We start from the raw sequence: 144179 nt of genomic DNA, 5'->3' as shown, positions 1-144179 counted from the left end.
TGAACATGGGTATACAAATATCTGTGAGCCCCTGCTTTCAGTTCTTTGACGCATTTATTGGGATGTGGAATTGCTGGATCACATTGTAATTCCATGTTTAAATTGAGGAACCCCAAACTGTCCTTCATAGTGTCTGTACCAATTTACATTCCCACCAGTGAGACACAAGAGTTCATGTCCTGCATCCTTGCAAACACTTGTTATTGTCTGATTAATATATGTGTGTGTGTGTGTGTGTGTGTTTTGTACCAGAGATTTTGAACCTAAAGTTCTTAACCACTGAGCCACAGCTCCAGCCCTTTTAATATTTTATTTAGAGACAGAGACGTGGACAGCTAGAGAATATCTGTGCTGGCCCTGACCATTCTGGAAACACAACTGCTGTACCAAATCTCTTTTTATTTAAGTTGCTTAGGGCTTCACTAAGTTGCTTAGGGCCTTCACTAAGTTGCGGAGGCTGACTTTGAACTTGGGATCCTGCCGCTTCAGTCTTTCAAGCCACTGGGATTACAGGTGTGCACCACTGAGCCTGGCTATTTTCCAATTTTTGATAATAACCTCCCTAATGGGTATGAAGTAATATCTCATTATGAAGGATTGCTTTTTGATAGTTGACTCTTTGACTTAATTCTATTAATTTTAAACCCACTTTTATTGAAGTCTCAGGAATAGAGCAAAAATAAACAGGCGGTCCTGGCAACTCAGAAAATCTGACTGTAATAGAGAGGTTGGCCTGGGTTTCCACTAGTGCCCTCAACAAGTCTGGGATTTTTTGGAAGTACAGCTGAGGAAAAGTAAAGACCAGAAAGAGGAAGGAGTTAAAGCTTTGATTGCTCTGTGGTAGGGACCCCAACATCCCCAGGGGAGGCAGTGAGAGGACATTGATGTTAAGATGGAAGACAGGTAGTGTAATAGCCCATGTGTGGGGCTGAGGAATAGAGTCCTGTTTAATTTTATTATGTAACTCCCTTGTCCTGATTCCACATTCACCAGCTAATCTTCTGATCTTAAATTTTGTTCCCAGACTGTGTAAAACATGTGCTTTGGTCTCCTTGGCTATTTTATTCCTTATTATAATTCAACAAATGAATGCTCCGGTTATAAATCATTCCCTGTGCTTGATCAGTGTGACTCACTCCATAAAGGCCTTTGCACCCCTGCAAGACTGAAAATCCAGCTGCCTGAAGCTGCAGAGCTGGGGGCCAAGGTGCAGTCCTTACTTACCTGCCAGGAGCAGGGAGCCCACACCCTCCAGTGCATCTCAGGACCATGCCTCTTCTCTGCTCCAGAAAGCCTCTGCAGTTGAAAGCTTAACAGCTTTTTTCTTGTGTTTTATCCCCATGTGGCATGATATTCTTCATCTAACCAATGTCTGTATTAGAATGGAAACCATTGCTCTCAGGTTCAGGGTTAGAAAGGTGAGAAGAAAATAATTTTGTGGATTTTTGGCATCATGAAAAACATTCCACTGAATGCATGCTATGACCCAGGCCTTGTGCAGTGTCTTAGTCTATTCATGCTGCTAAAACAAAATACTTTAGACTAGGTCACTTATAAACAATAGAAATTTATTTCTCACTGTTCTGGAAGTTGAAAAATCCAAGATCAAGGCAGATTTGGAGTCTTATCAGGGCCCAGGCACTGCTTTATCTTTGGTGCCTTGTTGCTCTGTCTTTACATGGTGGAAGGGGCCACGGGAGCCCACTTGGGCTTCTTCTATAAGGGCATATTCCAAAGGGTTGAGCCCTCATGACCTCCTGAAGCCCCCCTCTCTTAATATCACTTTATCAATTCAACACATGAATTTGAGGAGGAACAACATTTGGATTTAACATGTGGATTCCTGGAAATTCAGCAGTGAGCAAAGCAGAGGAGGCCTCTGCTGTGATAGTGTTTGCAGGAAAAGAGGCCAGAAGAAGAGAAGGCCACTGCTGTAGCATAGTTGTTACTGTGGTATATTAGAAAGATCTGTTATCAGTATCCAAAATAACTCCAAAAGGTCAATGATAGTCATGGTGTTCCAGGACCTAAGTTTAGGTAATAAGCATTTTCTGGAGTGAACTGGGGAGTGCTGTTGCCAGGAGACACTAACTAAACAAATCACTTTCTAGCCTATTTACTACTCTACACAGGGCATAACTGGAGGAATGGGCTGATGAAGTCCAAACTGCTTGTCTAACCTGAGGCACTGGTTGGTGGAGGAAGGATGTCCACTTGATAATTTAGTGGGTCTCTGTTTCAGGTGGGGCTGAATTGCTGAGTTAAATTTAAGTCCTGTTCTACTTTTGGAAGCTGTTTTGTTGGCATTGATGATGATTTTAAGATGAATTCTTCAGGCTTGGGAATATGTTTTGTTCTATATCCTGCTCTGGAAATAAGTTGCTGCTGTTTTCTGGAGAAGTAGGGATAAACTGGAAGATATATCTTAAATTTCTCTGTTAGTTGACAGTTACCATGTTTTTGGAATCTTCTGGGAAACCAAGTACTTTCTATTAAATAATAGAGAATGGTATATAGAATTTGATAGTATCAAGAAATTTGAGAAAGGGAAGCCCAGAGTGTGCATGTGTGTGTGATATATCTGGCTTGAATTTAGTAGCCAGAATGTCCATCTTCAAAAAAGAGCCATGCTCAAATCAAAGGATTGCAGTCAAGAGAACACCCTAAAAAGTCCTGGAAGCATGACCTCTAACTGGAGAAGAAAAAGAAATCCACATGCTGTGAATTTTCTGACTTAGATGGGTTCACAGAAAAGTGTTAAACTAAATTTGGCCTGAGGATGCCTCCCCACTAGGGTCCTTATGGAAGGAACTGCAACCGAACAGTACATAAACTAGCAGAGCCTCATTTAGGAGTATACTCTCATAACAAATAGCTGAGTCTCAGTCAATTGAAGTAGCTGAACTTGAGTTGCACATAGTCAGCCAGCTGGTTCAAAGAAGGCAAATGCCAAGCTATAACTGATTCCACTGTCCTTGTACCTACCTTCTCCCTCTGTCCATCGATGCACCCTGACCACTTTGCTAGTGAAGTTTTAGAACCTGTTCTATTTCTGAGAGCTGAGTGATTTCTTATCAAACTCTTAAATTTAATTTTTAAAAGGTTTATCCTTTTAACAAAAGGAATTGGCAGACTTGGGAATCAAAGTGGCAAGTGCTAGTAGCAGGTGGTAGTTCACAGAGAACTATAAAGAGGAGAAGTGGAGTGGGGAACACATCTGCATTGAGGGGTGCTGTCCTGGGAGGAGCTGTGGGGGCTGATTCCTGGGTCCTGGATGGCATGTGTTGTCTTATGGAGTTGCTGGCTCTGGTTTAGCTGGGAGCCAACTCATAACCTTGCAGGCTCAGATTCTCTGTGTGTACCTACCCACCTGGACATGGGTAAGCTGAGGGCACTGGCAGTTCTGATCACAGAATCTTTGGGTGTCTGATCACACCTCTGTGAAAGGAGGAAATTAAGTTTCGGAAGCTGGATCTCTGCAGTTCTGACCTTGAGCTGCTCAGCTACCCCAGTGCTGTCTGGGCTTTGTCTTTGGTTTCTCAGGTGTCTTTGCTAAAAGAGAGAACAAGTGATAAATCAAAAGGTAGCTTTTCTTTGTTGTGCTGCAGATGGCTAGCTATACCTGGGAATGAGAGGCAGAAAGAAATGAGGACAGGTAACTAGTGATAGAGAACTTAATGGCCCAGGCCTGAAATGAAATTGGTAGTCTTGGGTAGCATACCTACTTCTGGAGATTGGGAATTAAAAAGAAAGAAGTTTGAACCAATTCAATTGGGATATTTTTTGGGGGTGGGGTGATGAACCCAGGGTCTTGCCCATGCTAGACAAGCACTTTATCATTGAGTCATTCCCTCAGCCCTACGATAAGGAATTTTGATCTCCAGTCTGAATGCCCTTATCTTTACAAGCTGGTTACTTTAGATAGGATTTTGCATCTGTGTCATTGACCAACAGCTTCTGAGTGCCTTTCTAGCTGCACCATAAGGTATGTGTGTGTGTGTGTGTGTGTGTGTGTGTGTGTGTGTGTGTGTGTGTGTGTTTATATGCATGCAAGTGAGTGCACTCATTTCTGAGCGCTTCTGGACTTCTGAGTGCTCTTGAACTTCTTGATGTGCCAGTCCTGTGCCTGAGTTGGCAAGCTCTTGAACAACTACTCTTTAACACGAAAGTACACTTTGTTCAACTTCAAAGAAACAGCCCCCCTTGGTGTGTGTATCATCATAATCCACGGTGGACATTGATTAAGAACCTTTGTTCACTCCATGGGAAGTTCCACGTCTGAATACTTCTCCCCAAATTCAGGGAGCTGTGGATTAATCCACCAATATGGATTAACTGGGTGATAACTGTAGGCAGATATGGCCGGAGGAGATAGATCACTGGGGCATCACTTTGGGGTTTATATTTTGTCCCTGCTGAGTGGAGCTCACTCTGTTCCCATTGCCATGTCCTCAGCTGCTTCTTCTGCTCTGCCCTTCCGTCATGATGTTCTGGCTCCCCCTTGGGCCCAGAGCTGTGGACTCAGTCTAACTGAACTGAATCTCTGAAACCAGGAACCCAAATAAACCTTTCCTCTGCTACATTGTTTTTGTGATGTCTTTTGGTTACCGTGACAAAAAAAAAAAAAAAAAAAGCTAACCAACAAGAGGAAAGTTTGAATAATTAGAAGGAATGAGAGTTTTGGGATGTGGGTAGAAGGGGTGATGGTCTGGTGAAAGACGTCTGGCACCTGCTAAACACGATTTTTCTGCTTGGGTTGAGATTGAGATCTCCCAGCCCTGCTCCCCCATAGGTTGCCTTGGTTCAAACTACCCTGTAAACAACTAGAAAAAGTTTACCTTTTCAGGCATGGCTTTAAGATGCAAGCATAATGTTCATTATGCTTTTGATGGCAACAGAGTTTTCAGCTGTTCAAAAGAGCAACTTGTCTCTCTGCTGCTCCAAGATGTTTTTGTGTATGTGTGTGGGTTTTTTTTTTCTTTTTTCCAAGAAGCTTGTTTAGGATATGTTTCCTGTAGAAGAAGTTATTCTTAATGACTGTAATGTTGTGAAGAAATCTGACATAAAGAAAATCTCATCAGAGGTGAATGCACTGCAGCAGGGCACAGAGGGCAGCCGCTCACAGAGCCCTGCTGCCTTCCTGTTTGTTGTGTTTGGAGAGCAGCTGCCAGCTCTTAGCACCCTGGAGAGTGAATCTGGGTGTCAGATCGCCCTCACTGCACGTGAGCCAGACACACTTGGCTGTAGTATGGATGTGGGGTTCTGGGAGTTGCTAACCAGACATGGGGGCAATTTCCAAATAACAAACAGATCCAGCTTATGTTTCAGTGAAGCTCAGAAAGGCAGCCCCTTGCTATCAGTAATGGTCATGATACAAAATACTGCCTTACCACAGTCTTCTGTTCACTGTTTGTCCTTGTGCCTCTGATGGCCTAAGCTGATTAACCTGAGACTTGGATGAAAAAAAAATATATATTGCATCCTGGACTTTTTCAGGGGCACTAGATGACTGTTTTAAGGGGGAGGCCAGAGGCTGTCTTCAGAACATATCTTTCAGATTAGAAAACTGAGAGGAAATAGCCAAGGAAAGCAAAAGCCCCTTGTTTTATGTGAAACCTACCAAAATGGTGGCCGGTTAGGGAGAGGTGACGTTGCATGTCACTCTGCATCCCTGAAGGACCTCTGGGCTGGCTCTGGTTTCCACTTACACTGTCCCTGATATTAATCAGGGCTTTTAACTTCTCTTCCCATGACCTTTCTACTTTCAGGACTTTGGCACTGAATTTTCTTACCCATTAGTAACACCCTTTGCTAATCTATTCCTAAGGTTTATTTAAATGAAAAGAAAAGAGTGCACAGAAAAGAAAAAGAAGGTGTGAAAAACTATTGTTTCTGTGGTAGGAAGGCAGTTGATAGTTGATATTCTCTGAAAGCTGTCTCTCAGACACAGACATATATATATATATATATATATATATATATATATTATTATTATTATTTTTTTTTTTTACTAATCCCTGACCAGCCCTGTGAGGATGGTGTTACTGATGTTTTCGGACCTGAGAGGACAGTAGAATGACCTGCTGGACCCACATGCCTGGCAGCCACACATGGGGGGTGTCACCACTGTGTCCTGATGCATGGAGCAGCTCTGGTGTTTGTGGTGTGCTGCTTAGACGGAGGACTGACAACCTTTTCCATCTTTATTTTCTTTGTTTTGTATGCTTTTTCTATTTTTTTCTTTTAGACAAAGCTTAGTGTCTCCCTCTGCTCTGCTTATTTCATTAGCTGTTATGTTGATTTCCAGTAAAAATGATATGATCTAATGAAACTTCATCTTATTTTCCTTACCAAAAGAGAGGGAGGGAGGGAGGGAGGAAGGGAGGGGGGGGGAGAGAGAGAGAGAGAGAGAGAGAGAGAGAGAGAGAGAGAGAGAGAGAGAGAATATTATTACCATATTTCTCATTTAGTGGAACTGCATGAATCCCAAATGTCATTATTAGTCACTATAGCTTTCAAACAATCTGGACACATTTATTATTTTTACTATTATTTTATTCATTTGCATAGAATACATAGATGAATTAACCACATGGTAAATTTGATGGGAATTGGCTGTCTGGGTACTTGGTGGTGTCTGAAGAACAAACCTAGGTTTTTCTGTCTCAGGACAGCATTTCTTGGCTAATAATAATAGTGCTACCTATATTATATTAATCTTAACCTGAGTCTTGGCTATTTTCTTTTCATGCAACATTGCACTTAATCTTTTCAGTAATCCCATGAAGTAAGTATTATTACCATCTTTATTTTCCTAGTCAAAAAGCAAGCAAAGGTACTTATTTTTATGGCTCTATAGCAGAAGTTGGCAATGTCATTCTATGAAAACCAGAAGGTAAATATTTTAGGCTTTTGGGTATATACCATCTTGGTTACAGCTACTCTTCTCTGCTGTTGTAATGCTGAATAGGCCATAGAACATACAGAAACAAATGAGTGGCTATGTTATAATAAAACTTTATTTGTGGACACTGATATTTAAATTTCATACAATTTTCTGTGTCACAGATATTATCCTTCTGGTTTTTTCAGTCATTTAGAAATAAAAACATTCTTCCCTTGTAGGTTGTACAAATAGTGGGCCAGCTTTTCCAGCCCCTGATCTAAATGAGGAGAGTGTGCAGGAAGGAGGAAGGAATTACAGTTGGGGTGATAGGAAGAACTCTCAGGCCAGAGGGAATGTTACTAGAGTCCTAGGCCAGAGGTCCTATTCTGGGGTCCCAACAAATCAGCTCTGACCACTTACCCAAACAAAACAAAACAAAACAAAACAAAATAAAATAAAATAAACAAATAAACAATGGAAAAAAATAATGGTGAATATCAGGAAAAAAAGATATATTGGGAAGACAAGGAGATGAGAGTTTTTAGTCTTCTTTTTGGAAATACTAACATGAACTCCCAGATAATATATATATATAGGCATGGTGGGGGTAGGGGGGCACTAGAAGTGTGCACAGTTAAGCAGTCTTGGTCTCACTGTGGTCAGGCCAATCATTATCTCAGGGTCGGTAAGGCAGGGTCTTGTCTGTGATCAGAAAGTTGCTATTTCCTGGGTGGTAGTTTTGACTTATCACAAGATGTTTATCATCAGACCTATTATTCTTAGAATCCAAGGTGACTGTTTAAGCAATGAGATAGATACACACTGAAATATCAAGGGTTTTTTTTTGTTTGTTTGGTTTTTTTTACATTTTCAGGCCGAAGTGAAATAGAACTTTTAGCAAAGATAGCCTCTACATTCTCATTACAAGAATAGCCTATGTACAGGTGGCAGAAAACTTGACGTATTTGAGAAACTGTAATAAAACATTATAATTTGATAAGATTTGAAGTAGAATGGCTCAAGGTAAGAGGAGACTGACTGTAGGACCCATGTTATGGACATATAGGACATTTGAAGGATTTTGGACTTTGTCCAGAGGGCGATGGGAAGCCGTTAAAAGTGGCAAATAAAAGATTAACAATGACAATTTATATTTTTAAAATATCATGTCTCTTGCTGATGAGTGGAGAATGGACTCCAGGGATTGGTAAGAGTGGAAGCAGAAAAACTACTTAGGAGGCTGAGGAGTGGGCCTAGTGGGCTATGATGGCGTCTATTAATGGCTGTGACCATAGCCACTTCCTCACAACAGGATAGTCATGGTCAGTTTTGCAGGTGAGGAAAATGTGGCTAAGTGAGATTTGTCCAATGATGTAGCAAATGGAAGCAGAGTAAATATGAAGACCCTGGTCTTCCGACTTTAAATTCTGTGCCTTTTCCTATATAGCATGGGATTGTTAATGCTTTCCTTTGCAGACTGTGTTTATCTTGCTTCACCATTTATCTCTGAACTATATAGCTAAAGAGCTACTCCTTCTTCTCCCCCACAGTTCTCTGCTAGAGAAAGTGCCCTTAAATGAGGACAGTGCTTCTTAGGTTTGTGTTATTAATTTTCATTTCCTGAAGAAATTTATTTCATCATTGAGGGAAATAACCTCTTGTTCAAATATTTAAAAAGGCCAAAGATGAAACCATATTTTTTTTTGCTCATATTGAAAAGGCAACTGATTGCTTACCTAAAGTAAAGGTCAACTTTCTTTGCAATTTGTATAACTTTCTTTCTCAAATGAGAGTTAGCACATTATTTTCTACCTTCAGAGGAGAGATTTGTTTGGCTGAGACCTCAGTGTCATGTTCCAATTCCTGACAGTCATGCATCTTAGGACCAGGGCTCCCCATCCTTTGAACCATATGATGTTGAGTAGTTAAAATCTTTTTCTGTGGGTCCCAGGTCTGGGGTTGGAGAACAAGAGATAAAGGAGAGACTCACACCTTGGGGCGAAAGGGTGGTGATGATTTTGCCTTTACTATCTTGGGGGTTGGACCCAAAGAAGGTTTGGTGGATAACTCTGACCCATGGTGAGCTCTTACAGTGTGGGGCACAGGGGTGATTTAGTGAATCTTGGTTTGGGCTGTTGTTTCATTCAGATGTTTACTTACATTACAGTTATTTGTCCATTTGTCCATTTCCCCATTGTAAATGAAGGTCTGTGTGTCCTGTTGTCTGTCTCAGGCATCTTTACCTTCCCCCCACAAGGTGTATTCTTGCACATGGCAGCTATTTAAATACAGTATTGGGATACAAGTAGTATTGATTTGTCACCTTGGGAGTCTTGGGCACACAGTTCAACATGCCTCAAAGAAGTCAGAATTTTCTTGTCCCAAATAATCACAGTTAACAATGAAGATACTGGGAGTGAACAATGAACAAGAAGGAGCTCTCCACTGGGGGTCTTTTCCTATTGTGCAAATTTTGTTGTCCATTTCTCCTTGCTTTACTTTTCCACTCCATTTCATTAGGCTGTGCATCTTTGTTGTTGCAGAGTAGGCGCTCGGTACATACACACTGAGATATTTTATTTACAACACTGATTTTGCTTGTCCTCTGTAGACTCTTCACATACTCACATAGGCCTTGGGGGAGGGCCTGAATTGTGAGCTCAGATTTTTATATACACTCTCCCTCCTTCTCCTTATTTCTACATACAGTTATTGAACATTAGTTACATGCCAGTTAAGTTTACCAAAAAAAAAAAAAAAAGATATACTGTCTGATTTCAAGTACATTCTAGAATATTGAAGAGTTAAGAGGAAATATGTGCTCATGGTGTGAGGTGTGGGCAGCCTGTGAAAACCTTTCCCTGACCAAGTGGGTAGGAATTCTTTTAGCTTTTTACCCTTGAACTCCTGTGTGTGATCAAGAATAATTAGGGTAACTATGCAGTCTTGAGTCAATTAACGAGTTCTGCACTTGCCTTTCTCCATTTTTGCAGTGTGGAGATGTCTGTCCAGAGGTTAATTTCTAACAGAACCTCCCAGCAATCTGCATCTAATTCTGATTACACCTGGGAGTATGAGTATTATGAGATTGGACCGGTTTCCTTTGAAGGACTGAAGGCTCACAAATGTAAGTCTTATACAATTCCCCCTTGTATGCATAATATATATTTGTCTTAACCTGTGAAATCCCACGTGAACATTCTTGTCTTGTGGAACTCTGTCTTCTACCTCTAAAACCCCACAAAATGCCCTTTCCACACATGGGCTAATTGCTCAAAGATGGTATGATATGGGGGCCATGGAGATTCTGATTCACAAAGGACTTATTTGGAGATAATATTCCCTTAGTTGGAGAATGTGAGTCAGTGTCAATCTCAGACTGAGGTTTTTTGCTTGCTTGTTTTGGAATTTTCTATGCCAACTCCCCCAAACTATGAATGTTTGAACTAACAAAAAATGTGTACAAAAATAGAATCTGGAACTATTATTTGAAGAATTTTCTTTTGTAACAAATAGTCAGTGGCATCCTTTAAACCCAGTTGGTGTTCTGGATCTGTGGAGAGCAGTCTATATGTGTTCACAACGACAGGCAAGAATAGCCTGCCATCATTTCCAATTTGGTGCTACAGGCATGAGTTGTGTTTCATGTTATTGGGGCAATTAATGATCCAGCTCAAAACAAGGAAAGGTAATTCTGTGAAAAGCTACTATTCAACCCCCTTCATAACCAGTGCTGAGTAGCCAGCGTGAAACATCCTGTTATTGTTAAGTGGAGTTGATATAATAGGCAGGAACTGCTGCCCACTTCCAGGTCCTGTTTGGAAGTTTCATCAATATCCCTGGGAGGCTGAGTTGTTTCAAATTGAATATGCATAACACTGCAAACATTTTAGATTCTTAGCTGGTCCAGACTGATGTGAGACACTAGGAGATACAAGAGAGATCAGAATTAGAGATGCAAATGCAGCAAAGGAAATCCCTTCATTGCTCACTTATTTCTTGGCCACTTCCCCCTCTCACTAGTTTTGGCATTTGTGATCCTCACACCCATTTGCTATTCCCATTTAATGCAAGAAGGACTTTTAATCTTTCTTCCTTAAGCAAAAGTCTTTAACTAAATTTTATATCCATTTTCCGCTGGTAGTAATTCAATACATTTCCTCATTTCTTTATTGGCATTTGCCCAGTATTTATGGGGGGAAGTACTGACATTATACTGACATTAATTATCTGATAATGACTCTTATGGTCTTGGTGAGAAGTCACCCTCTAAGAGTCATATATATTCTTTAATCTCCTGTTTTTCTGGGGTAACCTTTATGTAAGGACAGTTACTTTTTAGGAATTATAGGGGAAATATAAATGACTGGGAAAACTACTACATAGTTCCCTGTAATGTATACTTCTACCTGAACTTTATTTTTGTGTTTTCTCCTTTCTCTTAGTCCAAGGGGCACAGATGACAGACCCGCTGCTATAATTTTGGTTGGCACATTTCCAGAGACAGCTGAATATCTTTTTTGAGCATAATCATTTCATCTAGAAATGTTTATAGCTTGAAAAACATCCTATAAAACATAGGCAGAGCTGTGACACATTACATGCTTACTTTACTAACTATACCGTTAATGAGGATTGTTTCTGTCTCAACATTCACATCATGAAAATACAAGAATGCCCAAGTAAGTGCTTACTCTTCTGATATAACAGATCTGATTCAAGTAAAGGCTGCTAACATCAGAAACCTGAATGCATGAGACAGAGATAAGAATGGAAAATAAACCTTCCCCCCAGATATATAGGACCTGGAGAAGATTAAGTCAACTATTATAATGTTCATATGGCTATCGTTGCTTACCCTTTAAAAAGCTATGATTCTCACCTTCAAGCGTGACACATTGTTTTGTTGAACAAAATATAAAACTAGTTAGGTGAAAAGAGTAGAACGGGAACATTTCAAGGGGAAGCACTTTTTAAGGCTAAGAATGACCATACCAGTTATCTTCATTTCCTCTTCCTATATTGTGCTCTGTAAATAGGCACATCTTTAGTTAGACTAAGTTCCTCTGCCTACTAAAATTAAGATTTCTACTTTCAAAGGAAGTTTCTTCTGAGAAACAATCTCTAAAGGTCATTATGAAATTTCCTTTAGTCTTCAAGTTTTTTGTTATTGTTTTTGTTGTTTGTTCTGTTTGCTTTGCAGTGCTGGGGATGGAACACCAGGCCTTGTACATGCTGGGCAAGTGCTCTATCTCTGAGCTACACCCCTAGCCCAACTGCCCTGAGTTTTAAATTTGATGTTAAACTTTATGATGCATTGAAGGTAGGCATGTATCTGACACACATTTGGTGTGTCAACAAAGTGGAAATCTGTTCTTTAATCCCTTCAGCACGTACTGAGCATCTTTTATATGTAGCTCCATTTTAAGCTCTGGGGATACAAGACAGAACTGAAAAGGGACAAAAATACCTCCTCTTACAGAGCTCCCAGTCTAGTGAGAGAGACATACAATAGATAACCTAAATAAACAAACTATATTGGATGGTGACAAAAGAGGGAAAATAGAATGGAGAAAGTGAAGTGAAGTGTGGAGGTAGATATAAGATAGTGTGGCCATGGAAGGTCCTAGTGAGAGGGAGAGAATTTAGAAAAGACCTGAAGGAAATGCAAGACTGAACTATGAAACATCCAAAGGAAGAACCTTCCAAAAAAAGGTCTCCATACCAGAACGAACTGGAATATGCAAGAAACAACAAGGAGGCCAGCAGGATGCCAGGGCGAACATCAGGAGATGAGGGGGAACCAGGGCATGGACCTTAGTGGTCATGCTAAGAACTTTGGCTTTTACTATGAGAAGTCATTTAAGGGTCTGAAGCAGAGGAATGGCATCTGGTGTAGGTTTCAATAGGCTCACTCTGCAACTGGGGAATGAAAGGGATGAGATTAGAAGCAGAGATCAGTCAGGAGGCTATTGCTATAGTCCAGACAGCTGGCAATGGTGACTTGAACAGTGTACAGGCAGAAGATTGGTGAGAAATGCATAAATTCTGGATGTTTTTAAAAGATAGATCTGATAAGATTTGTCAGTGGATTGCCAAAGAGTGTAAGAGAAAGAGTCAAGGATGCTGTAAAGATTTGTTATCAGAGAAACTGGCAGGTTGGAATTGCCAGTAACTGAGACAGGGGACAGTAAGACAGATGCAGGTTTCAGAGAGCAACTTCAGGATTTGAGGTTTGGACCTGTTAAGATACTTCTAAGACATCCAAGAAGACATCAGGGAAAAATGTGAGGTAAAGGTGAAAATTTGGGAATCATCAGCATGAAAATGATATTCAAAGCCAAGAAACTGGGTGAGGGGGTTGTTAAGTAGATTGAAAATTGATGAGGGCTTGGCACAGTGGTGCATGCCTGTCATCACAGGCTGAGGCAAGAGGATTGTGAGTTCAAAGCCAGCTTCAGGAATTTAGCAAGGCCCTGAGCAACTCAATGAAACCCTGTCTCTAAATAAAATATAAAAAAGGTTGGGGATGTGGCTCAGTGGTTAAGGGCCCTTGAGTTCAATCTTTGGTACCAAAAAACAAACAAACAAACAAACAAAAAAAAACCTGATGAGGTTCAAGAGCTGTGCTGCAAGGTACACTAATGTTTAGAAATTGAAAAATTGAGAAAGAAGGAGCAAAGGAACCTGAGAAGAATGTACAGAAAGAGTAAGAAAACTGTGCAATTGTGGTTTTCTGGAAGCCAACTGAAGAAAGGGTTTTTCAGGGCTGAGATAATGGTCTCTGTCAAATGCTGCCATTAGGTCGAGCTGGTGGAAGACTGAGGCACAGCCATTGGATTTACAATGTACAAGCTACTAGCAATGATTTTAAAAACAGTTTTAGTGGAGTGATAGGGATGAAAGGATGATAGAATCAGTTCAAAAGAAAAATGAGAATAGAAGAATGAGAAACATTACAAAAATAGTACACCCAGACAAATCTCTCATGAGCTTGCTACAAAGAGAGGGAGAGAAACCTATCACTAATGAAAGGTTTAACTGTCTGGGAGAGACAGTGTATTCTTAGAGAGACAGAAGCAAAGCCTATGAACCAATGAGCAGAAACCTATGTTTTAGTGAATCTACTCTGTTAAAAAATTGAAGCCATTGGAAAATTCTATACTTTTTTCCGTATTCCAACTTGCAGGTAATGCCAGATACATGCATAAATGAGTCAGCAGGAAGTCAAGTCTTCAGGGTGAGATGCAGAGCTCATACTTGCAAAAGCTTAGGATAAAATGTGTCATTGAGACAAATGTGAGCATGTCTCTGTTGGCTCCTTGGCTGGAATTCATCACAAAACTGACCCTAACTCTTTAGGAACCAGAATTGTGTGAGGACAGTGCTGGCTTTGATGTTCTGAACCCCTTGTAAAGTATATTAACACTTTTTATACAACCATGAAATAAAAAGATCATAATTTATTCCTAGGAGGTGGGAAAAAGGGCACAGTAAAATAGGATGATTACTGTAGTCTTACCCTAGGGGGGAGAAAAAAATCATATCAGCTTTCAGCTCTCTTGTTTCATTCTATTTGTTAAAGTTGAGGTTGAGAGAAGGTATTTTATTTTATTTATTTTTAATTTTTAATTGGTATATTATAATTATGCATAATAGTGGGATTCATTATGGCATGTTTGAACATGCACTTAATTTGATCACTCATTCTCTTTCCCTTTACCTCCTCTCTTTCCTCCCCCTCATCTGCTTCTCTACTTTACTGATCTTCTTTTTATGATGATGATGATCATGATGATGTTTAATGTATTATAATTATATGTACAAGTGGGATTCATTGTGATTAAGGGGAATTATTTTATTGTGACACATTCCATTTGGAATTTCCCTGGGCAGTTTGTTCTGCCCCCTTACCGTAATTAGTCTCCCAATTGTGCGTAGACAACGCAATGTGTGGCGACTTGGCTTTGGTAGGACCCCTTAGAATGAACACTTCTTCTGACTTCCTTAGTTACCTGGCCTCATTGGAACCTCACTGGGGGTACACCTCTGTTCTGACGTCTTAACAGCAGCATGCTTTGTGGAAGACAAGCACCTCTGCCTGAAACTTGCCATTGAAATAGAGCGAGATAATTTGAGTGTTCCTGGAATGAGATGAGGATCTCTAGTGTTCCCTGGAGATCCTAAGGAGCTCAGGGTGAGATAGTGCCCTGGACCTGATCATGTGGCAGAGAATGAGGTTGAGGGGAAATTAGTGGAAATAATTTGAAGAAGCAGAATTTTGTATGAATTGGAATGTGAATAAGCAGAGCTACTTAAAGACTTCTATCTATCTAGGGAAACATGGATACCACATTATTATGGAAATATTTGCAAATGCTATTGCATTTCAGGAATTCCCAAAATTTAAACATGCCCTCCTTTTCCCCCACTCGGCAACCCGTAACTGCACCGCCTAACTTCTCTGAGGGCTGTGAGCTATCCTTGCCCCATGTTAGTGCTGCTTTTTCCTTTGTGGAATGTGGAGAGTATCAGGAATTGAACTCAGGGGTACTCAACCACTAAGCCACATTCCCAACCCTATTTTTTAATATATTTTTTAGAGATGGGGTCTCACTGAGTTTCTTAGTGCTTTGCTTTTGCTGAGGCTGACTTTGAACTTGTGATTCTACTGACTCAGCCTCCTGAGGCACTGGGATTACAGGAAAGTGCACCTTGCTGTCAGTGCTGATTTTTTGATTGGTTCCTTGTGGCACAGAGGGAAGGGGTAGAAACTGGACCATGTTAAATGCACCTGATCCTCCACCTCTACTTCCTGTTTGACTAGGGAAGTAGAGACCTGCTGGGGATTAGTGTACTATTCACAGTGTGAAATGGTGCACTAATAGGTATATCTTCTTAGTGACAGATTTGAAAAATATCAATCACTTAAACAAGACTAAATTATAAGTTGAGAACTTCAATATAACATTTTAGAATTATATAATTTTATAATTTTCTTTTTTCTTCACAGCAGTTGATAAAGTACACTGTATAGAAATGTTATCTGCACAATGCTTCTACATAGTCCAGGCCCAAACAACTGAGATTTTATTGTTCCATGTACTGCCCTTGAGTACATGCAGTACATGTGTTTTTTGGTCCTTGTCCAGATGTCTTGTTCTACGCCTCATTTCCACTATATTAAAAGGCAAAGTATAAAGAAATTGTTATTTGTATGGCACTTACATTTAAGACTCTAGGAATAATACATTAGTTTGCATCCAGAGTGATGAATAAACATTGTTAACCTCTAGGCAGTAGACATGTAGTAGGAAAGTATGAATTATGCAGAGTAAATTGAACTGTTTTTTTTTAACTTTAGAAGAAATACTATATATACATAATTTAATTAGAATAATTCATTGTATTTTATCATTTAGCATAAAAGCTCTAATCATTTTTTAAATGCTAATTATTCTTACTGTATTCCCACAAAAGTAATCTTCTTAGTATAGTTCAGAAAATTCAGAATGAACTGGGCATGGTGGTGCATGCTTATAATCTCAGCTACTTGGGAGGTTGAGGCAAGAGTACCACACATTCAAAGCCAGCCTCAGCAACTTAGTGAGGCCCTAAGCAACTTAAGGAGACCCCCATTTCAAAATAAAAAATAAGAGGCTGGGGATGTGGCTCAAACGGTAGCGTGCTTGCCTGGCATGTGTGTGGCCTGGGTTCAATCCTCAGCACCACATACAAATAAAGATGTTGTTGTAAAAGATTAGGTATTATTAAGTTCCTCTGTTACACCCAGATTCCTGAGATAGTTAAAACAACGCCCTACTGGCCATTTAGCCTAGGGCCCTGTGCAGTTCGTCACAGGGCCCGAACCAATCAGTTTGAATGTGTAACCCACTTAGGAATGACCAATCACCCCGGCCCGACCTGTTCCCGCCAGTGAATGTGCCAATCACATCTCAGAGTTGTTGTTCAATTTTCCCACGCCTCATGATGATTTGTTCTGATGTATGCAAAGCCCAGGGCCCTCTCCAGAAAGTGTACTTAAGCTCTGCTTGACCTCTCCTCTGGGCTCCGGGCTGCTCTCCCTTCTTGAGTGAACATGGGGCCCCAGCATGCTGGAATGGATCCCCAATAAATCCCCTTTTGCCAATTGCATGGAGCCAGTCTCTTGTGTGGTCTCTTTCTCCGACGCTCCGCCGGACCCTTACATTGTGTCCGCCGAAAACTAAAAAAATAAATATTAAAATTCTCTCTCTCTCTCTCTAAAAAAAAAATAAAAATAAATAAAAAATAAAAAGAGCTGGGGATGTGGCTCAGTGGTTAAGCACCCCTAGGTTCAGTCCCCGGTAAGGAAGGAAGGAAGGAAGGAAAGAAGGTAGGAAGGATGGGAGGGAGGGAAGAAGGGAGGGAGGGATGAGGGAAGGAAGGGAGGGAGGACGCAGAATGACTCAACTTTGTTGCTTTTCAGATTTGAGACCCTAGTATATATGTGTCAGGCTCTGTAGACAATCTTGTCTAATCACTGTGTCCCCAAAATATATACAGACATTCTTTGACTTACAATGGGGTTTCATCCTGATTAACCCACCATAAATTGAAAATATTGTATGTGAGAGAGTGTCATATAGCATATCACCAGCCTAGGAAAAGATAAAAATTCTATCGGGGTTAGTACTGAAATACATATTGCTTTCACATCATCATAAAATTGAAAATTCTGCATCAGGGATTGTCTCTATTCATGACTATGATTCAAGATAGAACCAAGGAGAGGCCTGTTTAGAGAACAGAGAAAAAAATGTCATGGGCTTCAGAGGAGGCAGAAAGCCCATCAGGTAGGGAAGCGAGTGAGGGTTTGTGAAGGGGATGGCATCAGGGTAGTCTTTAAAGGATAGATAGACTGTCATCAGCTCCAGGTTGGCAAAGTTGTTCACAGATAGTGGTAAGAAACTCTACAGGTGTGGATGTGAGGAGCTGTGGTCAAGAGCTAAGGTAAATATAGCGGCACAGTGTCCCTTAGTTTGATTGGAAACAAATAGGAATTAAAGTGAGGTAAACTGGGAGAAAAGGATGATAATTCTAAAGACAGCCCGCAACTGTAACATAGATAATTTGTCTGATGTCAGACATGATATGAAGTGCTCTATATGCGGAGACTCTTTCAATCTGGAAAAGTGAGTTGGGTCTACTTTTGTTGATGGTCCTTCCTAAGAGAGCTGGTTTATCAGAGGCTTTGATGAAGCACTCAAGAAAACAGAAAACAGGGAGAACATTCAAGAGACTGAGAGTCATTCTCTGCAAGAAATGACAGGGACCTGAATTGTTCTAGCATGAACATAAGTGAAAACACAATTGGGTGGGTTGGAATCCATTCATTTAAAACTGTATAGCAGTCTCTGCAAATTCATGTATTTTCTAATTCAATTCAGTAAAGTAGAATCTAGGTGACCTTTCTTTTGTCCTAGGTTCTTCACTGAGATGTGGAAACTGAGCTTCCATAAGCCTAAGCATTGTTACATTATCTGAGTTGGAAACCTGAGGGCCACAGCTTCTTCCTTCTCTTTCATGCTCTGCAAAGAGATTGTTGACTTCCTATCATGGACTAAGGCATCTCCGAAAAGCTTGTGTTCCTTGAATGTTATGTTCCTTGAATGTTATGTTTTAAGCTCCTGTGAAATACTAATCCCAGTATTAACCGTCTTGCAGATTCCATCGTGATTGGATTTTGGGTTGGCCTTGCAGTCTTCGTGATTTTCATGTTTTTTGTGCTGACCTTGCTGACCAAGACAGGCGCCCCACACCAAGAGTAAGTCTGTAATGTCCATTCACTCCAGAGGGACCTAAAGAAGCAGAATCTAGTACCATGCTGGGTTTGCTTCCAGGGAGTGTAGGAAGGGGGTTGGCTATGGACTTGCTACTATAAGGTGCCCTCTGCCCCCTCCTTTGCATTCTTACCATTGGTCTTTGTTGACTGAACACAATCAATAACCAGAGGCTTCTTCAAAGGTCAATTCCCCAGAGCACAGAGAAGGATGATGAAGAGAGGAGAGGGAGTCCTGGGAGAGTAAATGGAAGTATTTTCACACAAATCCTAACATGTTTATATTTGGTGTCTATTCCTCACTGCCCGGCAGCAGCACTTATTTTTATGATTGTGTCTTGTCACACAGTTTTTGGCAAGTTCTTTATTTATTCAGCCTGCACTGGAATTGTAATAAATACCAGGGCAAAAGGAACAATTCTGCCTATCCCTCAGCTATCCCCAGACACCAAGGGTTGGAAAAATCCTCTACACAACAAACATTTTAAATGAAAGGAAAATAATCAGTGAGGAATAGAGACAGCATGTCTCCACCCTCAGCCTCCTGGGTTGCTGTTCTCCAAGGTGGCACACACCCCTTCCTCTCGCTGCTTATCATTGGTCGGAACTAGCCACACCCACCTGACTGCCCCTGGTAGGGTGGTCTTGCTTTGTGTTTTAAAGAGAAGAAAATCAGGTATCTGGGACCACAGGGTCCTCAGAGCAGACCTCAGAGTGGAAAAGACTGTTGGAAACCTGACTGTTAAGCTTTTAAGCCTAAGAAACAGCTTTGATTAGGATCAGTTTTCCTTTGGAATAATTTCTGTTGTGAAAGGAAAAAAAAAAAAGTTCTCATCTGGATACTTTATATAGACAGAGAGGATAAAGAACCAGTCCTCTTGCTTTTTCAGCTGAGGAGTCATTTGCTCTGAATTCTGAATGCTGCCTTGTTAGAGCATTATAGCTCCATTATCATAAATCTGCCAGGTAGAGAGTGATGGGAAAGGCCTGGATTACATTTTGATGTGGAATATTTTGGAGTTCTTAAAAATTTATCAAGCCTTAACCATTTCATATCTCGAATACCCTCCTTTTGTAGCCTTTGCAATGTGCCCCTCATCTAGGTAGGGGTGTTATTCATTTAGGGGTGAGTACAGGATTGCTCCTGACTTTTTAAAAATGGGAATCACATTTTATCTCAAATTGTCATATCATTGAATACAGTGTTCCCTTAAAGGATGGGTATAGTCAACTAGAGCTAATAGCAAGAAAATGTCAGTGGTCAAAAGCTTTGATAATGGCCTTGGCCCTAAGACTGGCTGGTAAAGTGCACATGTACTGAGTGGTTGTCCCAGAAGTCCTGACATCCCAAGATGTCTACTACCGTGAAGAGGTAGAAAGTCTGATGCTTTTATATACCTGGCTCCATCTGTAAAACTTTGTTCAGGAGTGGCTTTTAAGTCCCTATCAATTAAGCAGTGTTTACTGAGCGCAAAGCTACAGCTTGCTCAGGGCTATGCTGAGGGTGGTTCTAAGGTGGTAGAATATTCCCTGTTCTGTATAGACTGACATATCCCTGGTAAGTTACCACTCCATGAAAGCAACCAAAAGGCCTTTTATACAACAGTTCATTCAGCACCTCTCTTAGGGATTATGACATAGTCTAAAGCATTAACTACAGCCTTTGGCTCCATAAATTTTGATAGTTATTATTACTTTCTCACAGAAAGTGTTATTCTTAGTAGGTCTTTTTACAGCTTGTGTGTCTTCCAGGAGATACCAGGTGTTCCAAAACTGATTTGCATTTCATTTTCATGAGTGGATGGAGATAGTCCTCAACATGAAAAGACTCAACATTAGCAGCAAGCACTTTATCCATAAACACCCTTATAAATCTGGACAATCCCTAGGGAAATAACTCAGAATATTACCTGTGTTGTCCCTCTGCAGACGGGGTTTTGGGTAGTCTATTCTCCTGATTTTACTGGTCTTTCCATCACAGAAAGACAAACTGGGAGTTTGATGTGCCTTTCATAGAAGTCAGGGCTTTGAGAAACCCCACAGATACTGTTGCAGGGGACAGATGAGGCAAGACACCAAATAGGAATAGGAAGTAGGTTTATTTAGCTGTAGCCATGTTCAGAGTGCAAAGCTCTTGCTGTAACCAATCAATGCCCCTGAACCTTGAGTTCAGGTAGTTTCAGAACTTTATACCCAGTGTATAAGGGGAGGGGCTCAGAAGTTCACAGTCTGCAGAGGTTCACATAAAAGCAGCTTTTCCTTTCACTATTCTGGGCAAGTTAACCCATCAAGGACAGTGTCTTAGAAGGGGAGAGCTTCTTCTCCCCTTTCTTCCCTCCCCCTGTCAGCTGTTACCATGGAGCCTAATTGGTAACTTCTCTTGTCTTAGGAATGTAGACGTCTCTGTGAAGCCCCAGCTCAAGGCCAGAGGCCTTGTTAAAGGATCTGTCTTTTTTTTTTTTAAATTATGCTTTGCATTTGCAAACACACTTCTACAAACTACTATACTGGATTAATACTTGTGACAAACTAGTAAGGGGCATTCAGCACCTGGAGTGCTGATTTCTTCCAGGCCAGGGCCAAGTAAAAATAGAATAACAGGAAAATACAAAGTTTACTACATTGAACTCTTTTGTAGAGATTCTTTAGCTAATAGTCCTAAAATCAATTATGGTGAAGATTTCTGGAGAAACTTAGTTAAGATTTTCTGTGGAGAAGGGAGTGCCACTACAATACAGTTGTTCAGTTCACAATCTTTCCTAAAGCATGCATTGAGGTCTAAATACTACAAGGTCCTTCAGGGATATAAAGATGAGCCTAATATGCATGTCAGTATATAGGAGAGAAAAGACCATATACATAGCTCTCACTCAAGACAGAAAATAAGGCATTCTGTGAGAGAAGGTCAGGAAAATATGACAGGAACACAAAGGATGGACAGATTTCCTTCCTGTTGATAGATCAGAGTCTCCATGGAGGCAGGGACATTGGAGTTGAATCTTGAAGAAGGAATTTGATTTTGACAAAGGAGTGGGCTGACCTGTTTGGTAGGATAGCACAAGCAGAGGCACACCACCGAAGGGCCATCAGTTCCCATGTGCCTGGACTTTAAGGTTAGCTAGGGACTGGTAGAAGTAGACAATGGAAGGGGATAAGAGAGTGGGAAGTCAGGAATATCAGGCAAAAGAGGTTGGGGGAATTGATGAAAGTTTGTGTGTGGGAAGGCAGGCCAAGGAGAGTAATGACAATCACTATGCAGATACTAGAGGACTGGATGGATCTTCTTGTGAGTTACTTTCTGTTCAAGTTTAGAAAATTCCACATGTGCAAAGAATACACAGTGCAGCCCATGGTGAGAAGAAAAGGCCAAGAGTCAGAACAGTGTGATCAGCCTTTGTTCTGGGTGGGGTAGCTCAGTGATTTTGCAGTCAGTAAGTTAAGTCCAAATTGAAAATGAAGAGTACAAATTCACAAAACAAATCAATGAAAAAATAAATGGATTCAGATTTCTATCAAAATAAACAGGAGTGGTTTTTAAACCTTAGGAAGATACAGGAGAACTTCATGTAACATAGTAGCTCGATCTCAATTTCATGATGACATAATATAGAATGGGTAGGAACCTGGCAGAAGTAAAGGTATTGACATTCTTAGTGAGTCTCAAGTTTCTAAGAAATATTGTTCATGTGTTTTTTCTTTTATTATGCAAAATAGTGGAATTTACGATATACTCACACATGCACTTAATGTAATTTGATCAATCCCATTTCCCAGTAATTCCCTATTTCTCTTACCTCCTATCTTTCTTCTAATTTCTTTGTTCTGCTCTACTGATTTCCTTTCTATTATTATTATTATTTTAATTAGTGCATTATAATTGTATGCAAACACAAGATTCATTGTGGTATATTCATACATGGATATAGAATGATTTGGTAGATTTTGTTCTATAGTTCTTCCCCATGCCCTCCCCTTCTTTCTTCCTATCTCCTTTCTCTACTCTGATGATCTACTTTCTATTTCTGAGATCCTCTTTAGCTTTTTTGACTTTCTGATCTGGCTTATTTCTCTTAGTATGATATTCTCCCGTTCCATCCATTTACTAGCAAATAACATAATTTCATTCTTTTTTTATTGCTAAGTAAAAGGCATTTATCTATCTATCTATCTATTATCTATCTATCTATCTATCTATCTATCTATCTATCTATCTATCTATCTCCTGTTTTCTTTATCCATTCATCTGTTAATGGGTATCTGGGATGGTTTCATAGCTTGCCTATTGAGAACTGTGCTACTATAAACACTGGTATGCATATATCAGTATAGTATGCTAATTTTAGTTCTCTGGGGTAAATACTAAGGTTTGGGATAGCTTGGTCATATGTTGCTTCCATTCTGAGTTTTTGGAGGACTCACTATACTGCTTTCCAAAGTATTGTACTAATTTTTGCAGTTCCATCAACAATGTATAAGCATATCTTTTCCTCTTCATCCTTTCCAATTGTTATTTGCATACTTGATGATTGCCATTCTAACTGAAGAGATGAAATCTCAGTGTAGTTTTTATTTGCATTTCCCTGATTGCTGAGCAACGTGAACATTTTTCATGTATCTGTTGATAGTTTGTATTTCTTCTTTTGAGAAATATCTGTTTTGATCAATTGCCCATTTATTGATTGGGTTATTTGATTTTCTGGTGGTTTGGGGGGTTCTTTATATATTATGGATATTAATCTCCTGCTGGAAAAATATCTGTCAAAGATCTTCTCTTATTCTGTAGTTGCTCTCTTCATGCTTTTAATTATTATCTTTGCTGTAATTTGATACCTTCCCACTTATTGATTCTTGGTTTTATTTCTTAAGTTTTAGGAGTCTTATTAAAGAAGTCAGTGCCTGCACCATAATGTTGGCGTATTGATCCTATGTTTTCTTCTAGTAGTTGCAGTGTTTCCAGTGTAATCCTGAGGTCTTCAACCACTTAGAGTTGATTGTTTTACAGGGCAAGAAAGATTTAGTTTCATTCTTTTACATAAGGCTATCCAGTTTTCCCAGTACAGTTAGTTAAGAAGGCTATCTTTTCTCCAGTCTATGATTTGGTCACCTCTGTGATGGATCAGATGACTTTATCTATGTGTGTTTGTCACTGTGTTTTCTACTCCATTCATCTTTATGTTTGTTTTTATGCCAATACCATGCTGTTTTTGTTACTGTAGTTTTGTAGTATAATTTGAGATTGAGTACTGTGATGCCTCCACCATTGCTCTTTTTGCTCAGAATCACTTTGGCTATGCTGGGTCTTTTGTTCTTCCACATGGCTTTTAGGACTCTTTTTTTTTTTTTTTTTTTTTTTAGTTGTGAAGAATGTCATTGGTATTTTGATGAGAGTTGCATTGAATCTATAGATCGCTTTTGGCAATACTTCATATTCTTTTCTTAATTGTAGTTATCAATTGCTAGCCAGTTGACATCCCTACATTTCTTATTCTTATTCATATCATGGGTTCTGGAATGCACAGTTGGGGTCAATCATCTCTCCTAGGTTCATCTGCTACTGTTTCTAAACCTTAGCTGTGCATGCCCTTGAATTTATTTCCAACCTCATAGAAGCTGTAGAAGAGGTATCCTGTCAATACAAGGGTTGCTTGGCTTTTAAGATCTCTTCATGACTGATGCATTCAGTCATTCATTTAACAAAAGTGTTTAGAGCACCTACTATATCCTAGTGTTGTCCTGGGTACTTGTGACATAGGTAAGAAACATAGTGCCTGCCCTCAAGAATGTACAATTTTGGTTAGGGTGACAGAGAAGTAAAGAAATGGGCATGATACAGAGAGAGAACATGGAGAGAAACATCCTAAACTAGATTGGGAGAATCGGGGAGGGCTTCTTACAGGAGATGACACCATAGATCATTCATGAAGGGCCAAGAGGAATTAGGCATGTGTGTTCCAGTTCTAGTAATGGTAGAAGACCTTGTTGCAGAATAATCTTACAGATATCAATTATAGGATATGGACAAAATATGAAAATCAACCATTGAAAGGTATTAAAGAATGAACATAAATAGACCAAAACTGAAGGGCTTTCAGCTGTTCAAAGAAGGAAACTGATTTAGCTTATTCTGTGTTTATGAGATTTTCTACTCAAAGCTTTTCAATCCTCCAGCATGGTCTGTCTCTCCATACACTTAGGCCTTCTCTAATACACCTTTGTAATGTTTTGAAATTTTCAGTGTACAGGTCTTGAACACATTTTGTTAAATTTATTCCTAGGTGTTCTATTTTTTTTGCCAATGTGAATGGAATTTTTTTTCATTTTCTTATGTTTGTTACTAGTGTGTAGAAATATAATGAATTTTGTATAAGGTCAATTGAAAGGAAAATATTTTTTAGTTACTGGATAAACAGGTACAGGTACAACATATCAGCAAATGAATCTTGACCCCATATTCAACATGGTTCATGTCCCCAAAGTAAAAGATCCTAGAACCATGCTAATAGAACTTTCCACAGTGATGAGCTGTGCATTCTATGCTGTCCAGTTAGGTGGTCACTGGCCACTTGTGAATGTTGAGTAGCTTTAATGTAAGTAATATGACTGAGAAACTAAATTTTCAATTATATTTAATTTGAATTCATTTAAATAGTCATATAGGTAGTGGCTACTGTATGGCATAGCACAGTTGTAGAAAACATAAAACATCTTTGTGACTTTAGGACAGGCAGGTAGTTCTTAGAGAAGATATAAAAAGCTCTAACATAAAAGAGGAATTGAAAAATTGCACTTATTGAAATTTAGAACTCTTCTCATCAAAAGACATCTTTGAGAAAATGAAAATGCAAAGTCACAGATTAAGAGAAAATGCTTTTAATATGTATATGTAACAACGAATTTGTATTCAAAATACATTACAAAACTTTTACAAATCAATAATAACAAAAAATATTTCAGTTTTTAGGGTGGGCAAAAGATCTGTACAGATGTTCAGAAAAGGTGATTAATTGGTTTTATTATACATCAGAGACATGCATGTTTAAATCACAATGAAATGCCATTTCATTTCCACTAGAATGATTAACATTAGAAAGACTAACAATGGCCAGACTTGGCAGAAATGTGGAACAACAGTAATTTTCATACATTATGGTGAGAATCTAAACTGTAACAACAACTTTGAAAAACTCTTTATAGTTTCTTGTAAAGTTAAGCATACCTTTACCATGTAGTTTAGTAATTCTACTCTTTGGAATTTATTCAAGAGCAATAAAAACCATATATTCTTTTATTTATTTATTTATTTGTTTATTTTAATTAGCTAAACATGATAGTAGAACACATGGAGCATAACTTCTCATCCCTCTGGCTGTACATGGCGCTGAGTCACACCAGTAATATATATGTATGTAATGTCTGTAATAATGTCTGTCTCATTCTACTATCTGTCCTTCCCATTCCTACTGCCCCACCCCTCCCCTCACTCCCCTCTGCACATTCCAGAGTTCCTTCGTTATCCCCCCTGTACTATGAATCAGTATGTGCTTCTCGGAGAAAACATTCAGTTTATGGTTTTTTGGGATTGACTTATTTCACTTAGCATGATATTCTCTAGTTCCATTCATTTACCTGCAGATGCCATAATTTCATTCTTCTTTAAGGCTGAGTAATATTTCATTGTGTATATGTACCACATTTATTTATCCATTCATCTGTGGAAGGGCATCTAAGTTTGTTCTATAGTTTGTTTATTGTGAATTGAGCTGCTATAAACATTGATGTAGCTGCATCACTGTAGTATGCTGGTTTGAAGTCCTTTGGGTATAAATTGAGGAGTGGGATAGCTGGGTCAAATGATCTTGAAGACACTTTCCAATAGTGTGCATGGCTTTATTGACAACTACTCCAAGCTGGAAATAACCTAAATGACCTTCAATGGAGAATGCATAAACAGATAGTAGTATATTTATACAATGGAAAACTACTCAGGAGGAAAAAGCACAGGTTATTGCCACATGCAACAACATGAATGGATCTTAGAAACATTATATCTAGGCACAAAATACTATACATTTATTATTTCATTTATATGAATTTCAAGAATAGACTAAACTAATATGTGGTGATAAATATCAAAACATTACCTATAAGAGGTGGAAGTTGACTGGAAATTTAAGAATTAGACAAAATTAGTCAGTGGAGTAGAAGTCAGAATATTGTTACCTGAGGGGTGGAAATTGAATGTAAGGAAAATTTGCAGATAAAGGAAATATTCTATGTCTTGATTGGGATAGTAGTTAAACAGGTATATATATTAATAGAAAAACTCATTGAATTGATTTTTTTAATATTTATTTTTTAGTTTTCAGCGGACACAACATCTTTATTTGTATGTGGTGCTGAGGATAGAACCCAGGCCACATGCATGCCAAGCAAGCACGCTACCGCTTGAGCCACATCCCCAGCCCCTCATTGAATTGATTTTATACTTAAGATAGTACCCAGTTGTGGTATAGTAACTGAATTGAACCAAGTAGTGTTCATGGTCATCGCTTTTCTATATACAAAAATCCCTCTTATCTATGGGCCATGTGTTTTGCTGAATTTTGAATAATACTAAACACTGTGTATATTGGGGTTTTTTGTATATTGTTTTTCATATGCATACATACCTACAATAAAGCTTCATTTATAAATTAAGCATGGATTAACAACAAAATAGTAGAATACAATACAATAGTACAAGCTGAGATATGCATAAAGCAGTATAAACTAGGCACTCCTATCTCTTGTGGAGTTCTCGAGTCTCTGTATCTTTTCAGTCAACCCTTAACTGAGTCATGCTTTAGTCAGAGACCTTTACCAGGATGTCAGGGCAATAAAAGACTCACAGTTACTGTGGCAAAACTGACTGCTGAGTTGTGCTAAAACAAATATTCTGAGGTTCTCCAACCACTTATGCTTAAACCTGGGGATAGATCTGTCCCCCTTGGAATGAGTACCAACTCATGGGACCTCACATGACATTTCTGTCCCAAAGAAATGCAGGGAACAATTATAACACTATACTGTAATAAAAGTCATAAGGATGCGTGTATTCTCATTTTCTCTTCTTCAGCTGCCCCAGGGCAGGTAGCATCCAAAACATGGATACACTGGATAAAGGAATGATCATGTCCTTCAGAGCGGGGCTATGTGAAATTTCATCATGCTACTAGAATGGCATTTTACAACCTATGAATTGTTTATGTCTGGAAATTTCCATCAATATTTTCAGACCTCAGGTAACTGAAACCATAGAAGGTGATTTTGCAGATGAGAGATACTAATGACCCCTTTAGTTTATCAGTTAATGAAAAAAAGAAAAGGAAGATGTACTTATTATTTAACATTTACCACACTGAGAGTACAGAGATGAACTTTTCTCTGTTCTCGGCGGGGGGCGGGGGTACATCAGACACATTGCACTGTTGTGATCCTCAAGATAAGAGATCCTCAAGACAAAGCTATAGGGCATGCATGTTCATGGGGGCTTGATGGTCCTTCAGCAAAGATGGCTTGTGGGCCACTTCTTAGTTTCAAGAAGTGCTTGTATGAAGAAGGCTCACTTCTCACAGTGGGCTTCTGGGTCTACTTTTGTGCTCAGCTGGTGCCCTGGGCAGGCAGAAAAGTATTTCCCCAGCTGTTCGGTCCCAGAATCTGCAAATGGCATTGGCTTTGGCAATCTTATTTTTGTGGGGGGAGGGGAGGTTGGCATACTGGGGATTGAGCCCGGGGGCACTCCACCATGGAGCCACTAAGCCACATCCCCATACCTATTTGTATTTTATTTAGAGACAGAGTCTTATTGAGTTGCTAGTGCCTCACTTTTACTGAGGCTGGCTTTGACCTCACCTTACTGAGGCTGCCTCAGCCTCCCTAGCTGCTGGGATTACAAGTGTGCATTACTGCAGCCAGCTGTCTTAATCATATGCTTTCTAAATGCTTTAAGGTCCCCTATCCTGGGTGACATTTTAGCTAATTAATCATGGGTTGCTGGCACACTTATCCCCTTTCTCAAACATCTTTTAAACCCAAGGAAGTGACAATTGAAGGAAAAGTTATTTATAGAAAGACAAAGAAGACAACTTAAATTTACATTAAAGCACACATCCAGAGTCTAAAGTGAATTCTAAGTACAAGAAACAGTGGATGTGGTACTCTTGATCTTCTTGACACATTTGTCTAGATTAGCAGGCAATGAAATTTGTTAACCTGGCTTCTTACTAACAAAACAATCAAACAAGTAAAACAACCACCACCATCACTGTCAGGCTTCTGGATAGAATTTCTGCCTAGATGTTACCCAGGCAATCATATTAGCAGGTGGAGCTGTATAAAATACCTTATCTGCTGGATTGCAAAGTTTCCAGGATTTCTGACAATCTGAAATCTGGGCGGTTCTTGATAATTTGGAGGTTAGAGATAGATTTGTGATTTTCCAGACCTGTAAATAGGATCCATGAGAATTTGGTCATGGCACTTTATCTTTTGTTGGGGATGGGAAGGGAGCATTTAAAACTGGAATCTCCGAGAAAATAATCAGTCATTAAAGTAAAATTATTTAGGCCAGCAAGATGTAGGCCAATGGTTCAAAACTTTAGTATAGTAACGATTCTTGGAGATTCTGTGAATACATTACTTTGCTTATCTGCAAAGAACCTGATAATCTGTGACCCAATGATTTGTATTTTAAGAAACACTTCAAGCAAGTTTGATGTGGAAGTTTGAAGAATCCTCTGATACACTGATGTATGTGCAGAACATTGGGGGATTCCCTAGGAAGCTGTCTGTCTTCCAGATGATCCAGGGGTTCTCATCTTGATGCTTTTATCTTGGGTTTATTTGTATATATTCAAAAATGATGTTTGTCATTTCTGATGTTTGTGTGTGTGTCCTTAAAGGGACGTTGGTAGGTGCTTGGTGGAAATATGCTGGCATGCCCTACACATAGAAAACCATGATCCTGCACGTGAACGAGCTGCAGCCTAAGCAATCTTTTGTTTTTACTTTCTATACAGCAATGCAGAGTCTTCAGAGAAAAGATTCAGAATGAACAGTTTTGTGTCAGACTTTGGGAAACCTCTGGAGCCAGACAAGGTGTTTTCTCGCCAGGGCAATGATGAGACCCGGTCGCTCTTTCACTGCTACATCAACGAAGTGGAACACTTGGACAGGGCCAAAGCCTGTCACCAGACCACAGCCATCGACAGCGAGGTCCAACTCCGGGAAGCCATCCAAAGAGGCAGGCAGCCAGAGGAGGAGCTGAACAGGCTCATGAAGTTTGATATCCCCAACTTTGTGAACACAGACCAGAGCTCCTCCTTTGGGGAGGATGATCTTCTGATTTCTGAACCACCCATTGTTCTAGAAAATAAGCCAGTTGCCCAAGCCTCCCACAAAGACCTAGATTAACACATGCTCTGTATCTTCCTGAAGATGTGGGTTCTGTCTTTGTATGGCAAGATATCTCCATCCACCAAAAGCGTTTGTGTGTATGTATGTGTGTGTGAGAGAGAGCGTGGGTGGGGGGCGGAGAAGGAGAAAGGGAGAGTGCCCTCAGAAGAGAGCTGATGTTTTGCTTTTTAACACATTTGGGAGTTGGTTTTTTTTTTTTTTTTGATTAAAGTGTTTATTTTAAGCTATCTCATTTTCCTTGTTGAAAAATTTGGCCAGATGCCTCACATCAGCACTCCTGAGGATTAGCATTCTGCTTTCTAATCTGACCCTTCCACCATTGCTGATCCTTTAGCAAGTTGCTTTTCCTCTCTGGGCTGCCACATTTTTAGTTTTCAGGGGTTGTATCTGGAGTAGATGATCTATCCCAGCTCTAATATTCTGTGAATTGGCTTTGCATCCAAGACAAGCTGAAATATGCATAAAGTAGTATAATCTAGGCACTCCCATCTCTTGTGGAGTTCTCGAGTCTCTATATCTTTCAGTCAACCCTTAACTGAGTCATGCTTTAGACAGAGACCTTTACTAGGATGTCAGGAGACTCACAGTCACTGTAGCCAACCTGACTGCTGGGTTGTGCTAAAACAAATTTTCTAAGGTTCTCCAGCCACCCATGCTTAAACCTGGGGATAGATCTGTTCCCCTTGGAATGAGTACCAGCTCATGGGACCTCATATAGCATTTCTGTCCCAAAGAAATGCAGGGGAGTTGTCAGCTGAGTGTGTGGAATACTTCTGTGTATCTGTGTTGGTGTATCTGTTGTCCCACAGTGCTGTACCATTGGCTTCAGAACAACACCACCACAACTATACATACATGTGCGTGTGTGTATACATGTAAACACCTATATACATATGTATGTATGTATACACATATACAAACATATATACACAATTTTCCATGCTGTCTGTTACTTGGCAGATGTGTACATGACAGCCATCTGACTTTGAACTGAGATGGTCAGGGTGTTGTACATAATAAACAGATACCCAGGTGGTCTGGATTATGTTAACATGAGGGCAACACAGAGTTAATTTCATGAAGCAATCAAATGAACTGCTAGCATTAGAAAACAACACCATCAGCTGTACGCATGGCCAGCTGCTAATCACTTGGTGGCATTTTCATTGTGGATTTGTTCACCACCTGTCTTGTTTAAGCTACAGAATAAATGCATATGACCACACAGGAATCTTCTCTGGTTCTTTATTTTCACACATCCAGTTTTTTATCCTAAAGAAACTACTTCACATCCATAACGCCTCCTAACTTCTTGAAGTAGGTAGTGCTGACTCATCCTGGGATACAAGTAACCTTAGTTATGCATGGAATTTCATTTAGGAATTATTCCACCAAAATAAATCCCTTTCCCATAATGTCTTTTAAGGAAATATTATTCTTTAAGACTCTATCACTAAATAGTAGAACAAAGCATGGATTATTTATTATAATTAAACCTAAGTTAACTAATCCTTAAAAATAGATACTGGCTATTTCATGAATATTTTTATTCAAGAAAAAAAGCAAGAATGCTGATTTCATTAATTTATAATATGAATATTATTCATAATTTACTTAACCAAATACAAATCCTGGACTATTTCTTATTAAGGTTGATTTTAAGGTATCTCATTTAGAAGTATATTTGTTAAAAGACTAAATGATATTCAAAAGTTGGAAAAACATTTTACCATCATTTTTATGAACTAAGTGTTAAGAATTACGAAGTGTCTAAAGTTTTACCCCCCTTATAAGTTAGCTTGTCATTGTATCATGGATGCTTCCAGAAAAACCAAGAATCCTAGTCAGAGAGACCAAGAACTTTATTATAGCATGGCAGGCTACATGTGCTTCATATAGGTTTTTTCTAGGTTTGTTTCCTAATGCTGCTGTAGCAAATTATGACAAATTCAGTGGCTTTAAGCAACCCAAATGTATTCTGTTACTGAGTACAGAAGTCTGAAATAGTGGGCTAATGTCAAGGTTTTAGCAGGGCTCTGTTCTACCTGGAGGCTCTGTGGAAGAATTAATTTTCTTACATTTCTACGTTCCCAGAGGTTGCTCATACTCCTTGACTTATGCTCCATGTCACTGTGACCTCTTATGTCACTTTACATCTCTGTCTCTGACAGCTGTACCTCCTCTGCTTTTATAAGAATTATGGTGACGACATTGACCAGGATAATCTCCTCATTTCAAGATTCTTCACTTGATCATATCTGCAAAAATTTCTAGAAACTAACAGACACATGAAGTGCCTATTGGTCTTTCTTTTATCCCCAAAGATTCATGTTCCATATGCAACATATATTCACCTCATCCCAACATACTCCAAAGTTTCACTCAATTACAGCATCAGCTCAAAGTCTAATATATTAGCTATGTCTTATCAGCTAAAAATTCCCAAGTTTCTTTATCTTAACCATCTAAGTCAGATATTGGTGAATCCCAGGTCTGAGCAACCTTGGAAGAGGTAATCTCCATCTGTGGACTTCTAAAACTAGAAAATAACTTATTTTCTCCCTAAATACAAGGTGCAACAAGCACAAGATACTAGCTATAAATATTCCCATTCAAAAGAGAAAAGAGTTATCAGTCCCAAGATATTTCAAGTTCAACTGAGAAAATTCCATTGGGTTGACAGGCCTGGAATCTCCTGTGGCTTGTGGCTGCATCTTCTGAGCCTGAAGCTCTGCCCTTGGAATCACTCTTCCTTGTTATTGAAAGGTGGTGCATGTTTACAGCCGAGTAGTTTCACCAGCCTGTTTCCTTCATGTAGAATTTTGAGTTTCTGATAGCCTTCCTTTGCTTTTGTGCCTTTCATTTGGCAGTATTGACTGGTATAACACTCTCAAGAACATTGCTGGTCTCCTGAATATATCACAGGAATTCATTCCCTTAGAGGGAGACTCCTCTATCGCTCGTTCCCAATAAGCTTATCTCTATTCCTAGACTTTTCTCATAAAAATGAAAGGATCATAAATCACACTCCTAATATTTTCAAAGAGCCCTTTGTGTATTCAGATATTCTACCTTTTTATTCCTTTCAAGATTCTAGCAAAAGTTATCATAACTTTCATTTTCTCTCCTTAGCATGATTCCCTGTGAATGAATTTTTAAATTTTAGTGTCTTTTGGGATCTGAATAGTCTGAGAATTTCCCAAATCATCAAGTCCTGGTTCCTTTTCATTTCACAGTTCTTACCTCAATTTATCTTTTTCATCCTTCATCTTACTACAAGCAGCAAGAAAAAATAATCGGGCCTAATATTTAAGACTTTGCTTGGAAAACTCCTTAGCTAAATATCCCATGTTCATTGTTCATGGATTTTATTTTCTTATTATTAACTGCAAGGCACAATTTCCTAAGAACTCTGTCACGATGAAAGAAGGATCCCCCATTCCTCTAGTCTCCAATCATATGTCTTTCATTTCCACCTGCAGCACCTTTAATGCACATATTTGTACCAATGGTCTGCTCATGATTTAAGTGTATCATGAAACATGTTTTTTTTCCCTTACCATGCTTACTATTTCCCTCTGAGTCCTCACTAACAGAGTCATTAGTATCCATACTGCTACTGACAGTCTGCTTAAGGCAATCTAGGCAGTTGCTATCATGGTAGCTCAAAACACTTCCAAATACAGCCCTGAGATTAACTGATTTCATGTTTTAGCAAGGGCTGCAAGCAAATCTACTTGAACTTTACTCCTAAAGGAGACATTATCTTTTTTAATAATAGATACTAAACAAGACTGATTTCTGCTGGAGGAAAACACAATCTCCATCTTCTAAGATCATTCTCTCTCCAAACACCAATGAATAGACAACTGAGACAAAAGCTTTCAGTGTTTCTGCTATACGAAATATAGAAATTGATAGTTCCCTGGAGAACTGTCTCCTAAACCTAAAATGACTGAAACATATATTGTATAAGTCATCTGGAATTTTTAGAAAAAGACAACTTTGAAGAAATCTCAAAAAGAATTAGGGTGCTTGTAAACATTCCTGAATTATCTTTCAGAGATGCACAACCACCTCAGGTTAAATTCAGGGAATATTTCCCCTACTTTTGATAGCAATCCAAGACTATCAGAACATAGACTGTGTATATGAAGTATTTTATTACTACTGAAATAATCTTATTAGCAGGACAATAATCCACCATGCCACCCAGAAATGGTGCATAGTAGAAAGAGAAAGCCTTTATGTAGGCCAGGCTTTTAGGTATCTTAAGGGAGGTGACCTCAGCCATCCCATGATCAGAGGTAGAAAGTTGGTAGCCTCTGCTGGTTCTTGAGACAGACGAGTTTGGGATATAAAGAGTATACTATTTTTCCAAAAAGTTAGGGTTTTTGAATAAATTTTGTGAAAACTTGTGATTCCAGGTGAGGGCAAGCCTTGGCAAGTTCATTTTGTAACTGTATAGCTAGTGAGAGAACTCTAGAGAAATATGCCCAACTTGGGAATTACATATTTCCATTTCAAGAGAAAACAAGTTCTAGGACCTGGGAAGGCATCTCATGGAGTTCAGAGATAGTAAGGAGGGATATGTTCACATTTGTAGAATCTTTTCCACTCTGGTGTCTATGGGCAAAGATTTTTCTTCCTCCTTTTCTGCATTTTCTTCCTGTATGTAATCAGAGAATCTATTTTTCTCATTCTTCACATAGGCTACAGATTTTATATGCTTAGGAGACTTTGTCTTAGTTTGCCTTGTTACTTCAGGGGTTAGAACTGGCCCCTGGGAGGTGGGGTTGGGTGGTTTATGTAATTATAGTTTGCCTTTTAAATGAATGAGAACCTGATTTGACCCATATTGCTTTGAGTGTGTATTCATAATAAAATTAATAAAGATGGATATTAAAACTTTAACACAGTATTAAACTTCATTTTAAAAACATCTCTTTGGACAGCAGGCTATAGTCAAGTATAAGAATAGGGGAGTTTGTACACAGGCATGTCTGAATTGTACCCTTGGAGTCTAAGACCTCCCACAAGGAGTTTGGAAATGCCAGTCTTTGCCAGGGAAATGATGAGGATGAATTGAATTTTAAAAATATAATAAGTAGAAAGACAATTACCTAAGCCTTAGGTCAGGTTCTACAGAAACACAGCCTGAGATGAAGATTTCTACTGAAGTGATTTATTGGAAGCGGAGGGATGGCGGAAGCTTAGATAGGGTAAGCTAGCAAGAATGTCATGTCAGGGCTGGGGCTGTAGCTCAGTGGGAGAGTGCTTGCCTTGCACGTGTGAGGCATGGGTTTGATCCTCAGCACCAGATAAAAATAAGTAAAATAAAGGTATTGTGCCCATCTACAACTAAAAATATTTTTTAAATAGAATGTCATCTCAGCTGGAGACTCATTCTGATCTCACAGGAAGCTCTGTGGCACAAATTGCACAACAGAGTCAGACCCCTCTTGTGGCAGACATGACCTTTTTATCATTGTAAGTTAGCTTCAGCTTTGACTAAGGATAATTCTTGAGAGAAGAGAGCACTGGCCAACATCCCCAGTAGCTGGGAATGAGTGCTGGCTAGTAAAGGAATAGAACCCATTACCAACAATAATGGGCAATATCTCTTAGGCACTAATCCGCCTTTGTGCTAAGTTAATCTTAGTAATCTTGTAACTCTTCTATAAAAATCTTCAACATGGAAGTCTCCAAGATCTTTTTGCAATGTAAGTTACTTCTTGTTTTAGCTAGCATTTTCACTACTGTGACTAAAGATTTGACCAGAATAATCATAGAGGAGGAAATGTAATTTGAGGGCTCATGGTTTCAGAGGTCTCAGTCCCTAGATAGCAGGCTCTATTCCTCAGAGTTCAAGGTGAAGCAGAACACCCATGGTGGAAGAATGTGGCAGAGGGAACCAGCTCACATAATGATCAGGCAGCAGAGAGACTCCACTCGCCAGATACAAAATATATACCCCAAAGCCACAACCCCAATCCCACCTCCTCCAGCCACACCCTACCCACCTTCGGTTACCACTCAGTTAATCCCTATCAGGGGATTAATTCCCTGATTGGGTTAAGACTCTCATGACCCAATCATTTCTCCTCTGAACCTTCTTGCATTGTCTCATACATGAGCTTTTGGGAGACACTTCACTTCCAAACCATAACACTTCTGGATTCAAAATCCTGCAGTGGCCTCTCATTTCACTGCATGCAGAAGCCAGAGTCCTTACAATGACCTCAAAGTTAATCTTTGTCTCCCCACACCACCATTACAGCCCTTCCAATAGCTTTTATGCAGAAAGTCTCAGTAAACCAAGTGGAAAGGTGGTATGGGTCAAGCAGATTTTAGGAATAACAACCTGGAAACGTTGCACCAAGAGGTTCTACACCTGGGATTAGCCCCTTTTCTGGATATTAGAATTTCCCTTTAGGGAGCTGTACCATCAGCTCATAAGCTGACCAGTCTGGCTTTAAGTCTCCTCTTTATTGTTGTCTCCTGGAAACTTCTCTTTCCCTCTTGCTTAGCTCTGTGTCATTTTTGTTGTTGCTCTGTTTTATCTAGTATTATTAAGAATTTTATTCAAATGAGATCCAAATCAGCTTAGTCTATCATGTCTCCAGAACTGGAAGAACACTCCTTTCTTCAGTTCTCAAATATCTGTTTGATGTTTCTTAGAAATATATTTTAGTGTATTTCACTGATGAAAATATCATGTTTTGTCTACCATCTCCTCTGTGTCTTTGAACTTATTAAGAGTAATTATTTTATAGTATTTATAAAAGACTGTGCTTTTATTTTTTCTATACCTATAAAAGCATTATCTGGGATATATAGAAAACAGTTTTTAAACTTTTAAAGTATTTTCCAAAATGGTTGCACCACTTTACATTTCTCAGTGAATGTGGATTCAGTTTACTCAACTTCTTTGTCAGCAGGTTGTAACATTAATCTTTTAAATTTTATGCTTTCTAAGATGCATGTTTACGAGTACCTTGTGTTTTGATTACATTTACTTCATGACTAATGGGATTCAGCATCTTTCCTTCTGTTTATTTTCTGTCTGTGTATCTTTGGGAAGTACTTTTTCAAGTTTTTTGATAATTGAATTATTAGATGTCTGATTATTAAATTTTGAGAGCTCTTTCTGGAAATAAGTCCTTTAACACATCTGCAATTAGTTTCTCAAGATTTTTGGCTTTCTATTTTCATTTGCTTAATTCTGTCTCCGAAGAGCAAACTTTTTTCATTTTGATGACATCTAATCTTCAATTTTTTTTTTTAAATTTCAGTAGTTCATAGTTTTGGTGTCATGTCAAAGATAATCTTTGCTGAACCCAAGGTCATACAGATATAATTATCTAGTTTTTAATATAAATTCTATAGTTTATGATCTATTTTGAGTTTTTCTTTGTATGTATGAGATATGAGGGTTTCTAACTTCTAGCACAGTTTGTTTAAAAGACCCTTTTCCCCACAGAATTGTCTTTGTATCTTTATTGAAAATCAGCAATCTGTATATGTGTTGGACATTCTATTCTGTTCTATTCCCCCCCCCACCCACGTTAATTCTACTTTTCCTCATTACCATAGATTTGTAATAAATCTTAAAACCTTGGTCTTATTTATAGCTGTTTTGGCTATTTGGCATCCTTTGCATTTCTATATGAGTTTTAAAATCAGTTTATAACTTTCCTTTCTTATATCCAGTTCTGCCCAAATTCTGCCCATTTCTTAAAATCTAAGTCCAAAGCCACCTTTTCCAAATAAATATCTCAAGAAAGGAGATACTTTCTCCCATGCTATGTTCACACTTCACAATATTCTAATTGTATCTATTCATATTTGGCTATATAATTATGTCTGATCTTTCCTACCACACAGTAAATTTCTTTAGATCAGAATCTTGGCATCTTCTCTATGTTTGCTGAAACAAACAGGTAGTTTTATTATTTGCTGCAGTAAGCCTTGCAATAAGAGATCTGTGGAAGACAACTAGCTATTTCCGACATATTGGTAAGGAATCTAACAGATTTAGAATTGTTTATTCTGTTGTTTGATATCTCCAAGATCTCTCAGTCTTTATTATTTCTATTGCACTACTGCACTTTCAAAGAATAATGAGATACTTATTTTCCAAATATTCAAACGTACTCTAATTGACTCATGAATGTGATTATATGCAGCTGTGTTTTAACAAGCTCTAGTTAACGTCTTCTCTCATCATTGTACTCTTGGGGGAACATCACAGCCTTAAAGATATCAATAATATCTTTAAGGGGAGCAGTAAGTCTATTCAGACCAACTGTATTTCCACAGGTCTTCCAGGCCTACTCTACCCTTCTCTTTGAGGAAATGCTGTTGTGCTTTCACCCTCTGAAACCTGTTATTCTTAGGAAGAGTTTTAGTCTGGGGCATAAGCATATAGTTTTTAGGAGAGAAATACAGCCCAGTGAGATCTGGCAGCCTGGGAATGTGTTTAGTCTGAACTCTTCCTTACTTATTAGGAACAAATACAATGAGAAAATTGTTTTAGTGCCTAACAAATTAGCAGCATGACTATATTAACTATGAGTAAGAAAATCAGCTTCCCATTGTCCTCAGGCATTATGCTGATGTGACACTCACTTCGTTGGTGTAGGTGTTTTTCTACAAGCAGTTTAAAGCTAAGGTCACTTATGAATTATTTTTTATGTTCTTCCTTAGTCGTTCCACATTCATGACATCTGGTGAGACTAAGTGAATCCTATTTATTTACAGCACAGCACTAATCTTCAATAATGCGTCAGGTTTGTTTAAAGGCTAATAAACAATTTATCAGAAGGGCTCCCAGATTTTTGTACTAAAGTAGAATCTTGGTTAATGGTTAAAGAAAACTCACATTAAAATAGTTAATACAGTGTTGTAAAATTCAGAAGTAAATCGTGGTTGATTTTACTAAGCACCATAACATCAATGCCTTTCGGTCCATTTCTGTGGCAGCTTTGTAGTGGTCGCCTCTTTCTCAGTCATGAAAGGGGGGTGTCATCATAGAACTGATTCCTATGGAAGATTTTAGGGAAATAAAAAGAGGGTCACAGAAGGGATGTGTATCACAGAAGGACATTAGGTGCTGAATACTTATCTCATTAAGAGAAAGACATAATCATGAAAACCTGGTGAGGCAGGAGGAAAATGGGTGCGTGGAAAGGGGAGGCTGAAAGCAAAGTTGGAAGCAGATTAATAGATGGCTTGAAGGATGGGGTGTTTGTAAGCAGAACAATTCCTCTCCCCAGGATTTTCGCCTGTGAAGATGTTATTGTGCAAGGCAAAAGGGTCTTAGCAAGTGTGATTAAATTAAAAACCTTGGGGTATGGGGAATAGGACAGAGATTCTGTATCATCCACGTGGGTCCAATCTCATCATGAGGCAAGGCCTTAAATTCAGAGAACCTTTCCCAGCTGAGTTTAGAGTCAGAGGGCAACATGGCTGCGGAAGGATCTCAGAGATGAGATGGAATGAAGACGGACAAGGGGAGGCACAAGCCAAGGAGTATGCGTGGCCTCTAGAACCAACGCAAGGTTAGTAGTCAGAGCTGGTCCTAAGCTCCTATAAAGAACACAGGTCTGCAGAGACTCTGACTTAAAGGAGAACGCACCGAACCTCTGACCAACAGAACTGTAAGACAGTACATTTATTTTGCATTAAATAATTACATGTGTGGTGATATGCTGCAGCAGCAATGGAAAATTAATAAAGGAGGATTGATGTGTGAGATTAGAGGTCTGGTATGGCATGGAGAAGGGAAGGTCAGGGTCAAACTGAGTCGACCCTTCAAGGTTACAGTGAGGATTCTGACGTTAACACCTAAAGAACAATAGGGTGAAGTGGGAAAGTGGTATGGGTCAGGCAGAGTTTTAGGAATAACAACTTGGAAATGTTGCATACTCTTTGGCAGGAGATGCGTATGGGGTAAAGGAATCTGCTAAGCCTCTACTGGAAAAGCAAGAAAAAAAATGGTGACAGGGCTGTAGTCATGGAAATGGAGAGACAGATACAGTGGTCCCTCACTATCAATGGTTCCAGGACACCCCTTGGACTCCAAAATCCTCAGGTTCTACAGTCCTTATATAAAATGGTGTGGTATTTGCATATAACCTATGCACATCCTCCCTTATACGGTATCTCTAGAATACCTATAACACCTAATACAATATAAATACTTGGTATACTGTATTGTTTATGGAATAATTACAAGAAAAAGCCTGTTTAGTACAGATGCAGTTTTTTCCTCTAATATTTTCAGTGCATATGTTGTTGAGTCCATGCACACAGAACTTGTGGACACAGAGGCTGACTCTTTAAACATTGTTTGGAAGCAATAGGCTACAGGTTTGATCTTTCCACATTGAGGAATCCTTCACTTATTCTTCCCAAAGTTTAAAACTGACTAGAGACATTGAAACCCACGGAAGTGGGCAGCTGGTTTTAAGTCAGGGGTTGGGGTACGTGGCAAAGAAACTTATTTTAAACATTGCAATTTTTGAGGGCCATGGAATTGGATACAGGAGCTGGCATGCAGGACAGAGGAAGGGTAGAGAAGTTAATCCTGTTATCCTGCTGGAGAGTTGTTCCTGAGAGCAGGTTTGTTCTCAGGGAGCCTGAGAGGAGGGGAGAGTTGAGTTTATTGGAAGCCAAGGGACAAAGGAATAAGGTCAATTTTTTAACCTTTTGCTGTCCCCTACTATCTGTAAAAGGCTGGGCTGCTGTGAAGACTCTGATCACAAACCAGGGGACTGAGCACCCGTCCCTTCTCATTAGGGCTCCTTTCACCCAATGATGATATTTTTCTCATGGAAAGCCTCAAGATGATGGGATCATTTCATCCAGTTTTTTTTCTCTTTTTTTCCTGATAAAGCAGTTCATAAATAACTCAAAATTCTTTTCCTTGTGACTTCACTTTTGTGTACCTCATAAGTTTTCCCAAAAAAATTCTTTCCATAATCCAAAAAGAAGATACAAAAAGCATGGGTAGTTTCATTTCTATTATCTGTCCTCTGTAGCTGCATAAGTTTTCTCATTGAGATGACAATACTACAAGGTGGGATCATTGGTGGAGTGTCCAGGAGGAGGTCAAGTGCAGGGCAACCTTTACTGAGATGAGTTGATTTGGCCAGACTCCCCTATGGTCTTGACGTTTTCACTTTCTGGCTTCAAGAAGGGCATGATGCACAATTAACCTGTTATTTTTATTTGCTTCTCTAGAAGTACTCCATTTATTTTTTACCTAAGCTTACTAAAGACTCAATTTTTTTTCTAATAAACCTGATGCTGCACCTTTTCCTCCTCCTATAGAATAGATTTTCCATGATAAATACTTTTCCTTAATAAACTTAATTCTTACCACAATCCTTAGGTTTGAGTGGGAAAGAGAATTGTTTTCCCTTATTTGTACTATTTAGGTGGTTGTGATTGAAGCTTTCAGCAAACATGGAGAAAGAAAAACAGACCTACTATGATTTACACTAAGGGGGGGGGGAGAAATAGGTTAATTAGGGCTAGAACCTAATCCCTGATCAATCAGGATGGATGCTAAGAAATTATTCATGTTTTTTTTTTTTTTTTTTTTTTTTGCCAGTACTGGGGATAGAACCCAGAGGGGAATCTAACACTGAACTATGCCCAGGCTCTTTTTTAAAATTTTTTTCCTTTTATAATAAATTATATTAATTTTCCCCTTGTAATAATATAATTTTTCCTTCTTAAATTCTTTTTTAGATAGACATGACATTGGAGTGTATTTTGACATATTATACACACATGGAATATAATTTGCCATTCTTGTGGTTGTACATAATGTGGAGTTTCACTGTATGTATTTAGGAAAGAACATAGGAAAGTTATGTCTGATTCATTCTATTGTCCTTCCAATTCCCATCCTTCCTCCTTTCTCTTTATTCCTGTTTGTCTAATCCAATGAACTTCTATTCTTCCCTCTCCACCCTGTTATTGTGTTTTAGTGTCTACATATCAGAGAGAACATTTGGCCTTTGGTTTGTGGGGGGGGGGGATTGGCTTATTTCATGTTGCATGATAGTCATCCAGTTCCATCCGTTTATTGACAGATGCCATAATTTCATTCTTATATTCCATTGTGTATATGTACACCACATTTTCTTTATCCATTCATCTGTTGAAGGGCACCTAGGCTGGTTCTTTTTTTTATAATTTTTGGTGTAGATGGACACAGCACAATGCTGTGATGCTGAGGATCGAACCCGGGTCCCACCTGTGCTACTCGAGCGCTCTACCACTGAGCCACAATCCCAGCCCCTCCTAGGCTGGTTCTATAGTTTAGCTATTGTGAATGGAGCCACTGTAAACATTGTTCTGGCTGCATCACTGTAGTATGCCGATTTTAATTCCTTTGGGTATAGACTAAGGAGTAGACAGCTGAGTCAAATGGTGGTTCCATTCCAAGTTTTCTGAGGAATCTCCATACTGCTTTCCAGAGTGGTAGCACCAGTTTGCAGTCCCACCAGTAATGTATAAGTGAAACTTTTCCCCTAAATCCTTGACAACATTTATTGATCCTTGTGTTCTTGATAATTGCCATTCTGACTGGAGTGAGATGCAATCTCAGTGTGGTTTTTAATTTGCATTTCTCTAATTGCTAGAGATGTTAAAAATTTTTTTCATATATTTTGGACCATTCGTATTTCTTCTGTGAAGTGCCTGTTCAGTTCCTTTGCCCATTTATAAGACTGGTTTATTTGTGGTTTTGGTGTTAAGTTTTTTGTATATCCTGGAGATTAATACTCTGTTTGAGGTGCAGGTGGTAAAGATTTTCTCCCATTCTGTATGTTCTCTCTTCACTTCTTGATTATTTACTTTGCTGTGAAGAAGTTTTTAATTTGATACCATTTCATCTATTGATTCTTGTTTTTACTACTTGTGCATTAGGAGTCTTGTTGAGGAAATCAATTCCTAACCGAGATAATGGAGTTTTGGGGCTACATTTTTTTTTTCTAGTGGTGCAGGTCTCTGGTTTAATGCCTAAATCCTTGATCCTCTTTGAGTTGAATTTTGTGCAGGGTGAGAGATGGGAGTTCAGTTTCAATCTAGTACATATGGATTTCCAGTTTTCTCAGCACCATTTGTTGCAGACACTATCTTTTCTCCAATGTATATTTATGGTACCATTGTCTCGGGTGAGATGACTGTATTTATGTGAGTTTGTCTCTGTGTCTTCTGTTCCGCTGGTCTTCATGTCTATTTTGGTGTCAATACCATGCTGTTTTGTTACTATAGCTGTGGAGTATAATTTAAGGTCTGGTATTTTGATGCTTCCTGCTCACTTTTCTTGCTAAGGATTTCTTTGTCTATTCTGGGCCTCTTGTTTTCACAAATGAATTTCATAACTGCTTTTTCTATTTGTATGGAAATGTCATTGGAATTTTAATAGGAATTGCATTAAATCTGTATAGTGCTTTTTGAAGTATGGCCATTTTGACAATATTGATTCTGCCTAACCAATAACATGGGGATTTTTCCATCTTCTAAAATCTTCTTCAATTTCTGTATTTAGTGTTCTCTAGTTTTCATTGTAGAGGTCTTTTACCTCTTTTGTTAGATTGAGTCCCAAGTATTTTTTTTTGAGGCTATTGTAAATATATAGTTTTCTAATTGCTATTTCAGCTGATTCATCATTGGTATATAAGAATGCAATTGATTTATCAGTATTGATTTTATATCCTGCTACTTTGCTGAATTTGTTTATGAGTTCTTAAAGTTTTCCAGTGGAGTTTTTGGGTCTTCTAAATATAGAATCATGTTGAGAGCAATTAGGGATAGTTTGAGCTCTTCTTTTCCTATCCCTTTAATTTCTTTCTTTTGCCCTATTGCTCTGGCTAGAGTTTCCAGAACTATGTTGGATAGAAGTAGTAAAAGAGGACATCTTATGTTGTTCCAACTTTTAGAGGGAATGCTTTCAATTTTTATCAATTTAGAATGATGTTGGCCTTGGGTTTTCCATATATAGATTTTACAATGGTGAGTTATAGTCCTAATATCCTTAGCTTTTCCAGTGTTTTAAGCATGAGTGGAAGCTGAATTTTGTCACGTTTTTTCTGCATCTATTGAGATAATCATGATTCTTGTCTGTAAGTCTATTGATGTGATGAATTATCTTTATTGACTTCCCTGTGTTGAACCAACTTTGCATTTCTGCGATGAACCCCACTTAATCATGGTGCATTATCTTTTTAATATACTTTTGTATGTGATTTTCCAGTATAAAGAATTTTTGTATCTGTGTTCATGAGATATAGTGATCTGAAATTGTCTTTCCTTGATGTATTTTTGTCTTGTTTTGGCATCAGGATGCTACTAACTCTATAGAATGAGTTTGGCTGGGTTCTCTCCTTTTCTATTTCATGGAATGATTTGAGGAAGATTAGTTCTTCATTGAACATTTGGTAGAACTTGACTGAGAATCTGCCTGGTCCTGGGTTTTTCTTTGTTGGTTGGCTTTTGATGGTGTCTTCAATTTTGTTGAAATTGATCTGTTTAAATTTTTTATGGCCTCCTGATTCAATTTGGGTAGGTCATATGTCTCTAGAAATTTGTTGATATTTGAAGAATTTCTGTTTTATTGGAGTATTTATTAGCCAATCACAACTATTTTGAATATAGTTTCTGATTATCATCTGTATTTCAATAGTGTCCGTGGTGATATTTAGTTTTTGATCAAAAATATTAGTAATTTAAGTTTTTTTCTCTTTTTAGCTTGGCTAAGGGTTTATCAATTTTATTGTTTTCAAAGAACCAACTTTTTATTTCATTGATTTATTTTTTAAATTGTTTTTATGTATCAATTAATTGACTTCTGGTCTTATTTTAATTATTTCCTGTCTTCTGCTTTTGGTGTTGATTTGTTCTTCTTTACCTAAGGCTTTGAGATGTAAAGTTAGCTTATTTATTTGGTGACTATTTATTCTTTTAATGAGCTCAATGAAATAAACTTTCCTCTTAGCACTGCCTTCATAGTGTCCCAGAGATTTTGATACGTTGTGTTGTATTCTCATTTACCTCTAGGTATTTTGTTTTAATTTGATCCCTGTTATCTTCTGTTATCTACTGGTCATTCAATAGCATATTCTTTAGACTCCATTTGTAGAGTAGCTTCTATTTTTTATTTCATTGTTGATTTCTGATTTCACTCCATTATGAGAAGATGCAAGATAACTTCTCTCTATATATTTTTTTTATTTTTGTATTTGCTAAGTGTTGCTTTGTGGCCTAAGATGTGTTCTATTTTAGAGAAGGATCCTGTGCTGCTAAGAAGAAAGTGTATTCAGTAATTGATGGATGAAATATTCTATATATGTCTGTTAAGTCTAAATTATTAATTGTACTTTTTAGTTCTATAGGGTTTTTTATTTAATTGATTTTATTTTTTAACAGCAGAATGCATTACAATTCTTATTACACATATAGAGCACAATTTTTCATATCTTTGTATATAAAGTATGTTCACTCCAATTCATGTCTTTATGTGTACTTTTCTGCATTACAATTGTTATTACACATATATACCACAATTTTTCATATCTCTGTATATAAAGTATGTTGACACCCAATTCGTGTCTTCATACATGTACTTTGGATAATGATGTCCATCACATTCCACCATCCTTGCTAATCCCCTGCCCCCTCCATTTCTCTCCCACCCCTATGTCCTATCTAGAATTCATCTATTCCTCCCATGTTCCTCCTCCCTACCCCACTATGAATCAGCCCCCTTATATCAGAGAAAACATTCGACATTTTTGTGTGTGTGTGATTGGCTAACTTCACTTAGCATTATCTTTCCCACAGCCATCTATTTACCTGCAAATATCATGATTTTATTCTCTTTTATTGCTGAGTAAAATTCCATTGTGTATATATGCCACATTTTTTATCTAGTTTTTGTTTGGAATATCTGTCCAGGGATAAGACAGGCATGTTAAAGTCACCCAGTATTATTGTGTTGTATTGTACTCTATTTGATTCTTGAAATTGAGACTGTTTGACATATGTAGATGCTCCATTGTTTGGGGCATAAATACTTAACAATTGTTATGTTTTGTTGATGTATAATTCCATTAAGCAGTATAAAATTACCTTCTTTGTTCATCTTGATTAACTTTGGCTTGAACTCCACTTTATCTGATATGAAGATAGAAAGCCCTGCTTGTTTATGGGATCCATGTCAAATGTTTTTTCCTATCCTTTTACCTTCAGTCTGTGGATGTCTTTGCTTATGAGGTGAGTCTCTTGGAGACAGCATATTGTTGGGTCTTGTTTTTTAATCCAATCTGCCAGCCTGTGTCTCTTGATTGAGTTTGGATCATTTACATTCAATGTTATTATTGAGAAATTATTTTTATTCCTTGTCCTTTATTCTGGTTTTAAATTTTAATTAGTTTCTCCTTTGACTGACTATTCTTCTAGTGTAGTTCCTTTCTTTGCTGGCTTTCACTTTTATTTTTCATTTCTTCTTCATGAAATATTTTATTGAGAATGTTTTGTAGTGCATCGTTTCTAGTTGTGAATTCTTTAACTTTTACTTATCATGGGAGGTTTTTATTTCATCAAATCTGAAGCTTAATTTTGCTGGGTGAAGTATTCTTGGTTGGCATCCATTTTCTGTCAGAGTTTGGTATGTATTATTCTGAGACCTCCTAGCTTTGAGGGTCTGGGTTGAGAAATCAGCTGAGGTCTGAATTGATTTCCCTCTAAATGTTTTACTCTGGCAGCCTTTAAAATTCTATCCTTATTCTGTCTGTTAGGCACTTTCATAATAGTGTTCCTTTGTGTGGGTCTGTTGGAATTTTATATATTTGGTTTGCCTCCTACGTTTGATTATACATTCCATTCTTAAAGTTTGGGAAATTTTCAGATATTATTGTATTGAAAAGATTGTGCATTCTTTTGGTTTGTATGTCTGAGTCTTCATCTATCCCAATAAATCTTAAATTGGGGCTTTTTATCCCATATTTCTTGCAAGTTCTATTGTTGGTCTCTTAACATCTTTCTCCATAGTTACTTTATTTTCAAGATCATATATTTTGTCTTGAAACCTGTCTTCAAGTGATCTAGTTTGCTGATGATGCTTTCCAATGAATTTTAAATTTTGTTTATTGATTCCTTCATTTGGAGGATTTCTGCCTTTTTTTGTGTGTTCAGAATCTCTCTTTATTGAAGTGATCTTTCACTTTCTGTATTTTCTTTCTCTAATGTCTCTCCTTACATCACCTTTTACCTCATAGATCAGTTTATGAACATTCTGAACTCCTTCTCTGACATTACTACCAGTGTGGTGTGGATGGATTCTGTTGTTGGAGTATCTTGGTTTGTTTGGGGCAATTTGTTCCCTGGCTTTTTCATGTTGTTTGTGTGTCTATCCATCTAACAGTATGGATTTGAGGAAGTAGAGTTTCTACCCTTGGGTTTGTAGTGTCCCTGAAGTTTTCCAGTACCTCACATTTTAGGGGAGACAGATAATAACAACAACCAGTGCAAACAATTTATAGCATAAAACCAAATAGTTCCTGATATGGCATTTACAATGTTAATTGTCACAATAAACAGAAATGATATAATCAGTTATTGCCATGGTAAAAACAGTAAGTTTACAAAAATGTTTACAGTTTCAAGTGGTGAACAGGGATAGAACAGAAGTGATATAGGATGTGATGATTATGAGAGAGGAGGAGAGAAAATAGAAGTAAAAAAATAATTAAAGGAAGAGTGAAAGAGAGATCAATAGAAATTGGTTGTTAGCAGAGAAAAATACGATTCAAGAAAAACAGATAAGTAAAAGAAAAATGTGTATAAAATAAAAATTTAAAAATACAAGAATACAAGAACAAAACTGAAATATAATAAACATTCTTCGACCTCAAAATACTGATATTATATGTTTGGTTTGTCTCCTACGTTTTTCTAAGTATCTGTATATTGTTTGACCTGGTCAAGATGGTACCCAGAAATAACCATCACAAGTCTATGAAAAATAATTGTCTTTAAAAAATGTTAGGAATGAGAAAAAATGTAAATATGACTATTCTATTATATATGTATATAATTATGTATGTATAATTGTCCATGAACCACTCAGGTCACAATTGAACACGGGGGTGGGGGGGAAAGAAGAAAAAAAGATCTCAATGAAAAGTTAAAAAATTGTTTCTGTTGGAGTTCAAAAGATTCTTGGCTTCCCTCCTCTGCAGGGTAGGGAGGTAGAATTTAATGTGATATTTTCTTAACCCTCAGGGTGGGGTCTCTGGAGAGTGAGAGAAATTTCCATAACCAGAGCTACTGGAGAGAGGTTGAGGCTTAGATAGGCTCCAGATTCTTCACTGAAGGGTGATTGGGCTGAAGATTTTAAATCGGCGCACACCACCTGGGCCTAGAGGTTGCCAGTCCACACTGGAAGACTGTTCTCCAGGGAGCTCCCCTGGGTTCCACTTGTGTGGTGGAGGAGTCAATCCGTACTTCCCACAGTTGCCTGGACACCCGTGTTTTCTGGTCTTTTGAGTTCAGCCTCCAAACTCAATCAAACTCATCCCTTCCCTTTCAAATTCCCAGCCAGGCCTGTCTCTCCCAGCTGGTCTTTCCAGTGGCAGTTCTTGGGGGGCAGGATGGGGTGTCTCCCAGATCTGTATTCCCCTGTGTGTAAACCTCTCTTCACATTTGATTTTCTCCTGGTCACTTAGGCACACTCTGTCTTGCCGTGTGGGTTGGCCAGGCCTGTTTTTGGGCCAAGCTCAGTTGCCAGGAACCAGCTTCCGCAGCTGCTGGCCCCTGTGCTGCAGCTGCAAAGTGGTTCCTCCCTCTGTTCTCCCAGACAGCTGGGAGAGATGTGGCTTCTTTCCCTCACAAGGATCATGTGCAACCTACCTTTCAGGATAGTCGGGCATTGTCTTTGATCTTGGATCTCTCAGTATGCCTTAGTCTTCCTAAAAATGCTGGTTTCTCTAATTGACTTATCCCTCCACTTTTGTTGTGGGGGGAATTGTTCTGCCAGAGGTTTGCTTTGAATGTCCAAAATTAATTCCCAGTAAAGTGCCCCCCACCTTTTTTCACCCATCTTGCTAAAAAGCTGCCTGTTTGCTTTCTTGGTTTCTCACCCTGGAGCAACCGGGAAAGTGACCTTCTCTATTCTACTGTTTTGGTACCCATCCCCAGCTGTTTTAAAACATCTTATTTTATTTTAAGACGGGGTCTCACTAGGTTGAGAGGCAGGACTTGAATTTGTGATTCTCTTGCCTCAGCTTCCCAAGTAGCTAGTACTATCATGCTTGGCTAAAGTACATGCGTTTTTGATTAAAGATTTTTCTATGAAAACTGAAAAAGAAAGATATTAGTGGTTTCAGATACTAAAATAGAATTAACAGGAAGTTTCAAACATCATTCATAGCTAATGAGCTTTTTAAAGCAAGATGGCCACCAAGTAGCCAAATAACTACATAATATTTATCTTTTTCTGAGTAAGAATATCTCTGTTGAACAGTGTGCCTGCAGATCTTAGACCTAATTAGAGCCCTAAGTAGGTGTGGATGGGAAAGTGTAATCTCTATTTGGTATTTAAAATTATTTGGTATTTAAAACAAATTTAGGACTTCTGTAATGTGGATTAAGACTCTACTTTTAAAAACCTACATTGCCCAGGGTTTATCAGTAAAAGCTAGTTGAAAAATATTATGTACTCACTAGAAGATTAAATCAAGTGTCTCTGCATAAAAGCAGCAAGTTATTTTACTTGTTAAATTTCCTAAAGGCAAAACGGTGGATGCAAGTGCTTTGTGGCTTGGTGAGGAAGATGAAGTTTGTGGTGTCTTAGAGCTCTCTCTAGAGGCAGAACCAATAGGATATATAAGACAAAAGAGGGTTTTTATTTAAGAGAGAGAATTTTTTAATATTTATTTTTTAGTATTCGGTGGGCACACGTCTTTATTTTTATGTGGTGCTGAGGATCAAACCCAATGCCCCGTGCATGCCAGGCTAGCGTGCTACCGCTTGAGCCACATCCCCAGCCCAGAAAGAGGGTTTTTATTATGGGAACTGACTTATGTGATTATGAAGGCTAAGAAGTTCCATGATGTGTTGGCTGCAAGATGGAAAGCTAGGCCAATGGCAGAGGTGGTCCAAGTCTAAAGGCCTGAAGACCAGGGCAGCCTGAGGTGAAACTCAGTCCAAGGCCAAGGGTCTGAAAAATTGTGGGCCTGCTGGTATAACTCTGGGAGTCTGGTGGCCCAAGAACCTAGGGTTCTGATTCCAAGAGCAGGGAAAGATGTGCTGCTCCAGCGTCAGAAGAACGTGAACTTGCCTTTCCTCTTTCTTTTTGTTCTTTTCAGACTCTTCTGAGTCAGTTGGATGGTGTTATCTCACACTAGATGAGGATAGATCTTCCTCAGTGCACTGATTCAACTACCAGCCTCTTGTGGAAACAATTTCATAGACATATCCAGGAAAAATGCTTTTCTAAGTATCTGTGTATTGTTTGACCTGGTCAAGATGATACCCAGAAATAACCATCACAAGTCTACCTCTTTTTATCTTTATTCTTTTTATCTCCTTAAAGATCTAAAAATAAAATTATTCTGTATGCAACCAAAAATGCACTGATTCATTCCCCAGAAGTGGAGGTAAAGTCCTCTTCTCCCAGTATCCTGGAACTTAAATACTAAGATGTAAAATTAACAATACTTAAATATTGCTGTATAGTCAAGACATCTTAATTTATATGATAAGGAATAAGAAAGGAAACAGATGTGTGTTTAATATGTATCTATACACACAAACATATTTATAACAAAATAGTGAAATACTCATGAAATTATACTTCTTGTTTCTATAATTGATCATGAGGTCACAGATGATAATTTATAACTACTTTCTTTTATTGCCTAGTCTGTATTCACTTTGCCTTCAGCAAGCACCTCTAAGGCCTGTGAATCTTTACCGGTCATGGTGACCCAAACTTTCATTCCTGTAGGGTCTGGGCCATATGTAGTCCTGCCTGGATTGGATTGTAGTTTTCCATTTACTTTAATCACAGGTCATGGTTATACTAAGAGAGTCTCAAAAGGATCTCTTGTATTCCAGATATAGTTGTCATTACCTCCTTTGTGAGGGAGCAATCCAATTTCCCTTCGGTAGTAAGGCTCAATCATTCAGTCGACACTATCTCTCATCTTGGCCTGTTGACTCGGCATGAATAAACCAAAGTGTCTGAGTTAACTCTTAACTTCCAGTTTAATGAAATCTTTGTTTCTTGGTGGAAGTGTTCCTTCCTCTGGAACTCAGAAAGACCTCTAGCCAGGAGAGTATTAAGTTGTGGAAATAAGAAGCAAAAATTTGGCTAGTGACCCCAGAAGTAGTGGGGATCGATGCTACTCCCATTTCTACCCCTTAATTTCTAGATCCATGAATCCTGCCAATGGGAGGGATAGTACCATATATTGGAAGCTGATCACAAAATCTAATTTACCTCTGAATGTTCTTTTATTAACAGACTCGGGAAAACCTTATCCTAGCTTTGCAAGGTATTATCATCTAGCCAGCACTCTAATTACATCTTCTATGAAACCAGCTGCTTCCAGATGTTAGAGAATATGGTAGGTCAGTGAATTTCATGAGCATCAGTCCACTGCCACACTTTGTAAAGTGATCTCATTTGTCAGAAGCAGTGCTGTGTGGAATACATGGTGGTGAATAAGTCATTCTTGGATGGAAGTTATGCAGAAGCATCACATGCAGTGATGTCAACTCTATATCCAGAGTAAGTGTCTATTCTACTAAGAACAAAATACTGTCCCTTCCACAATGAAAATGGCACAATGTAACCAACCTGCCATCGGGTACCTGACTGATCATCCGGAGCAATAGTGCCATGCTGGGGGCTCAGTGCTAATCTTTGTTACTGGTGTATTGGTCACTCAGCAGTGGTCATAGACAGTTGACCTTGGTAAGTAGGAGTCCGTGTTGCTTACCCAGTACATAATCTCCAACCTTGCCACCATGGTTGCTTTGTCCATGAGGCCATTAAGTGATGACAGGGGGAAGAGGAAGACGGTCTTGATTATTAAAAGTTATCCTCTGCTGAGGTCACACTGTGGTGAGCATTCATATGGGACACAAATGCCTTCATGTATTTTGCATGTTTAGAGAAATCTATACACATACTTCCTTTCCAAATATCTGTTACCAATGTTCTAGTCCTGTTTCTTCTGATTCCCTGACCATCCCAGCAACCATTGGTTACAGCCCGTTAATTGGTATGTAATCACACATCTGGTTCTTTCTTCTAAGTATACAATCAATTGAACTCTACAAAGTTGTGCCCACTGGGAAGATTTCCCTTTGCCACTGTCCTTTAGGCATGTCCTAGAAAGCACCTGGAGTATTTCAGCTGTCCCCTCTTAGGTTTTGCCTACATATTGTGTAGAACCATCTGAAGGTAAGAGTAGGATTTTGGGCATTTGGGCCACTGCTTCATGTAACATACTGTGCCTTCAGGACCTGCTTAGGTCCAACCACATATATATCCAGCCTCGAATGGAAGTGGTGATATATATTTATGACTTGGCAGGTTAAACAGCAAGCAGTCCATTATGGGAAGCTTGGGTTGCATAGTAACTTGCTAACTCATGCTCAAGTGTTGAGCTTCTGCTAAGATTTAGTAGCAGATCAAGAGTTGCCTTTCAAAAGGACAGGAGTTATCTGTGAATGATGGCAGGGTCTTGCTTCAAAATCCTAAAGGCCTATATTATGTATGATTCACCTATTATTTCAGTCAGCTTTTAGTTACTGTGACAAAAATACCCTACAAGAACAACTTAGAGGAAGAAAAGTTTTTTTGGGGGATCACAGTTTCAGAGGTCTCAATCCATAGATGGCTGACTCCATTGCTCTGGGCCCGAGGTGAGGTATCACATCATGGGGAAAGGCCCAGCAGAGGAAAGGTACTCAGCTCAGGGAAGGAGAAGGAGACAGAGGAAGGAAGGGGTCACGGGAAAGATGCACACTTACAGGACATACCCCCCAGTGACCTATTTCCTCCAGTCAAGCCCCACCTGCTTACAGTTACCACCCAGCCAGCCCATTCAGACCAGGATATACTGATTAGGTTATAACTGTCAAAATCTAATTTACCTCTGAATGTTCTTTTATTAACAGGAGATTTGGGAAAACACCTTCTATCCAACCCATAAAAAAATGGGGCCTACCAAATACCCTAGACAGCATCTCTACTTTCCACTGAAACCTGGTACCACTGTGTCTGCTGAATCATAAGGCCCAAGGGGCAGAGCAGCCTGGATAGCTCCCTGGACCTTTTGTAGAGCCTTCTTGTGTTCTGGGTCCCACTTGAAACTAGCAGGTTTCAGGTCACTTGTGATACTCCAGCCTATTTACCGTCTAAATGAGGAATATGTTGCTTCCAAAATCCTCATAGCTCCACTAGGTATTATGCCTTTGTCTTGGTTGTAGAGGGGCCAGAAGAAATAACAGCCTTTACCTTAAAGAGACATCACAGCATGCCCCTTACCATGGGGGTTTCTAAAAATTTAAGTCAGGAAGAAGGGCCCTGAATTTTGGTTTGATTAATTCTCATCCCCAACACACATAAGTTTTGAGTTTTTGCTGCTTCTTGCACCCTAGATCCAATCAGCATAATATCAGTGTAACAGACCAGTGTGATATATTGGAGAAGAAAAAAGCACCAAGATCCATGGGAACTAAATTTTGACAAAGGGATGAAGAGTGGATAACCCTAAGGTAGTACAGTGGAAGTATATCACTGTTTTTTTTTCTGGTTGAAAGCTGCTTCTCATGGGTCTATTTTATAGACAGATTTGGAGAAAAAGGCATTTGCTGTACTAATGTTTCATACCAAGTGTCAGGAGATGTGTTAATGTGCTCAAGTAATAAAATGACATCTGATACAGCAGCAATAATTGGCATTAGCACTTGGTTAAGCTTGTGATGATCCAATGTCATTCTCCAAGGTCCATCTATCTTCCACACAGGCCAGTTAGAGTTGAATGGGAATCGGTGAGGATCGCCAGCCACTCCGGTGTATTTAGGTCCTTGATGGTGGCATTGCTCTCTGCAGTCTCCCTGGGTGTCTGGAGCTACCCTGGACAGGAGCTATGTACACGTATGTAAGCCCTGAGTAAAAGAGCTACTGGATTGGTATTGTACCCATTGCAATGCAAATGGACTTTACCCCAGGGCTTGGATAAGAAAAATGTGGGAGTGGGCATCACTGATGGAGTTGAATTACACCCACCTGTTTGTTGTAACCCTACCCTTTGTCCGTTTTGGGGTCGAATGTTCTATGGAACAGCCTCCCCCAATAAAACCCAAGTTTGAGGTGTGCCTTGCCTGTTTTGTGGGTTAGAGGGGCCATTACAGAACCCAAAGGAAAAGGTATTTTCCTGTTTGTGTGTCATTAATTCGTGCCAACCTAGTTCTCCTGGAGTGACCCTGAATGATTTAGTCCTGTGAGGCAGCACCTCCAGGAATGCAGTATTGCTTTTTGTTTACTATTTTCCTGAATAGAGGAATCTCTAATAGCTTCCATGTGGCCTTTCCTACTATAATAGCTCCATGCCACCAGTTGGGAAACCAATGTATGAATTTGGACAGCTGCTAAGTATGTCCAGTTATGCATTTTGGATCTAAGGAAATAACCATACGATGGGTTCAGGGATCCACTGGATCTGTTGTGGGTCAGACCAAAGCTAAAACTCCATTGATCACCTGACCCCATAATTCTATAAACTTACTCTGATTGATGTTTTGAGTTTCTTATAATTAGTGTCAGTTAAGAGCCAGAGTCTTGTAGTCCCTGAAATGTTTGATTATGTCCTTTTCCATACTGTAAAGTTACTATGTTAAAAGGTCATATTTCCTTTTGGGGTAGATTGAGATAAAGAGTAATAATAGGCATTTTTAGTAGTGTATAGGGGTCTTTCTTCCAAGAAACCCAACCTCTTTTAATTCAAATGTTTCTGGGTCTATAAACTGGCATCATGTCTCAAAATTGAGAAGCCATAATTCCATTTTTATATTCCAATTATAGTTTTTATGTATTTGACCTGGAAGTTTTCTGCTTATAATAGATCAAATAAGAATATGGTAGATTTCTTATCTTATTTCACTTCTAGGAAGACCATTATTAGTGCCATAGGTCTTTATGAGTCAGGCAATTCTGATTGCTGCTTTGACTCTACTGTTTAATAAGGTAACTATGCCCCACCTGCCTTTGGTGATTGAGTCCTGCCTCTTGGTCCCTGTAGCCCTGGGATCCATTATGTTGTTTTCTGGTTGAGTGGCTGTGGTTGCCACTTATAAGGTCTGACCTAAAGATATCTTCCAGAATGCTGGGGCTCCCCCTCAGAAGCTATTTTGAGTCCCTTCCTCTAGGTTAAACTAAGATTAAGAGGGCATCTCCAATTTGCTCACAATGGGCCGTCTTTTGATCCATGTTTTAGCTGACTAAACAGTTAGGAGCCCTTTATTAACTCCTTAAGGGCTACACTACATGTACAATCTCTTCTTAGTGCATATTAATAAATTTGTCTTGAACCAACTTCTTACATTATCCCATACCATTAGTATCCATTCCCATACAAGTTCCTTGGATTTCTACTTGCATAACTTAGAAGATTCAAGTAGTTCTGTTGAATGCACCATACCTCTTTTTGGGTCACACTTTGTAACTCATCTTTAGGGGCTTGCTGGGATGTAAGTGAAATTATAGGTTTAGATATGAATTGTGTGCCCTGAGGAGAATCATCATTGTCTTGCTTAGCAAATGCCTCAGGGAAGACCATTTATTATGGTTTAGGTATAAGTGCCCCCCAAAGTTCATGTGTTAGAAACATGATCTCCAATGTAGCAATATCAGAGATGAAGTGATTAGATTATGAGAGGCATAACCTAATCAGTGGATGGATTCATTTTATGGATTAACAATTTGAAAAGATTATTGAATGGTAACTGTAGGCAGGTGGGATAACTGGAGAAAGTAGGTCCCTGGAGAAAGGCCTTGGGGATTATTTCATGTACCCTTGTCCCTCCTTCACTCTGTTTCCCAGCTGTCATGAGTCGAACAGCTTTCCTCTGTCATTCCCTTTTACCATGATGTTCTGCCTCATCTAGGGCCTACAGTAATGGAGCCAGCAGAATGTGGACCTCTGAAACTGAGCCCTCAACAAACTTTTCCTCTGCTAAGTTGTGCTTGTAAGGTATATTTGTTACAGCAATGAAAGATGGCTAACATACCATTACTGTTTGTTCAGGTAATGCAGAATTAACCCCCGGAGGCAGATAGGAGAAAGTTGCTAGCACTGGGGTGAGAGGGGCCACTTCTGCTGGCAACGCATCAGAATTTAGGAGTTCAACATTGCCTACTTCATCAGGGCCTCTTCACACTTACTTCTCCATCACAAACTACAGCTTTCTACTGTTTCTCAAGCAACACTCTCATTTGTCTATTTTTAGTTAACAGATAATAGATATTTGTGGGGTATGTGATGTGATGTTTATGCACATGCGATGGAATGACTAAAGCTGATTAACATCCCCTCATTTTTTTTTTGGTGAGATATTTAAAATTTACTATTAGTAATTTTGAAATATACTTTATTTGTGATGGTTAATCTGAATCATTACCTGGATTGGCTTAAGAGATGCTAAATATTTTAAGAGGCTTCTGGGTGTGTCAGTGAGGGTGTTTCTAGAAATGATTGGCATATGGGAAGACAAACGGAGGAGCCCCACCTTAAATGTGGGCAGCACAGTCCAATGGGACAGAAGTCTGGATGGGAAAAAAGTGGTAGAAAATTAGGAAGCAGAAGCAGAAGCCATTGCAAGCTCCATTCACCTTGAGTGGCTCTTAGGATTGGTGCTATGATTGCCTGAGGACATGGGACTCCAGCTCCTTCATTCTTCATAAGAAGATTCTGACCAGAAACTCTCCAGGAGGTTTCCAGGCCTTTGGGATAGACTGGGGTTGCGTCATTTGGTCCCTCTTGTTCTGAGATTCCAGCTTCTTGGACTGAGCAGCAACTGGTTCTTTGAGCTCTCTAGTCTGTAGACGACCATTGTGAGACTGTCCAGTTCCCGGTTATGTAGGGCAATTTAATTAATCTCCATTTTATAATTATCCACCCATCCACCTACCTACCTACCTACTTATCTCCTGTTGGTTTTGTTTCTATAGAGAACACTCATACATTATTGTTAACTCTAAGTCAACATATTCTGCAACAGCATAATGTTCTCCAGGATCATCCTTGTCACAAATGACAGAGTATACCCAGGGCTCATTAGTATTCTGTTGTGTGTGGATGCCACATTTTCTTTATTCATTTATTTTTGATGGACACTTACGTGGATCTTGGCTGCTGTAACTAATGCTGGAATGAGCATAGAAGTGCAGATGTCTCTTCAATAAATTGATTTTATTTCCTTTGGATATACTTAGTAGTGAGATTGCTGGATCATATGGTAGTTGTATTTTTTTTTTTTGAGGAATCACAATATCGTTTTCCCTAATAGTTGCACTAATATTACATTAGTGTGGTCAGTGTTCCCTTTTCTCCACAGCCTCCCCAATGTTTTCACCTTTTTGATAATAGCCATTCTAGGGAAGTGTGTGGTTTTGATTTGCATTTTTTTAGTGATTAGTGATGCTTAACATTTTCTCATGAACCTCGTGTTAGCTTTTCACTGCAGACAAAATATCTGATATAAGCAACTTAAAGAAAGATTTATTTTGGCTCAGTGTTTCAGAGGTTTCAGTCCATGGTCTGCTTGCTGCATTGCTTTGGGCCTGAGGTGAGGCAGAACATCATGAGAGAAGAGCATGAGGGAGGAAAGCCTGCTCTTGTGGCAGCGGGGAAGGAATTAGGGATAAGATATTGCTCAAGCCTTCCCATTCCCTTCAAACTGTAGGTTCCACCTCCTATGGTTTCCATCACCTCCCACTAATTCATCTGAGTCCATCAATGGATAAATCCACAGGGTGGGTCCACGGGGACATTCTCTGTTTCCTAGCCTTCATGATCTAATCACTTCTGAAAAGTCATACCTTTGAACATTGTTGCTTTGGAGACCAAGTCTTCAACACATGGACCTCTGGGGGACATTTCAAATCCAAATAATCATAAAGCTGTTGTCCATTTCTATCTTTTTGAGAAACGCTTATTTATTTACTTTGTTCAGTAAATTGGGTTGTTTTCTAGGTATCGAGTTGATTTTCTCATATATTGTGGATTGTCCCTTCATTTTGTTGTTTTCATTGCTGTTCAGCTTTTTAAAAAATTGCTTTTTTTTTTAAATACATGACAGCAGAATGCATCACAATTCTTATTACACATATAGAACAAATTTTCAGATTTCTGGTTGCATACAAAGTATATTCACACCAAATTCTTGTCTTTGGATAATGATGTCTATCACAATCCACCATCATTGCTAACCCCCTGCCCCCTTCCTTTCCCTCCTACCCCTTGGCCCTATCTAGAGTTTGTCTATTCCTCCCATGCTCCCCCTCCTCCCTACTCCATTATGAATCAGCCTCCTTATATCAGAGAAAACATTTGGCATTTTTTTTTTGGGGGGGATTGGCTAACTGCACTTAGCATTATCTTCTCCAACTGCATCCATTTACCTGCAAATACCATGATTTTATTCTCTTTTATTGCTGAGTATATATGCCACATTTTAAAATCCATTCATCTACTGAAGGGCATCTAGGTTGGCTCCACAATTTAGCTATTGTGAATTGTGTGCTGTGCAGCTTTTTAGTTTGATGTAATCCCATCTGTCTATTTTTGCTTCTGTTTTCTATGCTTTTGGGGTCATACCCAAGAAGTCATTGCCTAGATCAATGATTATGGAGTTTTCAGTTTTCCTGAGTGGTTTTAGTTTCAGTCCCTGTATTTATCCTTAATGAGTTGATTTTTGTATATGGTATAAGGTCCTGAATTCATTTTTTCTGCATGCAGGTATCTAGTTTTCCAAACACCATTTACTGAAGAGACCATCATATTTCCTTTGTGTATTCTTGGCAACTTTATTGAAAATCATGTTTGTAAAAGCTAGGTTTACTTCTGAACATTATCCTGTTTCATTGGTCAATGTGCTTGCCTTTAAGCCAATACTATTGTTTTGATTATGATACCTTTGTAGTATATTTGCACATCAAGTGGTGTGAGTCCTTTAACTTTACTCTTTCAGCTCAAGATTCCTTTGGCTATTTGGAGTCTTGTTCCATTTGAATTTTAGGATTATTTTTTCTATTGCAGTAAATCTGCTTTGGGTAGTTTGGTCATTTAACAATATTCTTTCAACTCACGAACACAGGATATCTTCCTGTTGTGTTTTCTTCAATTTCTTTCACCAATGTTTCAGTTTTTGGTATATAGACTGTTTACTTCTTTGGTTAGATGTATGCACATGTTATTTAAATTCCTTGATGTTATGGTTTAGATATAAAGTGTCCCCCCAAAGCTCCTATGTTAATGGAGGAATATTTTAAGGTGAAATGACTGGATTGTGAGAACTGTCACCTAATCAGTTCATCCTAGTTTGTATGGGCTAGGTGGAAACATAGGCAGGTGGGTGTGGTGAGAAGAGGTGGGTAACAGCAGACATGCCTTGAAAGGCTTCATCTTCCCTGTAACCTCTCTTTCTCTCTGCTTCCTAGCCATCATAAGGTGAGCAGCATTCCTCCACCATGTCCTTCCACCATGTTGTTCTGTCTTTCCTTGGGCCCAGAGAAAAGAGTTAACCTGCCATGGATGAAACCTTTGAAACCATGAGCCGAGCCAAAATAAACTTTCCCTCCTCTAAGTTGTTATTGCCAGGCATTTTGGTCACAGTGACAAAAAGCTAACACTCTTTGTTAAATTTATATCTTTTTAAGTTAAAACTCTTGGTCAGTGTTCTCACTTTAACAATAGACACCCTTTGAGGCTGAGAACTCTGATTCCTGTTGCAAAATTCAGCCAGTTCCATGACAAGGACTGTGCTTGATTTTCAGTCCTAACTTTAGGGAACTGATTCTCCCTCTGGGCACACCTAGAAGCTCTTAGATTATTTATGTAGCATCTGAGCTCCTATAGGAATTTGAATTTCTGAGTGCATCCTTTCATCATTTTGCCAGGACAACTGTAACTGTGTATGTATTTCTCATGTACTGAGTCACTATGTCACTTGCCTCTTGTACATGCATGATCAGGAGTATCCAATGTAGATATTTTGTGTATCTCCATAGAGTTCATGCTGTGGCTATCGGGGCTCTCTGTACTGTTGGAAATAGTCGTTAGTGTTTTTTTATAGTCTAATCACTACAAATTCCAGAAACCCCAAAACCAATTCAAGAAACTCATACTGAAATTTCGGCTCCACAAAACCATTCCTCGTATCAAAACTGTTAGGGTTCTCTAGAAAACAGGAGATCAAATAAATTATATGTTGATGGTTAGATACCAGAGAGGATTTATTACAGCAATTGGCTTATGCTATCATAGAGAACAAGTCCTATGATATACCATCTGCAAACTGGAAAACGAAATAGGCTAGTGACATATTTCAGTCCAATTTCAAAGACCTGAAAACCAGGGGGCTCCTGGTATCAGTCCTGGAGTTTGAAGGCCCAGGAAGGGGTTTTGATATCCAAGATGGCTGCCCTTGTTCCCCAAGAAAGTGAATTTGCCTTTTGCTCCATCTGGGTTCTCCTCCACTGTTTGGATGGTGCCCTTCCATATTGGGCGAGGGTAGATCTTCCTCCTTCAGTCCACTGATTCAAATACTAAATTCTTCTGGAAAAAAACCTCACATTCATACCTAAAAATAACCTATCTAATTATGGCTTAACCCAATCCAGTCAACACCTAAAATTAACCATCACAGTAGGAGAGGATCAATTATCTCTGGAGCTTTAATCTTCATGAAAGCATTCCTGTTTGAAATAGCCTAAATGTGTCTATCTTCTGTGCTGTCACCCTGAGAACAATGACTAAGACATAGGGTATGGTTCCTGATGTGTTTAGTTGTAACAAATACCTCTGATGATGCTTACAGATCTTTAATCTGAAAATATACCAATCTGTGCAAAGCTTATTCCAAAATAAAACACAGGTTATACTTTTTCTGTAAGGAATTATTTGATATTCTACACTTCCTTACGTTTCAGAACCAGCTTTTTGTGCTTGGAATAAATGACCACGTACAAGTGCAGTCAAAAGTGCAAAGGGTGGGATGGGAGCAGCTATATGTAGGTAGAACAGGCATGCTTATAAAAGACAACACACAAAAAAAGCACACACAAGTAATAATAAAAATAAATTATTTATAAATTAAAATTCTTTCACATAAAAACAGTAAACTATAATAATTTTACTATCTTTTTAGGAAAGATACATTAAAAATGTTGAATGTTAAGACAATAATTACATCCTTTATTTAATAACTTTCATACCTTACACTGGTTGCCCACAATTTCGCCAAGATCTAGGTTACCAGTCCTTCATAAAGTATTTACCCTGTAATTATTATTTTATAATTGCACTTATGTAATCACTAAATACTTGGCTGTGGCTTTTCCAAATTGAAATGTGCTATAAATATATATTCTGAAGGCTTTCTATGAAAAAAAATTCCCAAATTCAATTTTTATTTCTTACCTTTTTAAGTGTTGCTACTACAAAATTACAAATTACACATATAGCTCATACATTTCATTAGTGCTGGTCTAGAACTTTTAGAACAAACTGGCTAAAGCTTTCTCTCACATATTTCCTATCTGTTTTAAAAATGGGAATTGTAACATAACAGTGCAGCTACTTTTATGCATATCTGTATTTTTTCTAATGGACAGATATTTTTCAACAGAAAAGATAAAAATTATATTGTTCATAATTTTAGAATTACAAAAAATTAGGACACAGACTAAAACAATGGAAAATCAAACTCCCCTATTACTTGTTAAATGTATTTTCTACTTTCTATCGGGTTAAAGAAAAAAAGCCACCTAGAGGAAGTAGCAGAAAACTAGGAGGACATAAGAATTCACCATCTCAATTACAATTCTCATCTCAATTACTAGGGAAATTCTAACTTGGCTAGGATCCAGGAGATGTCCATGCCACTGGGCTTACAAGCTTTTACTCATTTTCATGAGAAAGAGGAAGTGTTTTTCTGTCACAAAGAAAATTAAGAATACATACTTGGTCAATAATAATGTGGCAGAGAATGTGCAATTTCTTTTTCTTTCCATTTCTAGAATGTGAGACCTTTTATAGTAAATCTTAACTAGTTATAAGCATCTGACATTAAGGAACCTGTCCATAGTCATTTAAAATGTGATTAGTTAATGCTTTTTGTTAAAAACATACCATGATGCTTTTATTTACTTATTTTCCCTGTTAGTGCAGATTATTTTAAAATGTTGCTTTGGTGTTGTTTGCTTCTGGCAGACACTTAATTGTCAAAAGCTGTCTTTCCGACAATAGTACATTTTCATCCATCTTTAGACCTTTCAATGAGGTCATATGAATCTGAGTTTCTAGCAAAACTTTGGTGCATTTACTTGATTTGCAAAAGCAACTGGCACAACCACCCCCTGCCGGTGCAGCTCCCGAAGGACATCCAGTATTGAGTCTAATTCTGTGCGAAATTTGTCCAGCTCGTAATTCTTCAACTGTGCGAGTTTTTTCCATTTCTCAATTTCTTTGTTTTGCTCGGTTTCCACAACTTGGTGTGTTTGCTGTATTATCTGCAAATACAAAAGCCTCATATTATTTTTAGTTTACAATGGGAGTGAAGAACATTTCAGTCATAAAGAGCTAAAATTGGACAATGCTGGCGTTTCTCTGGGATACTCAGGCCAACCATAAAATTCTGCATGTATATATTGTTTTCTGTCTCTTAAGGGGTATATAAATTTTCATTGTTATAGACTGAATGTCTGAGTTTTCCCCAAATTTTAATGTTTTAAAAGTCCTAACCCTTGGTGTGGTTATATTTGGAGCAAAGAAATAAGACTAAATGAGGTGACAAGGGTGGGGCCCTGATCTGATAGGACTGGTGTCCTTCTAAGAGCCATCAGAGAGCTCTCTCTCACCTGTTCTCCCTTTCCTTGGTGTGCATGCACCAAGGAAAAAGAAAAGAGAACACAGAAAAGACTGCCATCTGCAAGCCGGGAACATATCTCTTACCGGAAACCAAACTGACCAGCATCTTGATCTTGGACTTTTGGCCTCCAGAACTAATGGTCATTTTGGCCATCCTAGTACATACTATTTTGTTATGGCAGCCTGAGCAGACTACACACTGTTCAAGCAAAGATAAATATCAGCACCAAGGCAAGTACCTTAAAACATATCATATCCTTATATATGCTATTTTAAATTTCTATCAATTTATCTGTTTATAATTAAATGTAGTAAATATATTACTAGGTATATTTTAATGGTCACAATTTATTGGAAATTTGTTACAAATATTTGTTGAAATCACTTGAATATGGAATATTGTTCCTATCCATATTCCTGTTCCCCGGGTAAGATGTAAAACTTCTTAGGCACTAATCAATAATTAAGAACACAAGTTTTTTTCTTTCTCCAAATATAAGGCAAATCAACCTTCAAAGTATTTGAGATAAAGGCTTATTTTCTCTTAAAGAGCTATAATTTATTTTTTAACAAGATCAAAATAAAATAAAACACTCTAAGAAGTAACTTTTGGTAAGGGTATCTTAAAACTATAGAAAGTAAGGCACTTAAAAGTTAAAGATTATAAAATATGTAAATGTGATCTACTACTTTACCTGTTGAAGTTCCTGTTCTCTTTGCTTATGTCTCATTTCCATCTGCTTAATTTTCTTTTCTAAGCTCATGAAATGTTTCATCTCTGGTGTATGGTTTTCTTTGGCTTCTCTCAATTCTTCTAAGAGTTTTGCAATCTAAAATTAAAATTAAAGTATGAAGTAATTGAGAAACTATGATCATAAGAAAATAATTCCTTTTTAAATAGGTAATCTTAAAAATCAAGAACAATTGTATAAAATTTATCTAGATAAGAGGCATCTTGGATTCTTTAATAACTTCCATTCCTTATGTTCAGGAAGTAAAAACATCTTGTTCTCACATTTGAAGAAGTTCTAGATGATTAGAGCACCTTCTCCCTCCCACATATTAATCTAGTTTAGGGGCTCAAAATGAAGTTGGGCATTTTCTTTAGTGCATTCATCCTGCTACAAAATATTAACAAGGTGATTACTGTTAGGATAAAAAGGGGCGGGGGGGAAACCATGTAAAGCACCCAACCCAGTATAGTGTCCAATGCACAGAATTCAACTCCATGTAATTTTATTTGTAATTCTCCTACTGTTGTTTAAAAATATTTTTTTGTAGATTATTTCACAAGTAAAGATACGTATATAAAGGAAAGATAATGAAAATCTGAATTCTCTCTGTGTTGATTGCTATCTTAGGACCTGGGGATGTAGCAATTGATAAAAGACATAGTCCCTGACCTTCTGGAGTTACAATCTAGTGCAGAACCTGTGTTTCTATACCACAGCCCACATAGAAAATGGTGATGTTTAATACCACTTAGGAGTAAAAGGGAGGGGACTTTAGGGGCTTATATATTAGGCTTAGTGAAACAATTAACTGCATTTTATTTATGCCATATAATCTTAAAGAAATTCCATAAGGAATCAGATTCAGCTAATTGTTAACATCAAAAGGAGTAATAAACAAAAAAATGGGTAAAAGTAACAAATTCAGTCATATAATATGGAAACACTATTACCTTATAACAATGATAGTGATACTAAAAAAAAAAATCACAAACCTTACCTAAATTAGTTGGGGGGAAAAAAGTGAAAGTAAAAGCTAATTAAATTAGAAGCAAACGAAATATTTTAAATGTCAGCCCTGATGATATCACTAGTCACCAAAGAAACATGCAGTCTCTGAGATGATTTGCAGAAAGTGCAGAGGACTTATATAGTGATGGGTTCTGGGCATAAAATTCTTTTGTTTAAAAACAAAAACCAAACCCAACTACGATTACTGAACTAAGAAAGTTGATATAGGCCTAGTCATACACAGAATGATCAAATGTTATTTCAATGTCTACAAACTTTTTTGGGGGGGAGGGGGGTGTTGAAGATTGAATTCAGGGCCTAGGCAAGTGCTCCACCACTAAGCTGTATCCCCAGTTCTCTAAACATTTTAGTGGATGGAAAAAAAATTTTGAGTTTTCTGTCATATAACATTCTCAGACATTTATATTTATAATATATATATTTTTACACCTGTAACCCCTTCATGGCCTTAACAGTAAAGTGCGTGTGAATTCTAATATGGTGTGTATGATGGAGAGATGGCCAAGGAGCAGTGAGTTGGTCAGTGAGGGATACCTAACTCAAAGCAGCAGCAGGCTGGGGGATTCCCAATATAGCTGTAAATGGATTGAAACCTAACTGACAAATCTTAATAGGTAAGTACTAGTGAGTCAGTGCTAGTCACTATGTTAACAACATACAGTTGTGTCATTTAATTTTATTTATTGCCTGATTCCCCAAATAAAATGTAAGCTCCTCAAGAACAGGAATTTTTGTCTACTTTGTTCTCCCGAGTATTTGTAGTACCTATAGTTGTGCTAATGCTAACGTTTTTTTCTATATGTTGGTTAGTAACTGGGCAAGTTATTTCATGTTCTTAGCATCACTCTCCATCTAAAAATGAGAATAATAGTACCTAGCCTTTTGGGTTGTGGTAAGAATCAAAGTAATGCATATAAAGTACTTGGTGCAAACTAAACACTAAGTATTTATTACTATTATTATAACTCTTCTATTTTTAAAAATATTAAGTTCTAACAAAGATGTATTCTGATTGCCATGGAAAGATAACTGGATTAGCTATTATGTTAAAAAAGGCTTTAAAATCACATACATGCACATATATATAATAATATTTGTTTTTACATGTATGTACATGTAAGCATATAACCTTCACACTATTTGTACCTTTCTATGTATGTATGAATAGAAAAAATTCAAAATTATATAGCAATATCTATTTCTGGATAGTGGGATTATATATAATTTATATCTAATTTATAATACTAATTAATATTAGTATAGGAAAGATTATAATGAATACTTTACAGGAATAGAAAATAGCATCAGTAAAAAGTATGAAATTATGTGTTCCTTAGTGAACAACAGTCTCATGTTACCTTCTTAGTAGTTTACTATTTTACTAAGGGGAAAGAGTGAGTCACTTAAATGATGTCACTAAACGTGGGTGAAACAGACGTGGTTGACTGTTTGCAGAAGGTGGCTCAGGTGGGGGAGTTAAATGATCTGAGTGTAGCCAAGAGATGATTCCCAGATAACCCTTTTATTCTGTACCACAAAATTATTGCTATTTTTACCATTTTTAAAAGAGGCTGGTTTCTTTGTGTCTATATAATTTTCAATCATCATACAAAGATTTCCTGCTTTATAACTATTGGCATGATGAGTTTTCCTGGTTATTTTGCAGAAGGAGCTGCTGGTGACCATGAGCAATTAGTCCAGATGGTTGAATCTAATCCCGAAGGTAATGAAGGAGATACTGGACACTGCCTCTTTAACTGACATTCCCTTCCGCTGCTTTGCTGGCAAGTCCCTGAGACTGTTTTTAGGTGTTCAAGTGACTCTAGGGTAAGTTCTGTTTAGTTTAAGCCCATTAACGCTGTCCAGTCTCCCTTGGAAATGATGGGTTTAGGAGTTAGAATGTGACTCAGTTCTAATTCAGAGGAAGTTAACTGGGAAAACATTAATCTGCTGGGTTATTTTTCTTTCTCATTGGCCAGAATGCAAGCTCCTTGAAGAGCATGCTCTTTCCTTTATCCAGGTACTAGGTGTGTCTAGAGTTATGTGAATCTGCTCCTGAGGCTGAAGAGTGATAAACACTACAGTCTGGATCTTAAGTCCTCCTCAAAGGCCCATGTATGTGTTAAAGGCTTGGTATCAAGTTTGTGGTTCTGCTGGGAGGTAGCAGAAACTTAAAAATTTAATAATATTTCCACATCTTTATGGGGCACACTATGATAATCTGATACAGGTATACAATGTGTAATAAATAGGTAGTAAGTACTTGTATCTCTTCAAATGTGTCTTGGGAGTTTTGTACTCTTTAGTCATTTTGAAATATGTCATTTTAGCTAACAGTTACTCTACTCTTCTACCGAAATCCAGAACACATTTCTCTGCATTTTGGTGCCCATTACTATATTTCATTCTGTCTTCCTTTTCAGTCTCTACTGACCAATATTCTATTCTGTTCTGTAAGAATGACATTTTAGTTTCCACAAATGAGAATATGAGGTATTAGTCTTCCTGTGTCTGGCTTATTTCACTTAAAATAATGATCTCTAGTTCCATCTATGTTGCTACAAATGACGGGATTTCATTGTTTTTTAAAGCTGAAAAACATTCCATTAACTTAAGTGGTATGGCAATGAACATGGGGGTACAATTTTCTTTTTGCTGTAATTATTTCATCTCCTTTTGATGATAACTATTCTAAATGGCGTGAGGTGGTATCTCAGTGGTTTTGATTTGCATTTCCCAGATGATTAATGGAGACTGAGCACTTTTTTTCCATATACGGTTGTCCATTTATGTGTTTTCTTTTATTGAGGACTGTCCAGATCTTTCACTATTTATTTATTTATTGTGCTGGGGATTAAATCCAGGACCTTGTATATACTAGGGAAATGCTCTACCACTGGCTCTATCCCTAGCCTCTGCCCATTTTTAAGTTAGAGTCTTACTTTTTGGTGTTCAGTTTGAGTTCCATAAATATTCTGGATATTAATCCTTCTTAGATGAATAATGTTCAAATACTTTTTTACCATTCATGGGTTGTCTTTTAACTCTGTTGATTATTTCCTTTGCAATAAGCTTTCCTGTATAGAAGCTGCTTAGTTTGAAATAATTCCATTTGTCTCTCTTTACTTTTGGTGCATTTGGGGTCCTATCAAAAAAAAACCCAAAAAACAAAAAACAAAACACCATTGCCTACATCACTACCTTGAAGTTTCCCCATGTTTGTGTAATTTAACAGCTTCATGTTTTACATCTAGGTTTTTTTTTTTTAAATCCCATATAAAGTTGATTTTTGTGTACTATGAGTAAGGATCTACTTTTATTCCTCTGCATATATACATCCAGTTTTGCCAACTGAAGACACTGTTCTTTCTCCACTACAAGTTCTTGGTGGCTTTGTCAAATCAGTTGGCTGTATGAATGTGGTTTAGTTTGAGTTCTCTATACCCTTCCATTGGTCAATCTATGTGGTTTTTTAGAGCTCTGTAGTATGTTTTGAAGTCAGGTATTACGGTATCTCTAGCTTTGGCTTTTTTCTTAAGCTCAGGAACACTTTGGTTATTTTGGGTCTTTGTGGTTTCACAAATTTTAGAATTTTTAAATTTTTTTGTTTCTGTGAAGAAAATCATTGGTGCTTTGGGAATTGCACTGAATCTATAGACCACAGTGAACATTTAACAATATTAATTCTTCTGATCCATGAACACAAGATACATTCCAATTTTTTGTGTTTTCTATAATTTGTTCCATCAGTGTTTTATAATTTTGATTGTAAAGATCTTTCACTTCTGTGGTTAAATTTATTGTTAATTTTTTTTGTATTCATTGTACATAGATTTTTTTATTAGTTGCTCAAAACATTACAATGATCTTGACATATCATACATTTGATTCAAATCAGGTATGAATTCTTATTTTTCCATGTGAACAGATTGCAGTATCACATTGGTTTTACAGCCACATTTATACATACTGCCATACTAGTGTCTGTTATATTCCTCTCCCTTCCCTCTACCCCATCTACTGTAACACATTTCTTTTTTTCTTCCCCTTCCCACCATCTTATATGTAATTTTGTATAACAATGAGGGTCTCCTTCCATATTCTGTGCAATTCCTTCTCTCTCCCATTCCCTCTCACCTCTCGTCCCTGTTTAATGGTAATCATCTCATGCTTTTCCTCCCTGATCTATTTTGAGTCGCCCCCCCCTTATATCAAAGAAGACATTTGGCATTTGTTTTTTAGGGATTGGCTAACTTTACTTAGCATAATCTGCTCTAATGCCATCCATTTCCCTGCAAATGCCATGATTTTGTCATTTTTTAGTGCTGAGTAATATTCCATTGTGTATAAATGACACTTTTTAAAATCCATTCATCTATTGAAGGGCATCTAGGTTGGTTCCACAGTCTAGCTATTGTGGATTGTGCTGCTATGAACATTGATGTAGCTGTATCCTTGTAGTATGCTCTTTTTAGGTCTTTTGGGTATAGTCTGAGAAGGGGAATAGCTGGGTCAAATGGTGGTTCCATTCCCAGCTTTCCAAGGAATCTCCATACTGTTTTCTAAATTGGCTGCACCAATTTGCAGTCCCACCAGCAATGTACAAGAGTACCCTTTTCCCCACATCCTTGCCAACACTTGGTGTTGTTTGACTTCATAATGGCTTCTAATCTTATTGGAGTGAGATGGTATCTCAGGGTGGTTTTGATTTGCATTTCTCTGACTGCTAGCGATGGTGAGCATTATTTTATGTACTTGTTGATTGATTGTATGTCCTCCTCTGAGAAGTGTCTGTTCAGGTCCTTGGCCCATTTGTTGATTGGGTTATTTGTTATCTTATTGTCTATTTTTTTGAGTTCTTTGTATACTCTGGATATTAGGGCTCTATCTGAAGTGTGAGGAGTAAAAATTTGTTCCCATGATGTAGGTTCCCTGTTTACCTCTCTTATTGTTTCTCTTGCTGAGAAAAAACTTTTTAGTTTGAGTAAGTCCCAGTTGTTGATTCTAGTTATTAACTCTTGTGCTATGGGTGTCCTATTGAGGAATTTGGAGCCCGACCCCACAGTATGTAGATCGTAGCCAACATTTTCTTCTATCAGATGCAGAGTCTCTGATTTGATATCAAGCTCCTTGATCCATTTTGAGTTAACTTTTGTGCATGGTGAGAGAAAGGGATTCAATTTCATTTTGTTGCATATGGATTTCCAGTTCTCCCAGCACCATTTGCTGAAGATGCTATCCTTCCTCCATTGCATGCTTTTAGTACCTTTGTCAAATATAAGGTAGATGTAATTTTGTGGATTGGTCTCTGTGTCCTCTATTCTGTACCATTTGTCTACCTGCCTGTTTTGGTAACAATACCATGCTGTTTTTGTTACTATTACTCTGTAGTATAGTTTAAAATCTGGTATTGCTATACAGCCTGTTTCACTCTTCCTGCTTAGAATTGCTTTTGCTATTCTGGGTCTTTTATTTTTCCAGATGAATTTCATGATTGCTTTTTCTATTTCTGCGAGGAATGCCGTTGGGATTTTGATTGGCATTGCATTAAACCTATAGAGTACTTTTGGTAATATCGCCATTTTAATGATGGTAGTTCTGCCTATCCATGAACAAGGTATATCTTTCCATCTTCTAAGGTTTTCTTCTATTTATAGGGTTCTGTAGTTTTCATTGTATAAGTCTTTCTCCTCTTTTGTTAGATTGATTCCCAAGTATTTTATTTTTTTTGAGGATACTGTGAATGGAGTGGTTGTCCTCATTTCCATTACAGAGGATTTGTCGCTGATATACAGGAATGCCTTTGATTTATGTGTTTTTATATCCTGCCACTTTGCTTGAATTCATTTACTAGCTCTAGAAGTTTCTTCGTAGAACCTTTTGGGTCTGCAAGGTATAGGATCATGTCATCTGCAAGTAGTGCTAATTTAAGTTCTTTTCCTATCTTTATGCCTTTAATTTCTTTCGTCTGTCTAATTGCTCTGGCCAGTATTTCGAGAACTATATTGAATAGAAGTGGTGATAGAGGGCATCCCTGTCTTGTTTCAGATTTTAGAGGGAATGCCTTCAATTTTTCTCCTTTTAGAATGATGCTAGCCTGAGGCTTAGCATAGCTAGCTTTTAAAATGAAGTTTGGGCCTCTTTGTCTTGCCCTTCCACCTTCTGCCATAGGCTGATGTAAATGAAGACCATTCCCAGATACTGGCACTATGCACTTGGACTTCCCAGCCTCCAGAACTATGAGTCAAATACATGTATTTTCTTTATAAATCACTAGTCTCAGGCATTCTGTTATAGCAGCAAAACAGACTAAAATAAGAGCTTTTTTATTTTCAAATATCTTGAATTCTCTTGACTAAAATCAATCTTTTAATCTCATAAACATGAATACATAATTCCTTTTATTGCTTGTCCTAAAAATTTCAGGTCTTCGAAATTCTTTAAACTTAATGCTTATGGTAACAAGGTTTTGTGTGCATCTTAACCACTGAACAGGGAAGTGCAATGTTGAACTACGTAGCTCTTCAACTACTAAAACAAGACTTAAAAAATTGTTTAGTGGCATAATTATAAAGTGTTTTTATATTTATTTCACCATAATGCAATTAACTGTTTCACTTATGTAACTTAAAATATTCTTTAATAATAAAAAAATGGTGCGCATGCTTCAATTAATAGAATGTACAGGTTTTCTAGTTCTTCATATTTTCTAGAATCAAAAGGATCATAGAGTAATAAAATGGTAGGTTTTCCGGAGACAGCTTTCTTGTAATAATATCATTATTGGTGACCTGGCATGGTTGCTTTATTTCTAATGAAATAGTATCAGTACTAAAGGCAACTCGAATATGTCATTCTAAAATACACTTAATTGACATAAAATTTTTTAGTTGAAGACAATTAAGAGGCAGAAGCTTTCTTCATCTTTCACCTTTTCCTTTCTGAAGGCAGGGTATAAATTTTTATTGGGCTCTAGAGAGCACTCTTGACTTATTAATGCAGAGAATGCACCAGAGGAATCCTCAGACAAAGCTTATACTATTAGTTTTCTCCCATATATTTATCTTTCCACAGTTTCCTACCTTTGGAAACCTAACTGATTTCCTTTCCTGTCATTTCTCTATAAGTTTATTGCTCCTTATTGGAGAAGCTATGTAAGCTAAAGTTTTAAATCACTGCTTTGAGTTATTTTTGATTGAGGTTTCTCTTGCATGATGTGTACTGAATGTGTTAGACCCTTGCAATAAATGACAGATTTTGTCTCAGCTAGGAACTCATGAGAATTGAAGGAAAAAGATTTTTCTTCCCTGACAGTTTGTGGAGACCCCAATAAGGACTTTCTGGAATACTCTACTTGCTCTAGAGTCTGTAGATAGGATTGTAGGAAAACTGGAAGAAACTGGTAAAAGGTACGAATTGTCACTACTTACTTTTCCCAGATCTCTGTCTATAGTACCTTGTTGAGAGGGAAGTAAAAATTTCCCTTTGTCCTTTCTAAATTCAGATCAGTAGTGAAAAAAACCAGCTCTTTGATTTTTGTCTTTTGTGGATTTGGTTTGGGTAGCTGCTGGTTATCAATGAATAATCTCCCAGAGATGCCTTTTGCATTACTTGCCATAAGGATGAGAATCACAGACATAGCTCTTAAATCTATTGTGAAAACCAGGCTCAGACTGGTGAGTTTGGATAAACAATGCTGAAGCTATTCTTTGAGCCTCCTTTAGTAAAGATTAAAAAACAAAAATAAAATGCAGTAAGACTTGATAAAATTAAAATCTATACCTGCTTTAAATTTCTTTACTCAATTCCCTGACTTTGACCATCCAAAAGATCTTCTAGATTTCTGGTCCTTCTTTCTTAAAATCTGGTCTCATCCTCTCAATAAACTCCAACTTCCTGGGAAAATCCTCTAAATGCTCAGCTGTCCATTTTAGCTTCCCCTTTTCAGAAATATTTACAAACAGCCCTCCAGCCTAATCATCAGGACTGGGGTATACAGGATATTTATGTAAATGCTGATGACCAGGAAATAAATCTGACACAGGCTCAGGAACTTCCACTCAAATTTATAGATTTGAGGCAAATTCTAATGACAAAACCTTGGCTTATCCTTCCGGTGACGCTTTGAAAGTCCAATATAAGATTCCTCATTAAAAGTTCTAACAAAGCAGACTTTAACAAGAGCCTGTTCTTGCTGCATTTACGTGGATAATCAAGCTAATGAGACTAGACTTATTTTTGAAAACAAATTGGTCTGTGATTATCTTTGACAGAAAGAGTTGTGATGTGGAGATAAGGCGATGAATCTGATAACCACAGGGGGCATTATAATTCGCTACTGAGACACAGCTTTTTCATTTTCTCTTGATTGTTATCGAACTGCCATCTGGCCTAGATTCTGAATTCTAGTTTACTTTAGTATCAGGCTATATACATATAATTCACCAAAATAATATTTCATAGTTTTCTCACCTTTGTGGCTTGAAATCACTAAAACTTAGAACTTTAGAAAAAAAATGCAGTTTTAAATAATGTGAGACTGAATGACGTGATATAAACTGCAGAGAATCAACACAACTCACATGTGGATAATTTTCAGGCCTGTTGCTGCATGGGGCATTCAGATATCACCAGAGACATTTAAACAGCCAGAATCTAGAAATCTTCTTGATTGGCTTGCCCTCCTAGACTCAGAATGGTCTTTAAAGCAGTTTTTAACCATAATCTTTGTTTTTTCTTTTAAATGTTACTTTATAGAGGCCAAACTTTGGGAGCCACCTCATGGGACAATGTACTTGAATTAAGACAAGCAGAAAAGTACAAATTTCTTTTCCTCTACCAATCTTTTATCTTGCAACCTCTAATCCAAATCTCTCCCAAACTACCAACTTGGAGAGTTCTAAGCCACTGCTTTGAATTGCCTGCAATGGAGTTTCCTGTGTCGTACAGATTAACAAAAGGAAAAACATACTTATTAATCTCTTGTTACAGGGGAGTCCAAACTAAGAAGGACTGAACAATAAACTATCTTTCTTCCCTGATATTACTTAAAGCAGAAATGGCTATTCCATTTCCTAAAAAGCCCCCAAAGAACCAAACATCTCTCATCCCACTGGACTATAAAACTTTAACAGCAAATACAAACATATAAAAACTTACTGCTAATAATTTGACTTCAGCTGGGCAAAGCAGACATTATATAGCAAGTTACTAATATTTTTGTGAGCTGTGATAAGTTTCACGTTATATCTATGTGTACATTAAAGTTAAAATATTAGAGAAATATGAATAATTTAAATACCTAACCAAAATAGTATGCTATGATAAATTTTTGGTATTTCTTACCTCTTTCTGTAGGATTTCTTCTCGAACTTGAGAAACTGTAAGAGATTCTTGATTACCTTGCAGCTCATTAATTTGACTTTGGAAATGTTTTATAAGTACCTAGGAAATTGTTTAAGAGAACTGAGTTAATAAAACTCTCCCTTGAGCACTATTTCAAAAATATAAGAAAGCCAACTCATGACTGAAAATCTTTAAAAATAAACCTCTATAATGTCTGAGCTTTTGAAAAAGAATGGATATTATTTTGTATTTTGTAATTAAGCAGAATGCTATATTTTTATTAATTAAAAATACAAGTCTTACAGTATCTGAAATGTTAGTCTCATACTTTAGGCAAAAAAATAGAAATACCAGAACAGATATACATCAAGAAACTGAAAACATGAAAAATAACTCTAATGATGTATTTTTACTATTTAATGATCAGATTATATTGATTTCCATTTAACTCACAATTTTACAATACTGCATTTATAACTGAGAAAAGAACATATTTATGGCCCCATGGTATCATCACACTACTATTCCCACTTCTTCTAAAATGTTCCTTACTACAGAATCACTTAATTCTTACACCTACTCTTTTGAAAAAAAAGTTAGAGAGGTTATCTGAGAGTCTGTATGGACAGTTACTTTTGAAAAGCACTTTAAATACTTCTGGAATAGTACTATTTATAAGTCATTTGCAATTAAGATGCAGATTTCATTACCCTTCACCCCCTAAATATTTCAACAATGCCTCTTATACTAGGGGCATTTCTCAAGAATCAAAGTAACATCTTTATACTTAAGAAAGTCAGTTTTTTAGTAGCCAGCCCATAAACTTCCCTAATTGGAGAATTTGTTTTTTCCTTAAACTTGTTTTATTAAAATTATAAACAGGATAAAGAGTATTAGAGTTCTGTTCCTAAGGTTGTTTTATTTAGTGGAAACTTTACAAGGATAAAGCATATTGGGAATTGTTTAGTTTATTGTAGAGTATGTACTTGAAACAAATTGTTGACACCTGGTACTATTTTATGCCATTTGCTCCTGCCATAATGTGCTTACTCACTTCAAAAAATAAAGCTGTAATACATTCACATGTTCTTTATGGATTTTTCAAACATTTTCCCCACTATTTGGATACCTGATTTTTAAGTTACAGATGAAAGTTCTATTTAATGCTGTTTTTCAACCTACTAACATCATAGAAGATGGGCCACATGGTAAATATTTTTAGATATTCTAAGCAGATTTCCTTCTTGGATAATAAGTATGTCATTTGTTAAGGAAATTGCTGATGAGTTGTCAGCATTCCTCAGGTTCTTAGACTGTACTTCATAAAGGCTAGAGCTTTGTTCATTATTTTATTTCTAGTACCTAATTGTCAACAGACTTTTAATTATTTGCTCAATGAATGAAAGGTAATAGAAGAATGCCTGGGGATAATTACTTGTCAGTTGGGACTTGGGAGGGAGGTAGTTTAACATTCAAGCTCAATTACTAATGTCCCAATCATGTTAGACTCAATCATTTGTTACAAATCTTTTATAGGAAGAGATAAGAAATGTAGAGTTAATTTTTTAAAAAGATATAATTTTAAAGGAGAAAAGTTAAATATATGATAATGGTATCTTTTTTTTTAAAGCCAATACTAATTTCCCATTTCTATTATCAATCTTCAAAAAGTGAAATAACTTACAAATTAAAAAATGTTTTGCTAACAGTTCTAAAAACATCACATTAAAGTCAAAGAAAGATCAAAACAAATTTGCCAGGTACCTCTTGAGTTGCTATTTTACGATTCAGTTCAGCTACTTTGGAAGAAGAATTTTCGACTGCATTTTGACAAAGGAGTTTCTCTACTTCCCTCTGATGAGATGCTTTGAGGGATGCAATATGTGCTGCAGTATCTTCCTTGACCCTATGGAGCAAATGCAAATCACATATAAAAGTAGCTCTTCAATCTCTAACTCAGAGTTATGCTATTTTTGTGCTAAGTCCAGAAATTAAAGAAGCAAAGGGTGAGAGGGGGATCAATTTTGTGCACCATGCAACATGATTTACAATCTGTAAGTTTTTACAGCCACTCCATGAACACACTATTATTTACTGTATTTTAAAAGGGTAAACTTGAGTTTAGGAAAAGTGATATATCTAGGACTCCAGATCAATAAACTTTAGAGCTAGGATTCAAGTCTAGCAGAGCTGGACTTCAAAGTCTGGATCTTCCACTTGATCCCCAACCTTCGGTTACATTCTTTGTGGGAATCTAAGGTTCCAAAATATCTTCTTGACTTAAAGCAAATTGCTTGACCTTTTTATCTTTTAAGGTAAACAGAGTTCTTCCTTAGATTTTTATTTGGATAATCATAGCTGCTTCCTTTAGAATTTTCACTATTTGTGTCCTGATAGCATTGACCAATTTTTTGATCCTAGGGCTAGTTGTGAGAATAAAATGATCTTTATAATTCTCAGGACATAAGGGAAAAATCTGAATTTAACTTTGACTGTAAATGTGATACTATTCACTGTCTTTGACAAAATTGATGATTCCAAAACAGTTTAAAAGGTAATGACTCACTGTTGATACTTAAATATGGCAATTTAAAAACTACAAATTTAATCGGTTGCTTATTTCACTATATAATATTTCTTCATGGAATGGTCAGAGTTCTGGGAAAAGCAAAACATCCTCTGTAATAGGAAAGACTACTCCTTGGGTTCCAAGCTATCTGAGAAACAGACTAGGAAATTTAAAAATTATGTACAGAAAAATTTATAAGAAAAACATGAATTTTAAATTATTATCTAGGAAAGTATGTGATTCTTCACAAACAGCTTCATACCACTATCATATTCAAGACTGAAGAAACAAAGTTTCGATTTAGAGCAATATGGCTGTCAAAATGATTCAATTGCTGACATGGCTGCCAATCAGTCAATAAACACTTGTTAGGTGATTCCCATGCTCATTCTGCACCTATACTAGATTGCTGGCGGGGATGTAAAAGAAGCATATTCTTATATCCATTCTCAAGGAGGCACAAGGCTGTGAAATTAATGCTTCCTTGGTACATATTATAAGTCATGTAGGAGTTGGGGGTGGGAGCTGGCAATTTTCAGGAAAGGTCCAAGAAATGTTTGGTAGAATAGTAGGATTTAAAACACAAATGAGCAAAGGCATGAAGAATGTGGCAGGTAAGTCATGTAGGGTAACATCAGAATGGTGATGGGGCTTGAGATGTGAGGCAGTGAAATTTAGTCTTGATATTTAAGGAAGTGTGGAGTCACTAGAGGGCACAGTGACTTGGATATAGGAGTATTTAAAGCATATTAATGATTTTTAAGCAAAATGATTGGAGGAGTTAGAAACAAAGTCAAGGTGATCAGGGTGGGATGACTAGCGTCAACCGTGTAGGCTACTCTGGTTCACTATAGTAAAGAAGCCAAAATGATGAGTATTTATAAGGAAGCATTCTATAGACCATGAACCCAAGGAAAAGAGGTAAAAATGGGCCTGAAAATTGGAATTAGTATGGCTACTAGACAGCGATAGGGAACTTGGAAGGGGGGACTAGTTTTAAGATTAAAAAAAAAAAATGGAGGGGGGGGGAGCCTGAAGTAATGTTGATTCTAAGAGGAGCAATCCAATAAATAGTTGTTAGGCTTCACATCTGAGAACAAGTTTAAAAAGTAAATCATGAAGCTATAAGAACAGATAAGCTTAGCAATGGAGAAACAGATTTAGGGAGAAGGAAAGAAAGTGGAATCTGAAGTCAGAAAAGGTTGTGTAGTCAACACTTTTGAGGAAAATGGAGAAAGACACTGGGCTGGGAAAGGTGACATTGAAAACAGGTTGAAAAGAGTGAAGACAATGAGAGCTACATTTCAGAGGTGGAAATAAAAGTGGCTACTTGTGGAAAACTGGCACTGACAAAGAGGACCAGAACGTGGTTTGACTAAGGGAAAGAAACGTCTGAGGATGATGGAATGCTTGGAGGATGAGACCATGGACAGCAGCGGGAGATTCTAAGGAATAAGTATAAAAGTTCCCCCAAGGGATGCACAGATCACAATGACAGTTTGAAGAGTTATTTTTGAAAACAGAATCTTTTCCTCTTAACCTGCCTATAGTAATCATAAATGATAATTTCTTTGCAAGAAAGGCTCAAGGGGCCAGCTTATTAACGTCATTTGGGTGTATGCAGAAAGACAAGATTGGTCAGACCAAAGACAGTTTGGGTTGACATGGAGATTTTGGTTTGTCAGAATCTGGTCCACCAGCAGGTAGAAGACCCTACACTGAAACAAATCTTATCACAATTTCTTAAAATTCAGTTATGGATTCAGTTTGGATCCAGAGAAAAATGTTTTTACCTTTTTATTTAAAAAAAGTCTTTTATGTTCCCATATATTATAAACAACATTTTACCTCTTCATGGAGTTTTCAAATTGGTTTACTGCTGCTTCAGATTCCATCTTCAGCTTATTTCTCTCCAAAACTAATCCCTCTAGTTCATTTTTTAATCTGTAGTTTTCTTGCAAAACCTCTGAAAGATGAGAATCAGTAAAAGTTTGTGGCTGGTACAACTTTTTATCCATGGTTCCAGAGGAGTTTGCATTTCGTTTATTTGGATGCAAAACATCTTTCTTCAACCTTTTGACATTCATTTCTTCTCTGCCCTTTGAGTTCTGACTAGACAACATCATTCTTCTCTCCTTCTGAAGCTTCTCCACAGTTTTTGAAAGGTCTTGTATTTCTCTTCCTTTTGCAGCCAGTTCTTCATTGAGTCTCGCCAGTTTAGCTTTAGCATGAGCCTGCTCCACCTGGAATTCTATAGACTGTAAATCTTTATCATCTTTGCTGTTTTTCTTGAGCTCTAATTCAGCATTCTGGTGTTTGAGAACATTTATTTCTGCTTCAAGGTTCCTTACAGTGACTTGATGGGCCTCCTTAAGGTCCTCAAGTTCCGTCTCTAGTGCTTTAACCCTTGAGGAGCTGTCTCGTTGGTTTTGGGGTGTTTCTTTCAATTTGAAAGCGAGTAACTGTTCCTGCTGCTCTAGTCGTTGTTCATACTGAATCTGAGGAAAAGAATCTGTGTAATATCAAGCCCTTGCTCAACACTTTAGTTACTGTAGTTCTGCATTTTACCAGGCCCTACCCAGTCCTTCCTTGAGGCACTCATATATTCTGATATCTCCAACTCTAAGTCAAAAATATTGAAGTCCTACTCTCTGAAGGATATAACATTATATATTCTTACATATCTTAAATAATTTCATAATTGAGAATTTGCATCATAAATATTAAATCATACATGTAATTTGTATATCCCCAAATTAACTTTAAATCTTAATAAATTTAGAACTTAGAACTTATTAAATCAATATTATTAATTTTAATTCATGTAAATAAATTATAACCATTACTAATTTGATATGAGCAAATTAATATTAACCTATTTACATCCTTCTCCATGTCAAACATCAAATACTCTTTGATATTGGAAGAGTAAAAATGTGCTGTTTTTCTAAGAATTCAGTTTATTAATCTCATAATGAGTAAGACAGATTGGAATTTGTATACCTAAGCTTTAGTATTCGAAACAAATTAAACAGTCTACTCTATGGAGGGAGGAACTAATAGCGTTTGCTCATTCATTCAATATTTATTGAGCTACAATTCCATTCCAGGCATTGTGCTAGGTTCTAGAGATAAAAGAAAGTTCAGTTCTAGTTTTCAAATAGACCAAACCCTAGTGAGGACAGCAAGAGACCAAGTTACAATGAACACTGCAGTAATGGGCCTATGAACATGATGCAGAGTGGGAGAGGCATCCCAGTTCCTGGAAATCTGAGGAAGTGGGGGAAGAATGCAAAAATAGCACATTTAAGTTTGACCTTGAGGGATGAGCATAAATTTGTGGATGAATAGAAGGGATATTTTGGAATTAGGAAGAGGATATGTGAAAGTGACTGACTGCTTGGTGTGTACTGAGAATCAGAGAGGAAAGGAGGTAGTGACAGGTAGGGACTGTAGGCAAGAGTAGGATGGTGGATATTGTAAAGTGGGAAAAGTTATTAGTAGATTCAGATACATAAAAATGGCCGAGGGGTTGGAGTTCATAACTTGAGCCTTCAGCATGGTAGTAGGGTGTTACATGATACTTGATCCTCCTAATAGCTCATGACTTAGAAACTAATTAAAATATTAGTATCAACTCTGCGCCAAGCACCCAATTAAATAATGGAATATGACAATAAGAGCAGAACAGTCCCACCCATCATAGAGTTCAGCATCTAGAATGGGACAGAAACTGCTACTGATCCAATCCAAGTGGCTACAATTGTGGTAAATGACATCAGGGAGTGCTGCATGGGACTGAGAATGCCTATAGAGGTAATTCATCTACCAGGGAATCCAGCGGAGGTTTTGCTGGGATTGAAGGATAAGAACACCTTCACTGTGGGAAAGATGAGGGCAGAATATACAAGTTTCTGTGGCTGTAGGAAAATGGGAGAAGCAAGCTGGTGTGAATGAAAAGAAACATGGTATTAAAACAGACAACAAAACGGAACACTGGAAACCAAGGAAAGGTCTGGACTTCTGTGGGAAAATGCCATTTACTTACACTAAGAGCAACAGGAAGTTGTTAAAGGATATCAACAAAGGGGTGTATGTGTGTGGGTGTAAGATGGACATAAAAATATAATTTTAACTTTAATGTCAAGAATTAAAGGATAGGGCAAAGTGGTTGTGTGCAGAATAGTCAGGAAGTTATTACAGTAATCCAGCCCCCCCACCTTTTAAATTAATGATTGTATAGTGACATGTTATTAAAGAAACTGCAGAACTGAAAGATAATTGAGTAAAAGTAAATAATTGGCAGTAAGTTTCTTTCTTTTCCTGACAGGTTATGTAACTAGCAGAGTCATACTGGAACTGGGCCTCAATTGAGGGTCAGTCTGATGCTAACACTTTTTTTTCCCTTTGTTATATTCTCTTGATATATAGGGGACATGGTCTGCTAAAAGTAGAATAGGGGTAGAGATGGGGGGCAATATAAACTTGACAAAAAAAGTTGCAGCAAAGACTAACAAGGAAGAAGGAAGGATCAGATACATGCAATAGGCTTGTCAAATAGCACTGAAAGACTTCCTGAGACTGGACACACACATTCCTACAGCAACCCCGCTCTCTCAATTGTGTAGTCTTCAGACATTCAAAGTAGCATGACTGAAGGAGATGGGGTAAATGGGGGAACAAGGTGAGGACATTAAGGTGGGTGAAATGGGTGATAAAGAACATATACTAGAAACAATGAGAAAACAAAGTGAACCAGACGGGGGCTGAGAGATTTAAGAGGGTGGAATAGAGGAAACACAACTTGCTTGATATGACATTAATTTTCAGGTCTTTGTATTTGCAGGTTTTAAACTTTTTATTGTCCCTGGAATCTAATATTCTTTGTTGCTTCTCTCAGGATAGAAATCTGTGAGGTGCAGGACTAGCTTCCTAAAACCATTTGTGGCATAGGGTTTGGGGTTGGAGGCCTTGGATTTGAGCCCTGGCTTTGCCCCCTCCAGCAGTGGAACTCTGGGCAAGATGGTAAAATTGTGAACATCCAGTTCCCTCATCTGTAAGCCAGGGGAACAATGACTGGAAGAATTGTGCAAGGTGAACTGGCATATTCTTTAAAGCACCTAGCACAAACTCCTGACAAGAACATTGTGCTCAACAAATATTTAAAAGTAAATTAAATACCTCATCCTTGGTCTGTCCAGGCACTTACATTTTGATCCATTCCTACTTCACAAAGGAGTGGAAGATGATCCCCTGGCCTAACCCACAAAATGTATATTTTTGTCTTTTTTTTTTTTTTACTCATGGACATAAATTTCAGTGAAAATATTCAGTGTAAAATGAAATTACCATAATTAAAAATATGTATCAGGTGTTTTTACTCTGCTTCATCCTTGACTTACTCTTAATATTCAAATTAATGGAGATTAACAATGAAAAGATTATCTTGTGCCTTAAATAAAAACAAATTGCTCAAAGAGGACAAGATAGGATGGAGCTGTTTGCCACTTGTGGTAAGGAATTTTGTGGGCAATGATGCTTAGAGCTAATTGTTAAAAAGGATTTAGGAAGGGCCATCTCCTTGTTCCCAGCTCTGAGCTCCATCTCTCTGGCTACCTCGCCCTTACCTTCATTTTCTGAAACTGTTGTTCCATGGTACGCAGGCTTTTCTTTGCTTCTTCATCTTTACCCTCCAGATCAGCTTCTAGATTTTTTATCCTTTTTTCCATAAATTCCACTGTGTTTCTATCTACTGTATCACCAGCTGCTGATGCAGCCAATATTAAAGCAGGTAAAGAATTGGGATATCTTCTCTTCAGAATTCCTTCCATTTCCTTAACCTATTAAAATATTTTTTGAACATATGTAAGGTCACAAATATGTACAAAAATGAAGTAGTTTAATGTATAAACTTAGATGATTCTCAGTCATTTCTAAATCTCAGAGTGCTTATTATAGCAGGCCTCTAGACTGAATCAAAGGCACAAAAGTACAAATTAATTTCAAATTCCTAGATTACCTGATTTAAAATTACCCTATGGTAGTGTCTAACTACTGGTTAATTTACAGAAATCCTTTTATAGTCACTTGAGACACATTTTCAGCCTTTCTTTAGGTAAAAACCAGTCTGAGTGCAAAGTTGTTCTCCTACCTCTTTTTCCCACAGACCCCCTTATGTGATAGTGGTTCTACTCCTCATTGATTGCATGTGCACATAACTAATATTTCAAACTCTGGCAATAAACATAGAGCTTCTTAAGCACTTGCTCATCAGCAACAATCTTGCCCCTACTTCAACATCCCCCCAAGGTCCCCTCCAAAAGAAGTTGAATCTAATTTAAAATAACTTCTTTTAATTGAGAATCAAGGCAGATTTATAAAGATTTCATTAAAAATCATCTAAAGACTAAACACTTCTCATTTCATTGATATAATATATGGTCTTTCTATAAGACAGAACTGTATCAAGAGTCCACAGAAGTTACAGCTTGGTCTTATATATGACTGTGTGTATATACCTGGCATTTTAAAAGGTATTATGGTTAAGATATCCTTGAAAAACACATTAAAACATTAAATTTTTGTTATTAGTTTTCTAGCCTATAAGCATGCAACAAAATATATCTGAGAGGCAGACTAGTACTATTGTTAAAAGTATGTTTGGTTTGACTGTACCACCAGCTTAGGGCCCTGGGTCAACTCCTTAATCTAAACCTCTTGCCTTGTGGGTAAAATGAATATGCTAACAGTATAGTCATAAGGTGATAGCATTAAGTGAAGATTAGATGGTTTTCATCTTGGGCACCTGGGAGAGGGACCAACATTTACTGGGGAACTGATAAATGTTGGATTTTATTATGAATTTTTCTAAAAAACTACCTAAGGCAAGATAAGTTGCTGGTGCTCAAAATCCTGTTTATATACTAAATATTATTCATATTAGCCATTTAAGGGTCACACCATTTGCAAAATAGTATTTGTACCTGGATATATCCCAGTTTATAGTGCATCAATGAACATGCAAGCATTTACTAATACCTTATTTCATCTATAAAAATTCTTAAGCTTTGTTTCCTCTGTATTAAAAATCTAGTTATTTGATGAAGTTGTAAGCATATGCATAGAATACATACCACATATATTAAAAGAACTAGATTTTCTTAAATGAATTTGTTAAAATATTTATAATTAATGTAGTCATTTAAAATTTTAAGAGAGCTGGGGGAGCCAGGCATGGTGGCCCTTGCCTGTAATCCCAGAAGGCTCATAAAGGAGGATTTCGAGTTCAATGCCAGCCTCAGCAACTTAGTGAGACCCTGTCATTAAAAAAGGGATGGGCTCAGTGGTTAGGCATCCACAGGTTTAATCCCTGGTTTAAAAAAAGAGGGCTAGGGGAGTAGTTTAGTGGTAGAGTGCTTGCCTAGCATGCATGAAGCTCTGGAAATTATCAAAATTAAATTGAAATTTTTTTTGTGATATCTTAAATTTTAGTTTTTCCTAAAAATGCTATAGTTTATTTCTATTTTTAATTTTGCCTTAAAATATTCTTTGGTCAATGGGACCAATATAACTGGTATACATAGTTTAGTTTTCAGTAAGGGTTTTTAAAAATATACTATGAAATATTCCATTAAATAAAAGTGAACAAATACATTTTATAATTTCAAATTATGTGTATCTAATTAGCCCTGTTTTTACTTATGCTCTATTTAGAAAAATAAATATTTTTAATTAATCTGTTTCTGAATATACTGTGGTATACCTTAATTATAAAATACATATTCAGGTCTACAATTATTAAAATGCTAAGAAAACAGAATACATAAAATCTGAAATGTACATTCAGTATTCTAGCTACACAAAATACCATTAAATGATGAATGTTTTATATAGATATAATCTAAGATGATAAAAATCAATGAATATTTTATGAAAGTATTAATAAAAGAGGTTACTTTTATAAAACAGTGTATTTCTGGTCAATATAGATCACGATTTGAAGTCTTAATTTTGATATTTAGTATGTTTTCTTTCTTTACTGTCACACGTTCAGTTCTACAAGATTTCTCTTTAAAAAGTCATCAAATGGAGAGGTAATTTCTTTGGTCTTTTTTTCTCCCACAATTGTTGATTTCTTCAACATTGGTTAATTTAAATTTGAAGCAAAATCTTGGACTACACTCACTCTAGAATATTTTTAGCTTTTCAAACCTCTTTTTTTCCTCTTCGTTTCTTGTCCCCTGAATCAAACTACTAAATCATACCTTTCAACATAAGCAAATGTCCTGTAAAAGTAACAAAGTTTTTAATTTTCCTCCTGCTCACAAAACTAGGATAATTTTCATCCCACTGATGACCTCACAGTTTGAGATTTGTGATGGAATAATAGCCATATGTTATTGACTACAGAATCATGCTCCTTCATGAACAAGGCTGAAAATTCTTATTTTAATGTTTAGTTAAGAATATAAATGCTATATTAAGGTGTTTTTTAAACAGATGAAAAAAAATAATCGTAATTTTTGGTGGAGGCACAATTATATTAACTACAAGGCTCAAGTGATCCTCTTGCCTAAGCCTTTCCCAAGTAGCTGGGAATATGGGTATGTCCCACCATGCCTGGTGGTGACATGCCTAATTAGATCCTCTGTATGATTTTAACACTTTCCAAGCATTATCAACATGTTCCCAACTCAAGGACTTTTCTTCCTGTGCTCTTCTGTCACCTATCTTTCTTTGGTCAGAAGAAGTAGTGATTTATTTCTTTTGAAAGAGATGAGGTTGCCCAGGTTGTCCTGAACTCCAGCCACCTTTTGTCCCAGGCTCCTGAGCAGCTAGGACTACAAGTGTGTACCATTGTGCCTGGTTTATGAGAAGGAATACCCAACTCTATATCCAGAACTTTAACTTTCTGTTCCTTTCTTCTTTTAGATGTCTAATGGACCTGGGACCAAAATAAACTTTCATCAATAGGTCTACCATGTTATAACTGATGCACATTAGTCTAAAAATTCTTTATAAAGCTATAGATTATATAGTAATTTTTAAAAATTAATGTTACTTTAAAACAAGATTCTCCAGGTTAATGACATCTAACACAGACTCCTCAAACAAAATGCCCTGTACACAAAAATACCTTAAGATTTACCCTTAACACATACTTGTCGCTCCAGATCTTGAATTTTTTTGGCATCACATGCTCTATCTTTTGAACGTAATTTTTGCTGAGCAGATGAATTCCCAGATTCGGCTTTCAATTTCTCAACCTGTCAATAAAGAAAGAATAGGTTAAGTATTTTTAAAACCTACCAAGAAAGGCCTAGGGGAAGCATAATTTTGGTTCATTCATTGATTGGTTCCTCAACACTGAATGAGCTCCTCCTTGAGTGCCAAGTACAGCCCGGTGCTGCTGAAGATAAAGAGGGCAAAGAAGACAAACTGGGTCTCTGCTCTCACAGTCTACTGCTTTGCAAGATAGTTGACAAGCTAATAAATCAATCAATTAGTAACTAAAATTACTTCAGAGTGTGACAAGTACTATGAAGAAAATAGTGAAAAAAAATAAGAACAAAGAGTAGAAGGGGTGGAATTACAATACATAAGGGATTACAATACCTAAGTACAATAGATAAGCGAGTCAGGAAAGGTCTTTTCTGGGGGATAGAAATTTGAGCTGAGACTTAAACAGGAAAGAACAGTGAACATGGAAAAACAGGCCAGAATATTCCAGGACAAGGCAATAAGTGGAACAAGGCTGGCACATGCCAAGAATGAGAACTCTGGTGTGGTTGGAGGGGAGTGACTTGGGGGAGTAGGTACTAGCCAAGGCTGAAGAGGAAGGCAAGGTTCAAACTACATGGCAATCTGTCAGGCTGTGATAAGGAGCTTGCATTTATTCTCAATTCTAATCTAAAATTGACTATCTAAACCTGAACCTAAACCATCTATTTAAATTAACAGGCTTCAGATTAATAATGCAATGACACAGGGTTATGTAGAACTGACAATGAGGACAACAGGGTTCATCTGCAGAAATACATTCTGAAATGGTCTATTACCTCAAGTTTCAGCTTCTCAATTTCTTCATTTGCTTCCTTAAGCCGAGTTGCATCTTTGTCCAGAAGTTCCTGATTTTCAGCATACCATTGTAACCTTTTTTGCAGACGACTGATTTCTTGTTTATGTGTTTCTTCTAAAATTTTTATTTCATATAATTTTTCACCTATAGAAAAAAAAATTGCTATCAGGTTATTGAGTTACTTTTAAGTATGGAAAAAAGATTTTGAATAAAACCATTGCCCATTTAATTAAAGCATTATGAAGAAATAAGAGACCTAAAATAACTGATATACAATGATATACTCATAATGGGAGACAAGAAACTGTATTTATAATCCAAATCTTCAATCTCAAACTTGTTGATTTGGAAATTTTGAAAAAAAAATCTATTTTTTCTCCACTGACTTTTTTTTTAAAATAAAAGTAAAGTTGTTTTCATGGAAAACTAAAGGTTGATTAAAGAGATAAAAGTGAAGAATTCATACAATTATATTTAAAAAGAACACTGGCAAATGTTCCTGAGTGCTTAGCATGTATTAATTTATTTACCACAATAAACTTCAAGAAAAAAGTTTTAAAACATTTAAATTTTTTTTTTTAAAAAAACTCATTATTCTATTCTACAGAGGAGGAAAGCAAATGTCATTTTCTTACAAACAGGTAAGAATGGATTTCTTTGTGCATATCTTACACTGAAGCTAATGACCCTGTAGAGGAAAGATCCTTACTTTGGCAAACAAGAGTTCTTCTGATTTTTCCAGCCATGTGTTCTGCTAGCCTAAGCTCCCATCCACAGGTGCACTTAACAATGTGCTCAGGGTACACACTTAAGCAGCTTCCCTCACTTTCCAATGACACTCTTCTCTGAAAATTTTATTTAGCACTCCATTTCCTCTTGTTTATTTGTAACTTTTTTTCATAATTTTTTTCTTAAAGTTATCTGCATTCTTATCTTATACTCCCTTGACAGTGGAGACTGACATTATATGGTCTTCAGTATTTGCAAAATGAACACATAATACTGCACTGTATTTTATAGAGAATGTTTCAAACTCAGGGATAAAAAAAGACAGACCCTGTCACTGGGAAATTTGGTCCCACTGAAATGACAGACATGTAAACAACTATTAAAGTTCAAAGAATCAAGATTTTGAATTCATGATTTTTGTAACTATTCCTGTTAAAGCTGATTAAAAACTTGCTAAAAAGTGTAGTACCTTTAAACATGTTTCTGAAATTACAATATACGTCAAGGAATAGTCTTAATTGTATCATTCTGAGATAGGAGGACTCTTTGGGAAAAAGATAAAACTCTTATTAGATGGAGACCCAGAGCTATGACCATGACTGGCCATGCTGTCTCTTCAGTTAGATGAACAAAACCTCCAGTGTATGCTTGTACTAGATCATTTAGGACAAAAACAATCACTTGTCAGCAGATTCAAAGACCTAAGATTCAATGTACCCAAGATCAATTTATAGCTAGACTACTTAACCAAGAAGATATATTCTGAACTGCAAATATCAAATGATTGACATAGGGTTCGATTTTTCACAAGTTTGCCTGGGAACCTCCACATTTCTTCCTAGGAAAATCCTATAGTCAGAGAGCTCTACTCTGGGTGCATCACTTTGTCTTCTCTTCTTGGAGAGGTGAGGGGTATCTGCATCCTGCCTTTGGGATGTGTATACCTTTGCTTTGTTGTCCTTTAATAAATCTTTGCTTGTGCCTTGTTTTGATGCATCTTGAAATTCTTTCCAGTTGTCATTAATCAAGAACCCTCCTGGGCCCAAGTTGAAGTTCCACTGGCCCCTTAGAGGGACCTCTCAGATTCATGTCCAGTGATAATTAAATTTATACTACTTAAAGATTAGAGCAATTATGAATATAAATGTAAACTGTTTCAACTCTGTTTTACCAGTGGCATAAGCAATCTGATCTTTGGCTTGGTCCCGCTCCTTCTTCATTTTTTCTAAGTCTACTTCAAGACCTTGTTTGTCTTGCTTCAATCTTTTGATGTCTTCTAATAAACCGTATTTTTCTTTCTTGATAACAGAGAAACACAAAAGTAAATTACTTTCAAACACAGATTTTTGTATAGTTTTTGCAATCAATCCATCAAAAATAGTGCTGTTAAATTTTTTCTAAATTTTAGTTCTGATTTTATTACTATCACCTGCCCCACCCTGAATCATGAGTAGCTTCCCAGAGCCTATTAAAATTAGCTCTAATCTTAGCATAGTATTAAAGATCTTCCAATCTATTGATCTAATTCTTATGTTTACTAGCCATATTGATGCTCATTTGCCTGAATTGCTCATCTCTTGCTGGATTGTTGCAATAACTCCTATCTAGTCTGCTTCTTCTACCCTGAGCCACTATAGTTTATGTTCCTCAAAGTAGTTGGCAGAATTGTTGCAGTTAGTTCATTATAGTTTGGATATGAGGTGTCCCCTAAAAGCAGGAATATTCAGAGGTGAAATAGATTATGAGAACTGTAACCTAATCAGTCCACCCTAGTTTGAATGAACTAACTAGGTGGAAACTGTAGGCAGGGGAGGTGCAGCTGCAGGAGGTAGATCACTGGTAGTGTGCTTTCCTGTACTTCCCCTTTCCCTCTGCTTCCTGGCTACCATGATCCAAGCAGCCTTCCTCCACCAAGCTTGTCATGTTTTGCCTCACCTCAGGCCCAGAGCAATGGAGCTGAATGATCATAAACTAACCCTCTGAAATTATGAGCCAGAATAAACTTTTCCTCCCCTAAATTTTACTTATCAGGTATTTTGATCACAGTGAGGAAAAGCTAACACAGTTAATATCATAGCCCTGAAACACTCAGGTGGTTCTTCTTGGGATTAACCCAAAGTCTTTAGCATGACTTTCAGTCACATAATCCAGCCTTGACCATGACTGACCACAACTGCTATAAATATTTTCTCTCCTTTTCCATTCTAGACACAGAGACCTCATTAGTGTTCTTTGAATACCCCCAGAACTCTCCTACCTCAAGGAGTTTGTACTTATTGCCTCTTTTGCCTACAGCATTCTCTCCCTGGATAGCCATGTAGCTTGCTCTTCATTTTATTGGAATTTTGGCCTAAATGAAGCCCCAGGAAGGCTTTCTCTGACCATCCTCTCTGAAACAGCAAGCCTTATCCTGGCCCCCAGGTACAGAGTTTCATTTTCTTCACACAGCACTCATTACTTTCTGACACATTAGCTATTTATCCAGAAGCAGAATTTTATTTTGCTACTCTTTGTATGATAAATGCATAAAAAATGCCTGAGACTTTAAAAAATACTAAATGAATTCTCAATGTTCTATATTCTTAATACTCAAAGTGCCATGCCCCATTGCTTGGCTAGACAAAAATCATATTTATCGCTCAAATTCAGCTAAATGACTAGTGATAATACCCTCTTCTGTGCTTCTACAAACTTTTATACTTTTAACGTGGCATGTATTACTTTTTATTTCATGTAACATTGATTTGTGTACATGCCCCTTCTCTTTACTAGGCTAAAAGCTCAGTGGAGATTAATTGCTACTGTTTACTTTATGGTACTAAGCACATGGCATGTAGTCAATAAATGTTTAATGAACCAAATCCATAACTGCTAAAACAACAACAACAACAAACAATAAACTCTTGGGACTCATGGCAGTATATTTGGTTGCAAAATAACAAATTTTAAATTAGTACCACCTTAAAAAACTTGCAAATAAAATGAGTGTATTCATAAAACATTGTATAATCTTTTTTTATAGCTACCTTACAGATTTAACTATCATTTTAATTGTCTATGGATGTCTTTTCAGGAGCACTGATTGTTGAGTTTTTGAATATTTGGGTATCTTTTTGCAAATGCCTTGTTTAATTAGTTTAATTTAGAAATGTTCTCTAGGAATTCTTACTTGATAGAATTACATAATGCTAGAATCCAAAGGATCTTTAAACGTTTCGAGTTTAGTCTGGCAATCAATGCTTAAATGGGTGTCCACTCTGGGCCTGCATATGTCCAAGGGATGGAAACTGCCCACCTTCAAGAAAACCTGAATGCCTCAAGTTAATCTTGTGGGCCATAGGTAGGTAGTACTATTTTCCTTCTCCTTTAACTCATTATGCAGACATTCAGAGGTCTTTGTCTACTTAATCTTCCACGGCTCATATTTTCCCACCCATTTCTGCTTCCCAGAAGGTAACTTGGGGCTTTTTCATTTACTCTTATACCTGGCTAAAGACTCCACCTCAGCATGATTGGTTGCTGCTTCTCTTAAGCTCTCAACTCAAATCTTTTTCAGAGAGCTTCCTTGTCCCCACTATTAAAAGCTGCCTTACCTCTAGTGCTTTGAAGAAAATTAAAACACAATAATGAGAAGCAAGGTAATTTCTCTCTGTAATTATTTGTGTACTTAATGCCTATCTTCTCCATTAGCTTATAAGTTATCTTCATGAGAAGTGGAGACAGAAAAATTTTCTTGGCATCTCAGTCTCTAAGTAATGTATGTATATACAGAGTGATTAGATACGCAGGTAGATTGATTGGAATTTTTTCTAACTCCACTATTTTGCTTAAAGATGTGGTCCTTTTTTAAAAAATTCTTAAAAAATTATTATTTATTTATTTTTGCATTACCATTTTTAATACACCTTTTAAGATATCCTGAGTTTATTGTGAAAGTTGCTGATACCAAGATGAAATTGTTCTTGTCGGGCCCAGACAAAAGTAGTGTCAGGAAATAAATAAAGGGGTAAGGGCTCATGTCTGAGACAAGGACTTTCACAAAAAATCAAAAACAACCATTAGAAATTCCTTCATCTTCTACGTGTAGCCATGCCTGTGCAAGCCTTGCATATATCACATAATTATGTAACAAAGTTTAACTGTAGTATTTTTTAAGACTGCAGAAATTCAGATAAGGTACTTTCCACAGGAGATACTCGCCCAGCAACAGCATCTCCACTAATGAGCTCATGCCAACTCATGCCTCAGGTCTCCAAGACCAATGAACTTTAAATCCAAGTAAGTTACTTGGATTTCTCCTCTTTGAATTTCAAAACTACTCCTTCCCTGGGTTCAATCCCCAGTACCCCAATCAATCAATAAAATCTTCCCCTTTCCTCAACCTCTTTGAGTTTACTATGAATGTATTTCCAATGCAATGCTCTGCAGGTTCCAAATAAACTTAATTCTTTATTAAGGAATCTTTCTCTGTGTTGTTTAGCATGACAGTACTTAGCTGTTAAAGTTCAGGCCTTGACAGTGCAGTGGTGCACGCCTGTAATCCCAGAGATTGGGGAGGCTGAGGCAGGAAGATGGCAAGTTCAAAATCAGCCTCAGCAATTTAGTGAGGCCCTAAGCAACTCAGCAAGACACTGTCTCTACATAAAATATAAAAAAAGGGCTGAGAATATGGCTCAGTGGTTAAGAACCCCTGGGTTCAATCCTCAGCATCAAAAACCAAAAAAAAAAAAAAACCAAAATAAAACAAAATAAACAAAGTTTAGGCCTTGTGGTTACTGAACCGGAGACCTGAAGAGCAAATACTTTCACTGCCAGGTTTTTACTCCTCTTTATTTTTGGCCCCCTAGAGATTTATCCAGTACTTTTTTTGGGTATTTTGGTGGAAATTCAATCTTTTTAATGTGTAATAAAAATGTTCAAAGCAGAACTTTTAAAAAGGTCCCTAAACAACATTTTTTGAATGAAGACTGTACTATATTATACTATATTCTTCCAACCTTTCATCTAAACTATGGCAAAACTAATTTGTTTTAACTTGATAATTTTTGAGGCTCACTAGTAAGGGCTAGTAGGTATCCAGTCATTTATTTATTTTTTTCAGTCATTGATTAGGCACATTGGTATAAAGAATAATTCTATACATGCATGCACAAATGCTTCTGAAGTTCCCTCATGAATTTATATGTGAAGGTACATTTTACATGCTACAAAAATCTGTTAAACATCAATTATTAAATTGTTACATTTAGATTTCTAAGTGACCTAATTGTACAATAAATTTCTTACTAAAAACTAGTACATAATTAAAATTTTTCTATTTACATAATCATTCGAACAGATTGAAATGGTTTTTTCAGTTTAGTGGTATGCCTTTTTATGGGAGGGGAAGGGAGAAGTAACTTTACACAGGATGTTTGAAAAATGTGGCTAAAAATGATTGGTGGGTACTATGAGCATATAGTTCCTGGGGACACATAAAGCATGTAAATATACAATACTTCTGTTTAAAACGGAACTAATTTTGATATAGTTTCATGTCATAAACACCTGTTGAAAGAAGATCCATTCTAAATATAGTATTATGTTGATTGTGCTAAAGTTAAGGTCACATGTAAACTAAATGCTAATCAAATATTTGCTCTTAATTTTTATTTTATTTCTTTCTGGTACTGGGGATAGAATCAAGGCCTCATGCCTGGTAGGCAAGTGCTGAGCCATATACCTAGTCTCTGAATTTTAAAATGGCATAAATTTAAAAACAGTCTTATGGTTTATACATAAGGTGTTCCCAAGTGAGACAATGCAAGAAAGTTTGCAGGTGAAATGACAGTTATGAGAGTTGTTTTAACGAGTGTATCAATCCAATAGGGATTAACTAGGCAGATAGGATGTAGCAGAAGGAGATGGGTCATGACTCTGGGGTATATTTTTTTTCCTGGTGAGGAACTCTTTGCCTCCTGGTTGTCATGTCCTGAGCGGCTTTCCTCTGCTACATCTTCCATCATGATGTTCTGCTACATCTAACGCACACAGCTATGGAGATGGCCATCTATGGACTGAGACCTCTGAAACTTAGCCCCAAATAAACTTTTCCTCCTCTAAGTTTTCTTGTGAAATCTTATGGTTAGAGTAGTGAAAAATTTAAACAAAGACCTTACTCAAAGTATTATAAAAACAGATTTTTTTTGACACATGTGGGGATTCTTATAATGATCTTTACTGTCACTAATAGTTAAAATCCTTATGCAACTTACCTGTACCACCCGTAGTTCTGCTAATAGATCTGTAAAACTCTGGTTTCTGGTGGGTTCTGAATCTTCAACTGCATGAGACAGGAATCGACTTCTGTGTATCTGTTCTCTAATTTATTTTAAAAAAGAGATCTCTTTTTTATAAGGTACTCCTTTAAATACAAAATATTATACTCTAAAAATTAAATACTAACCAATATTGGAACTTACAAATCACTAAAGATAAAAATTTCATTTAATTTAAAGATTAAAATACTAACCTATAAAAATAGAAGTATACTTTAAGGGTAATGCTTAATTTCATCTAAAATAATTGAAATCCTAAAATTATTGGTTTATTTGCAATATAAAAATATTTTCTCCCAATTTTCGGAGGAAAAAAAATCAGTGGTGCAAAAAAAAAATGTGCTGGCTGTTAATTTTCTTTGGTGTTAAGGTACTCTTTATCCCACTGTTCTACACTCCTTTCTGTGGAACAAAAATTGCCAATTTTATTCATGGAAATTAACAAAACCAAACATTACTATTTAGATCTCAGATTCAATTTTTCTGTTTTTCCAGATACATTATATATAAAGAGTTTAAAAATTTATATAAGACCACCAAGCTCTAGTACACTAAAGAAACTATTTCATCATGAAAGTTCACTTAGAAGTTAGCTTTGGCATCCTACAATAGTTCTTTTTACAAGCCAGGTAGTGTAAGATAAGACAGTTTAAAACTTGTTATGGAAACATCTAGAAAGAAAGCAAATATAACTGCTTTCATGTATTAGAACTGTGCTGATCATCATATTTGGCTTTGGTTACACTACCGAGAAAAAATGGGTATTTTTAATTTTTTAAATTTACACAAAGGTGTCCTGTTTTGCAACCCATGTGGCTGCTAGTTTTGTCTGCTATGGGGTGTGCCTTCTACTTTGCATGAAAGACCAATATGAGCTAATGGCAGCCATGCCTTTTTTGCCCTAGGCTCATCTAACAACCACCATAATGGAAGAAGACGATGAATAAACATAGTCAACTTATAATATTTATGATCAAAGAAATTTTTCCTAATAATGGTCCTGTCTGAGTGATTTAGTGTTTATATATAATAGTGTACAAATACTAATCATTTGCAAAAAGAAGATAGCATCCTAGCTTTTCCATATTTGTGGGTTCAGCATTTTTACTTAATATCTTAAAGCTGGAAGTAGTAACATCCAAAAGACCTTATAATCAGAAATATGAGTAAGTAGGTGCTGGTACTCCATTGCCTTCTGTGGTAAGTGTTCACTGATAAACTCACAGGTGTCTCCTCCTCTGGAGAAATGCCCTCAACCAAATGGTGATCCCTAGCTCAGAGGATATCTCCTACTCCTTCCCAGGGTCATCCAGTAAGTGCCTGAGGATGCCCTCTGGTACAATCTATTCTCCTGAGCTTCCTGGAGGGAACAGAAAGAAGCCAGGCTCCATCCAGTAGGAACTATATTCTTACCTACTTTCTCTCTCCCTTTCCCAACTTGTTTCTCTTGTTCCCCTTTTCTTGAGGATAAGTTATTCCACAGCACATCACCTTCACAATGATCTCCATCTTAGGTTCTGTTTCTACAGAGCCTGATTTAAGACTGAAGTGATCTTGTAGACTTGCATCTCAGGCTTAATGACTGATCAAGAGAAACACTATCTTCAATTTTCTGAAAATGATGTCATACTCAAGTATGAATATGTTGAAATAGTACTAAAATATATACTAGTCATCCAATATGCAAAAATTACTAAACTGGACATCAGTGTATAAATAAAAATAAATGTGAAAATAAGTAAATATTATTTCTAAGTAAAAACTAGTATATTATTAACATACTAATGCTTAGAATGAGTCTAAATATATTTGATTGTAAGAATTTTAAAAGGACTTACTTTAAGGAGGCTAACTCACTGAATAAACTCTGGTTTTCCTTAAACATTCGCTCTTCATTTTTCTTGTTTTGGTCTTGGAGATCTTTCACTTGATTATATAAACGTTCATTTTCCTTTTGAAAAACAGAAAATTGCATTTTAGTTAAGTCAGTAGTATTTATATAATATACTTGTAATAGATAAATCTTTTAAGTATTTTTATCTTTGAAATTTCTTTGAGTATGTAAAATCTTTTTCAAATTTTTTATATTGTCTTAGAAGACTTTGTGTCTAAAAACAATTATTTCCAAAATGTTTAAAATGCTTGGCTGAAAAGCTGTGAAATTTCATAAAGCTTAAGAGCTCTGTATCTTTAACACACCGAATTTCAAGGGGTAAGTGAGAGGGTCTCTGAAGGTATCATAACATCCCAACTGTGTTGGCCAGGGAAGGAAGGCCCAGTGGGACACTGTATCCTATTGTTTCTGTCCTGAAAGCCGGAGGTGGAGTAGGGGGGATCACTCCTGGAAGAAGACTCTGGAAGCCAGCTTCCAGCAGTGAGATATTTAGACAGTCAGATGTATCCATAATGGGTATTCATTCTTATATCTGAAACTGATAAAAGAGTTAAAGACCTAGTGTTTCTGAAAGTTGTCAGGACAAGGCAGAGCAAAGAACAGACCCATTTAACATTGGTGTTTGAGCTAAAGAGTGACTCAAACCAGCTGAGATCAGAGGGAGAAGAAAAAGTTCCAATTGGCATTTAAATTCTCTAACCTACCAATCTCTTTAAAATTAAGAATGTGATAAAAACCAAGGGATTTTTGAAGATTCAGTGAAAATTATGGACTATCTGTGTCTTAGACTAGTGCCTGGAAGATGGCACTTACGTATGTACATAATTAATGATACCCTCCAAGTGCCCAGATAATATTGTATTATCTTCATGAGAGAGATGGTTGACATCCTTTGGGTCTCGTGAAATATTATAAATTCCTGCTTTATATGGCAACATTAGAGGGCAGATAAAGAATCTGAACAGTTTTCACTCAAAGATGCAGTGTGTTTGATAAAATCTGACTATTTAGAGTGAATCATACATGTAGAAAAGCTTTTGTTAGAATAATGCATGGTTCAGTGCTCATATGCTAGGCATCGAAGGAGACAAATGTAATAAATGAGGAGATGTGGAGAGGAATAGAGATAAAGTTCATGCTAGAGATCTCAGCCTTCCTTATCTGTTAGGGCAGTATTACCAAGATTCCATTACACATCACAGACATGTGCCTTTGTAAACAGGTCTTCTCACAGTAAACCAAAAAAACCTGTTCACCTTTAGGGCCTTACCAACTGATTTCAGATTCATATTTCTGAATATAAGAGCAAAACTAGCCAATATTTTTACTATGAAGCATTGTTGAAAACTAAAGAAAAATATAATAGTTTCTAAGGAACATGGCTATTAAGACAAATAATTGGTTACTCTACACCAGGCTAAAAGTGTACCTACTAGAAGCTAAATTATACCGTCTTATTTGATTTTACCATTACCTTATGAGGGAGTACTATTACTGTTATCCCTCTTTCACCAATAAAGAAACCAGCTTAGAGAGTGAGGGGATTTTCCCACGTGTGTACTCTAAGTGGCAGAACCAAGACTCAAAACCAGGCACTTTGAATCTAGAACCCATGCGCTTAGCCACTAATTCTGCCACTTTAGTCAGAAATGACTAAATAGTCTAATTATTACATGGGCACAGAAATATTTTAACATGCCTCATTTTTATAATGTAAGGATTAAAAGCAAATCTGCCATTCCAATTCTTTAGAATTGCCACACCTGTTGATATCCTTGAAGAAGTGTCTCTTGTTCTTGTATTTCTTTTTGGATTTGCTTCAATTTTTCTCCAGTGACAGGATCAGTTATGTCTCCAAAATGTAACCATCTTTGTTTTCTGTTTGTTTCTTCAAAGCCACTTAACTTTGAGAAAATGCAGAAATTGTTTTATTTGGGAAGGGAAATGATGCAGCGAGAAGTTAAGAAGAATAATAGAAAACACCAAGTGCTTAGACCTAAACTGTCGTAAAATACTGACCACTCTGAAATGTAATGTAACTATAGTTAAATCATCAGTGATGTTTTGTGCTGATGTCTCTGGTAAGTGAAGGATCAGAAATGTTACAGAGAAATTCTCAGAATCGAGAACTTCCATATACCTTCTTGAAACTTAAGATTTCTCTGAGGGTCACAATGAACTAACAGATTTGTTTTAAAAAGGACTGCTAACAAAGGAAAATCAATTAAAATTTAGACCCCTCCCTGCTGTGGTTCAATTTACACTCCTGTAAGGAAGTATACTCTGGCACCATTTCCGTATCTTCTATAGCAAACGTAACAATTTACCAGAACCAAAATCAAGTATGATAGTGCGTTTAGCAAGGAGTACAGGTTTTTTTTTTCTTTTTTAATAAATAAAAATAGAACAATGTGTTAGTACCTTGGCTTGAAGAATATAATTTTCTTGATTCAATTTGAGTATCTCTTTTTCTTGCTCTCTTTTTTGTTCTTCCAACTTACTTTCTAGTTCTTTTTCTTTTTCTGAGAATGTGACTTTAATTTGCTCAATTAGGGCCTGTGCGCCCCTCCATTTCTCCTCTGCTTCCTGAACTCTTTTAAACATGAATGATTCTTTCTCTTTGTTTTCACCACAGTATCCTGAAGAATCCTTTTAAGGAAAAACATAACTTCATTATTTTACATATAAAATTCAAAAACTGGTACTTGTAAAAAAAAAAAAAAGACAAAGAATAAAAATAATAGGACTAAAAATGCTCTGTTACATAGAATAGCATCAAGAGGGCTTAGAATATCAGTCTTGAAAAAAAAGAAATTTCACATTGTTATTTCTATATATTAGCACATTAATCATATATAATGGATTCACTGTGGTATTTCCATATATGTATATAGCATGCACTGATACAACATTGTTATTTATTTTTATTCCCTTGTGCATACTTATTTGATTCTTCATTTGTATAAATGCTTATTATACTGTAATCAGTGGTTTTTTAATTGATTTTTAAAAATACATGGCAGAATGCATTACAATTCTTATTAAACATACAGCATAATTTTTCATCTCTCTGTATATAAAGTATGTTCACGCCAATTCATGTCTTTATAAGTGTACTTTTTTTGCATTACAATTCTTATTACACATAGAACCACAATTTTTCATATCTGTTTGTATATAAAGTATTCTTATCTTCATACATGTTTTTTGGATAATGATGTCCATCACATTCCACCATCCTTGCTAATCCCCTGCCCCCTCCTTTTCCCTCCCACCCCTCTTCCCTATCTAGAATTCAATTTAGTTTTGAAATGATTTTTGAATAAAAAAGTTATAAATTCAATGTGAAATTTAATACCTACAGTCTGAAGCTGAACATAAGAATCAGCTGCTGTATGATCTTCAGACTTATTAGGAGTGGTCAGGCAACCTTCACTTTTGGGAGTCAGTTTATTCAAAGTTGCAGGCTTGATGAGTTTTGTTCCAGATAAGATATCTAAATATTGCAAATAATGGATGAAAATGCCACAAATGTAAACTTGATGTGCATTCAGCAATTATGTAACAATAAATATGAAAACAGTAGGAACACTGAGATAAATGGAGAATCTCTAAACAGGCTGATGAACAACAGGGCAACACAGCTGTGTTACACTGATAATCGTGCTCAAAAGAACTGCCACCCTTAATAAACATTCTTCTCAATGTGACACAGATGGCTAAATGGCCCAGAACATATCACATAGCAAATGGAGCTAAATAAATGTGAGGAGACTGAACTGGGATAACTTCATGCTTTATTACTTTTAAATAAGTTATTCTTTTAAATGTGCACAATAAGGAATAATAATTTCTAAATGATGAATCCAAGAGCATAAAACACCTGATAACATTATGAAGAATTTTAGTTCAAATTAAATGTGCCTTTTAGAAATATATAACAAGATATTATATTATCAATAAAACAAACTACATGGAGGACTTTAATAGTTAATCTGATTTTAAAAGGTTAATAACACTGCTATAATATCATAGTAACATAACAAATCAGAAAAAAGTGATTAACATATTCTGATTCAATATTTGCCTTCAAGTTAACTTATGAAAGCCTAAAGAGCAGAAATAATTCTAAGGCCAATATACCACTCAGGTAATAATTAACATTTAGGGGGAAATACCTAGACAGGATCTTAAAGCCCATATTCAAGTATTACAGATCCTGAACACCCAATAAACATTATCTGATTGCCTTAGAGGTAAATGAAAAATTCAGAATTTATAAGAATTTCTTCAAGACGCTAATATTTTAAATGTACAGCTTACTTTTTCATTAAATTATTATACATGTGATTCATATCAGACCAGGAAGCTATAAAGAGGTTGTTGTGTTCACACCTGTAGTCTGCCAGTCTTTTTACATCAAAGGCCTGGATGCCATTAATATTGGAGGTTTGAAAGTGAATCTGAGAGGGCTTGGAAGTCAAACAGGGATGTTCCCAGTGAGATGTGGCTATGAAAATATCTCATTTTAGTAAATAGAAAAATGAGTTTAGAACAGCACGTATACTGTAATTTAGATAGACAAGGTAGGTAGGTGGGTTAACTACATCAATATCTATATTCAGTGGCTGAGAAGCTCACCTTTGATTGACTGATTTACTAGAAACTGAACCCAGGGGCTCTACTAAGCTGTATTCCCAGAAATTAATTTTTTTAAGTTCTAGGTGGACACAATATCTTTATGTGGTGTTCAGGATCGAACAGAGTTCCTCACGCATGCCAGGTGAGCGCGCTGCCACTTGAGCCACATCCCCAACCCTTCTTAATTTTGAGACAAGATTTTGCTAAGTTCCTGAGGCTATCCTTAAACTTTCAATCCTCCTGCCTCAGCCTCCCTGAGTTGCTGGGATCACAGACATGTGCCACCACGCCGGGCTGCTTACAGATTTAAGCATAAATAAGTCTAATATACCATTTAAAGAGAATGTGTAACGTGTGATATCTTTAATTCTTATAAAATGTTTTGTCCATTTATCCATGTCTACCTGTCCCCTTCCTTCCATTTGCTCATTCACACTTCTTTTAAGATATCAGAGAAGCCTAGAATCACATTCACCAAGCATGACACCAGTGTTTCTGAGAAATTCTAAATTATTGCTTCTTCCTTTTTACTTTCTTACACTTTTGAATTTTAAATGGGACAGTTTTCCTTTCATGAAAATAAAATTAGTCTAAAAATAAAGACACAGGAGTTAAGAGCCAAAGAAAATGCAGAATAAAAAGAGAAACAACCATATGGCAGTTACTGCTCGTTGCTGATCTTTTCTTCCTTCCTATTAATAGAGACCAGTTTTAGTCCTAGGCAGTAGTGTGTTCAGTTAAACATACATGACTCCTTAAACTCTATGCAACTGAGGGTGGCCACAAGATCAAAGTTCTGGCCAATAGATGGGAGCAGAAGTTTCCTACGTGGGGCTTTCAGGAAAGTGATTATTTTTCTGATTAAGAAGCTGACAATTTGACTGCCATCTACTTTTTCATTCTACTTCATAGACAGGGCCTGAAGGCTAACCCACCATTTTGTGAGATGAAGACAGGTCCTATACTATGGATTTTGTAATAGTAAAAAAAAGATCTGGTTTCCTGCACAGCTGTACCAGCTTTGAACTGCCTATCTCTGTACTCTTTGTTACATGAAAATGAGAAGCCCTTTATTTGGTTAGGCCCCATTAATTAGGCTTCTTTTTCGTTTTAAATGATGTTGATTCCAACTGCAATTTCTCTTCTTCTGGAAAATGAATATCCGAGTCTGCTTCCTGGAGAACTCACCTGTGACAACAACTATTCCAAAAGAATAAAACTCCTGTGTAAAATTAACCAAGTGCTATAGGCAATTCTTCAATAAAAAGATTTTTAAAAATAATTATAGTTTAATGAGAAAAAGTACTTTAATGTATTTTTATTTTGGTAGGCACTGTAAAACTTTGAAATATGGAAAAATAAGTTTATTAACTTTACTCAAAAGTATTGTTGCATTCATCTATCATCCCTCTTTTTTCTTTTCCACTCACTGTGATATTACTTCTGTCTTCATTCTTAGGGATGTCAATATAGTAATTGGTGATCCTTTCAGTGCCTTAGCTTTTTATTTCTTCATCTTCTGTTCAATCAGCTACTCACTCCCATTGACATTGTCTTAAAGGTAATACAGAGACTTGGACTATCACTTCCTAATCTGTCTTAGGAGTCTATTGGACAATTACTTTACATCTTTTTGCTCCTATAACATCCAATTCCTCTTTCCCATCTTCACTTCATCTACTGACATTTTCTATTTCTCAGAGAAAACTGAAGCAATCAGAAGGAAACATCCACATTCTCTTAACCACACAGATCCACTTACCAGCATATATTCTCCCTCTCTGTCCGCTTCCACAGTTTCCAGAAGGTAGGAACTACACATGTTCCTATCTAATGCCAATCCTTTTACGTGCACCATTAGAATTCTTCTACTCAAGGATATTGCCCTGGCGATTATTCCTTCTCTTTACAATTCTTTCCTTTCTACTTAATCTATCTTAATAGGATACAAACATACTATCATTTCTCCCATTAAGAACAAAGCAAAGCAAAGCAAAAAACATATCTTGATCACACCTCCCAAATCACCTACTCTCCCATTTTTTGGACTGCCTTTTATAGCAACTTTCCTCCACGGTGCTCTTTGACTTGAAGCATTAATTCCACTCTCCCTATTCCCTCCTACTGCTATTCAATTTGCCTTTCATAGAAACTGCTCTTCTGCTGTACTGAGGACCAGCTCCTTACTAAAATCAAAGACCAATTCTGAGTCCTCACCTTTCTTTTTACCTGTTGGCAGCAAATGACAGAGAAGAAGCCTTCTTAATACACTTTCTTCACTTGGTTTTCAGGATTTTCCATGTTGTCAGGTCTCCAACCCCACAGTCTCCTTTGCAGGTTCTTACTCTTCTTCCTGATCTATTAAGTTTAGCATGCCTATACCTCTGGCCTTGGTTTGCTTTTTTCTCTTTAGTTTCTCTGGTATTCTCACAGTGAGTTTCTTGACTTCAAAAACCATCTCTATTATTTTTTTTGACAACTCTCAAATAATACCTACAGTCCGTACTTCACTTGTGAACTCCAGACTTTTATATCTACTTCCTTAACTCTGCTTCCATGCCAAATATATATCTCAAAATTTATCATTTCAAAAATCAAACTCCTGGTCTTTTTTTGGCCCCAAATTTACTTTACTTTACTATAGCTTTCCCCATTCCAGAGGATAGTAACTCCATTATACCAGTTGCTTGGGCCAAAAACTTTAGCAACCCAAAAGTAGTTCTTCAGATTACTGGCTCTGCCTTCTAACTATATCCTTATCCATCCATCACCGTCACTGCCACTAACCTGGGTAAAGCCCTGAAATTTCCTGTATATCACATCTTCCAGAAAAGCAATGTATATCTTTAATAGAGTATTTCTCCCCTAAGAAACAAGTAAAATAATATACCATAGGCACAGAATTCTATTTTGAAAAGAATACAGTATTACCTTTTTTCCTAGCTTGATTTGAGGTAGAAATGGATCTCAAGTTCTTGCCTCTCCCAATGTCCTTTGAAGTTTTCTTTTCAAAGGTAGAAAACATCTTGAGTGGTGAACTGGGTTTGCCATAGCCCGAGCTCCTAACGGATGCATATAATCCACTCTGGGGTTTTCTTTTAAGCAAAGGAGGTGCACTTCTGGCCTTCTTGTATGGCACTTGTTTACCAGTTACAGTTCCTTCTCCAGAACTGAATTGAGATCTAAAAGTCTGTATACAATGAACACAAACTCTTTAGTGTCTAAATGAACTTTAACTACTGTTGTTAATGAACATTTAACAGATGGCAAAATAGTAATTATCAAATAATATAGTTTGCAAAAACAAATTAGTAGAATTCTCCAAAATTCATCAGAATTTAAGCATTTAAAGCATATGTTCAAAGTTAGTATTAAAATGAAGTAATGCAAATAAATAAAACAGATTAGCTTGCCTGAAAGCAAGACATGATTACCAAGATGAACAAAGAACTTATTTTGAGATGACATTTGAAAACTTTCTTTTCTCTAGACTCTTAGATGCTTTAAAAATTGTATTAATACCCTCCCTTATTCCAAAAAGAATTGGAGATGATTTATAATACACAATTCAAAATTATAGAATACACATAGAATATCTGGACCATGGAAATTATAAAGCAGAAAAGAAAAAAAAAAGAGACAAATGAACTCCTATAAAATGCCAACTTATCTAAGTGCAAACTATGGAAAAGACTGAACAATGAGCACTATACTGATGAATAAACTTAATTTTCTTAAACTATTCAAATTCTGGACTATATGTACTAAAAAGACACAAAAGTATAAAGAATGGCTAAGAAAGCTAATATTATAATTATAATGGTATTTTTGAATTGAGGAAATGGCAGGTGGTGGTAATAAATATCACCCTCACTGAGAATCTCCTGTGGGGGTTCGTATGTAATCAACCCCACTAGCTTATACTTATTTTTAGTATTTATATGCTTTACATAATTTTTTTAAAAAGAAAAAATGAAGTTATTTTTTAGTTGTACACAATATGTTTATTTGTTTTTATGTGTGCTGAGGATCGAACCCAGGGCTTTGCATGTGCTAGGCAAGTGCTCTACCGCTGAGCCTGAGCCACAACCCCAGCACATAACTTCATTTTTCAATACAACAAATCAATTTAGATTACAAACACTTACTTTGTTCGTTTTGTCATCCCGAGGTAATAATGAAGTATCAACAGATATTTTTTTCTTCAAAATATCAAGGTACATTTTATCAATGTGTTCTTCCATAGCAGTTACCACTGGACAGCTATTTTTCATACTTTCATTTGTTGTCTTTTGTAAAATCACGTTCTCATTTTTGTCAAAATACTGGTTCACGTGTCTTGGGTCTTGAGACATAATATTTGCATTCATTTTAAGGGGTAAAGAGCTAACATATTCAGCTTCTTTACTATCAGTCACTTTGTTAGAACTATAAACAAAAACAGGATACAAAGAATAAACTCTATAACACAATTCCTCAAATATTAGTTATACACACAGAGATATACACACTATAAGTTGCTGACTATCCAAATTAAGTTACAAATGTTAAATACATTATTTACAATTCTGGTTAACATAGGATACTCACATAGTATCACATAACTGTTTTTAATTTCAGATCATTTTCATGCAGCAGAATGGAGTACTATGCAAGTGACTGAGACCTACTTTAAAGAAGGGCCACATCAAACAAGACTAAGATTGTGTTTTTGCTTAAGAAAAACATAATATAAATTTAAAAATGAACTTTTTTTAATGAATGTTTTGTCCAGAACTTTTTATTAAGTCAGCATGCATTTGAAGCAGAAAAAACATTTACACATTTCTGGAATAAACTACAGAGGTAAGTATAATTTATGCCAAGGAGACAGAGTATAAACACTAAGAAGCATAAAATGTAATCATAATATGGAAATTTTTAAAGCAGAACAGAAAAATCACTAGATTTTAAAACAATTTCTATAGTTTAAACTACTTACATGAAACAATTCAAATACTTATCTATTAAAAATCTGGAAAATACACCTTAAGGAAATGTACTAAATTTGGTTAAATACCAGAAAACTATGGGGACTTCAAAAAATGAGAATTGTTATTTTCAAATTATTTAATCATAGTCAATTAAGTCATTTAATTTTATAATTAATGAAATAAGATTCAAAAAAAGTATAAGAGGCTACTAATTTCCCATATATGGACTGGCTTCCTAGTAATTGCTGAACTTAAGTAGTTGGAAATCATCAGAATATGTAATAGTGCTTTCCTTCTTCACAGCAGCAGAACCTAATCAAGATTGTTTTCCGTTCTTGTTGGGTATTAAGTAAATAATACTTCCTTGCTACTTTTCATGGCTGTTCACTAGTTCTTGCCTTTGGAAATGTAAATGCTAGGATGACTAGAGATCAATGTAGTGGCTTAGTGGTCAGGTTGTGGGTGGGAGGAAACCTGATAGCAGAGTCTGAAGATCTGTTTTACAGTACAAAACACGTGCTAAACTGTCACCTACAACAGCTTATAAAGAAGAGCTTCTTTACCTACTAAACCTGGAGTACTAAGATAAATGGCTGGACAGAACAGATTTTACTCCCGTCTACTACTGGCTGCTTTCACTTAAGATATATAAAAAAAACAGATGAGCTCCAGATAGACTGGTCTGGTTTATAAGGAACCATATAAGGGAATAGACAAGAGTCTAGAAACTCGGGGCCCACTAGATTCACTCTCTATGTCTGGACCCATAGAATAAGACTTAGCGTTGATAAATGGTATGAGAAATGAGGTTTTATGAGACATCTCAGTCAAAAAGAATTCATCAGTCCCTTGACAATGAAGATATCCATTTCACATTTAAGGTTCTCTTTCCCAAAATATCCAAAGAGCTGCAAATAAATTGAGAGCAAAACCAAACAAACAAAAAAGGGTTTCAAGGAACCCTAGATATAAAGCAGACTTAAAACCTTTGTCTAGCAAAGAACTTTAAGTATAATTACTGGCATATGGATCTAACTGGAATCAAACAGATCAGAAGGTTACTAAAAACTTTCTGAAATCACACAATCCTATTTGAAACAAAACAAAAATGCAAAATGTCAGCTACAGGGAGCACTAAAACTACCTATAGGCAGGAAATGGATTGAGAAAGCAGTGTAGCCCCCAGGTCCTCACAAAACCTACTTTGGTTGGGGCCAATGGTAATAACATACAAGCTGAATGCTCCAAAGATGGGAGCCAGGGGCTATCCAGAACAATATCTTGCAGACTAGAATAACTTAATCAAGGAAAATCTCCATCCCCAAAGTGGGGGGTCTTTACAAAGTCATTCCAGTGTTTTCAAAGTTGCAACATTGGTTGCTGTGTTTTCCTCATACTTTCCTTTTCTGAATAGGAGTATTTGTTGTAGTTTCATCATTATATACTAAAAGGGAGCATATAACTTGCCTTTTTACTTCATCCATTGGTGGGCAAGGTGGAGCCACACCCAAACCTAATGGAGAGGACTGCGCTTCATCAGGAAATCCTGGTCCTTCAAATGGAGGCAGTCCTGAGTGGTACTTTGGGCTATCTGCTTTAGGGAGAAGATGAGTGTGTCTATGTATGAAGAAGAGTGATATGGAAATTTCATTATTAGAAGGGTATATTCTGGCAGAGATAATTATAAAACTAATTTGCTTTTCTTTCTAGGCACATAAGCAAACCACATTTCTCAACCCTCTTAGACTGGTTAGCTAGTTAGATGTGCTCATTTTTACCAAGAGAATGTGAACTGATGTACTGTGGCACTTCTGTGCTGAGGCCATTAGAAGAAAGTCATTCTCCTTCCCTATAAGCTTGCTGGGTGATGCCCAGCAAGATGACAGAAAGAGCCTGAGTCATGAAATGACTGTGTGGAGCTGAGCCTTACCTTCAACCCCACTAACACACCTCCAGACAACAATGCTCAGTGAGCAGTCTCCCCTTTAAAAATACTACCTAGCATTAAATATAAGTGGAAGAATACTATATTTAGCATGAATTTTAGTGTAAACTTCACTGTTTATTTCTTCTCAATAGGACAAATATGGAAATGACAAGAAATTACTTCCATGTACATTTACATGATGAGAAGTAGTGCAGGAAGAGCTCAGATGTGTTTGTTGAAAACACAAAGGAGCAAGTGATTAAAGTCTCACAGAAATATTTCATAAAGATCAAAGATCTGACAACACAAATGTTTAAAGATTGCCTGTGTTCTCTGGTTACAATCATTTGAGCTTGGGTAATTATTTATTTTAGCCTTCAATCTCAGTTTTCTTGTCTGTGAAACAGGAATAATAATGGACTATGCCCATGGGGTTGCTGAAGGGTTAAATAATATATGACAAGAACTTTGCATTATACCTGTGCATGGTAAGCATGAGAAATGTGAGCTGTTGTGACCACCATCTGGTTCTTATGAGAGTTCCACCACTAGGTTTGGCTTAATTCAGATTCATCATTTGAATGATGAGAATAAAGAAACTTGTCTTATATGTTATGAGGATCATGTGACATGGAATGTCACACTGTAAATTCGACATAAAATGCAAAGGTTACTGTAAAGTGCTATTCTGTGTTGAAGAATCACATTGGGTTGCACACTCTTCTATTAAACTGTACTGGCAGTAAAGCATTTTTTATGAAGTCCTTTTCTCCTGTGATCACAGAACTCACCCTGTGAGATTATGGCCAGTCTATGACTAAGTCAAAACTTACTGGTTTATAAAGAAGTAAACCTATGAGTATTTATAAATCACACAATAAAATTTACTTTCCCAAAACTGAATAAACTCCTCCTATTCTATTTAAAGTTGAAAAGATTGTGTTTTTCAGTGAGGAGCTTTAGTACTAATTAATGGTAGGAACTTTCTTAGTAGCAAATTGTTTTAGCACTAGAAGAATTTTGATAACTAACCGAATGAGAATAAATACAAAGAGCGTGCAGGGGCTTATAGGTAGATACATATACGAGTAATTTAGACATTAGTAATTCACTAGGAAGGAGTAAGTGGGAAAAAAACGATTGCATAGGTTTCTAATGACAAAGCAATACACAAATAAGCAACTAAAAACTCAATGAACCAATCAATCTACCTGCGCAATACATTCCAAAAAACTCATACCTGACAGGTTGTAAATCAAGACCAGTGATCCCAAAAGAATCTATTCTGATAGGTTTCATTAGCTCCTCTATTGTGGGCAGATCTAAGAGGGGAAAAAAAGTTAAAGGAGAAACCAAAAATTGAAAGCCAATTACTTAGTTTTCATTTTCTCTAATGGACATAGTTAACAAAATGCACAATAAACCCAGCTTCCCACCATAAAGTGTTTGTACCAGGAAAGTCTCCTTTGATATTTATCAAATATCAAAATCAAATACATATTTCTAATGTCAATATCAGATTTATATTTATATGTTTGCTAAGTATGTATTTAGTTGAAATCTTAAAAATCTTTAATATAGGTACATTAAAAGTAAAAAGTGTCAACTAAGTTTTAATTTGGTCAAAGCATATTTGAAGAGAAACTGAAATTTTATTCTGTTTGATTCTTTTTAATTAAAGCAATGATTCTGGATTTCATCTGAACAAATCCTTCAAGTTCAGAAACAGAAACAATCACTTAGACAAATTATTATTTAAATTAAACTACACTGGAAAATATTTAGAGAGGGTTTCAAAGAGTTGAAACTTATATCCATCCATCCATCCACCCACCCACCCACCCATCAGCTTTTACCAGATTCAGTAGTAGAGATGTTTTTTGAAGACTCTTCATTTTCTTGAGGATGATCTTTCACTGAGTTCTTGATATTTTCTACTGTAAAACTCTCAGTTCTTTGTTCTTCTGCATCTTCCAAAGAATGAGCTATATGACAATAAGCATGATGTAGGGCTTCAATGTCACTATTGCTCTGTCCATAAGACAGGCCTATTGAAATAAATATAAATTCCTAGGTATAATTACATCATAAACACATGAGAAATATAAAACACTATTACCCTTTCTTAATCCAATTAGGAATGGTGAACAAGGCTGTAGGACAATAGCAACATTATAAAAGCACAACAAAGTAGAAACCTACATAATCCACGACTATAGCCTACAATATAAAAACCACAGCAGGCTCAATAACTGCATTTTAGCAACTTGAGACCCGTCCTGACAAGGTGACTGTAAAGTCTGACCTCACTAGTTTCTGCCCTCTCTTCCCATTATCCTTAAGCAAACTCTTTGCATTGTTTAAAACTGGATAAAAATTTCCTAAACTGATACATTCTTTTGAAGGATTCTACCTTTCCCTTACTGCTACCATTCTCTCTCTCTCTCTCTCTCTCTCTCTCTCTCCCCCCCTCCCTCCCTCTCTCTCTCCTTTCTCTCTCCCTCCTGTTCCAAACCATCTTGTACTCTGCAGTTTTTTCAGTTACAATGTATTCTTCTCACTGTGCAATCCACTATATATTCCAAGAACTTGCTAAAGCTATTGTAATCCAAAGTAATTTCTTAATGGCCCAATCCATCCATCTTTAGTACTTTTCAAATCTGTGAAACACCTGCCATTGTCCTTTTCCTATTGATTTGTTTCTTCTTCCTTTCTTTGCCATGATCTGCCTACAAACCTGAGGGCTGCTTATCCTGGGAGGTGGGGTGTCTATCTTTAGCTCTTTAGCCCTCTTTTTTAACCTTCTGTTTTTTTTAAGATGACTAATTCCATCGAGTCCCTTACTATTACTCATATACTCATGTCTCCCCAATCTACGTCTTTTGTCCTTATCTCTTTTCTAAACATCAAATTCTTTAAGACCTTTAGATTATCAGGTAACTACATCACATCTAACATCAAATAAATAACATCAAATAAATTTATTATATCCCTCTCCCTCACCAAAACTTGTTCTACTGTATTTCCTATTTTAGCTAATGAGATTATTATTTACTCAGTTACCCCAAATAGAAACATTAATTTCACTGTTAACTCTTCCTTCTATTAACCTTCTCTTCCTACTAGCTGACAAATAGATTCTATAAGGAACAATTTGAAAAAACGAATCACAATAATAATGTCAGATATTAGAGTGTTTTCTTAATAATTTTTAAATATTCATCCCTAGCAGAAATTTCAAAATTAGAGAATAAGTCATAGAAGAGGGGAAAAAAGTGAAAGAAATAGGGTGACCAGTCTTCTCTTCCCTTGATATTCATAGTTAATTGTTTAAAAATTTATACGTGTGTGTGCGCGTGTGTGTTTATACTTTAAACTGTATAGTGCATAACTCTGAAGGGCTATTTTCAACTCTAAATGTAAGAAACAGTTGACTGCCACATATGAGTGTATAAGAATACCTTATGGTGAAATTTCTTTCTAGCTAATGCTTCAGGTCACCAGGGCTATTTGGAATACAGTTTGAACAGAATTAATAAGAGTTAAGGGGCAGAGATTTTCTACGAGGATATGAGGAAAAAGATCTTGCCTGTTAAGCTGAACCGAACTTTCCCTCTAAACCACCAGTTACACTCAGAGTAGCACTACTGAAAGAATTTTTACAAAAAAAAAGAAAAGTACAAAGTTTTCTGTCCTTTACAAATATATTAGTTCACTTAAATATTTGCTAAATATTCATAAAAGAAATGACTCTGATGGTGAATGTTTGCACCCAATTTAATGGGTATGAGGTGTCAGAAGAGCCTCCAGGCTTTAAAGCAACAAAAGATCAAACATGCAGAAAAATAAATGACCTGAAAATTAGAAAAGGGATAAGGACATATTAAGGGCAGCTCAAAAACAGCAGGGAAAGGTACTTTTTCCTAACCTAAGTCCTTTATCAGTCATATTAAAATTAATTCCATGAACATGAAAAATTAACTTTTCTTCAGGCATTTTAGGAGAAAGTGGAAGGGGGGGAGGCTTACTTATCTACCTCTTAAATTAAAAAGAGAAAACTGTGTAAGTATTTTATACATATTACAAGTAAAAAGCTTCCTATATTTTTCAAATTTAGAAAATTGAGAAGTGTCAAATCCTGTTTTTCAGAGGAAACAGCCTAGTTTCATGGAGCGACAGTATCATTCTGAGACACTATCCAGTCATGCAGCCATAGCACAAAATGGTACTTGCCTGGGAGACAAATGAAAGTAAGGGAAAGGTTACACCTGGCTTGATGCTAAGAAAGTCTCATTTTTATATTTGATAATGTTTTAATACAAAAATTATAGAGAATTTCACAAATGATATCACAAATAAGAGAATCTTTGACAATATTTTAATCAAACCAGCTACTTATTATTAAGAGAAACATGGTAAACAACAACCATCAAAATTATCAGTTTTAATACCAAGTTCAGATGCTCATTTGAAGACTTCGGACTATAATTTTGAAATACACTAAATTTAATATTTCACAGCCCCAAAATGCTTATACTATATCCTTCAGGTTCTTTATTATAGCAGAGGGCGATAATCTTAGCAATGTACTGCACATTATCTCTATTGACAATTATAAGACCTCATCTTTTTTTTTTATTTTATTTTTTTTTTAATTGTTGGTCGTTCAAAACATTACACAGTTCTTAATACATCATCTTTCACAGTTTGATTCAAGTGGGTTATGAACTCCCAACTTTACCCCGTATACAAATTGCTGTATCACATCAGTTACCCTTCCATTGATTGACATATTGCCTTTCTAGTGTCTGATGTATTCTGCTGTCTGTCCTATTCTCTACTATACCCCCTCCCCTCTCCTCCCCTCCCCTTTTCTCATCCCTGTTTAATGTAAATCTTCTTCTCAAGCTCTTCGTCCTTACCCTGTCCTTGTTTACTCCCCTTATATCAAAGGGGTCATTTGGTATTTGTTTTTTAACGATTGACTAGCTTCACTTAGCATAATCTGCTCTAATGCCATCCATTTCCCTCCAAATTCTATGATTTTGTCGTTCCTTAATGCAGAGTAATACTCCATTGTGTATAAATGCCACATTTTTTTTATCCATTCATCTATTGAAGGGCATCTAGGCTGATTCCATAATCTTGCTATAGTGAATTGTGCTGCTATGAACATCGTTGTAGCAGTGTCTCTGTAACATGCTCTTATTAGGTCTTTAGGGAATAGACCGAGAAGGGGAATAGCTGGGTCAAATGGTGGTTCCATTCCCAGCTTTCCAAGAAATCTCCATACTGCTTTCCAAATTGGCTGCACCAATTTGCAGTCCCACCAGCAATGAACAAGAGTGCCCTTTTCCCCGCATCCTCTCCAGCACTTATTGTTGTTTGACTTCCTAATGGCTGCCAATCTTACTGGAGTGAGGTGGTATCTTAGGGTAGTTTTGATTTGCATTTCTCTAACTGCTAGCGATGGTGAGCATTTTTTCATGTACTTATTGATTGATTCTATGTCCTCCTCTGAGAACTGTCTGTTCAGGTCCTTGGCCCATTTATTGATTGGGTTATTTGTTATCTTATTGTCTAATTTTTTGAGTTCTTTGTATATTCTGGTTATTAGGGCTCTATCTGAAGTGTGTGGATTAAAGATTTGTTCCCAGGATGTAGGCTCCCTGTTTATCTCTCTTATTGTTTCTTTTGCTGAGAAAAAACTTTTTAGTTTGAGTAAGTCCCATTTGTTGATTCTAGTTGTTAACTCTTGCGCTATGGGTGTCCTATTGAGGAATTTGGGGCCCGATCCCACAGTATGTAGATCATAACCAACTTTTTCTTCTATCAGATGCCGTGTCTCTGATTTAATATCAAGCTCCTTGATCCATTTTGAGTTAACTTTTGTGCATGGCGAGAGATAGGGGTTCAGATTCATTTTGATGCAAATGGATTTCCAGTTTTCCCAGCACCATTTGTTGAAGATGCTATCCTTCCTCCATTGCATGCTTTTAGCCCCTTTATCAAATATAAGATAGTTGTAGTTTTGTGGATTGGTTTCTGTGTCCTCTATTCTGTACCATTGGTCCACCCTCCTGTTTTGGTACCAGTACCATGCTGTTTTTGTTACTATTGCTCTGTAGTATAGTTTGAAGTCTGGTATCGCTATACCGCCTGATTCACACTTCCTGCTTAGCATTGTTTTTGCTATTCTGGGTCTTTTATTATTCCATATGAATTTCATGATTCTTTTATCTATTTCTACAAGAAATTCCATTGGGATTTTGATTGGCATTGCATTGAACTTATAGAGAACTTTTGGTAATATCGCCATTTTGATGATGTTAGTTCTACCTATCCATGAGCAGGGTATATTTTTCCATCTTCTAAGGTCTTCTTCTATATCTTTCTTTAGGGTTCTATAATTTTCATTATATAAATCTTTCACCTCTGAAGAAACAGGCTTAGGGTAATTGTCTGGTGTCACACAGCTGATAAGAGGGAAGGCTAGGACTATGAATCCATGTCTAAATGATAGAAAATTCATGCTCTACTGTCTTCTAGTAATTGACTAATCAAAATATTTCAGTCAAGAACATTTAAGAAACAAAACTTAAAAACTACAGCTTTTTATACATTAGGCCATCTTAGAATTTTTGTGTTTAGTAATATACTTCTCATTTTTGAGTTTTTCTTAACAACCCACAAAAGCAGTTTTCCTACTATTATAAAAATAATCACAGTTTTTCAGGGAAAATCTTGTGTTCCACAGATGTTTGGTTAGCATCACACACAAAATTATGCTTTGGAACTTAAAAAATCAGTAAAACTTGATCTTCCTACTCATGTAATTTCCAAAACAGTGGTATTTTGAAGACATAATATTTTTGATAACGTTTGCCTTCTCTTGTTTTTATGCATATCTTAAAATTTCTCTGGCTATCCTCCACATACATGAGATTCTTATAATTACTTCTGATTAGAAAAGTTGTAGTTATGCATTGTTTCATTAAAATAATTCCTGTCTGCTTACTGAATACTGTGCAAGTCGACTATCATCTATGTGGCATATTTATTCAAATAAATAGTAGCAAGGCTGAGGGGCATGGGCTCTGCACACACTTTCATTATGGTAGAAGAGTCAGCTGGTCAACAAGTGAGTGACATCCTTGATGGAAAAATTCTGTCTCATACAAAGATCTAATTTTTTGACCTTTATATCTATATTTGAAGATGAAAGAGGGTTCATCAAATCCAGACAGTGATGACTTTTGGAAGTATAGTAACTAGAAATAAGAGATTTGACAGGACATTGTGGGTCTTCTTTTGTTTTCTGGTCTGGTTGCTGATTACATGAGTGTGTTTAGTATTTAAAAATTCATTAAGTTACACTATTATGATACATGAACTTTTCTACAGGTATAGTATACTTCAGTAATAAAAAAAAAACAAAAAAATAAAATAAAAATGAAATGCAAGCTGATGTTTAGAGTTTGGGATTACTGTTCTTTTATTCAAGTGTCTGAATAAGTTTAGTTGACTAATAAATATCCTGAAAGATTGCAAAGCAAGATGATTAAAAAGTTCCCATTTGCAACTATTCATGTGGTAAACCAAGAATATTTTTTTACTATACAACAAAAACAACATATACACACAGTGGAAGACTGACAGTATTGTGAGAATATAACAAAATTTTCAAAAGATCATTTTATTGTTTTCACTAATTTCATAGGTAAATGTTACCAATGTAACCTTATATTCTTATATTGAGAGAGAAAATAGCATTTTGCCTATATAGAGAGTTCTATATGAAATTTCAACCAGAGATAAGGGTTTCACTGCTTGAAAATGTTTGAGAAAGCATTGTCTCAAAGATTTTTTGAGACCAAAGCTTTAAGAAAGATTAGTTATATCCTAGGATTTTGGGATGTAACTTAGTTTTTTACTAAAGAAAGGAAACTGTGGAAAAGCACAGTAAGGCAACGGTCCCATTTCTTCTACACATGGCAAATTAAACTGAATAGTTTGGAAAGGCACAGCAAATTAATTAATATTCACCTATACTTTGCTTCAACAGCATCATTCTTATAATTATTTAACCATGCTCAACTTGATCCATCAGCATTAAGTGTCACCATTAGCAAGTTCTGATTCAATTGTTAAATACCATAGAAAAATTTAATTAGAAAAAAGATTTAAAATTTTGTCAACATGGTTATTTTACATGTTTTCCTAGGAACGAAACCAATTAGTCATGAAGTATTCCATATTTAGAGAATAGAAAACTTTTCCCTTTTACCTGTTCCTGTCATTTCATTTTCAGTCTTTTCTGGTAGGGCCTCTGGCTTAGTTGTTGCTTTATCTTGTTCATCAAGGTTTACCTCTTCAATAGAATCTAATGAATCAAGCAGCACAACTGGAAAAATATAAAAGAAAAAAATATAAGGAACATAGTGTGGTTCCTTTGATCAATAAAATTAATCATTTACATAAAACAATAAAATGCATAAAAACAGATGTTTATACACAAATGGTATATAATTTGGAGGGGGGTAGGGGATAACCAGGGACTGAACTCAGGGGCACTCAGCTGCTCAGCCACATCCCAGCCCTATTTTGTATTTTATTTAGAGACAGAGTCTCACTAAGTTGCTTAGTGTCTTCTTGTTGCTGAAACTGGCTTTGAACTCTTTATCCTCCTGTCTCAGCCTCCTGAGCCACTGGGATTACAGGCGTGCAACAGCACACCATTCTAAGTGGTATATAATTTTATACGTATGTGTGTATAAACATATATATGCACAAAAAGTAGGCTAATATCTGCATACATATTTATGATTATATATAGGTCTGATGTGTATTTATAAGTGGAAGGCAAAGGGCCTGAGAAAAATAACAAAAAGGAAACATTCTTAAATGTAACACTGGATTTAAGATATGCTCATGATTAAGAAAAGTTATAAACTTTAATGTCTTAGAGACATTTAAAAACAAAAGAGTGATTTTTCAGAATTATTTCGATAGAATTTTGAACACACTGATTTTTGGCCAACTAAAACACATGAGTATACATAATATTTACCATTAGCCAGCATACCGGTTTTCTCTTCTTCCTAATTTAAAGGATAAAAATAATTATATAGTTCGTGAAATCAAAAGTAGATAAAACAACTTCAATACAAACAGTTACAAATTTGAAAACCAGCGCTTTACTCCACTGTGAGAAGATCAGAAACCGTTTTCTAGGTTCCTGTCACCACTCTCATTCACTGATAATTTTCCAAGCCTAAGGGACTATAGTTCTGAAAGAACTTCTAAAAATCTCTTTCAAACCTTGCCAATTACTAAAACCAATTTAGTCCTTAAAAAGCCTTGCTTAAAATATCTAGGTGTCATGTGCTTATTTACTTTACTCAAAAATTCTGATTTTTTTGAACATTAAGATAATAGAGTTACTTCAAACAACAGCCTACAATTATAACATTGTCATTTTTTCCTTATAATTCAAAATTATAATCAAATATAACATACATTCCGTGTTTCATCCATTTTAAAAGACAAAACTTTTTAGAAAGCCAGGCCACCAAATGGAAAGGCAATATTACAAGTTCCTTAGAGTATGTTTTCTAGTTAGTATCATCTTATTGCCTACCGGATTAGGCAGTGGGTATGGTCCTCTCATTAACAGCAGTGCTTTAATTTCTTCCTGTTTTGACTCATACGCAGACAGCTCTCTATAAGCCCTCCATACTTAGGTTGACACATTTTTATGTAGGTAGATTTTCTTGATACATTGTACTACTGTGCCTTCTATTGACTTATTAATTTTTTATAAAATATTATAAAGGCCATATTTCAAATAAAAATCCATTAAATTGATCAAGGCCATATCAATCTTTGTGTTATTTCTAAGCTTATTTTTTCCCCTCAGAGTGAGTGACATAAATTACTCAAGGATAAATTATCAAGTAAACTTGAAGATAGGAGTATTTATGAATACCCCCAATTTTTTTTTCTCTTCAAGAGAGTCTATGGTTTTGTACATGTTCAAATCATCTAGCTGTAACATACAGTTCCAAAAGAGACTGCACCCAGAATAAGAAGAATAACAATTAGCAATTACCCTACTAGTTAGCTCACTAACTTTTCAAAGATAAATTCTATTCAGTTGGCAATAGCCCTGAATAATTCTTGAAGAACTGAGAAATGAGAGGATTAGAGTATGGCACTGCTGAATGTGAATGAAATAATATACTTCCTTAAAGTAAAGTTTCAGATACTAATGTTACCAATGACAAATACTGAGAAATGGTATTTGTTATACTTCACAAGGACAAGACCTACCAAAGAGAAGTGTAATTTCAGATACAAGTTTAAAAATAAGTTTTACATTTTAATTGTTTGAATTTCTAAAGCTTGATTTAAGGAAATAATCTGGCAAAAAACAACTCATAAATTCACTGATACTTTGATTTTGTTCTTTAGATTTTACATTAAATTGATATTCTGAGTTAAGAAAATGTTTGAGTCTCAAAAGACAAATAAGTTTACAATATTGAACAAGACTATGAAGAACCCCCTATATGGCAATAGTCATCCAAATTGATAAAGTAGCAGCAAAACTGTCAAATATATAATCAATGTATACCTGTTTGGGTACATTTATTTTTTCTGATTTGAGATTTTCCTTGGAATGAGTCTCTTCATCTTTAGAAATCAAAGGTACACCTATATCCTCTGCATCTTCAAAATCATCCGTGTAATTTTCTGAAGGAAATAATTTTAAAAAGTACAAGAATCACGCTGTCAAAAAAGTCAAATTCTGGGTAAAGATTGTTGATTTCCAAAGGCAGAAGTCTGCATAAGAACAATTTATTGAGATATTAACATAAAGTATGTTTAAAGAATATGTTTTGCAAAGATTTGATAAGAGTTCAATTTATAAGACTATCTTGGGTTTATTTCATTTTTTTGTACTTTCAAATAGTTCTAAGCTTTAAATTTTTAAGCTTTTATATTATTACTCAGTTGAAAATTTATAGAGCTGTCTAAAAAATTTTATATTATCATTTTAAATAGAACTTTTAATTTTGTTTCTTCAAAACTTAAATCTCCAGTTGATTACTTATAAAAGGCAGCACTTTTGTGAGATCTTGACACTCTTACAAAGGTTGGATTTTTCTTACTTTGATTTTTTATTTTGATCTCAGCAGGTATCCCTGCCTGTAATCCTTTAATATACTTTTGAAAGATCTCCGAATTCTTGGCTAAAGACTCAATGTCTCAGTGGCTCTGCAGCAGAAGCAAAGGTGTCTCCATTAGCCTATTTATGGAGAATATGGTGCATACTTGGCCAGGATCTCTTCACTGATTTTTCAAGTTGTTTACAGCTCTTAAATCAAAGGATTAATTAAGACTTGTGGGTTGAAGAGGAGCACCCCTTTCAGAGTGGTACCATTTTGAAAATGAATGCCATCTTAGTTGTCCTTTTTTTTTTTTTTTTAATTACATCACAGTGAGAACAGGATGGCCTCATAGGAAAAAGACTGCATGGGTCCTATGCCGTTGCTTCTGGAATAGCTTTTACTCTTCTCTTACATGCAGAGGACAATGTAGATGCAATTAATACTGGAAGAATGAATTTGAGAGGGCTTGGAAGTTAAATAAGGATGTTCCCAGTAAGATCTTGGTATAGAAATATGTCTATTTTATATCATAAAAAATGAGTTTGGGAGAGAAGGAAGATGGCAAGCCAGAGGGAGGCAGCATTCTGGGTTACTTCGTAATCCAGATCTACTTCTTAATTCCGATCTCACCAAGCGGAATACTGCATCTCAGAGTGTTAGAGGAACCTTATGCAGCTGCTTTCGCGCAGAAATCACCAGCTCTGTGACCCCGCGCAGGACTCCTGGCTCCCAATACCCAAGCCCTCAAAGTTCTAGCCAATGCAGAGCTTGAAAGCGCCTTAGCAAAATCACCTATCAGCACATCTGCAGAATTCCCAGACTTCACTCTGCTCCCACGCAGGACACTCAGCTGCTACCTACCCCCAGCACAACATCACCACCCAGCTGCCTCAACCCCACCCAAACACCAGCTGGCCAGGTACCAGTTTCCAACTTCCCCCTCTTCCTAGTGGTAGAAACCCAATAGTATTAGCCCAACACAAAACAACTCTCAGTTGTACGCAGTATGACCAGGACACTGCTCACGGGAGCCTCGGTGTGGGAGTTCCTACAATTGGGAACTGCTATAGGAGAGGAAGATGGGGCTAAAGTTTGGAGCCTAACAGAGAGACCAGGAACTGGGAAATCTCCAAGAAAGATAGGGAGATAGTACCAGGTGCTCAAGTCATATGAGTGGTCCCAAAAAGAGACCTTTGAGGTGCAGTCTCCCTGCAAGGACTGGCAAGTGCCATTCACTGCTTCCAGGCACCCTGCACTAGGACCAGCCATCCCACCTCCGGTTACCTCCACCATCCTGAGGGCAGAGACACCAGCTTACAACAGACAACCCACCTATTGGATGAGAAGAGAAGTAGGGACAATAGGGATGTCTAAAACTATCAACAATCCTGGTTTCTTCCTTATAGCATTTTTTTCTCACTTTTTTCTTATACCTCTCTATCCTCCCACTCTCATTCCCAACATAGGTAAAAACAAGAACTTTGCATGAACTAGGATTTTGAGATCTGGAGCATCTGAATAATATAATATAAAGGTGTTGTATATGCCCTTTTTCCTTTTTCTTCTTTCCTTTTTCTCTCCAATTCTTACGATTTTAACATTTTTTTTTCTAAATACATATGTGTGTTTGTTTTATGTACTCTACTGCCTTACCTTGTACTTGTTTACCTTAAATTACTTTGTCTATTCTCTTGCAACTAACCCTCTTCATTAGATTTCTCTTTCACCCTTCCTAAGATATATTAATTCTATATCCTCACATCCTGCCTCCTCAGCTTATCATCCTATGCCCCACCCCCAGGTCATTGTCCACCATCACAAACTGTAAACCATTTTACAAAACTACTTATTATAGATAATGATCAAATCCAACATTTCTGTACACTGAGACCAAACTCTAAACATCTTAATAGCAACAAATTGTTCATAGATGGTATATTGTTGATATTAGGTTCTGTTAACATTGTCCTTCCACACAAAGGAGAGGTGTTAGAACCCTACAAGAACACTACAAACATGTGGGGTAAAAACAATAACACCCAGGACCCACAGAGCTAGAAGGGAAGACATACAAGCAAAGTGAAAAGACAAGGGAAGAAAGTGCCTCAAACAAATCAAGATACCACCTTATCAGAATCCTTGGCAGCTACAGCAGAATGATAGAAAAGGAGTTCAGGATATACATGATTAAAATGTTCTGTGAACTCAAGAAGATATAAGAGAGCAAATACAGGCAGTGAAAGATCATTTCAACAAGGAGCTACATAAACAAATACAGGAAGCAAAATATCACCTCAACAGGGAGAGAGAGGTTCTAAATACACACACACACACACACACACACACACACACACACACACCAGAAATCCTTGAAATGAAAAACAATAAATCAAAAGCTCAAATGAAAGCATCATCAAGAGTAGACCACTTGGAAGACAAGACATCAGACAATGAAGACAAAATATATAATCTTGAAAAGAACATAGACCACACAGTGATAATGGTAAGAAATCATTCAAGAAATATGGGACAGTATAAAAAGGCCAAATTAAAGAGTTACTGGGATAGAGGAGGGCACAGAGGTCCAAACCAAAGGAATAAACAATTCATTCAATGAAATAATATCAGAAAATTTTCCAAACATGAATCATGAACTGGAAATCCAAATTCAAAATGCCTACAGGACACTGAATGTACAAAATCACAACAGATCCAAAGCAAGGCACACTATAATAAAAATGCCCAACATACAAAATAAGGAGATAATTTTAAAAGCCATGAGAGAAAGGAATCAGATTACATATAGAGGAAAACCCATTAAGAAAACTGCAGATTTTTCAATACAGACCCTGAAAGCTAGAAGATCCTAAAATGACATATATCAAGCTCTGAAAGAAAATGGATGCCAACCAAGAATCTTTTATCAAGGAAAATTAAGCTTTAGATTTGATGATGAAATTAAAACCTTCCCTGATAAACAAAAGTTAAAAGAATTTATACCTAAAAATCGGCACTACAAAACATCCTTGGAAAAATATTCCATGAAGAGGAAACAAAAAACAATGAAAATCAGCTGAGGGAGGTAGTACCCTAAAGAAAAAGCTAATCAAAGAAGAAAATCAAGTGAAGTTAAATAACAAAATAAACAAATATTGGATTGAAATTAGAAATCAATGACAAAATAAAAAATAAAAATTTCTCCAATACCTGGAGATTAAACAATATGCTACTAAATGAGCATGAGTTGCAGAAGACATCAAGGAGGAGATTAAAAAATTCTTAGAGGTCAATGAGAACATAGACACAACATATCAAAATCTCTGGGACACTTGAAAGCAGTACTAAGAGGAAAGTTCATTGCATGGAGTTCATTCCTTAAAAGAAGAAAAAGTCAACAAATAAATGACCTAACATTATATCTCAAAGCCCTAGAAAAAGAAAAACAAATCAACACCAAAAACATTAGAAAGCAGGAAATAATTAAAATTAGAGCTGAAATCAATGAAATTGAAACAAAAGAGACAATTGAAAAAAATTGACAAAAAAGCTGTTTCTTTGAAAAACAATTGACAGACCCTTAGTTAGGCTAATGAAGAGAAGGAGAGAGAAAACTCAAATTACCAGCATACACAACAAAAAAGGTAATATCACAACAGACACTACAGAAATAGAGGATAATTAGAAATTATTTTGAAAACTATACTCCAGTAAAATAGAAGATATTGAAGGCATCGACAAATTTCTTATGTCATCCGATTTGCCCAAATTGAATCAGGATGATATACACAATTTACACAGACCAATATCAAGTGATGAAATAGAAGATGCCATCAGAAGCCTACCAACCAAAGCCCAGGACCAGATGGATACACAGCCAAGTTCTACAAGACCTTTAAAGAAGAACTAATACCAATAGTCTTCAATTTATTTCAGGAAATAGAAAAAGAGGGAGCTCTTCCAAACTCATTCTATGTGGCCAATATCACCCCGATTCCAAAACCAGACAAAGACACAAAGACAGAAAACTTCAGATCAATATCTCTAATAAACATAGATGCAAAAATTCTCAAAAAAATTCTGGCAAATCGAATACAAAAACATATCAAAAAGATCATGCACCACGATCAAGTGGGATTCACCCCAGGGATGCAAGATGGTTCAACATATGGAAATCAATAAATGTAATTCATCACATCAGTAGACTCAAAGATAAGAATCATATGATAATCTCAACAGATGCAGAAAAAACATTTGACAAAATATAGCACCCCTTCATGTTCAAAACTCTAGATAAACTAGGAATAAGAAGAACATATCTCAACATCGTAAAGGCTATCTACACTAAGCCCCTGGCCAACATCATTCTAAATGGAGAAAAATTGAAGGCATTCCCTCTAAAAACTGGAACAAGACAGGGATGCCCTCTTACACCACTTCTATTTAACATAGTTCTTGAAACACTGGCCAGAGCAATTAGACAAAAGAAATTAAAGGAATATGCATAGGAAAAGAAATTAAATTAGCACTATTTGCTGACAATATGATTCTATACCTAGAAGACCCAAAAAGCTCTACCAGAAAACTTCTAGAACTAGTAAATGAATTCAGCAAAGTAGCAGGATATAAAATCAACACACATAAATCAAAGGCATTTCTGTATGTCAGTGACAAATCATCTGAAAGGGAAACAAGGAAAACTAACCCATTACAATAGCCTCAAAACAAATAAAGTACTTGGGAATCGACTAAACAAAAGAGGGAAAAGATACATACAATGAAAACTACAGAATCCTACAGAAAGAAATCAAAGAAGACTTTAGAAGATGGAAAGACCCACCTTGCTCTTGGATAGGCAGAATTAATATTATGAAAATGACCATACTTCCAAAAGCACTATACAGATTTAATGCAATTCTCATTAAAAAAATCCCAATGACATTCCTCATAGAAATAAAAAAAAGCAATCATGAAATTCATCTGGAAAAAATAAGAGACACAGAACAGCTAAAGCAATCCTTAGCAGGAAGAGTGAAGCAGGCAGCATCACTATACCAGATCTTAAACTATACTACAGAGCAAGAGTAACAAAAACAGCAAGGTATTGGCACCAAACAGACTGGTAAACTAATGGTACAGAATAGAGGACACAGAGACTAACCCACATAATTACAGTTATCTTATATTAGACAAAGGTGTCAAAAACATGCATTGGAGAAAAGACAGCATCTTCAACAAATGGTGCTGGGAAAACTGGAAATACATATGCAACAAAATGAAATTAAACCCATATCTCTTACCACGCACAAAACTCATCTGAAAGTGGATCAAAGACTTAGGAATTAAACCAGAGACTCTGCAGTAAATAGAAGAAAAAGTAGGCCCTAATCTTCATCCTGTGGGATTAGCCCCAAATTCCTTAATAAGACTCCTATAGTACAAAAATTAAAAAGCAAGAATCAATATATGAGATGGGCTCAAACTAAAAAGTTTCTTCTCAGCAGAAGAAACAATCTGAAGTGAGTAGAGAGATTACATCTTGGAAGCAAATCTTCACCCCTCACACATCAGATAGAGCACAATCTCTAGGGTATATAAAGAACTCAAAAAGCTAAGCACCAAGAAAACAAATAACCCAATCAATAAATGGGCCAAGGACATGAACAGACACTTCTCAGAAGAGGATATACAATCAATCAACAAATATATGAAAAAATGTTCATCATTGCTAACAATCAGAGAAATGCAAATCAAATGCTACTCTAAGATTTCAACTCACTCCTGTCAGAATGGCAGCTTTTATGAAGACAAACAACAATAAGTGTTGGTGAGGATGTGGGGAAAAAGGTACACTCATACTTTGCTGGTGGGATTGCAAATTGTTGCAGCCAATATGGAAAGCAGTATGAAGATTCCTTGGAAAACTTGAAATGGAACCACCAGTTAACCCAGCTATTCCTCTTCCTTGGTCTATACCCAAAGGACTTAAAAACAGCATATTATAGGGACACAGCCACATCAATGCTTATAGCAGCACAATTCACAATAGCTAAACTGTGCAACTAACCTAGATGCCCTTCAATAGATGAATGGATAAAGAAAAATGTGGCATATATACACAATGGAATATTATTCAGCAATAAAAGAGAATAAAATCATGGCATTTGCAGGTAAACGGATGGAGTTGAAGAGGATTCCCAAGTGAAGTTAGCCAATCCCATAAAAACAAATGCCAAATGTTTTCTCTGATACAGGTCACTTTCTCTGATATAAGGTCATATTGTTTAGAAAATGATGAGAATATTAACTTATAACTCTTACCTTTTTGGCAAGAAGATGGTATATATTCTAGATATTCTCTACTCTTGTGACTTTGAAAATATTTTCATATACAGAAAATATTCTTAGAATTTAGATACAGTAAACTATAGTCAGTGTAAAAGATCCCTTTTGGAGACATTTCTCATTTTCTGGAAAATTTAGGTTTAAGTATAATGCAATTTAAAGAACTCAGGGTGGGGTAGAAAAGGGGAGCAGGGAGGAATAGACAAACTCTAGATATGGCAGGGGATGGGCAGCGGGTTAGCAATGATGGTGGAATGTGATGGACATCATTATCCAAAATACATGTATGAAGACACAAATTGGTGTGAACATACTTTAGATACAACCAGAGGTATGAAAATTTGTGCTCTATATGTGTAATATGAATTGTAATGCATTCTGCTGTCATTTATTTTTAAAAAATCAATTAAAAAATTAGTTTGGAACAGCAGATGTACTGTAATTGAGGTAGGCAAGCTAGATTAGCTAGTTAATTGCTTCAGTACCTATATTCAAGGACTGAGAAGCTCTTTCTTTTCTGAACTGGGGATTGAAATCAGGGGCATGGTACCAGTGAGCTACATCCACAGCCCAGAGACAGGATATTGCTAAGTTGCTGAGGGTCTCACTAAGTTACTGAGGCTGACCTAAAACTTATGATCCTTCTGCTTCAGTCTCCTGAATCACTGGGATTGTAGGCATGCACCACCATTCCTGGCTCACTTTAAGTTTCTTTTTCACATGAGAAGAATGATGTTTGGTACTTTCTAAGCAACAGTGGATATAAGAAAATTCTCATAGTAGTAATGACAATTACTTGGTATTCAACATACTTGTAGGTGATAGGCCTAATATAAGATAATTAAAATTTTAATATTCTAATGGAATTGTTCAATGAACCCAGGGCCATCTTGCCATTGAGCTATATCCTAGTTCTTTTTATTTTTTACTTTGAGACAGGTTTTGCTACATTGCTGTGGTTGGCCTCAAATATGTAATCCTCCTGCCTTAGTTTCCTAAATCACTGGGATTAGAGGCATGAACCACCACACTGGACAGACCATCAAATTTTAAGTAACCTCAGAGGTTAGAGTTACTTAAGAAAAGTTGAACAAGGAGAGAGGAGATATGGCAGAGTATGATGTTGAAATCAGGTAACTGCTTGGATCTGGGACTCAATGGTAGGGGTTGTAGTGTATAAGCAAGTACAGAGAGGCAGTGTAAGAAACAGTTCAGACAGTACAGCGTAGTGCTTAACAGCATGACCTGAAGGCAGAAAGAAGACATAGATCAATTCTTTGTTCTACTACATTTAGCTATAGAATTGATGGCAGGTCACAAACTCTTTTAGTTTCACTTTTCCCGTTGTAAAGTGGGGTGATAATAGTATGTATCTCAAAGGATTGCGGAGAAGATTAAGCATTATAGTGTTCGGAACGGCAGTTCACATATAATATACCCAAGAGTCAGCTAATAATAGTAATTATTGTTGCTAGCATTATTTAGCTAGGTAGTCTTGTACTTAACAAGTAAATAAAGCCAAATTTTAGTTTGTTGTTGTTGTTGTTGTTGTTGTAGTGCTGGGGATTAAAACCAGAGCCTCATACATACTAGGCAAGTGCTCAACCAATGAGTTCAACCTTGATCCCTTCAAATATTATTTGAATGGGAAAACTGCTAATGCAATTTATATTATTCCAAACTATATTTTAATACACTCATTCAGTAACTGAACAGCCAAAGGCAAATACTCCCATACAACATATGAATAACTAACCCCCTTCCTGGGAGTGTGCCATGAATAAAGTCAGTCAGAAATAAAAAGGAAATGTCATTGATATTTCTCACAGAAATGAGAAAGACAAGATAAAGGGAAAGAAAACAGCATATCAAATATTTCAGAAACAAGTACCAAGGCAAATTAAATTCATATGAAAGAGCAAAACCAAATTGAGTGATTATTATATGACAAATATCACTTAGTATTCAGGCTCTTACACATTGTTTAGAAAATAATGAGAATATTAACTCATACACTCTGACATTTTTAGCAAGAAGATGGTACATATTCTAGATATTCTTTACTCTTGTGACTTTGAAAATATTTTCATATACAGAAAATGTTCTTCGAATTTAGACACAGTAAACCATATTCAGTGTAAAAGATCCTTTGGAGACATTTTTCATTATTTTCTGGAAAATTTAGCTGTAAACTTTAAATATAATGCAATTTAAAAAACTTTTTCCTCAGTTGTACTAGAGTTACTTATAGGAACTATATTTAACTTCCTTTGCAAACAATTAGTAAACTGAACAAAATGTATAAAACAGTTGTTGTCAAACACTGAACAACTGGCAGTGAAAATGTGATTCCTAAAGGAATCACAATCCTAAATTATAAACACAAGATGAGCCTCACAACTACCTGAGGGTGTGAATATTCTGCAATGCTAAGCAGGGAATGGGAGGACAGCTCATTGAGTTGAGGAGACAAGAGTTCAGAAAGGCTGAGGTAATCCAAAGTTGTAGGGCAGTAATCAAGAGAGGAGGGAGGTATGTAGAAACAGTTTTGGAAAATTTCCCAGTGTCTCCCTTGAGCCTATACTAAATGCTAAGCTGCTAAAGTGTAGGTTGAGCCAAGAACAACTGCAAAGCTGTAAGCTGGACAATTCCCAGAGTTCATAAGCAAGAAGACTCAGCAATAGCCTGCTCGAGTGGAAAGTCTGTACTGATCACTGGGGACATTAAGTAGAAACCTCAGAAGGGATCTGTCTTAAGAGTAGGGTTAAATGATACTTATAGTGGCTACTCTAAATTTTCCCTAAGAAACATATGCCTCAAAAGGATCAAGTGGCAGGGTCAACTATCTACCAGAACAAAGCTCAAGTTTTAAAAGAAGAAAATAAAGTCCAGATATTCGACAATGTAAACCCCACAATATCCAAAAAAATGAAGCAAGTATCCCATAACCAGGAAAAAAAAAGCCAAGATAAAACTATCCAGAACTCTACAAATGCTGTAATCCATAGACGATGACTAATATTCAAGACTTGAAAAAAATGAACATAAGAAATATTTAAAATCCGAAAGGAATTCCTATAGTGAAAGGGGAAAAAACAAAACAAACAAATGGATATGTGGAATTAACAGCAGATTAAAGAAAAGATCAATGAACTAGAAGCTTTAGCAATAGAAACTGTAGAATACAAGGGTAAATGTTTAAAAGACTTTTAAAGATGGAACCATTCCAGTAACCTATAGGGCAAAATTTTGTGTTCTCACACATTTGTAATTAGGATCAGAGGGCAGGTGGCAAGAAGCAGAAATATTTGAAGAAATTTTTATTTTGATGGAAACTATTATGATGCTCAATCAACTTCAAATTTTGAGAAGGATAAGTACAAGAAAGACATACCAAGACACAATATAATCAATCTCCCAGAAAACAAGGAAAAGAGAAAGTCTTGGAAATAGAGAGAAGATAATATTCAGCCAGCCTTCTATATCCCTCTTCATCTTTGGATTCAATCATCATTGAATTGAAAATGTAGAGAAAAAACAAACAACTGTATCTGACCTGAACATACAGACTACTTGTTAACTTCCCTAAATAAGATGTGTATAGTTTATAATGCAAATATTATATACCACTTTATATAAGGGTCTTGAGCACCTGCAGATTGTGGTATTTGTAGGGAATCCTGAAACCAGTCCCCCACAGATAACAAGGGACAACTGGATATACAAAATAACAATAACAGGAATTTCAGGAACTTCTCATGAGAACTATGGTCAAAAGACAATAGAATGAAATTAGCGTTCAAAGAAAAAAAATCTAAACTCTATATTGAGCAAAGGTATTCTTCAAAGACGAAAGCAAAATATATTTTCAGACAAATAAAAACTGATATAATTTCTTCTGAGCAGTCACCTGAACTACAAACAACATTAAAAGAGTTTCTTCATGTTGAAGGAAAATAATTTGAGGTAGAAATCTATGCAAAGGAATACAATGCACTGGGAGTGGTAAGCAAATGGATCAATGTAAATCTTTATATAAGTAGAACTTATTTACAACAATATAGAAGAAGAATGTTGATAAAAATAGCAAAATGGAGAGTTTACTATTGCTAATGTTCATGTAAAAGAAGTGGAATAACATTATTTGAAAGTAAACTCTAAAGTTATTCATTGTTAATCAGATGGCAACTAAGAAAAAAATATAACAAAGAGTCATAACTAAATTGCCAAAAGAAATAAAATGAAACGTTATAAATAACCCAATAGAATGCAGGACAAAAGTAACAACAATGATGGAAAAGAGAAAATACTGGCAAAGCAGTAACAACCACATCAATAAAAATGTTTTTATAAAGGGTAGAAACACATCAATTTGAAGTCTGAGGTGGTCATATTAGACAAAAGTACAAAACCTGGCTATATGATCTCTATAAGAAAACCATTTAAACATTAAAAACAGACATGCTGAAAATCAAATGATGAAAAAAGGTGTAGTTCCCACCCCAATGCTTTGGAGTCTTTGTCTTGGCTTCACCTATTCCTAGACTGGCACAGAAACTCTTTTTCCAGTCTTTCCAATTGGTCCTGGCCCACTCTCAACAAATGAGGCAGCCGTTCACTTTTAATAACAGGGAACACACTCTACCTGTTCAAAGCTCTTTCCAAAACACTACAATTCACCTTTTCATTATTATTCTCTCGGCAGTGTCTCTACTAAAAATTATATTATTTTTTCAAACATTATAAAATTTAAAACCAATGAAATTACCTGGGGATTCTTCATGTTTTGATTCAGTTTCATGTTCGATGTCAGTTAATTCCACATTAGCTTGGTAACTGGAAAAAATATTTAACATGTAGTATTATTGTTAACAATATATTTTTCAAACAATCCTTTGTGTGTGTGTGTGTGTGTGTGTATTAATTTCTAAAATCACATATCTTCACAAGTACTCTTATCCTACCAAAAGCTAAAAATTTGGGAGCTATAAGAAAAATGTTTTGAAAAATCAAGGATCTTCAAAGCCTAACACTAACTGTTGCTGCACACATTATCAAAGAAAAAATGCCACTTCCTAAATTTATATACAAAATAATTTTATACATAATGTGTAATGTGTAAATAAATGGATACACTTATCTCATGACTTGTAGATAATTTCTAATCTTCAGTAAAGAAGGTGACAACAAAGTATAAGAACCAGCAACAAGGGGGTGGGGTAGGGTGGGGGACCAAGGTCAGTACTGACATGCTCATTAGCCATTAATTCTTGAAAGAAAGTTGAATAAGAGCCTCAAACCCAAAACACCCCAACTCCCTGCCCCTCAAAGGGCCAAGTTGTTTGAACATGTTTTAATTAAATTGGATATATCAGTACTGTGTTCTTTCAAACTTAGGAAACAGTTCTACTTTTTCAATCTTGAGGGTCACGAGCAGACCTGAAAAACCATAAGACTATAATAATGGTAATAGCAACAACACCTAATATTGCATACTCAATGCTATGCAGCATTCTGATCAGAATGTTCCAGAGCAGAAATACTAATAGTTGAGAATATTGTTGAAAATGAGAAAAAGTTAAGGAATATTGCAAAGCGGCAAAAAAATTGTGGCCAATAAACCTATACGTGCTTAATTTGGGAGAGACAATTGCTATGGTACCCGTATGTACCTGCATGTTCTTTCTAAGTATGCCAAAATTAACAGCTTTGACCAATTTTTACCAAGCCATCTAGGGGCTGTGTTTACAGTAAGCTATCTTGAGGCATTAGGCAATGTTTTTACCCGCCCCCCAAAGCTGGCCTGTTTCCATTTAAAATAAAAGCAAAAGATTTCTCAAGGTCAGTGTTCCTTTTCTGTAAATGCCACCTACCTACTACATGTGCAGACATGGATCCTTGATCTTACCCCAGAAGTATGGGGTATGGAGAAGCAATGCAATATTGCTTCTGTTCTGAGAAATAAGGACTTTCGTTTCTGACACAGGAATCTAGTATTTACTGTCAACATCCAAAGATTGGAAGGCTAACTTTTTAATGTACAAGCAGGGTAAAAGTCTCAGACCCTAGGGCCTGGGATTATAGCTCAGTGGTAGAGCGCTTGTCTAGCACATGGGAGGCTCTTGGTTCCACCCTCAGCACCACATGAAAATAAATATTGTGTCCATCTTCAAAAAATCTTTAAAAAAATTCTCAGACCCCTGAGCAGTTCATGCCAGTAAATGTATTGCTTTATCCACTGTAAGAAGTGAATCTTCTTGAGACTAGGCACTCTTATAACCAGAGGACTTTGTTTCTTGAAATCCTAAATAATATCATAATTGGATTTCTATTTATAACAAAAACAATAACATGGTTAACTAACCTGAGGAAATTAAAGACCTCAGGTTTCACAAAGGTCTTAAGAATGACAATGGTCTACTGTGTTTAGGAGAGGACCAGCTCAGCTAACTACGGTTTCTAGGATGAATGAGGTTTCCTATATAATAAGAATTAACTGCCATACAGAGATGTAAGACACAGACCAAAACTTGTCTTTGCTTCCTGGTTGCCTGGTTCTTACTTCCCTTTCTGTTCTTTTCTCCCCTCTGCCCCCTAAATGTATAATGTAACTCAAACTCTTTTAAAATCACCTAATATATTTCCTAGTAAAAAGCGTACTATTATTTTCTATAGTATCTTACATATGAAATTTAAGGTATATGGAGAGAGAGTGGGCTTTCAACTACAAATCAACATATTATGTTTGTACACAGAAAAATCTTGACTATAAAAATGAATAAAGTTTAAAAAAAATTCAATATTTATTTTATCTGTTAGTAACTATTTGAGTTCATGCACATATCAATCTTCCAAAAACACAGAAAAACACAAACATAGTTAATAGTTTATATTATTACTTTACCTATGTAAAGCTTTACAATGCGTGGAATCATTAGAATCCAATTCCTTATTCAATCTTGAATAATCAATGGATGAAGTCAAGCCTTTCTCAAGCCTGGCAAAAAACTGTTCTTTTTCCTCTTGTTCTTCTAATGTGTCCAATCCCAATCCAATAATACTATGATTCAGCTCAGAAACTACTAGTTCTAAATAGAAAGCATAAAAGTATTTTATTAATATAAAAATTTTCACAAAATTTGAATGAAGAATTTTTTCACATACATATATACATAAATAGTTTAACGAAAGTTTAAAATTTACTTAATCTTTCACCTACCAAATAAATTAATAATCAACATGGAAGGTTTAAGGCTTCTGTAGAGTTGCAATTCTAACATCTGGGAAAATATGAAATCTGTATGTTTCAGTAAAGAAGGATCCAAGATAGTTATGAATTAATTTTTATAAAAATTCTGATAAGCATATGAATTAATAACTTATTGACTCATATTCCTCAAATTTCTTACCATTTGTTTCTAAGCTGTCAACACTTAAGATAGAGGTTCCACTGCTCTTCAGAAATTGAATATTTTCAGCAGAATCCTCTTCTGTTTCCACAACAGGTTGAGAAGTCCTCTTTGTTTTCAAATAGCTTACATTTGTTCCAAGCAGGCCTGGAATAGAATTGAATGTGGCTGGATATTTATGTTCAGAGAACTGTTTTGATCACTATGCCAACACAATAATACTGTTATATTATTTTTGTACACAGTTGCTACAAAATGAATCTCCTCTGTTAAATAAAAAAACCCATCCTAGAATTTTCAAAAGAAAAGTTATTGCTCTATTTGTCTGGTGTACATTTTACTAAAGAGAAAATTTCAAAAATTTGCATGAGATTTAAAAAATTATTAAAGTAGTTGAACTCTCTTAAAATCACCTAAGAGATTTTAAGAGAATTCATGTATAAATTAAATACTTAATATACTATGCCATATTACTTTTCTTCTGCCTTATTCCCTGTTCTCTCTTTACTTAGAAATTTTGTTGCTTGACTCGTAACACTCAGAAAAAAGTATGGACAGTATGAACCAGCATAATGAAATACGAGAATGGGAAAGGTAGGTACAAGGATGGACAATTACAGGGTTAGCCAAAATTCTTCATTAGTGTAAACAGCACTTCAAGAAAAATAAAAGGAAACATTAAAAGATCTTTCAAAGTCATCATTCCTACAATGTTGGAAACAGTGGCTCACTGCAGTAGAGATTCTTATACCAGAATATGTGACATCTGTTATTAGGGGAGAGGAAACTGTTATCTCTCACAGCTTTTGGAATGTGAATTTGTCTCTAAAACTAAAATATATTAAAAGTGTTTTATGACTGATTAGATATATCATATTAAGGAATTTTATTGATATTTGTTAAATTTTATATATTTTAAAAGTTCTCTAATTTTAAGAGATACTTTACAATATCTGTGGACTGAAGTGATACAGTGCCAGTAATTGTTTGGGGGGAGGGTTGTTATGGTTTAGATGTGGTGTCCCCAAAGCTCATGCGTGAGACAATGGAAAATTTGGAGAAATGACTGGGTTACAGCTTTAACCTAATCAGTGAATTAATCTCTGATGGGATTAACTGAGTGGTGACTGGAAGCAGGTGGGGTGTGGCTGGAGGAAATGGTTCACTGGGGGTATGGCTATGGGGTAAATATTTTGTATCTGGAGAGTGGAGTCTGTCTCTCTCCTTTCTGATCATCATGTGAGCTGCTTCCTTCGAAAATGATATTCTGCCTCACTTGGAGCCCTGAATAATGGAGCCGGCCTTCTATGGACTAAGACCTCTGAAACCATGAGCACTCAAATAAACTTTTCTTCCCTAAAATTGTTCTGGTTGGGTCCTTTAGTCACAGCAGCAAAAAAGCTGACTAAAACAAGGGTATAAAAAGAGTAGACACAGATGAAAAATGACTGACCATGAATTAATAATTGTTGTATAAAGGTGTGTATATGAGGTAGGTTCTACTTATTTCTAAATATGTTTGAAATTTTTTACTTTTAAAAAATTGTTCCATGAATCTTGAAAGTTCCAAGAAAGTATAATCTATGTTTATATACAAAGGTTTTGAATATTATCTATTTAGATATTTTGACAAACTATGTGCCTATGTGTTCATGCCTGCCATACAATGAAGGCCCTTCTCACCATGAAGGTTAAAGTCTAATAAGGGAAGCAGACAATCTTAACAAATATTCATTAGTTTGGTATGTGCTGCGCATTGTTTTAAATGCTGGGGATTTAGCAGTGAAGAGGAAGAAAAAAAAAAAAGACAAAAATCCCTGCCTTTTTGAAACTTACATTCACATTCATGAAGATAGAAGACAGGCAATAAGAAAATAAATAATTACATTATAATTGAAGAGTTTATTAGAAAATGGAGAGTTAAATGCAGACTAGAGTTGAATGTGAACAACTCTAGAATTCTGAAAGAAATCTAGAAGATGTTAATGGCAGGGGGAGTCCCAAGACTGGAAAATCTGAAGAATATTTCTGCAAGGAAGTAACACTTCTACCAAGATGTGAAGAAGAGGAGATAAGTAGGTGAACTGGAAAAGGAAGACAACTCCATGCAGTGGCAACAACAGGTATGAAGGCTCGACAATGGGAGGAATAGGCCACATTTGAAGATGAAATCAATGAAGTTGGACCAAAGAGTATTAAGTTTTGGAGGAAATAAGCCTAGAGCAATAAGTCAATGGCTGCACCAGAGGTATCTTATTAAATAATATTCTTTTCAAGTACTAACAAGGAAGGAGATTCTAAAAACTAATTCTTTAGCTGGGTGCAGTGGCATACCCCTGTAATCCTAGTGTCTCAGGAGGCTGAGCAAGGAGGAGTATAAGTTCAAGGCCAGCCTCAGCGACTTAGCAAGGTTCTAAGCAACTTAGTGAGGCTCTAAGTAGCTTAGTGAGGCCCTGTCTGAAAATACAAAAAAAGGGCTAGAGATGTGGCTCAGTGGCAAATTGCCTCTGGGTTCAATCCCCAGTAGCAAAATAAGTAAATAAATAGATAATTCTTCATATGTGTACTTTAGTGTTGTTGCATGGTTTGGGTATTTATGAAAAAAAATGCAGTAAAACTTTTTAAATAAGGTGTTCCCTTAATGTACTATAGTATTAATAACAAAGAAGTGAATCTACTCTAACATTCATTTATTAAACATACTTATTATTTACTGTTGAAGGCCAGGATATAAGGGAAAAGAGATTTCTGCCTACACAAAGCTCCCAATTGCAGAAGCAGTCCTACAGGTTACAATTAGCAACACCTGTGCAAGTGCTATTATGGTGTTCTCACCTCAAAACAAAAGAGAAAATAACTGTCAACAAGGGAGCAAGAAGAGTTACTGAAGGACTGCACATAGTAGTGATGCCAAGCTTTACTGGGTAAGGAGGACAAGAAACTCCTGAGCCAATCAGAGGTATGGGAGTCAATGGTATTTTAAGGAGATACAGAATAACTGAGTGTGACTGGCAAATATGAACTTAGAAGGGAAAGTTCCATTTGGGTAATAGATAGCCTCAACTGTCACATTAAGAAATTCAGACTCAATTTTATGGGAGATAATAAAAGTCACAGGTAAATCTCCTAGAGAAGAGAGAGAAATTCTATCAGTTCACAAAATGGTGCTTATACTTATTCACAAATACTGAAAACATAGATATTTAAATAGAAGCACTCTGGGTTCTTTACTGACATGGCATTATCATAAATTAAGTGTACCATATATAGTGCTATATAGGATATACAGATACTGCCAAGTTACAGGTAGTATACATATGATACATTAGAACAACAAAACACTCATGAAAATACTTTTGCATTTGTAAAGGCATAAACATGTGCCAGAAATAGTGAGTCCTTTACCATTAAGGTAGTAATTTTTATTTTTACTACTAATTAATAAACTCTGATACCTAAAACTATGGATTTGTTAAAACCTTCCCCATGTGATCACTGCAAGAATGTCTTATTAAATCACCTTATATCAATTCACTATTAAATACAATGATATATAACAATATTCATCACCTTGAATAATGATCTCAATGTAAAATAACCTGATAATGCAAAAAACAGATTTTCAATTATATAATAAAATGTGAAAAACCATGAAAATCAATTTAAACCTCAAGAAGCCACACTATTAGTATTATTTTCCTTTTATATTTATAGTGCAGAACAAAATCCAGAATTAAAAGTCTTGACTGACCCCTTGTGGTCAAATTATTCAAAACTAAAAATTAATATTTACCACCATCTTCAAACTCATCTTCAGTTATCCACCAAGGCACTATATCTTTCTTCTTCATTTCTTTTTCAGGTTGTCCAAGTGTTTTGCTTGAACTTTCAAAAGAATCATCTGAAAGCTGAATCAGATACAAATTATTAAATTTCAAAATAAGTTGTAAATTAAAAAATATCACATTTATCCTTTAAAATGTTTTAGTTCCACAGTTATCAGATATTATCCTCAATAATGTATAAATTCATATCCATAAACAGAGGTAGCCAAAGAACTTGAAAATCAAGCATATGTCTTTGAACATTGATTTCATATCTAGAGTTAAACAAGTAAACTCAGAGAACCACCAAAAAGAAAATGATCAATAAACTTGCTCAGGAAAGGGAAAATATAATCCTATCTTCCAAAGATTATCTACAGACTGTGGTGGTTGATTAAAAGCACCTGGGGTCACTCTAAGAACGGAGAATTCAAAATTTCCAATTTCAAAACAAGGAAGAACTGAATTTCAGTCAGTGGAGCAGATGGTGTTGACCCGAGAAATGAGCATTCTGTCACAGTGATTAATAAACTTGGATAAATTTGTATTTATCTTTTCCTGTGTAGAAAATGAGTATTTGGTCCAAATACTACATTCTCAGATCTCCTACTCTAATCCCAATTCCCTCTTAGCTAGTAAGGTGAACTCTTCACTGAGACCTTAGTCAAACACCACCTATCTTCCCCTCATCCCACCACTAAGCTCAATTAAGGCACTTCCTCTCTCTTGGAGGAGACAATACTTTCCTCCACCCCCAACAGAACCTCAAAGGAGTGACTTCTCTTCCCTGGGTTCCTTTTTCCTTGATTATCCACTTTCACTTTTGTATCTTCACTCCCTCTGCTCTCAACTCTCTGCTTACCTCAGATTATAAAACCTGCTCAGCAACACATCTCTAGCACCCTGTGTAACACCTGACACTGATGTGGAGAAAAAGAATGAATACCCTCTACTTTGGGTCATGACAAGTCCCTTTTACCCTATATACCAAATCTTGAATTGACTGCTCAACTCCTTAAAATCTGGTTTCCATCCAAAAGAGCTTTCCTTTGGGCTCCAAAGGCCTCCTAAATGACACAAAGGACAACTGTCAGTCATCCTTCCTAACTGACCAAAACCCAATTTTAAAAGTTTGTGGAACCATGCCCCTAAAAATAAAGATAAATACATTTTTGAAAAGTCTTCTTGAAAAATTTATGTATCAAAATATCAAAGGAATTTTGCATGACTCTTAAAATCATGGTTTTCATTGTTAAAACATGAAACACTGCTTTACCCAAATCTCTGTGGGAAATATGAACCCTTCTAGGTCATGCCCCAAGTGACCCACCAACTCCAGCCAAGCCTTACCTGTCTTCAAATCAGAATGGGTTGATTAGGTTACAGTTCCCATAATTCAATCATTTTACTTATGAATATTCCTGTAGAAACAGGAGTTTTGTGGGAGATACCTAATATCAAAACCATAACAATAGTGGTGACCAATTCTTCTTGAAACTTACTTCAGCAGCATCGCTTCCCATCAGGTTACTCTGGAGTTCTGTGGTCACTGCCACCCTTCTATATTATAAGGAAATGAGCAAAAGAGCCCAAAGCTATTAACAAAAGATTCTCTAGAACTATGTTCTTGATCCTTTTTCATCCCATGTCAAACTTTTTCTAGGGAAGAAACCAGCATTCATTACATGCCTGTTCTATGTCAGAACCTAACCTGCCTTTAGATTATCTGACTTAGTTTTTTAAGCTATCGTACAGAGACTTACTGATGAGAAAACTGAAGCTCAGAGATTAAATAACTTGCCCAAGGTACTACTGTCAGTAAGTGGTATAAAAACAGAATCAAACTTATTCAGGTCTCTGACTGAAAGCCTGTCTACTTTCCACTATACTATGTAGTCCTCTCCCCCACCCCCACCCCCACAGGATGCTGTTTCCTGGGTGGCCTTTGAAACTGCCAACACACACACACACACACACACACACACACACACACACACACACTTACACCTGCCAAACAAAACTACTTCCATGTCTTATAAAGAGTGTCAATTTTAAAAATGTTCCAAAGAAACTGTCTTCCTTGACAACAGGTAGGAAGGATAGAAGGGGAAAAATATTCTTTATCTTATCTGAATTCCTGTTAGTGGCATCTCTTTCTACTTAGCCTCTAAACATCACTACACCCTTAAAACATTCCATTTCTCTCTCCTCAGTTTATTTATCTGTAAGTCAGGAGTAGGCCTGTGGAAAGATCAGAAAAATATGGAGAGAATCCATTATTCTTTCTAATACATTGTGTCTCACTCTCAAAACCTTTCACACTGCTTTCCAGGTTTGTCATTAAAAACAAACAAAAAGCTGGTCCTCAGATAATTAGTGTTAGCAAGGATACAGAGAAAATGGAACCTCATTAAACTAATACACTGCTAGTGAAAATATAAGTAGCAAAACCACTCTAGAAAATAGTCGGGCAGAAGGTTTAACCTTGGAATTACCATATGACACAGCAATTTTACTCCTATGTGTATATATATAAAAGAAATGAAAATATACATCCATACAAAAATTCATATGAATACTGCTATGAGCAGACACATAACTGCCAAAAAGTGGAAAGACTCCAAGTTTCTATCAAGTGAAAAGGGAATAACCAAGATGTGGTATATTCATCCAAAAGCATACAATTCAGCTATAAAAACAAATGAGGTGCTAAAGCATGCTATAACATGAATATTGAACTATGAAAACTTTATGCTAAGTAAAAGAAGATAGACCCAAAAGAACACTGTATGTCCATTTCTATGAAATGGCCATAATAGGCAAACCTTTAGGGACAGGAAAAAGATGAGTGGTTGCCTTGGGCTGGGAAAGGAGGGAAGAGGTGTTGGGGGAGATTAAGAGCTATGGGTTTCTTTCTGGAGTAATAAAAATGTCCTGAAACTGACTGTGGCAATGGTTACATCACTCTAAAAACACTGAATTATACATGCTAAATGGGTGAATTGTATGGTATGGCATGTGAGTTATATCTCAATAAACCTAATTTTAAAAAGCTTGTCAAACCACACTTCTAAAAACAAAGAGATAAACTATACTTTGAATACCTGTTTGAATAATTTATCAAAATGTCCAAGGAAGTTTGTGTGACTTTTAAAATCACGGTTTTCACTGAAAAAAATGAAACACTGCTTTACCTAAACCTCTAACATGAGACAAGATCTTTTATAATTTGAGAATGGATGTGAGAGGAAGATAGACAAGGAGAGAAGGAGACAATGTTGGAGTATGTGTTTTGGGGGGGGTCATAAATGAGGGGTGGAAGAAAAATATTTTCCAAAAGGCCTATATTGCACTGCCATTAATCTTTCAAAATAAAAATACTTTCTATAAATTTGATTTTTAAAATGTGCCCATATTCAAATTCAAAAATCGAGACCTGTTCTGTATGCCAAGTAAAATTCTGGCAATTGATAGATGCTTTTTAAATTCTTAAAACAATTCTATAAAATAGGCATTGCTATTCCTATGAGATAATGAAACTCAGGTTCTTTCTATTATACAAAATTTCCTTTATAAATGAGAATACTATATAACATTTTAAAATGTGGCTTTCCTAAATACTTTACAAGGACCTTTCATTGATGTACCTACATAGGCTGTGGTGGAACCCTTTATTCATTCAGTAGATATTAATTAAGTATCTATTAGGTCTATTATTAAGCATGTATAGCAATGAAATTACAGCCAACATGTCTCAGATCAACTATTCTTACAATAGAAAGTAGAAAACAGAACCATACAAGTAATAAATGGTGATAAGTGCTGTAAGAAGTATACATGGCATACTAAGAAATTACTGTTATTTTTTCATTGGGCTAACAAAACCAAAAACAAAACAGGAAAAAAACCTGTCTGCGGTAGAGATATTTAAGATCTTTACAAGCCAGGTTGAAAACAAGGAAACACGGTTGGTGGAGGAACAGATAGCACAAAGCCCTTGAAGAAAAATGAGCTTCACAAGTGGGGTCGGGGGATGGGGGGAGGGAGGGAAGGCAGTTGCAGAATAAAATGGATGAAGGGGTAGAGTGACAAAAAGTGAGCGAGGTGGACATGAACAAAATCATGAAGAGCTTCACAACACCATAAGGAGTTTAGATTTTATTCTACAAGTGATGACAGGAATACCAATAGCATTTTAAGAGTCAGATTTATGTAACACTTCATCTGGCTGCAGTGTGGTGAAAGGAATACTGGGAAATTAATTGTGAACAGCTCCAGTAGGCCAGGTGAGATGATGGTATTGAAGGAGCAGGTGGCAGTATTTAAAATGGGAACCAACTACAGAGATAATAGGTAAACTCTAAAGATGGAGGTGATAGTTTGATTATAAGGTGAAAGGGAAAATTAAGGATGCATCTTTGGTTTTTGTTTTTAAGTTTTATTAAATTTTATTATTGAATAATTTTGCATTTTTACCTTTCTTGACCTAGTAAAAATAAATATGGGGTTGGGGGTGTGATACAGTGCTTGCCTAATACGCATGAGGCCCTATTTAATCCCCAATATTACAAAAAAAAAATACAAATAAATAACTGTCTCGTTTTTGTTCAGTATGCTGCGCTGGTGATCCAACCCAGGGCCTCATACATGCTAGGCAAGCACTCTGCCACCAAACTACATTCCCAGCCCCGAAAAATGAGTCTCATGAGACAAATTTACCAAACATCTTTTAAAAATATGAACTTACCTCCTTCATAAACTGTTCAAATTCTTCATCCAGCTCTTCTTTGGAATATTGAGCCATAATCAGTAATTTTTGCTTCCCAAAGCAAACACACTATTTACAACAATGGAAACACTAAATGGCAAAAGAGAGAAACACCTTTTGAGGAAATCCTTCACATTAGCTTCAACAACCTACCTTCTACTTGAGGTCCCAAATTACATTTTCATCTGTTAAGATCTAATAGTTAAAGGATGGTCTTAACAATATTTCCTAAATATATACATATCTGTGCGTTACCTCTCAAACGCAAACCAAGCCCTCACATATAATCTTAAATTTTATAACAGCACACCAAAGGGCCACTTTTTCTTACAAAGCCTAACAGTTGTGTAGTCTGAGTCAACTGATTTCTGCACTTTACCAATCAACATCAACAGTTTGGCAAAACAGACTTTTCAGATATGGGAATGTTTCCAGATATAGAGAATTTATTAGGATTTGGAATACTTAAAAATTAATACAGTATACAAATCAGCACGAATCATGTTTCTTTTGAAGCAAAGACGACCACAAAAAACGGTGCACTGAACCCCTTAAAAAAGAACGCAGTGATATGCAACACGGAGTTCTTTTCCCATAAAAATCTCAACTTTGGGGGCTTACTCTGCCTACCCCAGTTTCCTTTTGCAGAGGTGAGAGTGGGGTAAGTGGTTGGAGGCCCGGACAGTACTTTCCCCAAACACAGAAAAAGACCTCCTCCCTTTAGTACCATCTGGATCAGTTCAGGGTGGGTGCGGTTCAAGTCTTGGCCCAAGGGCTAGGTAAGGGGCTGACCCCACTAAAAGGCCTTCAGCCCCGCGGCGTCCAGGCTCCAGAAAGCGCGGATTGGGTAGTTGGCGGGAAAAGACTTGCTGACAGTGGAGTCAGGGCGGAGAAGGCGGATGACCCGAACCACGAAAGCTCCAAAGACCCAGTCGCAGGCCCAGACCCCACCACCCCGACGTGGCTGGGGAGCTAGTCCTGTATATATACCTACCTTTGCCTCCGTATCCCGCGCTTCCCGGAAAGGCCCGAGAGGGTCGGCAGTTGTCAGGGTAACAGACGTCAGCTGCGGGGTTCCGGAGTCACGTGACTAGGGCTGGTCACGTGGCTCGTGGGCCCAGCCGGTCTGCGGTTCGTTTCTGAGTGCTTTTGCAAGCAAAGATCTACTGCAGCGGCTCAGCTGGCTGCGGTGGCCTGTAGGAGCCGTGGCCGCGGCACCAGCTCGCAATCCCAGCTCATCTGCGCCTAGGAATGGTGCCCGGCGGCGCCCGGGTGACCTCGAGCCGGGACACGGCGTGAACAGCCCGCTCCTTCCCGAGAGTCGTGGGAGCTCCCCCGCTGCCGGCACTTCGCTTCTCCTCTTCCGGGCCTTCCCCGCCCTGTTCACTTGAGCGCTGTTTTTCAAGCTGAACTTTTGAAGAAATGTATTGGGTTTATTTCACGTACAAATGGTTGTTGTGAAAAAAACAACTGTAGGTCGAATAGGGACTCAGTACCACCACCTAGTGGACAAGGCGCTGAAAATGCACGAGCGCGAAATTGTTATTGAAACCTCCTGTGTCCTATATTATAGGACATTGTTCTATATTATACGACACCTACAAAAACGTTACAATTTTTGCTGGTGTCCTGTATATAAGACAATGGCACATAACGAATTAAGACAGCCCATTTATCTCATACCATCTCTGGTTTCCCTCCCTTACTGTTCAAAACCTCATTCTATAAGGGCAATCAACAATTATTTCTAGGATTTTTTTTTCCTGTTTCTTCCTTTCTTTTTAAAGAACACAACATAAGCTGGAATTTCAGACAACGACATTTAGGATGGTGAAAGTAAAATCGACAAACAGTTGCATTTGGTGGGGGCAGTCATAATGTAGGACCTCATCTCTAGTCTGAACTTTTTCATTGAGCAAATGTTTATCTCTCTCTAAATGTGTTCAAGTCAAGATCTGTGCTCTACTATGAAAATATGAATAGTAATAGAGAAATTTTAGCTACCACTTATTGGACAGTTGATGGGTGCTTCACAAGCATTATTTACCTTAATTTTAACAATTTACGAATCAATCTGTTTCAACTTATACTTTTGTTTCTCCTATGTACTGAATGAACACAGCAGTCATAGTCTCTTCCCTAATACAGTCTGAAGAGGAATAGTCAAGTAGGAAAGACAATTGTTTAAGGGGTACAATGAAAAATGACTATGACACTTAATGCACATGAACTGAGGAAGTCTAGGAACATTCTCTGAACAGAGGCACAATTTATGATCTAAAGTCAGTATTATTCAACATACGGTTATGCTATAAAATCATGGTCGTCATTGTTAACTGGGCATTCAAAACTAGTAATCTTCCTCTTTTTTACTAGTGAATTCTGTTCCTACATTATATAAAGACTATGGTATACCTCCTCCACCCTGTTCAGATTCCACAATGAGAGACTTAGCATCTTGCTGAGACTTTCCTGGTTTTATTGTTGAAAGTCCTGAGTCACAGGAATTCTCTTGGTTCTTGAAAACCGGGAGGGTTGGTTTACCCTAACCCTATTCCTTCCTTCATTGACTCTTACCCTTGACTTTACACATCCATCATGAGCAGATGGCTTTGCGTCACATCTCATTAACAAATACAGATCCCATAAGGCTGGAATTTATTCACCTGTTTCCCATTAAATCTATAAACTGTACTTGTGTCTGTATTTTACCTTAATCTGTTCACAGTTCCAATGGAAGAAGTGCCCTGCCTTCTATCAAAAATCCATCTTCCTAGATATGATTTGGAACTATTCATTCTTCTCACTGATCTTGTTTTACTAGTCATTTCCACTTCTTCCTATATCCTCTGGCTGTCTGTGGGATTTTCCTAACATCATTCAAACATTCCCTGGAATTCTCCAAATAAAATGCTACTTCCAAAACATTATTCACAGTCTATATTTCCCTGTGATTGAACTTGTCTCTGCCCTATTTCCTGCCAGTCTCTTCTGGGAAAATTATTTCTACATCACCTCCCTTTTATCAGACTTTCTAATCTAGTGTCCATTGACACCAGGATACAAAACCCATTTTTGGT

At 36.6% G+C, this 144179-nt stretch overlaps 2 protein-coding genes across 11 annotated transcripts in view; one reads left to right on the top strand and one right to left on the bottom strand.

Moving 5' to 3' along the window:
• Mrap2 (melanocortin 2 receptor accessory protein 2) overlaps positions 1 to 31386 on the top strand; it is a 40787-nt gene extending 9401 nt beyond the window's left edge. For 4 of the 6 annotated variants that reach the window (XM_078019657.1, XM_040283037.2, XM_005324748.5 and 1 more), the window contains 3 exons: positions 9880 to 10013; positions 18593 to 18692; positions 29765 to 31386. In XM_078019657.1, the coding sequence (XP_077875783.1) occupies positions 9887 to 10013; positions 18593 to 18692; positions 29765 to 30158 (621 nt within the window). In that variant the 5' untranslated portion in view covers positions 9880 to 9886 and the 3' untranslated portion in view covers positions 30159 to 31386. Of the gene's footprint in view, positions 1 to 9879; positions 10014 to 11331; positions 11569 to 18592; positions 18693 to 29764 lie in introns of those variants that run through there. The other 2 variants (XM_040283039.2, XM_040283041.2) reach the window with 2 other exon arrangements.
• A 30157-nt stretch (positions 31387 to 61543) lies between these two features.
• Cep162 (centrosomal protein 162) lies at positions 61544 to 142557 on the bottom strand. 5 transcript variants are annotated; one of them, XM_078019653.1, is made up of 28 exons: positions 142094 to 142557; positions 141079 to 141189; positions 136301 to 136415; positions 132508 to 132654; positions 132318 to 132395; positions 132003 to 132186; positions 129867 to 129934; positions 118219 to 118337; positions 116653 to 116683; positions 115870 to 115986; positions 109439 to 109630; positions 108823 to 108904; positions 104831 to 105110; positions 103614 to 103872; positions 99404 to 99537; positions 98463 to 98690; positions 97805 to 97945; positions 95986 to 96098; positions 94085 to 94190; positions 89002 to 89128; positions 87082 to 87245; positions 86185 to 86289; positions 82651 to 82863; positions 78872 to 79521; positions 76219 to 76360; positions 74455 to 74553; positions 64042 to 64176; positions 61544 to 62988 (listed from the first exon to the last, which is right to left on the bottom strand). In XM_078019653.1, the coding sequence occupies exons 2-28, from the start codon at positions 141133 to 141135 to the stop codon at positions 62779 to 62781; spliced, it is 4296 nt and encodes a 1431-aa protein (XP_077875779.1). In that variant the 5' UTR covers positions 141136 to 141189; positions 142094 to 142557; the 3' UTR covers positions 61544 to 62778. The 5 variants fall into 5 exon arrangements, with proteins under 5 accessions (XP_077875779.1, XP_077875781.1, XP_005324804.2 ...); XM_078019655.1 differs by having other exon boundaries at positions 109439 to 109567; XM_005324747.5 differs by lacking the exon at positions 132318 to 132395 and having other exon boundaries at positions 142094 to 142556.
• Positions 142558 to 144179: the final 1622 nt, after the last annotated feature.

Source organism: Ictidomys tridecemlineatus, chromosome 8 (genome assembly GCF_052094955.1).
Source record: "Ictidomys tridecemlineatus isolate mIctTri1 chromosome 8, mIctTri1.hap1, whole genome shotgun sequence".
Lineage (NCBI taxonomy): Eukaryota > Metazoa > Chordata > Mammalia > Rodentia > Sciuridae > Ictidomys > Ictidomys tridecemlineatus.
Note: the sequence above shows the minus strand (reverse complement) of the source record. Positions and strands in the feature narration are given on the sequence as shown.

Coding starts and splice junctions, on each gene's coding strand:
- Cep162 (XM_078019653.1), bottom strand. CDS start 141,135: ATGGCTCAATATTCCAAAGAAGAGCTGGATGAAGAATTTGAACAGTTT. Junction 132,655..136,300: donor AGATGAGTTTGAAGATGGTG/GTAAATATTAAT, acceptor ATTCTATTCCAG/GCCTGCTTGGAACAAATGTA. Junction 99,538..103,613: donor AAATCAAGCTAGGAAAAAAG/GTAATACTGTAT, acceptor TGCAATATTTAG/ATATCTTATCTGGAACAAAA.